The 140620-nt window shown below is 39.0% G+C and overlaps 9 protein-coding genes and 1 pseudogene across 19 annotated transcripts; 3 read left to right on the top strand and 7 right to left on the bottom strand.

Annotated features, from left to right (window-relative positions):
• The first annotated feature begins 4198 nt into the window (after positions 1 to 4198).
• Positions 4199 to 16998, top strand: LOC103709058 (uncharacterized). Of its 2 annotated transcripts, none has more exons than XR_015968269.1 (7): positions 4199 to 4420; positions 4516 to 4573; positions 5687 to 6169; positions 9015 to 11064; positions 11642 to 11848; positions 12928 to 13288; positions 16652 to 16998. XR_015968269.1 is itself a non-coding variant. In XM_008794235.4 (7 exons), exons 3-6 carry the CDS (start codon positions 5799 to 5801, stop codon positions 13259 to 13261), a joined length of 2946 nt encoding a protein of 981 aa, XP_008792457.3. In that variant the 5' UTR covers positions 4199 to 4420; positions 4516 to 4573; positions 5687 to 5798; the 3' UTR covers positions 13262 to 13288; positions 16652 to 16998. The 2 variants fall into 2 exon arrangements, 1 of the variants encoding a protein (XP_008792457.3); XM_008794235.4 differs by having other exon boundaries at positions 12944 to 13288.
• Positions 16999 to 21104: 4106 nt separating this feature from the next.
• On the bottom strand, positions 21105 to 62857 carry LOC103709057 (uncharacterized). Of its 2 annotated transcripts, XM_088703277.1 has the most exons (9): positions 62531 to 62837; positions 62207 to 62402; positions 52426 to 52544; positions 50413 to 50660; positions 49055 to 49207; positions 48774 to 48930; positions 45701 to 45840; positions 45576 to 45611; positions 21105 to 22312 (listed from the first exon to the last, which is right to left on the bottom strand). In XM_088703277.1, the coding sequence occupies exons 3-9, from the start codon at positions 52499 to 52501 to the stop codon at positions 21398 to 21400; spliced, it is 1725 nt and encodes a 574-aa protein (XP_088559403.1). In that variant the 5' UTR covers positions 52502 to 52544; positions 62207 to 62402; positions 62531 to 62837; the 3' UTR covers positions 21105 to 21397. The 2 variants fall into 2 exon arrangements, with proteins under 2 accessions (XP_088559403.1, XP_088559402.1); XM_088703276.1 differs by lacking the exon at positions 62207 to 62402 and having other exon boundaries at positions 62531 to 62857.
• A 3896-nt stretch (positions 62858 to 66753) lies between these two features.
• On the bottom strand, positions 66754 to 74405 carry LOC103709056 (histone H3-like centromeric protein CENH3). 3 transcript variants are annotated; one of them, XM_088703274.1, is made up of 7 exons: positions 73901 to 74383; positions 73783 to 73823; positions 73644 to 73689; positions 73404 to 73546; positions 72977 to 73051; positions 72705 to 72780; positions 66754 to 67103 (listed from the first exon to the last, which is right to left on the bottom strand). In XM_088703274.1, exons 1-7 carry the CDS (start codon positions 73986 to 73988, stop codon positions 67051 to 67053), a joined length of 522 nt encoding a protein of 173 aa, XP_088559400.1. In that variant the 5' UTR covers positions 73989 to 74383; the 3' UTR covers positions 66754 to 67050. The 3 variants fall into 3 exon arrangements, with proteins under 3 accessions (XP_088559400.1, XP_038980740.2, XP_088559401.1); XM_039124812.3 differs by having other exon boundaries at positions 73404 to 73537; positions 73901 to 74350; XM_088703275.1 differs by lacking the exon at positions 72705 to 72780 and having other exon boundaries at positions 73901 to 74405.
• Positions 74406 to 78057: 3652 nt separating this feature from the next.
• LOC103709055 (calcium and calcium/calmodulin-dependent serine/threonine-protein kinase-like) lies at positions 78058 to 86362 on the bottom strand. 2 transcript variants are annotated; one of them, XM_008794231.5, is made up of 8 exons: positions 85981 to 86362; positions 84785 to 85759; positions 84603 to 84657; positions 81014 to 81124; positions 80659 to 80891; positions 79397 to 79604; positions 78581 to 78640; positions 78058 to 78491 (listed from the first exon to the last, which is right to left on the bottom strand). In XM_008794231.5, the coding sequence occupies exons 2-8, from the start codon at positions 85501 to 85503 to the stop codon at positions 78315 to 78317; spliced, it is 1563 nt and encodes a 520-aa protein (XP_008792453.1). In that variant the 5' UTR covers positions 85504 to 85759; positions 85981 to 86362; the 3' UTR covers positions 78058 to 78314. The 2 variants fall into 2 exon arrangements, with proteins under 2 accessions (XP_008792453.1, XP_038980739.1); XM_039124811.2 differs by having other exon boundaries at positions 85987 to 86362.
• A 2547-nt stretch (positions 86363 to 88909) lies between these two features.
• LOC103709054 (large ribosomal subunit protein eL30-like) lies at positions 88910 to 92771 on the bottom strand. Of its 2 annotated transcripts, none has more exons than XM_039124810.3 (5): positions 92629 to 92771; positions 92394 to 92499; positions 90928 to 91029; positions 89571 to 89611; positions 88910 to 89445 (listed from the first exon to the last, which is right to left on the bottom strand). In XM_039124810.3, exons 1-5 carry the CDS (start codon positions 92647 to 92649, stop codon positions 89011 to 89013), a joined length of 705 nt encoding a protein of 234 aa, XP_038980738.2. In that variant the 5' UTR covers positions 92650 to 92771; the 3' UTR covers positions 88910 to 89010. The 2 variants fall into 2 exon arrangements, with proteins under 2 accessions (XP_038980738.2, XP_008792450.1); XM_008794228.5 differs by having other exon boundaries at positions 89197 to 89445; positions 89543 to 89611; positions 92629 to 92770.
• A 3202-nt stretch (positions 92772 to 95973) lies between these two features.
• LOC103709053 (Fe(3+) dicitrate transport system permease) lies at positions 95974 to 102883 on the bottom strand. 2 transcript variants are annotated; one of them, XM_008794227.6, is made up of 4 exons: positions 102765 to 102883; positions 102489 to 102693; positions 97782 to 98109; positions 95974 to 96566 (listed from the first exon to the last, which is right to left on the bottom strand). In XM_008794227.6, the coding sequence occupies exons 2-4, from the start codon at positions 102634 to 102636 to the stop codon at positions 96365 to 96367; spliced, it is 678 nt and encodes a 225-aa protein (XP_008792449.3). In that variant the 5' UTR covers positions 102637 to 102693; positions 102765 to 102883; the 3' UTR covers positions 95974 to 96364. The 2 variants fall into 2 exon arrangements, with proteins under 2 accessions (XP_008792449.3, XP_089781155.1); XM_089925029.1 differs by having other exon boundaries at positions 102489 to 102775.
• Positions 102884 to 103908: 1025 nt separating this feature from the next.
• On the bottom strand, positions 103909 to 107732 carry LOC103709117 (DUF309 domain protein). Its single transcript, XM_008794320.6, has 3 exons — positions 107328 to 107732; positions 107095 to 107242; positions 103909 to 104315 (listed from the first exon to the last, which is right to left on the bottom strand). Exons 1-3 carry the CDS (start codon positions 107724 to 107726, stop codon positions 104086 to 104088), a joined length of 777 nt encoding a protein of 258 aa, XP_008792542.4. The 5' UTR covers positions 107727 to 107732; the 3' UTR covers positions 103909 to 104085.
• A 182-nt stretch (positions 107733 to 107914) lies between these two features.
• On the top strand, positions 107915 to 113509 carry EMB1379 (embryo defective 1379). Of its 2 annotated transcripts, XM_008794226.6 has the most exons (6): positions 107915 to 108245; positions 108594 to 108790; positions 111514 to 111594; positions 112373 to 112600; positions 112885 to 112962; positions 113069 to 113509. In XM_008794226.6, the coding sequence occupies exons 1-6, from the start codon at positions 108128 to 108130 to the stop codon at positions 113351 to 113353; spliced, it is 987 nt and encodes a 328-aa protein (XP_008792448.1). In that variant the 5' UTR covers positions 107915 to 108127; the 3' UTR covers positions 113354 to 113509. The 2 variants fall into 2 exon arrangements, with proteins under 2 accessions (XP_008792448.1, XP_026661182.1); XM_026805381.4 differs by lacking the exon at positions 111514 to 111594.
• Positions 113510 to 128072: 14563 nt separating this feature from the next.
• On the top strand, positions 128073 to 139837 carry LOC103709116 (uncharacterized). Of its 2 annotated transcripts, XR_015968267.2 has the most exons (3): positions 128160 to 130137; positions 132772 to 132859; positions 137856 to 139837. XR_015968267.2 is itself a non-coding variant. In XM_008794319.6 (2 exons), exon 1 carries the CDS (start codon positions 128270 to 128272, stop codon positions 130100 to 130102), a length of 1833 nt encoding a protein of 610 aa, XP_008792541.3. In that variant the 5' UTR covers positions 128073 to 128269; the 3' UTR covers positions 130103 to 130137; positions 132772 to 133169. The 2 variants fall into 2 exon arrangements, 1 of the variants encoding a protein (XP_008792541.3); XM_008794319.6 differs by lacking the exon at positions 137856 to 139837 and having other exon boundaries at positions 128073 to 130137; positions 132772 to 133169.
• On the bottom strand, positions 138023 to 139261 carry LOC103709050 (F-box protein At4g18380 pseudogene; annotated as a pseudogene). The gene has a single exon (XR_015968268.2). The product of XR_015968268.2 is annotated as an F-box protein At4g18380 pseudogene (transcript).
• Positions 139838 to 140620: the final 783 nt, after the last annotated feature.

Genomic DNA, 140620 nt, shown 5'->3' with positions numbered 1-140620 from the left:
ACAAGCACAGGCTTAACTTTAGATAGTGGTGAGTTAGTAGCAGTAAGAGCTTTAGTTTTTTTTGGTCCATCACATTTATGTATTTACGATTCATATAACTGTATTGATGATATTGAAGAGTGTTCTAATTAATTATTGAAGCATAAAGGCATGTTTGCATAAGGGGAAAGTTTGTTAACAAAGGCATATGATTTCTTTGAAAAGGAGCATAAATTTCACTGACATCTTTCTTTGCGTAGTAGAAGCTTAGGACAACCAACAAGTTACCATTACCAAATGATACTATATTGATACTATTTTTTCAGAACAATTACCAAACACCAATTGCTTTGAGAATGTTTGTTCCAGAGTCTTTTTCATGAATCCCTGGCCCCTCGCGTACGGTTGATGAAGCGGTTCACCAAATCCCGCGGGTCCCAGCACATCAATACTAATGATGGAGACACTGACATCAAAAGAGAGAACCATATCTGGAATTTCTTGGGTTAAACAAACTTCTTAAGGTTTGTCACTGAAAAAACAAATCTATTACGATTTGCAATGCATTTTTGACACTAGATGATCTGCAACTTTATATCTGGCATGAATCAATGAAAAAAAATAAAATAAATGATAATACATTAGTAATATACAGTGCTTATTGTACAGAAGGAAATTGGAATGATTGGTAGGAATTTGTTCAATATTTAGAAAAGATCGATAATTGAGTTGCCAAGCTAACATTATTTGCGTAATTTTGTTTATATAATTTTGCCAAGAACAGGTGAAAATGCTTTGAAAAATATAATTTATGTAATTGATTTTTTTTTTTGGAGAAAACTATACTTATTTGGCTTTTTCAGATTTTCTATCTAAAAGAAGAGGGATATCATGCATCATAGACATAGTAAGAGAATAAGCTACCCCACTAGCCAAAAAGGTCAATAGAGGATTATCTCCTCATTTATTCTCTACCCAAGCATTGCCTCATAAAATAATCAGACACATTAGGAGTAGTTCGGATTATATCTTTCATATGAAAGAATGATTAATTTTCCTTCTTTTCCGATGTCATCCTTTAAATTGTATTCCACTTAAAACATTCTAAACTTTCTCATTCATTAATTTGCACATCTCTCGAAGCAATGTTTGCTTGAACCATCGGTGGATTTATATAAATAAAAAAACATAATTTTTTTTTTTGCACGGAAGATACAACTCCCACTCCATTAGGAGTGGATTTGGTGGACACAAGATTCATTTTTTATTGAAACTTTTTCACATTAATTATATAAGAAAACATTTATATCACATACTAAAAGATTTAAGTGTATAAATAATGCAACATAAATGGAGGCTCTAGAAACTGTATACAGGAAACGGCGAACGGAATCAGAGAGCTCCGAGTGGCCTCTTTTTATAATGGACAAATTGGTGACACCCGCCCCTCTCGTCTTAAAAAAATTGTCCTCTTCCAACGGATGGATATCGACACAACTACTACCCGGCCAGCGACGGAATGGATCGTCAATGTACATAACTGCCCTTGCGTGTAGTTTTATGGGCTCCTGCTTTGGTATCTCGGAGGCTTGGTAGTAAAAAATAAGGAAGATTCTATCATCCTAGGTTCATAAAATTCTCATAGCAAAACTATTTTTTACACTTTGAGTAATACATGGAATACTCTTTCGGTAGGGGCGAGGGGATTATTTGGTGCATTCCGAAATCTATTATTTGTCGACTTTTGAACTGTATCCGTACCCATAATATATGATACATCCATTTTAGTTTTAAAAAAAAGTAATATACATGAAATGAGAGTCACCTATACTTGCGAATGTAAATAGGGTAGGTCCACTTATCTTTCAAGGGTTTTGTGTATAATCCTGTGTGACACATCGGTATTATAGTGGAACTCTACTTTATGATAACCTAATTAAGTGGATTATATAATTGGGCAATATTTTTTTTAATTTATAAATCCCATTTTGAGCACTTCTAAAAATAGATTGTTTGACGACTTAAAAAGAAAAATACCTTTTATAACCTAATTTGCATTATGTTTGGATAAATTGAGTCTTTTTTTTTAGGAGAGGGGGGGGGGGATTCATGTAAATCTTCTGAATAAAACAAACCACAAGAAGCGAGGCAAGTGTGTAATTTGTAAAATAGCGATGAATAAAGAAAAGTATGACATTAGTTATAGAAAAACAAATAATTGTCATCATATTATTTATGTAATCTCATTAGTAGTGTTAAATGATAATTTTGGATAATTAATTATGAATAAACTTAAGATTTTCATTTATTCTTGGGACGATCCCAAATTAACTTGACTAGTAGCCATCACCAATTGTTGGCTTGCACCAACTTTTAGCGGACCATACAATTTCTATAACATAGAGTTGATGTAGGAAAACTCTTTTAAGCCATCAAAATTTTGATAGGATTGATTGATAGATAGCACATGTAATAAGTAAACAAACTCACCTCTTTCTTATGTACCTAATTAATGGACTAACATCAATAATTAAACATTAGTATAGCCAAAAATGAATGAATTTGAAGATCCAAAGTTAGCATCCAAATACTTTTTCTTATAGGAGGGTTCTTACCAAGGTAAATGCCTAAGTAAATGTTAACCCTAATCTTGTAGATACTATTTTGCCCATAATTGATAATCAATAATATCATAAACATCTCAAACAAAGAAATATATTATTTAATTGATACAACAAGTGCATGTCATGTGGGCCAAAACTCATGAACCTTTTTCAACGGTGACACTTGATTGCATGTATAAATATATTTAAGGATGCAACGATTGATTAAAATTTTTATCCTATACAGATATTAATAAGATCCAAGCATTGCATGAATCACTAAACAGGTCATGAGCCCAGCAAGAAAAGGGCTCCAAAATTCCAAATTAGCTTACAAAAGAATCGTGCACAAATAAATCACATCCAAATCTTATTTAAATTATTCAAATCCAACTGCAGAATAGCTATTAAAATTTTAGTAAAATTTAAATTGATTATACGATAGAGTTTATATAGAAAAGATAGATTATACTATGGGGGCATGATAGTAAATATGTGCAACAGAAATGGCAAACACCAGCTCCCACGCGCCCCATGCCATCTTCCTTAGGGTGGTTCTATATACACCCCCCCTATTGCTAAGGACACCCCCCAAAAACCAAAAAAAAAATACCCAAACTAACCTTTAGTGTAATTACCATATTGCCCTTGAAATTTTCTCAGTACACCCCCCCTTCCTCCTCACTGCCGCCTCCTCCCCTCCCCCTCCTCCTCACTGCCGCCTCCTCCTCCTCCTCCTCCGCCTCCCCCATCACCCCTCCTCCTCCTCTTCCTCCCCCCTCCCCCCTGCGCCCGCTTCCTCCTCCTCCCCATCCCCCACCTCCCCGTCCTCCTCCTCCGCCTCCCCCCTCCTACCCCTCCTGATTCCCCGCCTCCCCCATCACCCCTCCCCCTCCTCCTCCTCCTCCCCATCCCCCACCTCTCCGTCCTCCTCCTCCGCCTCCTCCTCCTCCCCCTCCGCCTCCCCCATCACCCCTCCGCCTCGTCTTCCTCCCCCCCTCCCCTCCTCCTTCCTCCTCCTCCCCATCCCCCACCTCCCCGTCCTCCTTCCTCCTCCTCCCCATCCCCCACCTCCCCCCCCTCCTCCCCTCCACCTCCCCGTCCTCCCCCTCCACCTCCCCCTCCACCTCCCCTCCACCTCCCCGTCCTCCTCCTCCGCCTCCCCCCTCCTCCTCCGCCACCTCCTCTCACTCCTCTTCCCCCACCTCCCCGTCCTCCTTCCTCCTCCTCCCCATCCCCCACCTCCCCCTCCGCCTCCCCCCGCCTCCCCGTCCTCCTCCTCCGCCTCCCCCCTCCTCCTCCGCCGGCGAGGTGCTCGTTGCTCGGGAGATGGCCGGGGAGGTGCTTGAGGCGAGGTTTTTTGGGCGGAAGGGAGAAGCCGGCGGGTGTTTCGGAGGGGAAGAGCGGGGTGGGGGGGGGGGGTTGGGGGGTGTAGAGAGCAATTTAGGTGAGGGGGTGGGAAGGGTGGGGGGTAATTTAGGAATTTTTAATTTTTTAGGGGTGTCCTTAGCAAATGGGGGGGTGTAGAGAGTATTTAATTTTTTTTTAATTTTTGGGGGGTGTCCTGAGCAATAGGGGGGGTGTATATAGAACCACCCTCTTCCTTAAAATCCTCCAACGCCGCCGTTTCTCTCCGCACTCTCTCTCTTCGGAGAAATTTCAAAAAATAAAAATAAAAAGGCGAAGAAAAATTCGTTCGATCGATTCCAGCAAATCGGCACGCTTTCGCGACCATCAGAAAGCAATATTTTTCTTTAATTTCTTGGAATTTTTGAATTCTTTGGAGCTCGAAGTTCAAAAAAAAGCGAGGGATTCGGACTTCGGAGGACAATCTAACGGTAACTTTCTTGTTCCTAGTAATTAATGAGAGAATAAACGTATTCCGTTTCGTTCCATTGATGCCCTAAAAAGTCCTTTGTTTGATTTGTTTTAGTTTTCGGGGGCTTTGGTCTGAGTCCGTGAGTAGCAAGCAGAAGAGAGCAAGCTTCGAGGTACTTTTCTTTTCTTGATTTCTGAATTTTTCTGGATTTCATCGAAATCTCTTTCTTTTTTAACTTGAATTTTATTGCGGGTTCTTTTTCTTCTTTTTTCTTCACTTGTTTTTGTTTTTTTTTTGAATTTTGGATTAAGGAGTTCGATAATTTCATTTGAAGATGTTATCGGATGATTTCGATTGGAATATCGTACTGTAGCTCGTTTTTATTTTTTCGTAATTCTGAATTTTGTTTTTAGGGTTTAAGGGAGTATAGTTAAAGGAAGTTATTTTCCGTAATTCGAAATCAAGAGTCAAGATTTGATATTTCTGTAATCTGATTATATATTTATATGAAGACATGCTAGTGGAATAACTGAAGTTTTTTCTTAAAAAAAATATTTTAAAACTCTATTTTCTTCTTACTTCTGTTCGTAGTATTTCTACTCTGCCCTCGAAGAAATAGTGATGGTTGTTGAATTCCATAAGGTACACTAGTTTATCTTTTTCTTAATTTTTCGCTCACTTTTTGATAATATTATTCCCTTGCATGTTCAAAAGGATGGGAAGGTTCTTGTTTGTCTCATCTGGGTTTGTCTTATTTCTATCATTGTTGCATCTAATAATTTCTTATTAAGTTTCTGCTTAAGATTCTTCTTTAGTTTTATACATGTATTTAATTTCTACTTCAAATTTTTAACATATTTGACATCATAATCTATCCTTTTATAGATTTTATTGACTGTGGTTTCTTTGCATCCTTAGATGGGATTCTTTCACTTCTGGATTGATTCTTTGATCTTTCTAATCTTTCTCCTTATTCCTTGACAAAGGACTTATGTTTGACCATTTTGTGTTTGTCTTTTAGGATTTTAAGTTATTGATATCAATTTTGACATCTGATAATTTTGGCAGTCTTCTATGTGCTTATATCTCATTAGGATAAGTGATTCTTAGAGGGGCTGCATCTTTTTACTTGAGATTGTGGTGGGGTTTTAAGAAGTTTCTTCACCTCCTGTCAGACCTATGTTTCATTATTTTTTAAGGGTTCTTAGCTTATATGCTTCTTTTTCATTTTTTTTTGGGTTTCGTATGTTTTTTATACTCTTATTTTGTGATGTTTCTTGATCAGGGGTTCTGCTACCCTGCTGATTGAAGCTTTTGAGGAAAGAAAAGTGTTAAACTTGCCTTTTGGAAGATACCTTCTGTGACCCACATGAGCATAAATCTACAAGTTTTCAGAAATGAGGAAGTTCTTTTCTTTTAGAGCTTCAGCATCCAGCAGTGCAAACAGCAACCCAACACCTACGGTTCCTCCATCTTCCAGCAAGGAGAACATCTATTGGGAGACACCACGGCAGAATGATGGAAAAATTCCAGTGGGTGAAAAGATTCGGGATGGCTCTCAAATGCTCAAGGATTCAGCTTTTAAACCAGTGAATCGATACCCAGAATGTGAGGTTATGCCTTGTTCGCATCATAGAAGAGACCCTTCATTTTGCTCTGCAATTCATAGTAGTACAGGAGAAGGAAATATGTATTGCTTAAGCAATTTAAGCAGATCGCCATCTGCTTATGGCAGTTCACCCTGTCATGTCACTGAATGCCATGCCCAGTAAGTGTTTATATACATGAATTACTGAAATTTATGTTTGTGGTTCCTAGGGGTTTCTCTTGCTTCCGTTTCTTCGATTTTCTTGTGTTGAACTGTGATTGTAGCCGATTCTCGATAACTAGACTTGGGTGTTTTTGCTTGTTTCAGTTGAAGTCAACTTTTAGAATTCTATTTGTATTTATGAGTGAAACATCACTTGCATCTTGTAGGCACTCTTAGATTTCTAGTTTTAATTAATTAAATAGGTAATCGGGTTATTTCTTTTTTGGATAAGAATTCCTATATATAGATCAATTCGCATATGACACACTTTTATGTGTTTATGTTTATATTGCATCATTTGTTGAATTGGATATGTCCTGCATAATTACATTATGGAGCTTTACATGCTCTCTCTCTCTCTCTCTCTCTCTCTCTCTCTCTCTCTCTCTCAAGAATTGACAAGGGACCACTTATACATTTAAATCACTATGATGATGGTTTTATGATAGAAGTGCTTTTAAGGCATTTCCATCCATTTACTCCACCTACATTTGTTTGGAGAGAAATGGACTGATTCATAATTTCTGATTGTCAAGTAGCTTGATAGCATGATCTATAATTTTATTGGGCCAACTCACCAAGCATGCAGTATGGTGATGCCAATGCATCTGCACTTGTGGGCATGCTTGGAGTGGCATAACCTCACATTAATCTTAATTTACATTGGTTTGCTGCTTAATTGTTGCATGGTACTCCAGTTGTTTTGATAATCAAAGATAGTAAATAACAAATAACTTGTTTTAATTGATATATACATATAGTCATATATGCTACATGGTTGCTCAAGTTGTAGTTATTTTTGTTTGCTACTCCTTTCTAATTTCTTCTGCAGTCCTCTTCTGCGATAATAAAGAACAATTCCTTTCATTGTTGCTCTAAGTTTTTAGATGCATGTGCCTCCACAAAACTTCATAGCATGTTGGAATTGAAAAGAATTGACTTTCACTGCAGTTGCATGCTGTCACATCCTACTCAGAAATTTTCTTCCTTAATTTTTGCCTAAAATGTGGGGAAACAGTTTTCTTTCATATTTGACTTATTTTCACCTCCCACGTCATACTTCATTGGCTGGTTAAAAGTTAAGTATTATTTGAAATATGACGATTTATCCTATTGCTGAAAATGGCATTTGTATCACTTTTAGTTTTTTGATCGCCTTCATACTTTCTCTTAAGCAAGAATCAGATAAAATCGAAATGCATAAAATTCAATTGGCAATATATATTGCATGATAATGATGACCCAACAATATGGGGCAGCGTGGTTGCATTTTGGATTTCTGAAAAGAAATGATGATAACTTATTTTGTGTGTTTAATGTAAAATAGAAGATGTGTGGAGCAGGAGTTCTGATTTTTGCAGAAGTCATTTTCCATATTTATTAACTTTATTATGCTTTTTATATAAAACAGGTTTTATGAAAAGTGATAGAGCAATTTCTAAAATCAACTTCTCTAATGTGTGGCAGAAGTGGGTGGAGAGGCATTAGTTTGTTTTTATAAGACTTGGGAAGCAAACAGCTTAGAAATTTAAGATTATGTTCCTTGGTTAAAAAGATTTATGATATTTCAGATTTGTTGTCTGGACCGACATCATTCTTATAAAAATATTATGATGGGGAAACTCAAATAAGCTTTACTCTAAAATTGCTTAAAATATGTGAGATAAGTCATTGATAATGTCATGTTTCTGACCCTGTTTGCAGTTTCTTGGATATGGGTTTCTCAGAATTGATAACAAAATTTCTGAAAAAAGTGCGTGAATGACGTAATCACTTTTTTCCATCTTTATTGATTCATACAACGTCTCAGAAAAGAATAGCATAAAGTGGTGGCAGTGTCCAGGATTTTTTTCTTGTAACGACGCACCTAAATGCCATTCCTTACCCTATGTTTCTAGCGAAATTTATTATTACACTCCCCTTTCTGTGATAGCATAATTTCCCCATTCTATATAAGAGTTAGAATTATATGTTAGCCACAGCATCTCGCATATGCAATATATTTGGTGATGCTAGACCTGGGAATGAGTAGCATGTTGAAGTTTAAGCTGTTTGTTATGCATGCCTTGATAGGTGATAAGCTTATAGCTTCCAGCAATTTCAAATTACAGAAATTCTCACTGCAAAAAATCCGAGATAGAGAAAGATTACAGTTAAGCATTCATTAGCAGTTCCCTTTTGTGTCTGTATATGTTCATTTGCATTTTTCACTAGCGATGTTTCCTGTTGGTGCTCACAGCGGCCCTAATTGATCATATGTCAGTGATATTTTTCGGTTAAATAGATCAGGCTTTTGACTGATAGAAGATTTTTGCTATGTATATTAAGATATTGCTTCTTTCTTGACAGCATTACCATTCTTGGTATCACTGCTTTCTCTTTCCCCCCTCCCTCCTGTTTTCCTTCCCCCATCTGACTCTGTTTGGTGGTAACCATTCAGTCATACATACATACATACAATTAGTCCATCCATCCATCCATCTATTTGCATGTATATATGTATAAACTGTATTTACGTACATATGTACATACATATGAATGTATAAATTGTCTCCCTTTTGGACACGCACATATGGTTGTGCACTCAGACACGGAAATGTGCATGTGTCTTTAGACATGGTGCACACTTGCTTGTGATGGATTCAAAGATGGATTCAAACTTTGCCCTCCCAAATTGGAGAGGTTTCTTAGTTCTAGAACCAACCATCTGGATGTGCTCCTTATTTGGTGTCTTTTTGGATAAATTTCTGATCTTGTTTTGAACTGTTTGTCTGACTGTATGATATTTTTCCTTTTACTTCAGCTTGGATCCCCAGACTCCGGAAGGGTGTACACAACCTAAAGGTGGTGGTCGGTCTGCGGTTCATCATTTGCATGGTGTTGAAAAATTAGATTCTCCTTGTTCATCCAGACATTGGCAATGTTCATCAGGAAATTCACCTTTCAACTCTCCAATTCCACTGAGATGCAGGACTGCTCGCCTAACTCAGGTTTTAGATAGAAACGGAATTCTAGACCGCTACGTTGATGGGGAGATTCAGGATATCAAATCCCAGAAAGATTCTCAGAAATATGTTCTCGATACTGAAAATGATTGTAGTATGTCAGAGAATAGAGTATTTCCCAGCTCAGGAAGGCCACCACAGGTTCAGTCTACAGCACCATCTTCACCATCATATTGCAAAGATCACCTTAGAACCCACTTATTTCGGGAGGTAAAAGATGTCCATCGACACCTTTCTGCACGAGATTGGACAAGAGATGATCTCAGGCCAGCATCCCCAAAGAGGCACATGAAAAAGACTCAAGAGAATTCATTGCTTGCATTGCATGAGAAATCTATGATGAAGTCTCAAGATTATGACTCTGAAACTATTACAACAATTGAAGATATTTATGAGGATTCATCAGAACCACTGCCCTCTTTGACTTTAAATGACATTGGCCAACATTGTTCTACTGATTGCACTCCACCTTTTGAGAATTTTAACAACTGTTGTAGTAAGGAGTGGTTGGGTTTTCAAAGTCAAAATTCTTTTCCCAAAAATGGTTCAATGGACACTAAAAATGATAAAGGCACAAGTTCTGTGCTATTGGAATGGGATATAGATGAAGAGTTACTTAAAAAGGTGAAGGAGGTAGAACAAATGATCATGCTTCTATCAGAGGAAGACTTTGAGCTGGAAGAACTTCAGAACCGCAGTTTGAATGTGCCATCATTGCTTCAGACTATTAGGAATATTACTGAAGAGAGGAAAAACTTGGCAGTTGAGCTCTTATCACAAATAAAGTTCCGGCTTGTAGAGAGATCATCTACAAAAGAGGGATTGAAACATGCTAAGTTAGAACTAGACATTCGAACTAGGAGGTTGGAAAAGGAGAAGAATGAACTGCAATCAAGTTTAGAGAAAGAATTGGACCGAAGGTCCAGCGACTGGTCCACGAAGCTTGAAAAGTTTCAATCTGAAGAACAGAGGCTTCGGGAACGGGTAAGGGAACTGGCAGAGCAAAATGTGTCTCTTCAGAGGGAAATATCTTCACTTAAAGGTTCTGAAGTGGATACTAGAAATAGGATTATGAATTCTGAAATGCAAGTAAATGATCTGACAGCTAGTTTGGAGCAAGTGAAGACAGAGAATCACAAGCTCCATCAAGGCTCATCAAAATTGCAGGAACAATTAAATGGCGCAGAAGAGGATCGAGAGTTTATCAGAAGAAGCTACAAGGAGAAAGAGAGGGAGAACAAGGAACTGCAGAAAGTGGTTGTACGGTTGCAAAGGGTCTGCAATGAACAAGATAAGACAATTAATGGTTTGAGACAGAGCTATAATGATGAGACTGGAAAGCAATCTGTAGAGAGAGATGATCGTGTAAGTAGGTTGCAGATGGAGCAATTACGTCTGACAGGTGTCGAACAGAACCTGAGGAAGGAGGTAGAGTCTCTCAGGCATGAGCTGGAATCCCTTAGGCATGAAAACATGGGCCTCTTGAGTCGCCTGCAAGCTACTGGAAATGGCTATGGGTTCTCAGCAATTAAGCTTGACCAGGAGCTTTGTGCCCAGGTAGATTTCTTGCAGAATAAGGGCTTTTCCTTGCTCCATGATTTTGATCACTTTAGTGGTGAGCTATTGGGCTTTATAAATCGTAAGAAGTATGAACATGGCCAAGAAGCTAATGATGATCAATATTCATTTGCTGACTGCACTGTGAAATATCAGAGTTTAAGGAGGGGGCATGAAAACTTTAGAAGAAGTTTGCAAACAATAGCAGCAATATTAGTCGAGAAGTCCAGTTCACAAGCATTGGATTGTCAGCCAGAGACTACAGAAGGTGACGGGTCAAAACATTCAAAGGTATAATCTACTTTTAACTTTCTTTGATTTTTATAGACAAAATTAGAATTTTAATATTTTAAATCCAACCCCACTTCTAACATCATCTCAAGAACTCTATAAGTGGATATATCTGTAATCTGGATAGTTGATATTTGAAATGCCTGAGTCAGGTGCAATCTTGCATATTAGCCTAGGGGAGAATCTCTGATTACTGCATTGAGTACTAGACAGTTTATTCCATTTACATGTGGCGGCAAATGTGTGGACATGCAATCCATTGTCTTCTTTCTTCATGCCATCACTGCCAACCTCTCATTCATGAGCAGGGAGCAGCGGTTATGACATGAGAAAGTAGACAGATGGATGGCACATGCCCACTTATGCCTCCAGGAAAAAAAATGAAATTTTTGGTGCTGGAGATGGAATATGATATCTACAGTAATAGTAACAAAAGTCCTACAAATTATGGACTACATAATACTGTTCAGCTTCATGATAATAAGTCTTTGGAAAGATCCTTCTCCCCTGATGGTATCTATAGGTTTTTTTCTCTTGAAATTCCTTTTTGCCTGATGTTTTCCTTCTACTGATCTAGGATGAATTAGAACTTGAATTGAAGGCAGAGACTATGGTAACGAGAGTACTGCGAGAGAAACTATGCTATAAAGAACTGGAACTTGATCAACTACAGGCAGAGATGGCTTCTTCAATAAGGGTTCATGATGTCTTGCAAACTGAGATTCAGAGGCTGCAGGATGAACTATCCTGTCTCACCCACAAGATGAAGGATATGGAGCTTCAGGTGTGGCATTGTCTGCTAAATATATCTTCCATTAGTATTATCTTGTTAACAAAATGGATATGTTCCATACATGTGCAATATAATGACCATCTGGCGCTGACAATTTCCTATACATATTAAGAATTAAATGTACAAGTAAGGGATGTCTCTACATATTAATGGCATCGCACAATGCTATACAGCTTGAAGTGTTTCTAAATTGATATTTCTATTCTTCTGTGTTTGTGATATCTTTGATGAATATCTGCCTTCATATTTTATGCAAATGTCCATGTTTAGATATGTATATAGGTGTCTAATTCTGCTGCTTGCGATCTAGGTCAAGCATGCAGCCTGGAAGATAAAAGAGAAAACATTAGATAAAGATTATTAGATCATTTTCTACATTTTTACTTTTGGCCAGAGGGTTGGGGGGGGGGGGATGGGATGCAGCATCCTGATTTACAAGTTGAATACTTAATCTATAGCTGGCATAATGATAAAGCCTATGGATGTATGTTTATGTTTTGTACGGAACTATACATAAATGGATGCATATTTTTTCTTTTTGATTTCTTTTTTGAACCTTTTTTTCTTTTTGTAAATATACGTCTTTTGCTTTCTTAAGGCTTCTTTTTTACAGACCAAGAAAAAGTTTTCTCATCTTGTCTTTTTTAGTGTCTTGATGTAAAAAGTTACATGGTACAGTTGTTCCAGCAAAGCATTATGGATTGTATTAATAGACACTAGCCACCATGACATACATCCAGATCCCTCCCAGTTGGCTTCTGAACTTCTAATTCAGATTCACTATGTCATTCCCCTGTTGCAGATGCTTCCTACTTGCTTTACAGACCAATAGATAGAGTGTCAATTTATTGGTCTTAATGACAAAAATCTACATGGTTCACTGCTAGCAGTAAAATTTATTTAAATATATAGGACACCAGTTACCATGATCTGCACATGGTTTTTATTCTTTCCATTTATTTAATACAGAATTGAGAAAGGCTACAGTGGTATGTGTTAGCCACTAACTACCCATTTAAATTATGGTCTTTTCCTACTGTTATCTGTTCTATATCCAATAATGGTGACAGTGATAATAATAAACAGATGCTGAAGAAAAATGAAAGCATCAACCAGCTCCAGCATGACCTTCAAGAGTGCACGAAGGAACTGACTGCAACACGCAATATACTTATGAAAATTTCTGAGGAGAGGGACCATATGTGGGAGGAAGTGAAGCGTTCAAGAGAGGAAGTTATGCTTCTGAATCACGAGGTTCTTTTTCTTAAAAAGAAAATTGAAGAACTTGACGAAGAGGTTCTCACCAAAGAGGGGCAGATTGCTATCCTGAAAGACAGCCTTGGCGACAAGCCATTTGACATCCTCAGTAGTCCTAGATCAGTGAAAGAATTTTCACTGGAATGAGTAAAAATGAGATGAAGACTGATGAATGTAAGTCTGTTAACCGTTCCATGCTAGTTTTCTTTGACTTTTCTTTTAACATGTTTTTCTTGTTTCTTTATTGGGTAATGTGAGAGGGCCAATTTCTGCTAAAGTTTTTTTAAATATAAACTACATGTCTTTTTCAGTATTTTTTGGAAGTGTTCTTGCTTATATTTAAAAGAATTAACTGTTTGAGGAGAGTTTTTTTACTCTGCTCTCAATTCAAAATATTTTTTAACCTTGCTATGAACCATATATCTCCTTGGAGTATATGTTCTATTTTATTTGAACAAGGCAGTTATATAAACAAAACTCTTGGAAATGTAGAGGACGTTTAGATGCATGTAACAGGCTAGGCCAATTATATAAGCATTCTAAGAAGTAAGAAGTTGATCATGAGCCTCAAATGGTTGTTAGTAGTTATGTTTTTTAGTAATGGTGTTTGTTATTGCTTAGAAACTTTTGAAATGGTTCCAAGGATTTGTTGATTACTTGAAAGTTTGAATTCACTCCAATGCAAAAGGAATGCTTATCCCCTGAAATTGTGGACCTATATTCTAAAAGACTAATTAAACAAAAAAAAATTATTTGGAGCTAATAATTAAACAAAAAAATGAGAAAATGTATTGTGCATAGATGTTCTGTCTATTATTTTTGCCCCTGTTCCTTGGAGACTAGTGACAATTTTATAAATTAACAATAAGCCCCTCAAGTTGCGTGAGTCAGACTGTCAAACAATAAAAATTTTCTAAGAAAAGAAGATGAATGTGATGGGAATAAGAATATTGAGATGAATATGTGGTAAAACTATCGAGGATAGAGTTAGGTCACATTAAAATAAGATGATGAAAGCATGTTCTTCGAAAATCAGAGGAGGTCCTAATAAGTAGAGGCACTTGAATATGTGGAAAAGGACCTAGGGAGTAGCCAGAAGGGCTAGAGCAGTTGTGAGAAAGGGTATGGAAAAGCTTGTAGTGATACTGAAGATAAACATTAAGACATGTTACTAGAAGAAAAGCTAACCTCAAAATTATGGTTTTGTTTATAGATTTAAACACACCGACTTTGTTGTTATGAGTGTCTGGATGGAATGCTCGATAGAAAATTGTAGATTTGTACCTACTTATATCCTTTGCCTAACAGTGGCTTTGTGTGTTGATGAACAGTGCATTTTACTCCCAATATATGCTTCTCAAGCTGACCATTGACGTCTATAAAACTTGTGTGACTGACCCTAGCATAGATACCAAAAATTGGTAGAGGTACATTTGAGACCCATTTTCCAACTAAAAAAGGAAAAGGTCTTAGCAGATCTATCATACAAGGGTTGAAAACGGGACGGACATAATCCAACCACATCCATTTCCATATCCGGTTCGATTTGAATTCGGATAGGAGTTCCAGCATCGAATGGATCCGGATCCGAATTCGAATATCTACTTATAAATCTTGTCTGATGCGGATTCGAAATCTTAGTCTAAAATCTGTAGCATATCCATTGAAAAGAATTCTTCAAACTCATATGGCAAGTGCTTAACCGCCAAGCTACAACATCCTTTTTACTTCTATATTAATAGTTTATTTTTCTTATCATATGAATTCAGGTAATTAAATAACAATTTGAAGTATATTTTCATATTTTATATTTGATCATTATTTTTATAAAATCATATTCTTTATCTTTGATAAAAAAACTGAAAATCGAATATACTTTGTTTTATTTTCTAGAATATAACCTATTCATGAGAAAAATCCAAAAGATTTGGATTTCTCTTTCAATAACCATCATCATAAGAGCTGCACATATGAATTCAAATTGATCAACAAATTGGTTAATATTTCAATATTAATTCAAATTATTTATTCAGTATGAAATAATTTGAAGTATTTATTCAATATAAACATATTTATTATTTAGTTAAATCAATTCAATTATAAACATATATTTATAGCCCTACCTTGCCATCCCTTATTGGTTAGACAATCATCCAGACGGTCTCACTTGAACAAGTGAAGGCATTATCTCCATACAAAAAGACGCCCTAGATCTTGGGATTCTTCTTCTCTAGCAAATTATTTACCTTTTCTTCCAGAAACAATAGAAACAAGGGTTGTGGTACCAATAGAAGTTTTGCTTGGAAGAGGCACAAGAGGAAGTCTTCTTTCTATAATAATAATAATAAAATTATAAATAGAATAAAAATTATGATAAAAATATTAAAAATTATATTAGTTATTATATAATATACTGTACATAATATTATAATTATAATAAAGTATAATAATAGCATATTAAATTAATTCTGAAAATTAGATTAGAATAAAAATTTATTATATATAAAATATCAAATTATTCAACACTTCATTGTTAAAAAAATTAAAATTAATAATTTCTATGTGTTTCTACATTTATATGATTTTCTTAAAAGATATATAAAAAGTAGATAATTCATGTTTATTTTATTGATGATATAATTAAAGAATAATGATGGAATTTGATGTAAAAAATTATTAATATTTTTATATAATTTTTTATTTGCAATATTCTAATACAAACTCGATCGAACTAGTGACCTGAACGATCGGTATCGGCACAGGTTTAATAACTATATCTTAGATCTTTAGTTACTTATATGTTGCTTGCGATCTGCATGGTAAATTCTATTTCCATCCTAATGGTTATATAACTAATATTAATTTTCATCACTAAATGCCACTAAAATTTGGTTTATATCTGAATAATAGCCGACTTATATTAATATTTTGATAAAAATGGATATAACTAATATTTGGCTTGTATCCATATCCGTTCAGAAAAAATATGGATATGCTTAATATTCGATTCGTATCCATATCCGTTGAGAGCAAATATGGATGCTAATTTTGGTATTCGTTTAATATCCATATTTGTATTTCTTATGGATATAAATATGGTTAGACCAGTAGCCGATTTATATCCAATCCATATTCAGCCTACATATGCTGGTACATGACTCAATTTACACTGCATTTGCTCCAATATATGCTTCTTAAGATGACCACACACATCTACGGAACTTATGTGACCAACCAGCATGAATACCAAAAAATTGGTAGTGATACTTAAGACCCAGTTACCAACCAGAAGAGGTTTTAGCAGTTACCAGCACTGTGCAGATCTGTCATACACTGATACCTCTGTCATATACTGATACATCACTCTTGACTTCTGCGGTAATCACTATGTGACAAATACCAGATTGGCTCATTTACCTGAAATTGCAAATCTTGCATTTAATCATCCTGTTAGCAATTTAGCACATCAGAACAACATGGATGTTTGAAATCAACTGATTCTAATGTGAGCATAACTCAAGCTTTATTTTTTTACAGGTTCCATTTGCTGGGATTGTTGTTCTAGGCTTCTTGCTGCTTAAATCAAATATCAGAAGAAATCTCTCAGAGTTTGACTGTCATGCTGGATGAACAAACATTGTTGCTAGAAAACAAATAGTACTTTTTTTGTATATATATATTTTTTAGGTATGCTTTTCCATTTTTTTCATTGATTGAACTCATATAGAGTAAGTTTATTGGTGAACAGATTTTTTTTTTTCCCTCTAGTTTCTTTTATAGGTATCCAAAGGTTTAAGGGGGGCCATTATTGATACAGGAAAGCGGGTGTTATTTGATATTTTCTGTACATATATGAGGTTGCAATCAAACTTTATGCGATAAAACTTGTCTCACTGAATTAGCTGGTAAGTGCAATGTAGATGAAATATTTAAATGTGAATTATCATGCGTGCGCTGAGAAAAATTACCGGTGTTCTAACTTGAAATTTTTCGACTATATAGAACTACTAAAACAAGTTCAATGAGTTTATCCATTGCCTGCAAGGATGCAAATGGTTCGACAATTTTAACAATTTTTATATTATTTTTTCTAATTGATAAACCTCTTTCTTATGTTGTTTCCTTGCAATTGAATTCATTCAACAATTTTAACAGTGAGATTAACCCGCCAGGGCCCCCCCACCCACTCTCCTCTTTTTTGTATACCAGATCACTTATACTGCAAATTTTGAAGCCAAGTTCTGGGGGCATTGGTTAAATGGAATGCCACAGAAAGTTTTGTTGCGAATTAGAAGAACCTATTATGGCAGATACGTTACTCTTTTTTTGTTCATGTCACAGTTGGTATGTAGTTAACCATCATATGTTATGTACTTCAAAGCAATTATGGATTATACTTTTGACAATTGCCAATAAAATGTGATGTGACCAATGCGAACAAGAATATAGATGTCTGTTGAAAATGCTCGGTTCATAAAACAGTCCTGATTTCCACACCTAACCTCTGCTTATAATTATTTTCTTGTATGAGTATAGAACTAGAAGATTAAATTGAAGGAACCCTGGATTGCATGGTTTTGGATTTGGTTGCTTTCATAAACTTATTAGACAAAAATCCATTTGTTTTTCGGGTATCTCCCCTAGACTCGAGAAATACAGAGATCTTCATGTGGCGGTACTCCTTTTAATTCCCCTTCTGTCATGTATTCTGAAAGCAGATAAAGAAAAAAAAACAAACAAAAGCACCCTCGTAATAATAAAAATAAGCAGAGATAACCTCACTACTGAAGCAATGATAGAAAGGAACATACTAGTTCGCTCAAAAAAAGAAATGGAGATACGTAGTAGAAGGAAAGCTACCATCTTGAGGAAGCATCGTAATTGTCCCTTGAGATGGATGCTGGTGTTAGGCATCTGAGCAATATTAAGAAGCCTACAAATTGCTGAAATCCATGATTTATATGCTAGAAATTTGACGCAGAGGCAAATGACCTAATTGCTGAAATCCATTTTGCATGTGGAAGTCTATTGACTGGTTTCTTTCCACCAAACTCATGGCATTTTCGTTACAAATCTATGGGCCAAAGGAATCCAGAACACGGAACTTCTATGTCTTACCTGATTTGTTTCTGATATGTACCCTGGAAAGCTTGCTCACCCAGCTAACCTAAGCTAAGTCAACCCATCTAAATCTTGACCTGCTTGCAAGTAAAATATCAGATGCTATTGTTTGATTACTAGTACCTCTTGACATCACTGGCATGGTCACATAGACTCGTACAAACTATGGTGAAAGTCTGATAACACCAAACCGGTGCCATGTTACCATCCCAACCCAGGCGTTTAAATGGATGGATCCAAGAGTATATAAGCACCATAAGAATTCTTAACTTATCCGATCTGGAACTATTATTCGTCAACAGTTATTAACACTATCCATAGGTAGGAGATTACATTGAATTCCAAAAAGATAAGATGAGGTTTGTTTGTTGTGGGAGTTAGTGGTCCTTTCAAGAGTGATATGTCCGTACAAAGTTGTGACTTGTAAGGTATAATACATACCAAAAGGTGCATCATGCTTTTCTACCAGGTGATGGGGTATGGACTGAAATCGCATGCTTCATGAGGAATTCTTTTTTCGAAACAGGAAATTTCTCTGCCTTCAATGCTGATACATCTGGTGCTGAACTTGCACATGACACAAAGCAGGCCATGATCTAAATCAAAATAAGCAGCTCAAAATCGAAGGATAAAAATGATTTTATTAACCAGTTGGTTTGTGTAATCCTCTTGTAACATGGTATCTCCTGCCTCCATAATACTTTTTGTTTCTTTATTTTATTTTACTTTATTTTTGGTAGAATACTTCTTGTTTCTTTATTCAGTCAGCTGAAGTGTCATTTTTTTTCCTTTATCTATTGCCTTTACTGCAAATTTGTCTTCTTAAGGTGTAATAATGGGGTCAGAGATCATATATAAATGGACATCGCTTAACCATCCCAAGTCCCAACCAACCATGAAAGCCATCTTCAGAGCTCTTTCTTTCCTCTCTGTTTTGATTCTACTGCATTTTTATGCAAGCTTTCCATCACCCCCCTCCTTGGAGAGAGAATCTCTAGAAGAGAAGGTCCAAATAAGAAGGCTGTTGGTTGAGGCTTCCGTGCAGCAGCAGACAAGCAAACTGAGACAGAGGTCGGCGCAAGCTTGAGGAGGCTGCCACCAACTAGCAAGTCAAATCCAACACAGAATTAAGTGAAGAGATCTTAACAGGAAAGAGAAAACATTCTCTGCCAATATTTTGGTAGATAGCTTTAATCTTTCTTTGCATTTTCTGACTGTGTAGGAGAGTTCGCTCCTTCATCTTCTGTTATAGCTCTGATAACTTAATGAGTTTCTTTGTAGCCCATGGTATGTAGATGACAAGGAAGGTAAGTTTGTAATCTCCATACAAGAAATCAAAGTTAATATTTCTCCTATCAGATAGCAAAATCATCAGCACTCTACTATAAAGTTACTAAGAAGATTAATGGAAACTTAGCCTTCTGATTCAGAGAATGCATTCACTACCTGCTAATTATTCTTGAGACAAAAATTATCCAATTTCCTTTTGATCACCAGTTTATTGGAAACCTTGGTTAATAAAAATTAAAGCCAGATTTTTTTTGTTGTTCTTTCACCTATTCTTTTTCTATGTTTCTCGAGAATGTATTAGTAGATAGATTAGCTAATGACTTGCAAGGAGAGTGGGAGGTGATTAGTTTCATGCATATCCCCACCAAGAAGCTCTGAGACAGTGGTCGAAAGGCAGGTGGATATACAGGGAAGAAGTACAAGGAAACGATAAATCCAGCCTTTAAAGGTTAAAAGGCATATCTTCCAACATGTAAGGTCGTGGCAACATGTCCAACCTCCTTTTTCCTTCCGTACAAGTAATGCACATGAGATTTGTCCTTCTTCCTGGAAAATTTAAGGTGGTTCACACCCTGTGCCCATGAGCTTCCCAATCAGTAGCCATTCCATGGTGCGAGGAGAGACTGAAATATTCCAATTTATCAGCCAATAGGCTATCAAAATATCTACCAATTTTTTCTAATCAGTTTTTACTATATAAAATAAATATTTAAATCAGTTTCTTAATATATTATTTAATTTCTAACTCATTTTATTTATCAAAATTTTGATATTGAAATTCTCCAAACATCGGCCAAGGATATTTTGAGATCACATGGTTTCTAAACATTGTTGAAACGCGCTTCCCAGCTAATGCGCAGATGGTGCAACCTCATTTACTGAAGTTTTGTTTTTCACCATGATCATCATCAAAAAAAAAAAGTTACTAAAGTTTTTCTCACTCATCTTTTAAAATTTTTTGCCATCTATTTTATCCAAATTTAACACCAAAATTGCATTGAACCACGGAATCAAAATCTAAGCGCACAACACGGGTCCTACGCAATTAAACTAGGGGAAATTTTAATTTATCTATGTAAACCAAACCAAACAAACTCCATCACCGTCTTATCCTCCTATTTTGTGGATATATGAATCAGCAACAACACTGCACTTTAATCCTTTTCGTTCCAGCATTTGATGCTCTGATCCATTTCTTTAATTTTTTGGTGGTAGATCTTTTACTGATCGATTAATTGCCTTAACATCAGGCCTCTGAGCGAGGCAAAGCATGGTGTCCAAGCAATGGCAAATTAACCATAAGATATGACATTTAGGCCTAAGCATCCTTCTCACAAAAGCAACCATGCAACGGGACTGTCCGAGAACCTTTCAAAGCCACAATTATGTTAAGGGTTCACAAACCTTTGAGCAGATTTTCTTTGCACCTATATGATTGCCCATATCTATAAGATTCACCATCAAGGCTCGGTTTGCACTAATCCAAAAACAACATCATAAGTGAGAAGTGAAAAGGCGAGGGTTGTTAAAGTTTACCTTTGCTCTCAGTGCCATCAACAGTTATTGGGTCATCCTCCGGTGAGAACAAAAACCATCTACGTTGGATATGTTGAGCTTACAGAGGATGAAGGCATGCATGCCCCCACAGATATTCTCAGGAGATCTCATATTTTATCTATGACCAACAGTTACAGATAAGAAATTCATGCTTCCGTCAACAGACATTTCCATTTCAGTGCTGATCCCTGCTTTGCCTTGACCATATCTACCTATTTCATGAAAATATGATATATTCCCAGAAAAAGGGGCTATTAATATACATATCAAGACAGAATGGGTCGTGCAAACGACCCATAGCAATTGTGGATACTTTCATTGTCGTTGGACTGGCGAAGTTGTCTGCACTTGCCCATAGAAACCAACTCCTGGGGACTGATAAAACCCTGTTGTACCTGATTGCAGCTGCTGTGGTTGCTGCTGCTGCAGCAGCGGTGGCAGCGGCGGTGGTGGCGGAGGTGGTGGAGCACCAGGTCTTGTCAAGCCCATGGATACGTGGGTCGGCAGAGGAGGCGGCGGGGGGAGAGAATTACCCACATACCCAAAAGGCACCACCCCGACCATCATTCCACTAGTCTGTACATACTGCTGCTGTACTGGTGGTGGTGGAAGTGGTGGCAGAGGTGGGGGAGGTGGTGGAAAGGGTTGAGCTGCCTGGTTAGCCTGGGATAATTGTTGCATAGTTGTGGCTGAGCCTTGGGGCAGTGAAAGAGGAACAGATGCCATTTGCTGCTGCAACTGCTGCTGGGCCTGTCCAAAATAAGAGGTACTACTCATATCAGAGACACTCATGGGTTTCTCGAGTCTAGGCCTTTTATCCACTGGGAAAATGGGTGCGCTGCTGGAGAAGGCACCAGTACTCAGACCGCTATTCTTGGAAGCGGCTTCTTCGGCAGCCAAAGATGACAGAATAGAGGTCAGCACTTGTGCTGAGGAAGATGAAGCGGTGAGCTTCGCTGCAACAGCAGCTGCGGCTTTCTTGTGTTCCTCTTCTGCACTGCTTAAGGTATTTGCAAAAGTTGTCACAGGTTGGGGTGGTTGAACTTGTGGGGCGATGGGTTTTGTGGGGGATGGACTGGGTTCTATTACAGGGGTTGTTTCTGGTGGAAGAGTCATGATAGGCTGGGTCATGTTGCGAGGGGTGGGGCTAGGGCTCAGACCGGTGCTGCTGGGGGCTGAACCAAGTCTCTGCCCCATGTTGCTGGCATGTTCAATCTCAGATTGTGCAACCTGTAAATGACACACATTCAGACCTGTGTGAATACAAGCAACAGTGGTTTCATAAAAACTAGCTCCAAGTATCAGCATGCAGAATGTGGACGATACTTAAAATTTAGTTCACTCCCCTTTGCTAGAGAAAGATGTGGAGCAAAAGCCATGACTAATCATAATATGGGATGAAAAAGGTCCTGCTACTTTAAAAAACTCATGGAGGCAGATCAACTCACCCATTCTAATGGTGTGAGAAAACACGGTCATACAAATCATCATGGTTTATTTGCTAAGATATAAAAATATATGTAGTTCAAAACTTTGACTTGAGAGGTGTGGTAGAACAAAAACGCTGCCAATATTAAAGCAGCCAGTATGACAGCATTCTAAGAACTGGCACAATGGTTGCCATCTCACAAAATGAAACATTTATATGACCCTTCGAAATCCCTATATATGATTGATTGAAGCTGCTCGTCAAGACTAACCCCAACAAAAGGCCTTCACCAAGATGCTCCTCTTGGTTTCCTGCGCATTCCTTTTTATGATGGTCAAAGCCTCTGCAGTACTAGAATAGTTCATCCTTTCCCCTTCCTGGACCATTCCATCATCAAGATCTCCGAAAACCGTTGGTCCCCACCAAAGAGAAGCACATACCATCCATGGGGCATGAGTGCAACTCTCAGTGAAAGCTAGTTTCAAGTCCCTCTTGTCCTTGGAACCATCTTCATCTCCTTCCCGTAGCAAGAGGTTAGCTTTTAGTGCTTTCAAAAAACCCAGCCTGCTAGTGACCCTCTGACATTCCATTACCATGCCTTATAACCCTTCCCGTGGTCAAAAGTTGGCACAGAAAGCTAGTACTCTAAAACTTGTGCCCCTTAACATGGCTGAACAAGGCCGCACATCAAGCAATTCTTCTTGTACCACATATATAAGAAGAATGCCTTTGCTTGAGGTAATTTGCACGTACACCAACCTTTGATTTTCTGATCCTTTGGAAGAAAGATCTAGTGAATTAATTATTTTTGTACATACAATTTACAATTTGAAGATGACTATCATTAACGACAACCATAGGGTGAATGCCAAGCAAAATACTTTCCTAGACCGGTTCACCTCATTGAAAGACTGTTCCCAGAGCTACGGCACCTTTGGCAAGAGACAAGTCCACTTAGCCAAAATGAATTTTGATGATTGATGATGATTCCACAGGGATTGTCCACATGTCTCCTAGATTGATCATTGTATGAAAGAATTATTTCAAGTGATGTCATGTCCAATGAGAGATCAGTTCGCATAGCCTACATGAATTTTTAAGAGCCAAGCTTACAAGGGAAGCAAGATAAACTGGCTCACTAAGGACCCTTGTTTAGTTCATTTGCGCAAGATGAAATAGCTCCTCAAGAAGAAATCACTACTTCCAAGGAGATTCTTGTTCCTAGGCAAGCAGTATTTTTATTGGCTACCAAAAGCCTCTTGCCAACACCGTATCTCAGAGCTATTTGGTGAATCATCAGGGAACTAAACTATTTCTACTGCTCTGACATTTGCAGAGGAGGAAATAATGATCGACTTTGAAAATTGAACCAACTTTAAAAAATAAACTTGCAAAAGGGAAAGGATTTCACAAAATCCTTCACCAGTTATATTTGCGGAGTCCAAGACCTTCTGCACTTACTGCCTATATGAAAGTTCTTTTGTAGGTTAAAATGAATTTTGTTAACCCCCTAATGGATTTTGATGAATACAAAACACTAGAGTAAAATTCCATTATATCTTAACAATTCAATTGAGAAATTCATGTGTTTTATTTAGAATATTGTTAAGAAATGTCTAGGCAAGTTCCCATAATTTTTATGAATTTATTGAAGAATATTTTGAGCTAAAGAAAAAGTTCAGGGACAGCCGAGACGTCTCCTGATAGTTTCAGAGACGTCTCTGGCACAAGCAGGAAGAACTGGCACACTTGGAGACGTCCCCGGCTCCTGTCAAGTCGTCCCCGCGTTAGCGGAGTCGACTCTCTCAGTAGCGGAGTCGACTCTCTCAGTGGCGGCAGAAAGACGCTTTTCAAGGGATATGCGCGAGACGTCCCCGCTGTACGCAGAGTCGTCCCCGCAAGCAAGAAGGAGACTTCCCGAGTCGTCCCTAAGATGGCGGAGACGGCTCTCTCAGGGTTTTCCAGAAAATGGTTTTTTCGGTGATAAGGAAGCGGAGTCGACCCTGAGAAAGCGAAGTCGTCCCCACGCATAAAGTGCAGACAAGCGGAGACGTCCCCTGAAAGAGCGGAGTCGACTCTCTCAGGGAATTCCAGAGGACATGATTTTCGGAGATAAAGAAGCGGAGTCGTCCCCAAAGCAGCGGAGTCGTCCCCACTCAAAAAGCGCTAACACGCCGAGACGTCCCCGTAAAGTGCCGAGTCGACCCCAGATAAAGTAAAAAGTAAAATTCTATAGGCGAGACGTCTCTCGTTGTAGCGGAGACGTCCCCGGAGCGCCTGGGACGCGACTGACAGCTTTTCAGGTTTGATTTGAATTTCAAATCTTCTCTACTTTATCTCTAACGGCTATATTTGCTTTTTGGGCTATAAAAGGAAGCTCTTAAGTGCTTCTCAATAACTCTTAACCAACCAAAAGCAAAATCATTCAAGAGAGAAGTTAGAAAGAAAAGCTCAAGGGAGTGAGTGCATTCAAGAAAGGAAATCAAGTGCTTACAAGTCTCCCAAGCGATTTCAAGCTCAACCACTCTCGTGTGCTCGGGATTCAAAGCTCACACCCAACCCTACGCGTCCCACATCGGAAGAATCAACATCTCCCACGCCTCCAACGGCAAAAAGATTCTTCCGGGTTTCATTGTTCATAAGTGCTATATTTGCTTTCTAGAGCTTTTATATCCTTTTGTACACTCTTTTATTGTGGTGCTTGTTCCAGTCAAGGGACTTGGAACAAGGGAAAGGGCGTCCCAAGCCTAAGAGAAATTGGGGGTTTTGGGTTTGTTGTGAGCCCGGTATAAAACAACGAGTTGGGTAGTGAACTCGCAAAACTACCGTACTGTAATCTTGGATTATAGTGGAAATTCCCAAGGCGCTTTGGAGAGTGGATGTAGGAGCGGTGAAGGCTCCGAACCACTATAAAACCGTGTGTTTGTGGTTGTCTCTTCTTATCGCTTTATCTTTGCTTTAGTTCATATATTTGTGTGTTTTATTTTTAAATTAGCCAAAAAGTTTTAAAACACCCAATTCACCCCCCTCTTGGGTGACCATCTCTGGGCAACAAGTGGTATCAGAGCCGGTGCTCTTATATTCCTTGAAAGACCTAACCGTCTTAGCCAAAGATCTAGATGGCAACACCCTTTAACAATGTTCCAGCCGAGGGGCAAGCAACCAATAGACCTCCACTCTTCAATGGGACAAATTATACCTATTGGAAGACTAGAATGAGAATCTTCATTCAAGCACAAGACTATGCCTTGTGGAGGGTTATAGTCAAGGGACCACAAGAACCATCACATGTGGTCAATGGCATTCGAGTTCCCAAACCTGAGGAGGATTGGGATGAGAATGATGATAGGATGGCTCAACTCAATTCTAGAGCCATGAACTCATTATTTTGTTCCTTAGATGTAAATGAGTTTAATAGAGTCTCCACATGTACTTCCGCTAAGGAAATATGGGATAGGCTTGAAGTTACCCACGAGGGTACAAATCAAGTCAAAGAGTCCAAAGTGAACATTCTAGTTCACAAGTATGAATTGTTTAAGATGGAACCTAGTGAAACCATCACATGCATGTTTACACGTTTTACCGAAATTATTAATGGCCTAAAAAGCTTGGGCAAATCTTACACTAACCCCGAACTTGTGAGTAAAATTCTCAGGTCACTGCCAAAAGCATGGGAAGCAAAGGTCACGGCGATTGTAGAAGCCAAAGACCTCAACACCTTGGGGCTAGAACAACTCTTGGGCTCATTGATGACGCATGAGCTCACGATGAAGCAGCATGAAGAAGAGCTGCCAAAGAAAAGGACAATCGCACTCAAGGCCACCTCAAATGTATGTGAAGAAGAGAGCAGTGAGAGTGAAGAAGAAAGTCAAGATGAGGACTTGGGTTTGATAGTAAGGAAATTTAAAAAATTCATGAGAAGAAAGAAACCATTCCCAAGAAAGAAATTTGGAAGGAGAAATGATTGGGAGAAAGAAAAGGAAAAAGAAAGAGACCCAATCGTATGCTATGACTGCAAGAGACCGGGACATATTCGTTCCGAATGCCCTCAACAAAAGAAGCACTTTGGAAAGAAGAAGAAGAAGGCATTGAAGGCAACATGGGATGATAGTGACACATCATCCTCCGAAGAAGAGAAGGAAGAGACCGCCAATCTATGCTTCATGGCGTTCGAAGATGACGAGGTATGTCAAAACCCAACTATAAATTTTACTTTAGAAGAATTATATGATGCTTTTCAAGAACTTATGGGTGATTGTAGTATGTTGGGAGCAAAGAATAAAGAATTAAAAGCCTCCAATCAAAAACTAAAGGAAAACATTGAAAACCTATTAATTGAGAAGGAGAGCGTCAAAAATATGAACACTACTAACCTAGAAATCGAAAATGTAAAGGCAAAAACACTAATCAAGGAATTAAATCTAAAAGTAAATTCCCTACTCAAGAATAATACCTCACTTGCGCAAACTGTTGAATCTCTTAAAAAGGATATGGAAGAACTAGTTAAAGAAAATGTGAATCTTAAGAATGAGATACATAAGTACAAGCCAATTGTTGAAAAATTCACACAAAGCTCTGAAAAATTAAATCTTATTCTTTCAAATCAAAGAGCTGTTTTCAATAAAGCCGGATTAGGATATAAAACTAATAAGCAACAAAAGTATCTAAAGAATTTCTTTGTAAAAGCAAAAGATGTAAAAACTGAAAAACCAACATGCTTTCTTTGTGGAAAGATTGGACATAAAGCCTACTCTTGTATTCAAAGAAAAATCCAAACTAACAAGAGTACATTTGTAAAAGCTAAAAACATAACTAAAATATGGGTGCCTAAAGGAACCAACTACACTAACCACGAAGGACCCAAGAAAACTTGGGTACCTAAGAGCTTCACATGATCATTTTGCAGGTATGCCTTGCAGCCGGAAATAAAAGGAGAATGTGGTATCTTGATAGTGGCTGCTCAAGGCATATGACCGGTGACAAGAGTCTCTTCGTCACCTTGGAATCGAAAGAAGGAGGGTTAGTCACATTTGGAGACAATGCTAAAGGCCGAATTATTGGTGTTGGTAAAATCTCCATATCACCCTCCTCATTTATTGATAATGTATTGTTGGTTAATGGACTAAAACATAATTTGTTAAGTATAAGTCAATTTTGTGACAAGGAATTTAAAGTATCATTTGAATCATCACTATGCATAATTAGTAGTCCATTTGACAATGAGGTCATACTCACAGGACATAGGCATGGAAATGTTTACATGGTAGATCTTGATGATCTCACCATGAAGGATGGCCAATGTCTTGTAGCTATGAATCCCAAAGTCAATGAGACTAGTTGGTTATGGCATCGTAGGTTAGGGCATGCTAGCATGGATTTAATTTCTAAATTGATTACAAAGGATCTAGTCAAAGGACTACCGAAAATAGACTTTGAAAAGAATAAAATTTGTGCGGCATGTCAATTAGGGAAACAAACAAGAAGTTCTTTCAAGTCTAATAACATAGTCTCAACATCAAAACCCTTAGAACTAATTCACATGGATTTGTTTGGACCCACTAGAACTGCTAGTCTAGGGGGTAAGAAATTTGGTCTTGTCATTGTTGATGATTTTTCACGTTTTACATGGATTTTATTTCTTGCACACAAAGATGAGTCCTTTCCCGCTTTTATCAAGTTTCATAATAAGGTTTCAAATGAACTTAATCTTAAACTAAAAGCAATTAGGAGTGATCATCGTACCGAGTTTGAAAATCAACACTTTGAAAAGTTTTGTGACGAAAATGGTATCAATCACAACTTCTCGGCACCTAGGACACCCCAACAAAATGGGATGGTAGAAAGGAAGAATCGCACACTAGCAGATATGGCTCGTACCATGTTGTGCGAATCGGATCTACCAAAGTATTTTTGGGCTGAAGCAATAAATACCTCATGTTATATTTTAAATCGTGCTTTAGTTAGATCCATCTTAAAGAAAACACCGTATGAATTGATGAAAGGTAAGAAACCAAATATAAGTTATTTTCATGTTTTCGGTTGTCGATGCTTTATTTTGAACAATGGAAAGGACAATCTCAGTAAATTTAGTGCTAAATCAGATGAGGGGATCTTCTTAGGTTATTCCTCATCTAGTAGAGCATACAGGATCTTCAACAAGAGAACTCTCGTTGTTGAAGAATCCATTCATGTTGTGTTTGATGAAACTAATGGAGATTCTTCTAGAAAAGAAGAAGATGGTGATGCAGGTATACTTGAAGACGGGATCAAGGAATTCTCCATACAAGACAAACAACATGAGGATGAGATCAAAGAGGATACAAATCAGCAAGATGAAGAAGATCAACCTCCATCAAGAAATCAAGATCTTCCTAAAGAATGGAGGTATGCACATGGTCATCCAAAGGATCTAATCCTTGGTGATCCTTCACAAGGTATAAGAACTAGATCCTCTTTAAGAAACACTAGTAATTATCTTGCTTTCGTTTCACAAATAGAACCTAAATCATTAGAAGAAGCTGAAAAAGATGATAATTGGATGAATGCTATGCAAGAGGAATTAAACCAATTCGAAAGAAATGAAGTTTGGACTCTAATGAAAAGACCCCCTAATGTTTCAATTATAGGCACCAAATGGGTATATAGAAATAAACTAGATGAAGATGGGATAGTAATAAGAAACAAAGCTAGGCTAGTGGCCAAAGGATATAATCAGGAGGAAGGAATAGATTTTGATGAAACTTTTGCTCCTGTTGCTAGGTTAGAGGCTATTAGACTGCTTTTAGCATATGCATGCTTCATGGATTTTAAACTCTATCAAATGGATGTAAAAAGCGCATTCTTAAATTGCTATATAATGGAGGAAGTTTATGTAGGACAACTTCCAGGTTTTGAAAATCACTTACATCCAGATTATGTGTATAAATTGCATAAAGCATTGTATGGACTTAAGCAAGCTCCTAGGGCATGGTATGAAAGATTAAGCAATTTCCTAATTGAGAACAAATTTAAGAGAGGAAATGTAGACAAAACCCCCTTTATTAAAAGAAAAGGAAATGACTTATTGCTTGTACAAATCTATGTGGATGATATAATTTTTGGTGCTACTAATGATAGTCTTTGTCAAGAGTTTGCCAAGCTTATGCAGGGAGAATTTGAAATGAGCATGATGGGTGAGCTCAACTTCTTCCTTAGGCTACAAATAAAACAATCAGAGGAAGGCATCTTCATCAGTCAGTCCAAATACATCAAGGAAATGCTGGAAAAATTCAAGATGAAGGATGCAAAGGAAATCAGCACACCCATGAGCTCAAGTTGCAAGCTTGACAAAGATGAAAAAGGTAAAAGTATAGACTGCAAATTGTACAGAGGTATGATAGGCTCTCTACTTTACCTTACTGCTAGTAGACCAGATATATTATTCAGTGTTTGTATGTGTGCTAGATACCAAGCATGTCCTAAGGAATCACACTTGCAAGCTGTTAAAAGAATATTTAGATATCTAGTAGGGACATCTAATGTAGGTTTATGGTATTCTAAACAATCTGACATAAACTTAATTGCTTATTCCGATGCTGATTTTGCCGGGTGCAAACTCGACAGAAAAAGCACAAGTGGCACATGTCAACTCTTGGGTGCCAATTTGGTTTCTTGGTTTAGCAAGAAACAAAATTCAGTTGCCTTGTCCACAGCTGAGGCTGAGTACATTGCAGCTGGAAGCTGTTGTGCCCAAGTTCTTTGGATTAAGCAACAACTTGAAGACTTCGGTATCAAAATGGATAATATACCAATTAAATGTGATAATACAAGTGCAATTAATTTAACAAAAAATCCTGTCCAACACTCTAAGTCAAAGCATATAGAGATTAGGCATCACTTTATTAGGGATCATGTGCTGAAAAATGATGTGATGATTGAATATGTATGTACTGAAAATCAATTGGCTGATATCTTTACAAAGCCCCTTTGTAAAGAAAGATTCAACTTCTTAAGGAATGCTTTGAGCTTGTATGATCCTAGCAAATGAATTGAACTTGTATTGCATTGTTTTGCTGCGCAAACTAGTAATCAACCTCAAGGTAAACATAAGTGAAAACATGAATTCATGTAAGCTAAATGACGAACTGTTTGACTTTCTGGAGGATGGTTACCCTCCCTTGGACTCTTCATGGAGATATTTTCAGAGCCTATTTCATAGGTATTCGAAATTTGGTCAAACATTCCTCATTTCAATATTAATAATTCAAAAATTATTATCAAATTATTATAGGATGTATCATTAAGGGGGAGGATCACAAACAAATTCACTCTAAGTTTATCAAAAGAGATCATGTTGATTAGGGTGATTAAACAAAAATTGGGAGAAGAAAGAATTTAGTCTGAAATTTTTTAGTGCCGGAGACGTCTCTGGCAAATCGCAGAGACGTCCCCCCCAGGGGAGACGTCTCGCCTTAGTCGTGGAGACGTCTCGGGGACCGAATGAGGCCTTTTTAAATAGGTCGAAATCGCTCGAGCCGACTCGAGCTCTCTCCCTCATTCCCGACCAAAACGGAAAGCCCTAGCCTCCATTTGCTCTCCACCTCAAATCCTAGCCTCCATTTGCCCTAAATCACAAACCCTAGCATCCATGGCACCAAAGAAAGCTAGGACGACCCGTGGGAAGCGACCTAGAGTAGCGGGCGACGGTGAGGAACGGCGGGAAGAACCCTCCGCACCTTCTCCTCCGGTTGCTCCGCCAACCACAACGATTTCCTGTGCAAATCGCACAGTCACAACCGGTAGGTACATAGATTTTGCATTTTTAGATCATGAGGGGTTCTCTATTGGAGAGAGACTCCGAGCCCAAGGGTGGGAGCATCTTTGCACCCTCAATACCTCGACCTACCCCGGCCTTGTTAGAGAAATGTTTAGTGATATGGCTTTAGGGGACTTAGGGTTCACCGCACATGTCCGAGGGACATTAGTAGAAATTAATGAGGACATCTTATCCACTGTTTTGCAAATCCCTAGGGACGGCGAGGCTCCAACCTCACATCCCCAAAGGGAAGTAGCTCTAAACTTAATTTTAGGAAGAGAGGACTGCGGCCCTCTTGATGTTGTCAACTCCCAGGACCTAAATGCACAGATGAGACTCCTTTTAAGCATTGTCAACCGGGTCCTATTTCCTAAAACCGGTCGCTTCGATTTTGTTTCGGAGCGAGACTTAGTTATAATGCATCACATCCTACTAGGGATCCCTCTAAACCTTCCTAGACTCATGCTAAATTACATTGCCCTATGTCATAGGTATTCTAGATTTAGTATACCCTATGGCATGATCTTTACCTTAATCTTCAAACACTTCAAGGTTTCCATTCCATCAAATGAACCTGCAAAGCCCTTAAGAAACACCGACTATTACAATGAGGGCTCAATGAGAAGAATGGAATTTCACAAGATAGATGGGTCTTGGGTCAAGGTTCCAAAAAGAAAAGCACAAACCATAGAGGCTGAGATCCCACATCATGAGTCTGACCATCACTCTCCTCCACCTAGCAACATGGACATCCCTGATATTCCCTCCAGCTCAGCTGGACCTTCCACATCCATGCCACCACCTCCTCCAGTCAGTGGGCCCTCCTTCCTATCAGAGGAGCAGATGCACACCTTAGCATCTGTTATTTGTCAGCAGATGAGGGAGGAGATGAGATCCATGATGTCTGCAGAGCTGGCCCCCATCAGACAAGAGCTGCAGGAAATTAAGGCTCAAATTGAAGCCCAAGAGCAACAAATAGTTGGGGTGGGTGCCACCCAAACCTGCAGATCATTAGAGCTCAAGGACAGCTTGAAGGCCATTTCCAAGAGCCTCAAAGAGTTGACAAAGCCAGATGGCAATGTGGGCACCTTAGTTGCCCAACTTAGAGGCAGAATTGAGATGGCAACCTTAGAGTTTGAAGCACTTGTGGCAGGTTTCCACAAGTCACAGGGAGATCACTTTAAGACCCTCATGGATTCTATCAATGGTTTCATAGATGCAGCCTGTAAGGCTTATGCACAAAGTACAATTGGTAGGCCCCATGAGCAACGACGCCGATGATGGATATCCTGTAGGATCTTCTTTTTGTAAATCCTAGGCCATTTTGAAACACTTTTGTATTAGAAATCAATACTTGTAATGATTTCTTCTTTTGACTATGTACTGACTTCAAAGATCTACAATGACATATGAATGAATACAATTTCTTTTGAAAACCTTGTGTACATTGCCAATTCTGTGTATGTGTTTCTGTGATTGTGTATGTGATTGTGTGATATGCCATAAAAATCCTACCACATACCTTGAGTATTCAAATTTGATACAAAGAAACAATGTACATAAAACAGGGGGAGCACACCTTGAATATGCTGAATTTTACTAAAAAGGATAATTTGTCCCCTTCATGTTGATGACAAAAAGGGGGAGTAGATATTTGTATATTGAAAGGGGGAGTAGAAATTAGATATTGTATATTGAAAGGGGGAGTAGACATGGATATTGAATATGGAATGCAAATTTTTTAATCATACTCCAAAGTTGATTTAGAAAAGATAAAATTGAAGAATATTGATTTTAAGATAATTGCCCTTCTGGAAAAGAAAGGGGGAGTCAAAAAGAATCTAGCTTTCAATTATCTTCAGCATCAATATTTCATTCTAACTTGATTCAAATTCAGTTCATATGATAAAATCATTTAAGAACTATAAAGATCAATCTTATGCACAAGGAAAGAACTGAAAATTGAATATTTTGAGTGATGCACATTGTATCTAGTTCAAATCAAAACATTATACTTGTATATCTGATCAATACTGTGTATATGTTTAAATTTCAAATTTTGCATATACTCAGTGTTTTGTCATCATCAAAAAGGGGGAGATTGTTAACCCCCTAATGGATTTTGATGAATACAAAACACTAGAGTAAAATTCCATTATATCTTAACAATTCAATTGAGAAATTCATGTGTTTTATTTAGAATATTGTTAAGAAATGTCTAGGCAAGTTCCCATAATTTTTATGAATTTATTGAAGAATATTTTGAGCTAAAGAAAAAGTTCAGGGACAGCCGAGATGTCTCCTGATAGTTTCAGAGACGTCTCTGGCACAAGCAGGAAGAACTGGCACACTTGGAGACGTCCCCGGCTCCTGTCGAGTCGTCCCCGCGTTAGCGGAGTCGACTCTCTCAGTAGCGGAGTCGACTCTCTCAGTGGCGGCAGAAAGACGCTTTTCAAGGGATATGCGCGAGACGTCCCCGCTGTACGCAGAGTCGTCCCCGCAAGCAAGAAGGAGACTTTCCGAGTCGTCCCTAAGATGGCGGAGACGGCTCTCTCAGGGTTTTCCAGAGAATGGTTTTTTCGGTGATAAGGAAGCGGAGTCGACCCTGAGAAAGCGGAGTCGTCCCCACGCATAAAGTGCAGACAAGCGGAGACGTCCCCTGAAAGAGCGGAGTCGACTCTCTCAGGGAATTCCAGAGGACATGATTTTCGGAGATAAAGAAGCGGAGTCGTCCCCAAAGCAGCGGAGTCGTCCCCACTCAAAAAGCGCTAACACGCCGAGACGTCCCCGTAAAGTGCCGAGTCGACCCCAGATAAAGTAAAAAGTAAAATTCTATAGGCGAGACGTCTCTCGTTGTAGCGGAGACGTCCCCGGAGCGCCTGGGACGCGACTGACAGCTTTTCAGGTTTGATTTAAATTTCAAATCTTCTCTACTTTATCTCTAACGGCTATATTTGCTTTTTGGGCTATAAAAGGGAGCTCTTAAGTGCTTCTCAATAACTCTTAACCAACCAAAAGCAAAATCATTCAAGAGAGAAGTTAGAAAGAAAAGCTCAAGGGAGTGAGTGCATTCAAGAAAGGAAATCAAGTGCTTACAAGTCTCCCAAGCGATTTCAAGCTCAACCACTCTCGTGTGCTCGGGATTCAAAGCTCACACCCAACCCTACGCGTCCCACATCGGAAGAATCAACATCTCCCACGCCTCCAACGGCAAAAAGATTCTTCCGGGTTTCATTGTTCATAAGTGCTATATTTGCTTTCTAGAGCTTTTATATCCTTTTGTACACTCTTTTATTGTGGTGCTTGTTCCAGTCAAGGGACTTGGAACAAGGGAAAGGGCGTCCCAAGCCTAAGAGAAATTGGGGGTTTTGGGTTTGTTGTGAGCCCGGTGTAAAACAACGAGTTGGGTAGTGAACTCGCAAAACTACCGTACTGTAATCTTGGATTATAGTGGAAATTCCCAAGGCGCTTTGGGGAGTGGATGTAGGAGCGGTGAAGGCTCCGAACCACTATAAAACCGTGTGTTTGTGGTTGTCTCTTCTTATCGCTTTATCTTTGCTTTAGTTCATATATTTGTGTGTTTTATTTTTAAATTAGCCAAAAAGTTTTAAAACACCCAATTCACCCCCCTCTTGGGTGACCATCTCTGGGCAACAAATTTTGCATCTGACAGGGTGATCAACATGTTCATATTGTCTGTTGAGACACCCCCACACACATACACCACAGAACTGGAGAATGCAATGATCATCCTTGTCAATAATTATGTCAAGTTTTCTTTGTGTTTTAAAAGCTTTGGAGACTCTATAGCATGATGCAATACATATGTAGGTCATGCGCTATCATCTTGACTTTTAATCTGCAACTAAGAGATGCAATATGGTGAGATGTGTACACCTTTGCCTGTGTGGAGAAGTTGTACTAGTGTGCAAGCCAATGGAGCACAAATAAAAAAGAATAGAAAAAGAAAATTTCAATGGGGTGAAAAGAGTTAGATAGACAAAATTGAGTAAGAACAACAGCTTGAGCCTCAAAATGACCTATGGGAAGATACAATAGAAGATGAACAATAAGAAAGCAATTGCATAGAAACAGAGAGCAAGAAACCCAAGTGAGCTTATTGAAGAGAACGGAGCGCCATTAATATCAGATATCATGCAATTATGCCTGATGAAGGATAAGGGACATCTCTCACTTTCATCCATCTTATGATGTGACTTCCAACTAGGTCAATATGTATGACGGGATTCCTTAAAAACCAATATGAGCATGAATGGATCAGGAATATCAAACTACTATCGTATAGACTGAAGTAAAGATGAGGGCCATAAAATGAACGCCATGTTAAGATCGAAGGTACCATCTTGTCAAGCTGGTAAAATATTTGGCAGTTGTATCAAATACCTGGGATCAAATCCCACCTTCACCAGATTTGGGGGGTAGGGATATTTGGGGGAGGGCTACCCCCCGTTAAGATGGCTAAAGAACTAAAGAATTTGCAAAAAAAGAGACAAATGGCTTTTAAGGATAGAATGTTAAACGAGGGAATATACGATTTAAATAAAAAATCAGTACCCTATAGGACAAGATGGCTAACAGTATTAAGAAAAGTTTAACAAAGGAATTAGGAGAATCAAAGAGAAAAGAGTCATCTTAAAAGGAAACTTGGTAATGGAATGAGAAAGTTTAGTTGACAGATAAGGTTAAAAGAGAGTATTACAGAAGACATCTAAATATAAGAATAAAGAAGCTTATGAACACTATAAGATGGCTAGAAAGAAAGTATTGAAGGTAGTAGGAGAGGCTAGATTCAAAGCATATGAACTATAAAGAGTTATATCACAAGTTAGAAACTAAGGATAGAAAGAATCTATGGATTGCAAGATTAAGAGAAAAGGAGACTGCAAACTTGGCTCAGGTTAAAATGGTTAAGGAAGACAAGTTCAAAGAAAGATGGAGACGTTATTTTAATAAGCTATTCAATGAAAGTCACGTGACTAATTTTGGATTCCTTGCTAGTTCCATGGAAGATAGAAATATTAAGTATAACATAAAATTAGAGTACCTAAAGTAAAGGAGGGTATGAAAAATGAAACTACGAAAAGTGGTAGGAAATTCCTATTGAGGTTTAAAGTGTTTAGGTGACGTAGGAGAAACTTAGTTGACTAATTTGTTCAATAAGATTTTAAAGACCAAAGAAACCTGATGAATGAAGGAAGAGCAGCATAGTACCGCTTTACAAGAATAACAGTGATATTCAAAATTATTGTAACTATCGTGGTTTAAACTTTTGAACCATACTATCAAACTTTTGGAGAGGGTGATATGAGCACATATTGAGGTATGGCACAAAAATATCAGAAAAACGATTTGGTTTTACGGCAATTATTATGGCAGTTATTTTTCTTGTTCAGACTTTAATGGAAGAATACAGACAAAAGAGACGAGATCTTCATATAGTTTTTATTAATTTAGAAAAAGCATATGATTGAGTCCATAGAGAAGTCTCATGGAGGGCATTAGATAAGAAAGGAGTCTCCGTTAGTTATATTAATGTAATTAAGGACATCTATAATGAAGCAGCGACCAGCAAGAACTATTAGTACTGCTGGTAAGTTTCCAATTACAATAAGTTTACACCAAGGATCTGCTCTAAGTCCTTACCTTTTTGCACTAGTTATAGAGGAGCTTACTAAGCATGTTCAGGATGATATTCCTTAGTGCATACTACTCATTAACGATACAGTAGTGGATGAAACTAAGATTGGAGCTAATCATAAGTTGGAATGATGGAGGAGTGCATTAGAATCTAAAGATTCAAGTAGGACCAAAACAGAATGCATGAAATGTACTTTCAGTAAAATTAGAAATGGACATGAAAATGGAGTGAAAATTGAGGATTATAGAGTTCCTAAAATTTCATTTTAGTATTTAGGATCGATTATTCATAAAAGAAAGAAAGATTGAGGAGGATATTATTCATAGGATTAAACTAAAATGGTTAAAATGGAGAAATGCAACTGGGATATTATGCGATCACAAAATACCTACAAAATTAAAGAGAATTTTACAGGATAGCCATACAACTAGCTATGCTTTATGGTACAAAATGTTAGACAAAAAAAACATGTGCATAAGATGAGTATAGCTGAAATAAGAAAGTTGAGATAGATGTGTGGTAATTTAAGAAAAGATAGATAAGAAATGTCATTCGTAGAAGTTCAAGATAGAAGTAATTAAGAACAAACCGATAGAAGGACGACTAAGGCCATGTTTGGCAAAGCTTTTGGTGGGCTACAAAGAACTTTCTAGCCCTCCAAAAGCACTTTTGGATGATAGAGTAGTGTTTGGTAAAAAATCGAAAAGTTGTTTTGGCTTTGCTAGAAAGTTGAAAACATCTATTTGGAAAAAACTCTATTTTGGAGCTTCTCTCCAAAAGTGCTTTTTGGCCAATGTCAGAAAGTTGTTTTGGTTTTAATAAAATTTTTCTAATAACCAAAATACCCACCAACAAATCTCATGATTACATCTTATATTATATCATATCATAATATACTATTATATTATAAATATAATACAATATAATAATCAATTAATAAAATATTGTATTATATTATATTTTATATTACATTATAATAGTATAATATATTATATTATTGTAGTAATACATTGTTATAATATAATATATTCTTATATTATATTATAAGCATAATATAACATATCATTGCAATCATAATATATATTATAATAATAATAGTTAATTTTTGATAATATAATATATTATTATTATAATATTATAGTATACTATTAATAATATAACAAGATAGTATATTATATTATATTACAATAATACAATGCAATATAATAATATTTAATAATAATATAGTATTATTATACTACAATATATTATATTATATTATAATCTATTATTAGATTAGATTCTAATCCATTATATTGTTATATTATATTACAGTATTATTATATAATATTATACTATATATTATGTCATAATTATAATAATATTATATTACATTATAGTAATATTGTACTATTAATAATACATTATTATATCATATTATACCATATCATATTATGTTTTATTAGTATTCAATATTATATTATACTATATTATAATAATATTATACATAACAATAATATTTTAACATATAATAAAATATTATATTATATTATACTCTACTATGCAATATGCAATATCCTTTATTGTCATTTTATCATATAAAAAGCACTTTCTTATTTTGGTTATCAAATATATATTAAAGTTTCACAACACTTTGAAAATATAGTTACCAAAAAACTCTAAAAAACTCTACTGCCAACAGCAATCCGAAACAGGGCATAAGATGGTTTGGACATGTAATGTAGACCGAGGGATGCATCAGTATAAAAGAGTGATTTTACATGTAGAAAAAACGAGGGGTAAAGGCAGACCGAAAAACAAATGGAATGAAGTAATAAGCAAAAACTTAATATTGCTACATCTTTCTGAAAATGTGACCCTAAACAAAATGGAATGGAGGAAAAGGATGCATCAAGCCGACTCTAACTAGTTTGGGATTAAGGCTTAGTTGAGTTGTTTGTAGAATTCAACTTTTGAAAGATATAAGTATTATCATACCTAAAAATCCATGAGAATTTGCACGTAAGTTCTTTTGTAATTTTGTATTATTTTCTGTCTGCATTTAAGATTCTACTCAACTTCATAATTTTGTGGGTTTTCATAATTTTGCTTTAATTTCTATCTGCATTTAAGATTCTCTTAACAGAGGGGTTCAATCAAGGTTTGCCACACCATACCGAACCGGATGATATGGGACGTACTGTATTGTACCGATTCGGTACTAGTACATAGTAGGAGGGCGTATCGACACTTGGTATGCCGAACTGACCCCGTATCATATCGTACTGACATAGTGATAATCTAGCACCGGTACTGAGATGGTGTACCTTGGATTAAATAACCTTTTAAATCAGAGCATAAGCCTTCAATAATCTCTATAGGGAAGGGGTAATTTTCTAATTATATTCTATATTTCTTGAACTACAATGACCCAAGATAACCTATATAAAAGCTACCATCCCTACTCGGGAAAAAATTAACTTCATTTAGTTCAATAAATAAATGATTCCTCTTCCTTCATAATGTGACTTAATGACTTGAAGGCATGACCCCTTTTGACTCTAGCTGCAAAATCTAGCTTTTAGAAGTGTGACTCCATTTATCCATTCTATCTTCTCTTTTTAGTTATTACATTTCTACAGAAATCACTGAAAAATAAAGTAATCCATCCCCTTGCCCTCTTCTTCATTTCTAAGGATACTACAACTTAAACAGGCCACTAAACTTGGTTCTAGCAAAACTTGAAAATGTTTAAAAGTCTATGATAGAACCTCTCGTATCCCTAAATTGCCTCCAAATTATTTTCCTTAAATCAAACTCTCCATTAGATTGATTTCTCCTAAAGGTTTGGACCTTCATAGATAAAATTAAGCAATCTCATTCATCTAAGACAAACCTTCAAACTTCAGTTTTAGTTTTGAATTTTTTTATTCATCTTTTATTGGCAAAACTCTTGAATTACACTAACAAGCTCATTTCTAATTTATTGCTCCTTGTTGTGTACCATACATCCACCACAACATTCTTATAAGTGCACATTCTTTCACCCCATAAACTGCATCCTTGATCTATATGGTAAGGTTTGACTCATAACTTTCAATGATTTAATGGTACTTAATGATTCAAACTCTCTTGAATGTAAATCAGTACATATCTACTTAGTCCACCCTATTTTGATTTTCATTTTTCTAAGACATCATATTCTATCTAGCCATCCTATCATATAAAATAACCAAGTTAGCAATAATGATGCATCTAAAGAACCATTCTTAGCTAGTAATTCTACTAGTGCTTCTCTAATTTCTTGCTTGCAATCCACTCACTTGGTCCAGCTAGTTTTTGACCTTTAATGTATTCTCAAAATTCGTGAATTACTTTAACTTTATCACTCTACCATCATAGAATCAACCCAGAAGTAATTTACCCAGGGCACTTCTACATATCAGCAACAATTGATACTTTTATTACAATGTGAAAAGATAAAAAGCTAACACTTGGTGAAGCTAGTTGCCACCAAGTACTCCTTTGTCTCTTCAAAACTCTTAATCATATAGTTGTCCCTTCATACATGTCTTAAAACTAACTATAGTGCAAGCAATATGATGCCTTATGCTTTTTCAAATTCTTTATCTGATTCAATCATTCAATTGTCCTAAGGACACAGTCATGAAAATTGGCCTTCCTCACATGGAGCATAATTGGAGGTTGATCGAACAACCTCCAATGTCCTATGTGGTGACCCCTTAGAGGCCTAGCTAGGAAGGAGCCTAAAGGTCAAACCACCTAATTTTTTTTTATGAATATAAACATTAAGAATATAACTCTGCATATATATTCCATAGTTTCCCGACAAAAAAAAAAAGACACAAAACTTCGACAATTAAAATCTATGGGGTGAAAAAAAGCATCCATAATACCTAAAAAGAAAAAGGATTAACTCATGACAAGGTGTCCATAACATTCAAATAATCCATCAAACATTTTAACAAGGAAATGGCTATCTAAGGAATTGTAAATAGATTTAATTGATTCAAGGAGGAAGGAGAATGTTACGAATGGTTATTATTATCATAAACCGGTTGACTACTTAGATGGATTCACAGTCTTCATTTATCTATCTGAATTATTACTTCGAGCATATTATAAGAGTGTATTTACTAAAGAAGAGATTATGTTTACATAAGTTAATTGATAAATATTTTCCCCAGTTCTATTTTTAACTCTTATGTTTACTAGGTAACCAACCAACAAGCAGGCGAGGAACTTTGCCCACTAGACAATCAACCTACTTGGAGATATTGTACTTTTGTTGGGAAAGGAGAGATGGATGAGTAAGCACTAGTCATGTTTTGTCTATTGTACAGTGACCAGCATCACATGTGACTAATAATTGTGCACTTTAATGACTTCATTTTCTGAACTTTGGGAGGTTTTGCTATTGCACTACATTTTTATGATAATTACTGTGCATCTTATGTATTACAGCCAAAGGTGCTTTGTCGCAAGAGCTTTTGCTATAAAGATCCAATTCAAGCAACACTTATATTTATGCTTTGGCTCGAGAGGAAAGGTGTCAAAACAATTATAATGTCATAACAGTCCACACATGGCTTATTATATGCACTTTTTTTTGCAATTTATCAATGGTGTGAGCATAATCATCCTTAACCAATTCTGACAAAAATAGGTGAAAAAGGAATCATATAGCGATGCAATATGGCCAAAGGAAAAATCAACTTGGGGTTTAGAATGAAATAACAAGGTGAGGAATTATTTAATGGTTCACTAGTTTTTCTTTATTAGGGAAAAAAAGAGTGACCTGACACTACCATGAAACTAGGTCTCGCACTTAGGGCTGTAGATCTCATGTTTGTTTTAAGACATCAGAAATTGGGGAAAAAAGACAGTTATCAGAACCAGAATGGACATCGACTAAGTTATAGGACTCAACCTATAATGAGATACTTATAAAACAAAATTATGTAAGGAAAAAAGTAAAACTTATTCGCAACTTTATTAATTTTAAATACTAAAAGCCTGAAATGTATCCCTCATTAAAATACCAGAAAATAGGGCAGATTAATGATTGATTTTGGTTAGTAAGACTTTACAAAATCAACTAAAAGACCTAACGGTTGCATAAATGTCACAAATTAATTGGATAATCAGCAAAATAAATGAACTGACCTAAGCCTTTGCTAAGTAATTTTTTTTCCGAAAACAGATAAAAAAAGAACGCACTAAATGATCATACAGAACCATCATTGTCATATTTCCTTTTGCCAAGAGGACCATTGAGGCTTGAGAACATGGAGAAAAATAGGTAACCTCAAGCTAGGGACCAGGGACGGGATGGTCGATGGCACCAGAGAGTGGATAGGAGTGTTATCAAGCTGGGTCCTGGCACCAGTCAACCTAGGCCTATTGGGACGTTTTGTTCTAAATTCTGACCCAAACTGGGTCCATCAATCAGGTCAGGTTCAGTTTGACATAAAATTGTAAGACTGATCGGGTTTATAGGTCAAGTATGCATAGAATATGGATTGAATCCAGGTCCATGTACTGAACAGGTCCACTTGCTTCAAAAGGCAAGAGGGAATCAAGGGAAAAAAATCAGAGATGACAACAGAGAATGATAGCCGAAGGTGGGATGGAGCTAGTGACGGACCCTTCTGGTGGGAGGTGACATGGGGACCAATCAGTCATGGTAAGAAAAAACTTTAAATTTGTTAATATATTTATAAAAATTAAAGTATAAAAGAAATTATACATTATGTAATATATATATATAAGGTAAATCAACAAATATTTTCACCAGACCCAAATGTGAACATGAAATTCTTTATGGGCCTATCTTTGGAACCATGCCTTGTCCAAATGTCTGAGTCCAAATTGGATTTCAAATAGTTCCTGGTTTACATATCAAAGTAATAACCCTAAAGCAAAAACGACCACAGGGGGGAGTCCAGTGTCGGTAGGCATTAGAGAATGGATCGATAGATCATTGGCCAAGCAAAGAGAAAATACATGCCTCAGGCCCTTACATGCAGTCTTCTCTTTCACTTTTGAAGATGGAATAATGGGAAAAATCAAGAACTCTTTTTTTTCCGATAATTGAGGCAGGAACTCTATTGATTGAAGCAGAGATTGCTTTCACAACACCAAACGCTATATGATATAAATGTACAAAAACATCGATAGATTTATGACTAATGGGATATTAAATTGAGGAAAACTAAACGTTTTTTGCTGACTAAAAAACCTGCCAATTATTTAGATCACCTTGTTTGCAGTTTCAAAGAAGATAAAATGATTTTCCTACATTTCGTATATTCCTAATCCTTTTGCAGGAACTAGATTGGCCAGGAAGCTGGATCACCGATATTCTTATCTGAAAGACCAGGCCTTAAAGCTTTGATAACAACAAGAAAAAAACAATAATTTCATTAAGTTTCTGCACGAAATCCAATTACATAAAGAACTGGCCCTCTTTCTGCATTGACTTCTATTCAAACTCCCAGCTCAAGTTAGGAACTTCAAACTTCTTAGCAAAGACCTTCTTATAACCCCCAAAAAAATCATGAAATTCAGATTCCCATGAACTCCATATTGAAAGGTTGAAACAAAAAGCCTAGTATCAATGATTTGAAGCATTCTCTAACCAACCAATAGCTAAAATAGATGCAGTTAAAGAGTTACCTAAAATATAGGACTAAAAAGCTAACAAGTATAGCTTAAAAAATCAACCCAAAAATTGCAATATAATTGAAACAAAAACCGCTTAACCATTCTTGACTCTCTTCTACTAAATCTTAGCAATGCTTCCGCACCGTTTGCTTTTGCTAAGCAGGGTTTGCAGTATTCCTATTATCATAAGTCATCACATGAGGAATGTGTTCAGATAATATGGCATAAAACTAGATAAGAGTAATAACCAACTAGCAATAAATAATGCAAATTTCTGCTCATTGAGATGAATAATGATTTATATCAGTTTCAGCAAATAGAAATATAAAAAAAAAATGTCTAGCACAATCAAAGAGTGAAGAAAAGTGCTGGCACTTTAGACCAATGGCAGCAGCGTAAAACAAGAATTAATGGAAGAATAAAAAGAGGGAGAGAGAACTTAACAAAGAAAGACATATCTACTAATATATACTAGGAAAGGCTTTTTCCTATAGAAAAGAAACCAAATGCTACTGCAACGAGATTACCAAGGTAATAATATAACAGTCGTTAAAACAGTTTCCAAGGCCTCTTATTATATTATTTAGCAATAACAAGCTTTAAGATAATGACTACCATTCAGCTACTATTTTGTTATAAGAGATGTTACATAATGGGGTTCATGGACTTAATTTGATATTTGCATTATTCATAGTTTTTTATATTCAAATCTTCATGCTAGCTAGAAAAAATAATTTCTATTTAATGATTTGTAACATCAAATAACACCAATATTTTGCTGCTGTTACATGTCATTTTCCATTATAAAGCATTGTGATGGCCATGATAATGGCAATTATTCTATTGTCAAATAAACTTGATCCAAACCTGATTTGAATAAATACAAGTCAATATTTCAATTGCAACAATGGCTTTAGCAACGACCACCTAACCATCCCAAACCAGGCGATTCATGGTGCACCAGCGGACAAATGGGTTACCTAGACAGTTCGGACGGTCAATCCAGTTCAACCAAAACCTTTTTGTACAAATCTCCGTCAAACTTCTCCCTCTCGATTGTTCCCTCTCTCCCCTTCTCTCCAAATCTCTCTCTCTCTCTTGATTCTCCTCCCAATCTTCCTCTTCCCTCTCCCCTCTCTCTCAATGCTCTGTGATGACAACGAAGAGGCAATGACATCGGCTCCACGACAATGATGCAGGTTAGGGTTCCACAACAACGATGGTGATGCAACAATGTGATTATGACGGCTCTGCAACAACAATGCCGGCTAGGATTAGGGTTAAGTGACAATGACAACCAGTTCGCCTTCTTCCCCTCCCCCTCCCTCTCTCCCTCCCTCCTTTTCCTTTTTCTTTTCAAAATTTCTTCGGTTTAAAATTCTATAATTTATTTGACGCATCTCTTGTGTCTCATACACATATTAATTCTATGCCCAATCTGTATCCGGTCTGATATCTGATTCATATTCATACCCGTTTATAGATATAGAACTAATATCCAACTTGTATTGGTATATATTTTCAACAAAAATGGAACTAATAATATCTAATTCATATCAGAATCTATTTATAAAAATTATAGATACAAACTTCAAAATTGTGTTTGTATACGTATCCATTGAATACAAACAGGTATGGATGTGGAATGCTGATACCAATCCACATCTCATCAGTTTTCAGCCCTATTTAGTATGTTAAGACCTCCGAACCTAACATATATTAGATCATCAGCAGTCCAACAACATTAAAAAATACAATGTCACACTACAACAAAATGAAAAAATGACACAAAAAGATATGCTTCTAGCATGATATCATTAAAAAAAAACATAAGAGCGAAGTGATTTTAACCGGTAGTATGATTTAGATATCACCCACTGGAGTGGGATTTCATAAAAACAGTACAACCTCAAAATAGTTCTAGTGGGAGATGACAAATTCTTACTCGTATTTGAGTGTGGATAAGCTCCAGCTTAGATTCCTGAAATATTGGAGTCCAATAAGAACATATAGAAATCATGAAACCTCAAGATTAAGTATGGATACTGCTCCATTTAACACAACCAATACCTGTTCTTTAAGTGCTTCCTTTAGCTGAGCAACCAAGGATGATCTAGCCAATTCGACACTTTCAAGTTGCTCAATGCATTGCTTTAGAATAGTTTCCTGCTCCTGAAGGTCATTTAACAATGGTAATCCTTGCTGATTACCTAAACAAGCAAAAAAATTTAATCAGGAAAAACCAGGATCAAGAGGATGAAATGGAAATGATTCCATGTGATGTTAAAAGAGGAAGCATAAAAGGAGAACTAGTAAAATTATCAGATGTAGTCAAAATGTAAGTATATCTTCAACCATGGGTTTGTATCTCATAGTCTTGACAATGTTTATAGGAACACATACTCAGGACTAAGGTTTAGTCTGACAGGATGGAGGTAGGGAAAATTAGAAATTGAAACTTGAAAATTGAAAGATATCACAAACATCTTAATGAGGTGGAATTCAGCAAACCATCAAGAACTTTTTAAAAAAAATTCAAATTAATTCTTTGACAATAATATAAATCTAGTCATAAGACTGAAATAAACAATTATTTAATTGACAGGATAAAATGGGAGAAAACACTTTCACAATAAGCTCAGAATAAATGAAGTATTCTTTAATAATTTAAAGATCTTTGCAACTAGGCTTGGATGAGTATTCAGCAAAATCCAACAAAGATAATTAATGCACATTCCAGTAGAATTCAACACACAATATTCCACATCCAAAAAAGTTTTTCTATAGAGGACACCATTTTGTGACAAAGGTATATGTTTCAGTCAACAATATTGGCTTTAAAAGAAAAAAGATTTTTAAACTCATCAAGGATCAAGCGCGCACACGCAGTTGCTCCCCGTCCCCGCCCTGTGCAGGCCCACAGCCCCCAGCTTGCACGCAAGCATACATGTATATGTGTGCATATAAGTAATGCATATAAATGTATATATGTAGATACATATACATATATACATATGTGCGTGTGTGTGTGTACGGGCATACTGTTGAGAACCCCCGCAAGCCGCACCGCAAGCCAAGCAACGATCATGCACCAACCGAGGGCCAAAGCGGCCAACTGATGTGTCTTGTGGCCGGCCGACCCTTGGCCGACCACGAGGTTCATCCACGATATCGGCACCGCGTAGGATCAGCCCGCGCGCCAGACCTCGCCCCGTCAACCCAACGGACGTTTGGCAGAGAGGAGCAGGCCACACGGATGGCCGTGCGCATAGGACAGCGCACACAGCACGACCATGCCGAGTGCAGCCCTAGCGTGCCCACGCCCGCGCGCACAACTAGCCTTGGCCACTCGCGCGCATGGCCGCCCGCTCGCGGACTGGGACCCGCTCAACTGGGATGCGTTCCGTGCATCCAGGATGCGCGTCCCAGCAAGCCATGCATCCCAGCCGTCCATCAGCTGCATCCAACGGAGGAAGACCAAGTCAAACATCCAGGACGCGTGAGCTGTGCATCCTGGACGTGGGATCCATGCAAATCCGGGAGATAGAGATTTGAGGCCTTATAGGACCCCTCCAAGCCATTGATCACATGCCAATCAACGGTGGAGAAGCCTTGGATCCGTGGGAAGACGATTTTCCATGTTTATCTTAGGGAGAGTTACTTAAATTTGTCTAGGGTCTTAGGTTTATAAAAGTTGTAAGGGGCCCCATTGTGAGGCATCCCATAGTTGAGTTTAGTCTTATTCTTTTGTGAGAGAGTCGGCCGAAACGCTTGGGCGGCGTTGTGCCGATCTTAGTCCTTAGATCTTGTATTCTAGGACTTGGGCTAGTGGTTGATACATCAATCTCCACTAGATTGGGCTAGAAAGGGATTCCTTCAATCCTTGCTAGATTTCTTTTGCTTTCATTGTTCTTGTTATTTTGTTCTTCAATTTGAGTGCAATAAAATTCAGTTTAGCCATATTGTTGATCTTGTATTGATTTATTCCACCGAGGTTACCTACAATCGGTCCATCGTTAGCAATTTTCAAAGGCGCACGCAAGGAGCGCAGGGCAAGGGGCTTGGTGAGGGGCTTTGGACCGTGAGCCCCCATCACATACATACGTACATACGTACGTATGTACGTGCATACGTAATGTATGTATGTATGTATCTGCATATGTGAGTCACATACCGTGGATATCCTGCCAAGCTGGTCCATGTCATCATATGTAGCGTGCCACCCATAAATGGCACAATGCAAAGGATACATACCTGTGTATCCTGCATGTTGGCCTGTGCTGGTCCACATTGGAAAGGTTCATGCGTGGGGGAGCTGGAAGTAGATCCCAATTAGCTTGAAGAGGGAGCAGGTTCAAGTATGGGAGAGAAATGATGGGTTTCAGAAACTTGACATTGAAAATGATGTCTTGCACCACAAAGGTTCATAGTAAATTGAAGTATCAGATTTTCTAGCATAAGCACTAAAAGAAAGACAAGTTTCTTGTGCACGACTCAAGATAAATCAGAAAAGCATCATACTTTATTATGTTGTTCTCTTTTAATACACATATTGGGTCATATAATTCAAAAGAAAAGAGTGGTTCTAATCTGTCTGTAAAAGACAAATGGAAGCGGTACAAAATTTTCTCGACCAGATTAGTATCATTACTAGCAGCCGAGGTTATTCTGACTGATTCTAGCCTTCCAGGAAAAGGCAAAATAACTGATGAATAATGCATTAAACCTTAGCATATAGGTGCTTACATGTGTACATGAATATGCATATAATATATCTTGCCAAAAAAAGTATAGGTTTCTTTAGGAAGTGGTGGCAGTAAATGAGATAGATGATCAAGCATATGATAATGAAAATTAGTTGACTGCACGACCCCGTCAAAACATTGAACTAGAACAAATCGAAAAGAAAGATTTGAAACCAAGTGGATTTATTTTTTGTCCCATATTTTTCTATTATGTTCTCTTTCCATTCATATTTTTAATATGAATCTAAATCTGGCTTTCCACCTCCCGCGGTCAATTATCAAATTTTTTGAAGCGAATCTTTCTATTTCCTCATAGATGGTGCACAGTAACATCTATTTTCACTAGATTCACAAACATTCATAAGATACTGAAAATGGTCCTAAAGAACTGTTCATACCTTGAGTGCAGGCATCATCAACATCCTTCTCCATCTTCTCAACAAGTCGAGCAGCAGACTTACATTTATTTAAGGCAGTGTCTTCATTGAAATGTTCATCGAGTACAGCTTGATATGCAGTTACTATTTTCTCAGGCATTCCTCCAACAGCCAGTTTCTAAATATGGAACAAACATCATGAATTCATGATACAAATATGAATTTATGATTTTATCTGAATGGAAATCAATGAAAAGGAACAGAGAAAGGACCCATGTAGAAGGAAAATTTTAGTAACTCACAAATCTTACTGCACTCGCATCTTTCTTTACTACTTTTATGGGGTTTGAACTCTTTCCATTGTTATCCAACAAAGGAGGAGTGTTACCAAGAAGATCATCTCTAAGGCTTCGTCCACGAGAACCAAAGACTTTCCTTTCATCCCATATTTCTACCTGAACATTAAGGAAAGAGAAGATGACGATCAAAATTTCAAAATATAATTAAGTTAATTGTTAGCAGATAGATCAAGCTGCCTAGCAGGAACAATGGTCGTTTCCTCATTCTTCTAGAAACAGTCAGTATATCATTGTCTATTGAAATCCTTGGAAACCAAAGAAATAAAATCACCATTACATCACATGTATTAAATGATGAGGTAGCAGTGAATATACTACAGGAAACCCTCAATTAGTTGAAAATGGCTTTCAGCTGCAACAAAGGATTATATTTGAGAAATTCAGATAGGAAACTTGCATAAAGATCAATTAAACTAAAATTGTAATTATTTGGAATTTCAAGAACCAAAAAAATAATAATTCCAGAGCACTGCTTTCTTTTGTCACAATTAATCCAGTGTTCCTGCATAAAATCGTCAGTCCATCCTTTCCCTAAAAAGGCTTTGTCTATCAAGATCTTGGAGTAAATTGTGCATAGAAACAACAAAATCATATATATTATAATTGAGATGAAAGAGTATATTGTGCATGGGCCTACAGCAGCGAGGAAATTAAACCTAACCAAATAGGTGGCTATTTTATTCATACCCTACATCCAGATGCTACGAGATAGCTACTTCATTTTACATACATTTTGAATAAATATGAAACCATGCCAAGTCTGATAAACCTAAAATACAGAAGTTTGCAGATCACTCTCTAAAGATGTATGTCCAGCCTAAGGGCAGAAGCTATTATATAATACCTAAATCAACATCTAAATCTTCAGAAAAAAAATATGAATTGGGTTGCAAGAACAACTGAGCACTTTCAATCCAAAATTTCTAAATTTTATTATATGTCGGCTATTTTTACACCATATTGCCAACATTATCTAGGAAACAATTTGTTTGTTATAGTCCAATCTTTATCAAAAGGACACCTACAATCAAGGGAAGTGACCTTGACTGGCAAGAACAGTAAAGATGTCAGACATTTAGAACTCAACCAAAAAATAATTGTTAAGCATCATACGAGAAAGGACAATGACATAAAATAAAACATAATATAACTGTAAAAAAGTAGATTTGAATAGAAAGGATGCAAGCAAAATGACCTAATTAATAAATCAATAGCCTAAGCATACAAGCTACAGATATAAGCATAATCAATAGAGAAAAAGTGCCAAGGTCTTAAACGAAATAAAGAAGTAGAGAATATACCAATCTCATGACCACTTTCTTTCCATTTTCTTCCCCATTCTCATATGCATTTTTCAAACATCCAGGAAGGACCTTCCAAAACTCATTTACGAACTCACTCCCCTTGCGCCTGCTGTTCTGTAGAATATCATTTGCAAGATATAGAAAAGAGACTTTTTGTTCTTTTGGGGAGCTATTAAACAGCTTCTCCCATGTCTCAACAACCTGTTTGGCCTTCTTCCGGTGAAAAATGCACCAATGCGACAACGCTGATCCAGAGTTAAGAAACGCAAACAAAAACAAGCAGAACTAAGCAAAACAATGTTGCTGCATTGATTAAAGAAAAATGGCTAAAAGGTATGAGAAAACTATAAGTCCAGCCAGAGAAAGGATTATAGTTGTTATTACATGACAAGTGAATTGAAACTCAAATCCTGAAGTATATGTTCATGTTACAGAAAAGGGGGCATAATCACAAGCTATTAATATTTGTATAAATAAACAAAAAAATGCTGGAACTCCGGGCACTCTGAGCCACTTCTAAAATATGGCATGCACCAACTCATAAATGTTATCTAAATGTAGCTTTATAAGAGAGATACAAACTAATAAAAAAATTAAAACGGCTAATAATACAATAAACACATACTAGCATGATAAACTTTGCAACTTTACACACCATATAACACCATATACTAACATTCATCAAAACACTAACATTCTTGATATGACATATACAATTTTGTGGGATCTAAACATCACAAATCCAAGTTATCTCAAATGCATATGCTGAGTTGCACAAGCAATATCCACCACAAATGGCATTTTCCTAATTTTAATATTGTCACAAAAACAAGTATCTTGTTAGCTTCATATAACACTGTAACACAGTAAGACAGTTGAAACAAGCACGGCATTATTTTAAAAATTAACAAGGATAAGTACAAAGGTGACTTAGGTGAAATATGTGCAGACATAGAAGAACATGGAAGACAAAAATATCAACAAACATAAGCAACCATTTTAAATCTAATTGTGCAGGATTATCAATACAAATGTATGTAAGTATTCTCCTCATCTTTCAGAAGGACGGCTATCACTGTATTTACTCAACATATAACATAGCTACCTAAACTAAAATATAGTCATATACATGTACCCTTATATCAGTTAGACAAGAACCATCAAGCCCAAAGAAGATCAAAGACCAGAAGGTCGCCCAGGAGAAAGTGAAATTACTATTATGTGAGACTACGTGTATGTCTTGTTTGACTCCAAGAGGACAAGGTTAATGCAAAACAAAACAATTTTTAAACTTAGCTTCAATTAGATGCTAAGCTGCAGGACACATAATGGAAGGCTGTTATCTTCAACGGCTGTCATGTTTTCTTGGAGACTTGCAACTAGAGGAAGCTGATTCCACTTTTCAGAATTTGGATTAGGCATGTAAAAAGGACATGTCTTAGAGTTTCAGGTATCTACCCTGTTTGTGTGAATTTCTCTATTAATTGCTGGCGACTTCATTAGTTTAGCCAGTATTCTTCTTCTCCTTCCTTTGATTGTCATAGAACATGAACGAAACACATTTTCATCAAGGAATTCATTTTTGCAGTCTTGTTTCCCTAAGCCCTAGTTTCTGTCTTCATTTATGCTCATCCACATTGCATGGTACTTCACAACAAGAGTCCAATCCCATATTTGGGTTTTCTATTCATTTTCAAATTTTATGGCCATCCATTGTCATGGTACACCACAAGTACCTTGATCTCAAGTTGACCAATATAGGCATGACATCCAGTCTGCGTAGTATGAAAAGTAATATGAAATTCTTTTGGCAATATCTGTTAATAAGGCAAATGTAAGCCAAATAAATCATTTTACCAATTTCTTTTTGCAATATTTCAGTTAAGTGCAGCAACCTCTACATTGTGAATAGAGCTGATTCAATAGATTGCTCAAAAGCCTACCAATTTCAATATCTAATTGAAGAGATCTACTAATAGTAATACATAAAATAATTCAAGCAAAGGATACTTTCAATGCTTTGTTGTGAATTGTTGAGCTTAGAGAGCTTTTCAGCTAAAACTTGGTTGTTGAAAGTGTTGTTCATTCCGCCCTTCTTACCAGCAAGTCCTCATATATATTCCAGATTCCTGTCCCAAGAGTCACAAACTAAGATACGATGTAGTAAAGTGAAAATCAGGATCAGTAAAGACAGAGTAGAAGTGCTATCAACTTGCTAAATAAAAGCCTTTTATAACAAAGAAATCTGAAAGCAACCAAACATACAGAATATAGTCATTCATCTTGTAGCATGGGGTTGAAGGATGGGGGTGGGGGTGGGGGGCTGCAGATATGAACTGCAGTACCAGACTCTCTTCGAGATGTGCCTTTTACAATTGTGAAGATCTTGAGAACTGAATCATAATGACAACTACTCATCTAATACAAGAAGATCATGCTGAAAGAGGGGGGGGAGGGGCATGGTTGGTGTTCTTCAGCATTGAGAAGAATAAGACAACTAATAAAATGGAAAAACAGGCTACAAAAGAGTGATATACTTAAAAAATTACATCAAAAAAGAAGATATAGAGTTGATTTTAACATTATATAAAGTATTAGAGTTAATCAATTTCCTCCAAAGCCCTTTAAAACGTTTTCAGCATCTTATTGAAATATGCTATGATATTTCATGGTTCACACCACCACTAAAGTAGTGGCATACATTGACTTTGGAGTCCATAGGTGCTCTTTTTCCCCTCAAGTATCCAAGCATTTGGGTGTGCATTTAGAAAAGAGGAATTGAGTACCGCTGAACACATCATATCTGTTCAAAGCTATAGGTGAGGCTAGGTATCACATCATACAGTTGCCATGTATATCATTGGAATAGGAATGATTTTGCATCAAACGAACAAGTTGAATAGTTGCGCTACTGGTGGTTGTGTTTGACATCGAACACGTTAACATTGTCAACCTATTTCATGAAACCACTCTCGAAGATTGTGATATAAATTCCAAATGCAGAATTTGTGAGTGGTCCCCAAATTTAAAGGCATGACCAACTACAGGTTTTTTTTTTTTACTGTGAGCAATTCTGAAAAGATAATAAAAGAGAAGGGTAGTGATCCATTAGAGGTGGATCTTCCTCCATTTTCCTCTACTCAAGACAGGAGTTTTGGTGGCTTAGATCTGATTGATCAATGTCTATTTAGCATGCCAGGAAATACATTCGTATGGTGTTAACCAAATAACACGCTCCCGTTCTACTACTTACATTTGGATGACCACTCAACCACAAGTCCATCATTTTCCTACTAGAACTCAAACTAAGTTTGAGTCTTTCAACCACTACTCACGAACTTAAATAAGACCTACAACACGATAACAGTAATACTCATAGAACATAATACTAATATTCATAATGTGTTACATGACACATACCATCCATAATAACCCTCCTTAGCTTCATGTTATCCTGAAGGTGAAGAAGCCTAATAATGTTTGGGATCTCCCTATTCTATCAGCTCATCACCATCGCTGTTAAAAAAACATAGCAAGAAGAAGAAGAAGAAGAAGACTGGTATTTTAACAGTGGTGACCTGGCTGAAATTTTCATCGCAATAATAAAGCCCATTTCATGACATTGTCGAGCTTCCTCAATGATATATGCTTAGCCAATGGTGGGGCCAAAGGTGGTGGTGAAGTAGTCGGTAGAGGCCTCCATTGTGCCATCCACATGTTCTTGAAGATGATCAGTAAGATAGGCCAAACACTCAAACTCGCATCAATAATCTTAGCTAAGGCACCAATATGATCCTCATACTCAGCCCAAAATATGAGTTCAGAGCATTGATAAATATAGGCCATGTCAAAGTGTTGATTTTATGTCAAAAGGCCTCCCCTACATATGAAACCAAGCAATATTAGAGCATTGGTTCAAGGGAGTTTAGTAGTAGGAGAAGAGGTACTCTGCTTGATAGACCCGTCCTCTCTAGTTCCACCATGGTACCTACATCCTCTCTAGTTCCACCATGGTACCATTTGTTGGGATCTAGTTCCACCATTCCAACTGACTACTAGTATGGATTCCTTTGTTCAACAAGGAATCCAAGGTACATAGCCCTTCAAGGATAGAATGGCCAAGCCCATGATTCTAGCTAGGCATGGATCGTATTATCAAGTTAGTGTTGCTTTTGATAACGGTAATATTTATTGAATACCTAATTTATCAAACTTTTCACATGAAATAATTTTAGGTATTGATAGGGTCTAGTCTAATATTGGGGCTTAATAGCCACAAATGAAATGGTTACAAGCAAGGTCTTAAGTATCACAGTAGGGGGCATACTGGTTTTCCATGGAACAGGACACCCCACATACCGTACTATCCTAACACATGACACGCCCAAGACACTCAAGACTAGCACGCATCGAATGTCAGATCTCAAGGGTAAAATGGGCATTAAAGCCTGGAATAGCCTTTAAAGCCTTGAATTTGCTGGTCCAAGACATTCAGTCCTCCCCTTTGTTACACAGACGAGGGGAAGGAACCCCAGCTCCCCCTCCCCTTAGAACACTCAGATTGCCATCATCCCTTTCTCCCGGGTCCACCTCTACCTCTCTTGTGGTAGCTGCCTTCCCCTACTTGGCCCAAAGGTGCTAGGCAATGGCAGAGTGACTGTGAAGGGTAAACCATTGTGAACCGCCATAAATGGAGACTATTGCCCTTCTCTGTCTCTACGTCCTCCACCGACACCCCGCCGCCGCCTTCTTCTTCTCCAACACCACCCTATCATGTTCCACCATGTTTCCATGTCTCAAACCCCATCTCGTTCCCATTTTTCCCACTAGAACAATATCACATCATCATGTGTGTCCTGTTTCAGCAATACTTGAAACCAGCGTATGTCGAACCGGCCCGTACCGGCCGGTACAGGCCGGTACAAACCGGTCCGGCCAGCTACCGGTACGGCGGAGCCGTGGAAACCGGTACAGGCCGGTTTCTTGCCGGAGACGAAGAAGACGAGGAGAAAAAGAGGGAGCGCGGGGACTTCACTTAAAATTCCCAAATTAAAAAACGCGGCCGCGTCCCCTGTTTCTTTCGAAACAGTGACGCGGCCGCGGCCGCGGCCTCCGCAGCGCCCCCGCGGGCTCCCCCGCCCCCCGCCGGCCTCCGCCGCCCCCCACCGGCCTCCGACACCCCTCCGCGGCTCTCCGATGGCGGCCGAAGGTGGGCTCGCTCCCTCTCTTCCCCGCGCTCCCTCTGGTTCTCTTCTTCTTCCCCGGTTCCGGCGGGGAAGAGCTTCCCGGTTCGTACCGCCCGGAGCACGGCACGAACCGGCCCATACCGGTCCGGTAGGCAACCGGTACGCCTACCGGACCCGGTACGGTGGACCTTGCTTGAAACCATGTTTACAAATATGAAAATGATAAAGTAAGATGGAGACAATGGATCGCAACAAATAACTGTGCAAGGGAGGATCATCTAGTTGCAACTTGTCTATTCAAGGTCTAAATATAAAACCACATTAAAATGTAATCTGATGTTGGTCATGATAGATAAGATGTAACTATAGTTGGCCTATATAGGGACAAGTTTCGATAAGCAAAAACAGAGGAAACTTGGTCTAAGGCCCCGTTTGGGGAGCTTTTGGAGGGCCAAAAAGCAATTTCTGGCCCTCCAAAAGCACTTTTGGATGAAAAGAGTGTTTGGTAAAAATTTCGAAAAGTTGTTTTAGCTTTCTCAGAAAGCTAAAAACAGTTTTTTAGGAAAAGCTCCATTTTGAGACTTTCCGAAAAAGCTATTTTGAGCTTTATCGAAAAGCTATTTTTTTGACCAAAATACCCATAATAAAATATAATAATTACATACTTTTTCCTTTTATAAACCTAAAAATCTGTTGGAGCCCTAACAAAGAACTCTAGCCGTGGATCATACTTCCTTCCATGCAAGAAACGGTATTCTTGTTTCTTATTATTGTATTATACTATAAATATAATATTATATTACATTATATCATAATACATTAATATGTTATATTAAATAATTTAATATTATGTTATATTATAGAAAATTAATGTACGCTAATAATTATAATATTTTATACCTTTATTATTGTATTATACTATAAATATAATATTATATTACATTATATCATAATATATTGACATGTTATGTTAAATAATTTAATATTATATTAAATTATTATGCTATAGTATGCAATATTATATTGCTATATTATAATAATATTATATTATATTACAGTAATATTATATTATATCGTATATTTATGTATTAATATATGTTATATTTTATTATGCTTTGTTGTATAATACCATGCAATGTCCTTTATGACAATTTTATCATACAAAAGTACTTTCTCAGTTTGTTTACCAAACACATGTTAAAATACCACAGCACTTTAGAAATGTAATTACCAAACAGCAAATGACTTTTTATAAAAGCTCTACTTCTAATAGCTCTACTTCCAAAAGCTTTACTGGCAGCAGCTCCCCCAAACAGGGCTCAAGTCATATTTTTCCTTTTCTTCCATTCTCACCTAAGTTTGAGCTAGCCTCAAACTCCTCTTGCTTACCTCCTTCAAGGGGTGCCACATTTCTAAATCCTTGCAAAGGCCAGTTCCACATGGTATATCTCTAGTATGTATTTAAGGAGAGTGGCTTTTGGAGCCGAAATCCCTTCTTTCTAGTTAGACCTTCCATGCTTTGGTGGATCTCCTTCTTACTCAAGCCACCTATTTAATGCTATCTAGAATAAATCATATGCATTGTAGGTGCATGAGTCTAGTGTTTATGTGTGCATGTGTATTATAGAATATCTAATGCCCCTAGCGAGAAGGCACCAATGAAGTGAGAGGGAAGAAAATAGAAGGGTATTACAATGAATACTGGCTCTGACCAAGGACTTTTGGATGAATATGGCAATTTCTTATGCTATGTAGGTCATTTCAACCAATGATTTCGGTACCGACCATATCGTACCAACTCAAGAGGGTACTAGTACAATTAAGGCTGCAAATGGGTCGGGTCGACCGGGACCCGACCCGCGTAGACCCGACCCAACCCAAATTTTAAGACCCATGGGTCCGGATTGGGTCCTAAAATTGGACCCGAATCATTTTCTAGGTCGGGTTTGGGTTTACCGAACGGATCCGACCCGACCCGAATGGACCCGAAGAGAGAGAGAGAGGGGGGGGGAAGCAAAGAGAGTCTTTTCTTTTTTTGTCTGTGGGTCATGGTACTATTGGTCGTTTTTAAGAGAATTTATGGCAGGTTTTCAAGGCAAACAGGAAGGAGATATGGGTTTCTTAGGAGCTTGTTAGCTTGCTCCCCAAGGGATGGGAAATGCCAGCCAACGAGGAGGGAAAGCTTTGTACCCAAAAAAAAGGAGGAAAATCCCTAAGGGGAGTAGGGTTCAAGCGTGGAAGGATAGCAACAAGCGTAGGTTCACAGAATCCAAAGGAACCTCGGCCCGTCAGGATTCTCTCTCGATCTATTACACTGTTGATACCTCTAGTGTCTCGATAGCTAGCCCTTTTTTTCCTTTTGTTTTTGAGTTTTTGTTTCTTTTAACTTTTGAAGGGAGAAAGTGAGGGAACACTGAACTGAATATGGGTCATGTGCCAGTTTTCTGCAATGGAATTGGATTTTGGAAGAAGGTCTGGGATTTTTTTTGCCCTCGTGAGAGGGGAGCTGGGAGACACCAAGTTCCGTCCAATCATTCATATAGATAAAAAATAGTGTGATATGAAATTTGGCTTGTAGACCGACTTAGTTAGAAAGTCATGGGTCATCTGTTCTGACTGGAGGTCATTTGCAAGTCTTTCAAGTAATGGGTCACCCAACACCTCATAATTATGATATGACCAAATTAGATTTGCCCAAATTCTTTCCCAAAAGCACAAAGAAAGTGGACCCGATTCGGACCCGAACCCGGACCCGACCCAGACCCGACTCGAACCCGACCCAACCCGATCTTCAACCGGGTTGGGTCTGGGTCCAAAATTAGGACCCGAACAAAAAACCAAATCGAGTTGGGGTTCCTCAAGACCCGACCCGACTCATTTGCACCCCTAAGTACGATAGGAGGGCTTCATAAAGTGCATAGCCATTGTCCCGTCTCCAACAATGTACCATGACTAGGTATAGTGACATAACTTACCAATCTGATCCGTACCACTAAGCTAATGGTACAGGATTCCGTACCAAGATTGAAAACCTTCATTTCAACTAACTTCTATCATAAATTTAAAATGCAAGCATATGATTCTTGTTCCTCTTATACTATTCTCTTGGTTGTGTTCTTTCACTGATTACTAAGAAGGAAAAGTGTCCTTCTCATTGTGCTTGCCCCAGACCCTCGCTTGATCTATAAAATATTGTGTTCTTCAAACTGTTCATTACAAGACAATTACCTCCCACATTATTATACATACCGTCCCAAGGAACTGGCTAGACTAGCAAACCACTACCTCTAAAAACTTCGAGACATGAAGCACCCACATGAGATACTAGTTGAAATCAATATAACCTTAGAAGATCCAAGGCTCATAGAAAGTACGAGCCTTGTTTGATAATTCCAGTGCTCTACATAATGGTAATTTTTGTATGCATACCTTGAGGCCCTTTAAATATGTTTCTCAAAATTGCAAATTAAATGTATCAATATTAATTTTTCTCTTCATAGAGGCAAAGAGATATAAGACAACCCCTTCATCACTCGACAAATTCTAATGTAGGTTCTCAAATGCAACTTGAACTTCATTTGCAATCCCTTTTTGTTTTTCATTTCTTTTTCAATCAATCCATTGGCTTTCCTCTTCTCATTACTATCATTCAAATCTTAAGATCTCAACCCCTAGGTGTCTGAATAAATGACCTAAAAGCCTCATATATCTTGAGATCAATAAATAACTCTTCCTAATCCATCATGACATGTGCATCAAGTAAATTCTAGAAGTCTAACAGAAAGCTTAATAGCATCAAGCTTTTAAATCATATCTCTACAAAAAAAAAGGTCAGTTCAAGCTTGGAGAACAAAGCCTCCTAAGGCTGTCATTTTCAATATGTAAACAAAGCTTCAACTACAGCCTATGTTGGTGAAAACATCGAACAAACAAATTGAGATATTGGCTCTCTAAAATGAGAATAGGTGTCCAAGTTTTTGCAAAATATGATACATTAAATGGTTAGAGCTTGACTAGCAAGCAAGTATTCCCAATTCATGAGTTATAAGTTAATTTACTCCTATTTATGAAAGAACCATTTTTCATGGGCATTAAATCAACCTAGTTCATTTCTTCTAGATGTTCCTCTTTGATTAGGATTGCTAATTCCTCTAAATTAATTGCTCTCGTCCTATTCTGAAAGGGCAAATAAACACTTTATCAATTGAAACTGATAGAAAGGATATAATTGGCTATGATGTTAGAACCAACTCAAGACACTAAAGAAACCTATAGACTACTATGAGTACCACCACGAAAGACCTTAAAAACAGAATCATCGAAGGTGATAGGGTCCTTAGAATTGACCATCGAAGATCGCCAAGACATCTAAAATCTCAAAAGCATTTGTTAAACCAAATCTAGCTATTCAATTTTGCTCTCACTAACCCATCGATTAATTTGGACCATAGGAGTTATGAAGGAATTTTTTGCCATTTTCCTTCTCTTTAATCTTTTTGCACTGCATTCTCACCTAAACTTCATTTTCAATTAAAAGAATTATTGGTACCTCATCTAAATGACACCTAGGTGAGATGTCTCAGTAAACCAAGACAAATGCAATACTCCCTGACCCAATTTCAAGCAAATGTACTTGACCAACTACTACTTATTTACAGGATTGTCCTAAACTAAGCTTTAGATGCAAATGTTGAAACACAATAAGGATAACCCAAGTACCTAGTAGCTAGTTGAAACACCTACAATGAAGTCTAAGCCACCACCAAGATCAATTGCTTCCTAGCATGCATGTTCGACAAAATCAGCTGATATAATAAAACTCTACCATTAGTAGCAAGAAGCTTGTGCCTATGGTAATACACCCATTTTAGAATCTCCATAGAAACCTACACCTACTTCCAAAGCACTTCCTTATTCTAATCTGGTCCAACAAAACCATCAAAGCTAAAATATAGCTAGTAAAACTACTAGATGAATTGAAAGCCATCCCCCTTATAATTTCCTTCTTCAAGAGGAGAAAACACTTGGCAAATCAACTCCCATCCATCTCTTCTAAACATTTTATTCACATAAAAGAGTTGCATTTTCAATTTATGGCTAAGATTCTCAACTTTTAACAAATTTTTTTGCTTAGAATCTCCGAAAAATATCAATATTTGCACTTGCCCCTATGTGGCTAAATACCATAAAGCTCTTGATGCTTCAAAAAATAGAAGTATATAGTGGGACCTCCGATCTGAACTTTTTTCTGAGGGTAGCTATGAAGATAATATTTTATGATCATGAATATAATAAAACCCATTAAGGTTGACCTAATGCGAAGGAGTAATTAAAGGAAAGATGGCTCCAAAATATAAAAAGCAACAAAAGAAAAGAAAGAAAACAATCCAATTCAAGCTCAAAGTTGCAGCAAGGAAAGATGAAAATGGAGCCATCAATCAGCACCCCACATGGCCACCAAATAACTCTATCCACAAGCTAACTCTTAACTTTTTAAAACCATTGTTCCCCGATAAAACATCCCATCAAATGGAAAAGTAGACAAGATCCCACCTTCCCCCCTCTTTGTCAACAGACCACAATCTAACTCTTAACTTTTTAAAACCATTGTTCCCCAATAAAGCATCCCAAGAAATGGAAAAGTAGACAAGATCCCACTTCCCTTTCTTTGTCAGCAGTAATTATGTTAATCGACATAGTGCACTTACAGATGTTGGAATAGGCCATTATTTCTAACTTAAGTCACCAAAAATCTTCCTATTAGTATGGAAAACTAGAATGAGATATCATAATCGTCCTCATATAGCAATACACATGTAGTTCAAGTTTGACCTACTTCAACAATCATCATATGCAATGATCCCCTAAATATCACAATCAAGCAAGAAATGTCTCGGCTACTCAAAGAACCAGAAGTTTCCAAATCAAACTCTAAAATTAAGAAGTCAATAATTATTTTTCTCCTTCTTTGTCCCTCGATTTTTTTTCCCTTTTGCCAATCAAAGAGGGGACAAAAAAGGAAAAAAAGAAAAAAAGAAAGGGAAGACATCATCACCCATTTATCCATTAATAAAATCACATTGAAAGGCCCCATCTTCACCACTAGAAAAGAAGGGGGAAGGGTTCTCACACCAACCCCACCTCTCTATCAGCTGCTGGTGACTGGAAGACAATATCTAGACCCATATCGCTGCCTTCCTATGACTTTTATGCTTAACATAAGTTGTCAAATCGAAGTTGGTTGCAAACCACATCACATGTGGAAATTCCCTTGTCTTCAGACATCTAGTGAAGGCACTGGAAGTTGACGATCACTAAATTTACTCTTGGCGCATAAAAAATTTGCTCTCAGAGGCTTCTGTATCATAAAAATCATGCAGCAACAGCAAAAAAATACATAATCAGTAATTGGGGGGGGGAAGCAGCCAATGTGGACTGCAATCGTGGGTCCCTATAAACCAGATCCACCCAGAAACAGACAGACGGTAAGACCAAAAACAGATTCAGCAAAAGGAGATGCCTTTCTACTCAGAGCCCATTAGCCAGAGAGAGGTTACACCAATACCCTCCAATGTTCATCACAAAACACAGCGAGAAACCTATACCCATGATTTATTTTCTCAGTCGAGGCATCAAGATTTCTCACAAACCAAACTAAATACTTCCATAGCGCGCCAAGAATGCCACATAACGCTACGAACTATTCCCCTGCTCTTCTTGAAACGGTTGATCACAGGAAAAAATGGCGCCCTTTCACTTCCTTCTTCTCCCACGCAAAACAACCGGTAAAATTCCTTGCTTCTAAAGAAAAAACAATAGAGTCCAAGAATTCAAGATAAATAACGGGCCCTGATCTGAAACAAGAAACAGCTAAAAAACCCTACCCATAGCGTCAGGAGACCAAGAAAAAGGGAAGGAAGAATTTATACCGATCCTCTTGCAGGAATTTATTTAGGGCAGAACGAGAAGAAGAACAGACGTAGTCGAAAGATTCAGCCGTTCCAAAGCTCCCCTCTAAAGCCTTCTGCGATCCGATCTACGAACCAGCGTATCCAAGAATCTCTTCGGTGGCGAGAGAAGAGGGAATATGGTTCCCTCCTCCCCTGTATCGCTCGCTCGCTGTCTCTACAGGAGAAAAGGAGAAGAAGGGATGGGTTTTTAGGACGCCATCCAAGAACCTCTTTTGGCCGAACTCCGCCGGGGCCTGGGGTTGATGCCGAACGTCTTGTAAAATCCGCGTTGTATTGGATAGATCCGGTTCAAGACGACCGGTTCACCCAAAGTCTTAAACCAAACAAAACCCTCCGCTCTAACAACCACAAAAAAAAAAAAAAAAAAAAAGAAAATTACATGAATACCCTCTTAAATATCAAATTTTATATAAATATCCTTTCAAAATTGATATTTACATGTATGTCATCTTAAAATACTTGTTTTACTATTTTACCCCTTTTTTTATCCTTATTTTTATATATACACCCACGCCATCTAACGCTATTAAAAAATTAACGGTTTCAAATTAAAATGACTAAAATATCTTTAATGGATAGATGTGCAAAAGAAAATATTTATAGCAGAATCGTAATGAAGGACAAACAAATAATTTCAAAATTTTATTTTATTTTTAATTAAAATAAATATAATTTTTTATTAACAGTATTAGAAGAACCGTTATATTAGGAGCATTTGTGCAAAAACAGTGTTTTATGAGAATACAGAAATAAATATAAATTTGAAAAAAATATTCACACAAATTTAAATTTTTAGAAAAAAATTATAAAAATTGTAATTAAAAAAAAAAACCAAGGCAGTGACTTCCGGCCTTTACCATGACTGCCCTTTCTGCCAATAGATAGCATTGGCTATTACTTTGTTGCCTAGGGGTTGTGTGGGGACCATGTGCCACTGCAAGTAGTTGTGTCTCATTGGCATGTATATAGTTTTTGGTCAGATTGGATTTGTGCCAATAGAAAAATCATCATGTAGGGGCAATAAGTAAGCTATGCAGGTGTAGTAGTTATATGCAAGTATTTACTATAGATGTTAATGCAATGTGCAATGTCCAGGAACACATGAACCTCTGCATGACCACAAAATTATGTACTAATTGTTTGAGTATGCTAGTTGCTTTTCGAGCATAACTAATTTATCTCCATCATTACATATGCACTTCGTCTAATGTATAAACATTTAATGTGTATGATTTGTTGGGTTCTCTATATAAATGTTTTCCTTATGCTTCTCTCAATAATGAAACATTTTAGACAGTTCTTACATAATTATTGTCGGTTATATATGGATTGTTGTTTAATAAATGTTGATTGTTTTGGGCAAATTATGCTGCTAGTTTGTTTCTTCGTAAACTTAATTTGACACGGGATAGATAGCGTGCTTTGTTTTAACTAAAGCTTCTTTCATCATCGGCTCCACATAAACCTTTTTTCATAATGATGATGAGTTAATCATCTTGGAACTTTGTTTTTCTCGCTTTCTCTTCCATTTTTTTTTATAACCCACATGCTAGTCTCATTCGTAATATGTTTCTTGATTTTATGTCTAAACAGCAAAGCCTAATGGATGGTTTATTTCTCGCCCAAAAAGAAGGTCAATAGAATTATTTTCCATATAAAGATATGTAAAAATGTTTGTATATAAACTTGGATGCATTACATCATGATATATGAAGTAGGTGAGAAGTGATTTGGCAGAAGACTTTACCCATAATAAATTATTGACAATGATTTATTAGCTAGTCCCTAGATATATTATGCATGCATATACTACAATTGATTTAGGAAAAGTAAGGGTTAGAGAAAAGGGATCATTTATCAATATAAACAAGAAAAGATTAGTATACATATAAACATGTATTATATGCATGCATGCATGTATTTGTGAAAAGATTAATTTTTATGTTTTATTTATGAAAATATTAGTTATTATGTTTAAACCAAAAAAAAATAAGTGATATATCTTTTTATTCACATTCCATTATAAAATTTATTGATTGCACTAAGGTCTCGTAGCTTAATGAATTAAGTTAAGCTTGTATTAAGAAAGAAGAATAAGTTTAATTGTTGGGAAACATAGGCATGCACAAAAAAATGAATTTGGGGCTCCCACTTTTTTCTTCGATAAATTTTTTTTGCATCAATCTAAAACATTGTTTAAAGGAGAAGAAGAAGAAGAAGAAGAAGAAAAAGAACTAATTATAATAACTTAATTAAATAAGATAAAATTTCTTATGATGCAACTTTTGTAATTTATCATAAAACTGAGCTATTGCTTATTTAATTTAGCGGTGGTCTAACTTGATCAGATTGCCACGAAGGATTTATGAAATAAAGTTTTAAATAGATAAAGCTAAAGATCAATTAAACACGATGAAAATAGAATCTATATGACTAATAATAACAAGGAGGATAATATAAATAACTGCAACTTTCCCTAAAATTGTATATTGAGTTGGGCAGGCTACATGTATCAAGAATCATACTAGCTATATGATTTAAACTTCAAACAAACCAATAGTTAGTATTATATATTATGTGGGGTGATCAACCCATTGGTGTATTGATTATTTGCAAAATCATCATAGTAAGCATGGAGCTTGAAACACATCTCCCCATCCCAAGATTTATAAAGTAGTGAATATGTAATAAATTCCTAAGCTTGTTATGGATGCATTTTTTCTCTTTGGATGGCCTTTTGTGACTGGATTATTTTGTTTTTGTTAAGAGCCCTGACTTTACTATTGAAAGAGAATAAAATTGAGGGGGGAGAGGGGCAAAAAGAGGGATGTTTGAGAGTTCAACATGTAAGAGTTCGACACGTGTTTAAACATGGATCCAACAATGCATGCATTTGCATCAAAAGAAAAAACCTCTATTGGTTGATGGCATCATAATCATCCATTAACTGCCTTTTGAGCATACCTTGTATAACCCATATGCAGAACTAGTACTGTAAGAACCCATGCGAGAGTGTGTTAATCCCACATCAGTTATTTGTGACTAAGGAACCCAAAAAATACCTTCCACCTAGTCTTTTTGAGTAAAGTCCTGGATTGTTATAAATAGTATCAAAACAAACCCAACTTGTAGTTTATGTAAACTAGAAGACATTACAATATGGATTCATTGAGAAGGACCACGTAACTTAGTTTAACAAAGACATCAAAACTTAAACGAGAAAAGTATATGAGAACCCATGCAAGTGTGTATTTAATCCCACATTGGTTATTCGCCAAAAAGATTTTGGATACTCATACAAAACTAAATTCTCTGTGATCTGAATAGGTCAAATATTCAGTAAAAATTCTACATTAAGTTTTCTCAAGTCTCAAGCCGAACTCTATCTGATGCAGAAACCAAACTGATTGATTAATCATATGAGAAAAAAAATTAAGATCCATGGCATGAACCCTTTAACAGCATTTGCATACAGCATTTGCATATCCAATGTTACAAAATTCCTTATAAATTTGCATTGCTTGAGAATGCATGCAACACTGACATTCAGTGAGACTCATATAACTTTATTGAGGATTCAAAAATCTTTGATTATCGTGCATTAAATGCAATCAGAAATAGTTCTTACCCTTATCATGGTCAACACATAAATGAGGCAATAGAGTCAGTAGCCAATTTGAGCCCTGTAACATGCATCACTAACTTCTGGTACAGTAGATGATTGACAAAACTGAGGGACCATATTATCGTATTTGGTAAGAACTTCCATTGCGCCGCAAACATGAAATAGAAGGGCTAGAATTCCTTCACAATCCACAGTTTGAAGAGTCCTCGAGAGATGCTAGATCATTCTCAGCATAGATCAGCAAGCCTACTCAAAGTCCCCAGGCAATGAAAGCTACTAAGAATGCATCATGCAAAAAAACATCCAGCTAATGCTAACCATTAGAGCAAATCCACATGGATGGGAAACTAGTTGTGCAATCTTGAAACACAATTATTTGCATTACAAGGCCAGCAAGATAAAAAGACCCACAAGAAGTGCCTAATTTTAATAAATCTGCAGCCAATATGATGAGGGAACTTAGCATATCGTAAAGCATACCATATGCCACAAACTGATACCAATAAAGATTTAATTTCACAAAACTTATAGAAATATCATATTTCTGAAATGCCGGTGTATGAAAAATGCTCTAGCTTCAACAAATATCTGACAGTCGCAATTCATTAATAATGGTTAGCAAACCTATAAGCTCTCAATCACATCACAGAAAGCCCAAGGTTGCCAGGCAAGTAAAATACTGCTTCCTACATTGTAAATTTACAGACATGTCAAGTTGTTCGCAGATTGGCTTGGAACTCCAAATTTGCAAAGGTAGGGAGAATGATACTCAAAAAGTTAGATATCAGAAGAAGACATGCTAATGGTACAAACAATCACCAATCCTGTGTAGAGTGCTTTAATTTGTCTCATCTCACCAGTGCCTTTTCCCAGCAATTCGCCTTGCCAGCTGTATATCCTTTTGCACTGCATCAAAAAGCATCATATTTTAAACAAAAGGGTATGTCAAGCGAGTAGAGAAAATTGACTGTTAATTTCACAGCATATGCTATCTGATAGTGATGCTTTATAGAACTCGAATTGATCATATGCAGACGAATTCATAGTTGTGCTATGCACAGTTATAATCTCTTAGAATTCTCTCTATTAAACTTAAAATCGAGCTGATAACTGGAAATAATTATGGACTTGAATTTAATTTAATCACTTGACAGTTACTCATATTGGCATCCAAAGCTAGGCTTAAAACTTTAACTTGTACTGGTTTTAAAAAAAGCAATAACTTCAACGACAGTGCAGCATGCACAGTAAACATCCCCTGGCCAAGTTGATATTTTAAAGCTCCCAATCACATTTTTATCATTGGGCTCTATGTCTCATCACTTTTTTTATGGTGATGGAGAGAATTGTGATGAAGAATATGAAAAAGCTTGCAATGATAACAAAATTTGGTGATGTTTGACCATTATGTAGCCAAATATGGAGGCAATACAGTGACATGAGGAGATGTTAAAAGTCAATGCATTGTAGAGAGGGAATCATATGGGGACCATAAAAGCAGGATGTCCCAAAGCACCTCAACTATTATATATAGACAACATAGATGGCATAAGATGAGAAAGAACTGAATTTATCATAATTGCCAGATTCGGCTCAAGAAGAGGATGGTAAAGTGCAATCTGCAGGCAGAAAACAATAGAAGATGTAACAGAGAGATATAAATATCTTCCCATGAATAATTTTAGTTTTGACTAAATCATCAAGCCCTAAATGCAAATTGGAGCTTCTTAAAGTACTGCACAAAGGAAAACCTTGAGGCAACTCTGAACACGACTAGCCTGACAAAAGCCTTCTCAAGCAAACACAGTAATATTTGGGCTGCAAGAAAATAGTTATCATTCTCAAAATAGACTTGTGAAAGTTAGTTAAAATCTGGTCTCTTAATAAAAAAAGCCTCCAACTTACAGCATATCATACCTTGATCACTAAAGCCAAACCCATGCAGGTGGGACAAGACTTGTTGGTTAAGTTGCTAGGACACATGCATCTATTTAGAGACGCAACATCATGTTTGGCTTACATGAGGGTTATCATGATGATGTCAAGGCCATTTTAGCCTTCTTCCAATTGATCTACATCCAGTCCTATGAGCTTCAGTCTTCCTTTGCAGTCCTCGATGTAATACCGTTTGCCAAAATTGTAGTAATTGTCTTCCCCTTTTTCAGTAATGATCTGTCTGCTTCTCTGAAAGAGCTTGCCTATTCTTTAAAAAGTTGAAGGCATCCTTTTCTTTTGAACAATATGTTCATTGCCAAGATTTATTCAACCACAGAATCACCCTTAAAATGGGTTCCTACATCAACCCTCTTGTATCAGTTCAACTAATTTGGAGACAACCAACTTACCCTAGAATGCATCTTCATTACAAAAACCAGTCCATCAACATGGATGTATTTCTTAACAAAGAAAGTCAAAACTAGAAATTTCGATGGGGGCATATATTCACCTAGAAGCTTGACTATTAGATAGTAGGGCTGTCAACGGGCCGAGCTGCTCGGGCTCGGCTCGGGCCCGGCTCGGTAAAAGCCCGGCTCGGGCTCGGCTCGTTAGTCAAACGAGCCCGAGCCCAAGCCCAAAATGAGGCCCGTTTAAATCCGAGCCTGAGCCCGAGCTCGAGCCCGAGCAGCTCACGAGCCCAAACGAGCCCAACCAATAACCCATTCCCTCTCTCCACCGACCACCTCCTCTCTCTTTTTATTTTTTTTTCTTCTCCTTCCTTCTGGGTTTTTCCAGAATCTTCCCGGCTCCCACCCGCACCCGGTGTCAATGTGGCGGTGTCCCTCCCGAGTCCCCTCTCGCCTTCCTCCTCCGCCGAACGCCGCCGATGCCTCGCTGCCTCCTTCCGCCGCCTGGGAAAGAAGCACGCGAGGCCCCTCCCCCTCTTTCTTCTCCGTTTCTCCCCCTCCCTTTTCCTCTCTTTGCCGACTCCTCTACCGGCGAGACTGCGATAGAGGAGGGGATGAGAAGCCCTCCTCCACCGGCGAATCAGGGAAGGAGCCGAGGAGTCCCTCGCACGGGAGGGTCGGGCCACGGCCGGCGGCGCCCGCGGCCGAGCCCGCGGCTTCCTCGGCCGTGCCTGCGGCCGACGCCCGTGCCGGCGGTGCAGGTGCTCGCGACCGAAGCCGGCGGCCGCCGCACGCGATGAGGTGAGTCTATTCTTCCCTCTTTTTTTTTTCTTTTTTTCTTTCTTTCCTTCTTTCTTCTCTTCTTCTTCTTTTCTCTCTCCTTCGTTCTTCTCTCCGACGACGAACCGTCGGAACTCGGAACCGAGCTCGGCTGCTCGTTGTTCTCTCCGACGGGCGACGGAGATGGGGCAGGGATGGGGATGGGGATGGCCGGCTTCTGGGTTCTTCTCTCCGACGGGCGACGGAGATGGGGGCCGGATGGGGATGCGGCGGGCTCGGGCTCGCCGCTCGGGCTCTGGCTCGGGCTCGGGCTCGGGCAAACGAGCTTTACGAGCCCGAGCCCGAGTCGGGCTGTGCCACCCGAGCCCGAGCCCGAGCCCAATACAAGGCTCGGTACCGAGCCCGAGCCCGAGCCCGAGCCCGAGCCAGGAAATTTGTGAAACGAGCCGAGCCGAGCCTGCGGAGGCTCGGGCTCGGCTCGGCTCGTTAACAGCCCTATTAGATAGCCCTTCACTTGCAGAGACACAACCTTATCATGTTCAGCTATCCACTCGCTTCAGTTAATATTTATGACCATTAAATTTGCCATGGTCCTCGAGAGCACCCCTTGCATCTTTTAACGAAAGGTTACTCTTATTCACAAGCACTCCAAATTAATCCTTTTCCAAGAGATGGTCATTGGAACTGTCACTTGCAAGGACGTCAAAGGATACTTTCAGCCTACCGAATCTAAGGATACTTTCAGCCAACCGAATCTAGAGGAGAGGAGGGGACAAGGGAGAGACCCTAAAAGTTTCCAGATGAGAAGCCCTCAACTTGGTGGTGACAGACTTTGACCAATGCATAGGGGGCAAAGTCAAAGTCGGTGAGGTACGTGATGCAGTTGGAGAGGGGAGAAGAATGCGGGATTGGTGATGAAGAGGATGAGGCAGGATTTGGCAGAGTGGACAATGGCAGCCTAGTGGGCGGGAGACATTGTAGTGGATGATGGCGGCACTGGCAAAGGTGGCCATCTCGATGGCCATGGCAAACTAAGAGTTGGTGTCCATGGGGAAGGCGACGCAAGGGATGGAGAAGGAGATGCAGCTTGAGAGGCGGATGGAGAGGTCCTGTGAGAACCCAAGAGTTCAAAAGAAAATCATGGGCGAACCAAAGCAGATCAGCCAATCTAACCGGTTTATCCGATTCTCACGAATTTGACCGAGTTTTGACTATTTTCAAAACATCCTTTGAGTCGAATCAGACAAGCGACCAATTCCTGATTCAATTAGTCGAATCAGCCGATGCGGTCTAGCTTTCAAAATATTGCTAATTGATGGCACTCATATTGCCACTACCTAGTAAATGAATAGAGTGGCAACACTACCTACTACTCTTGGTAATAGTGGCCCATATGGCATGCAATGGAAAAAATAAGTGTCAAGGTAGTTAATGAGGATCACTTATAAATATCATATTATAATGCTAAAAAAAAGAACCCTTCAACACATTTATCAATCTAATTTATCTTTAATATCTTTGTATTATTTTTATTTTATCTTGCTCTTAGATTACCAATACGACTCTACCTTAGGGGTAGTAGTTTTCTTCAACTATAACCCCAACTACACCCTGTCCAACCCTGTCGACCTTCAAACAAGCAATTTGATGGTAGCGAAAATCCTTGAAGGTCAAGATAACTGGATCCATGTTATTCAAATCATTTTTATTCAATTATCCTCTTTTTTGCTAATTCAATACCGATAGCATGTCCACGCATCTACCTAGTCTAGCCACGGGACTTGTCACCACTCTTCGCTCGCCAACAAATTCCTTTTGGCACACCCCTTTGCCTCCAGATTGTTGAAGAAGAGAGAAAGGGGAAATGGAAGTATTTTGAATGAATTTGGTCAAATGCATTAAGATTGGTTTTGAAATTGTTTAATTCTCAAAATTGCTACAAAAAGTTTGAAAATAAAATCCTAAACATGGTAAATACCATTTATGAATTGGACAACAATAAATAGTTTTCTATATGAAAAATATGTTAGTTTACTTGAGCCATAGCACTTTGATTTGATTAGCATAGCCAAGCATGGACTCTTCATATGCATGTAAATTTTATTAGGGGTGTGCAGAATTGGGTGGTTTAAGGCCATTTTTGAAACCGAACCAACTTGAATTGATTTTTTAAGATCAAAACCAAAACCAAACTAACCATATGTGAAAATCAATTCAAACCGACCCACAAAATTTAATTCGGTTCAATTCATCGAGTTGCTAGGCTAAATAGGCTCCTGTGAAATGGGCTAGGCTAAATGGGCTTCACGAGCTTCTATCAAATTAGTAAGAAAAAGAACAAAATCTAGCGATGAAAGGAAAAAAATAATGAGAGCAAGAAGAGCAACTTCAAGGCCATTACCCACCAAGAAGAAGAAGACCACCAGCCAAACATGAGAAAGAAAGCCAATCAAAGACCTACGGTTCATAGGCTCAGAAGGGATTCTTGATCAGATGACCTTGTAGACCTTATCGTAGGCTCTCCATCAATTCTTGCAAACCTTGTCATAACCTCTGTATCATTTCATAATATTGAAGAGCCAGCAAAGATCCAATACATCACCCTCAAGCATAACAATCCACTTCTGCTTCTTGCCAAGGTGGTCCTCCAAGAACTAGCGATACTAGAGATCGAAGGTCTCAAGATCACAGGAGGGCAGGCAAGCCTGAAGTTGATAGATGGCTTGAGACTTAGTGGGGAAGGAGAAGGTGTCATGACCAAGGGAAGGGAGGGGGGGGAGGAGGTTCTAGGACTTGAAGGGCACGATGTGGCAGATGCCAAAGGGCTCGGCTTGGGGCTGGATCTTGTAGATGAACTCCAAGGGATCCTTGAACGCCACCTCATTGGGGTAGAAGACGGGGGTCTAAGGACGATGGCGAAGGATGGGGAGGAGGAGTCTATAGCTATGCCCTTGAGCGCCCTACTCAACGGCACGTGGTCATCCCTTCCCGATGGAGGGAGGGAGGGCATGGGGGAGAGGGACTACAGTGTGGTTCTTGATCTAAAGCTCGACATGGATTTTGAGGGAAAAACTTATAAGGGGTTAGCACGGTTTGGTTTGCATTAGTTTTTTTTTAAAAAAAAAACTCAAATCGAAACTAAACCAAATTTTTTGGTTCAAATCTTTCTCAAACTAACACCAAACCAGATTTTAGAAGAACCGATTTAAACTGAACCAAAAAGACAAACTTAGGTTAGGTTCATGGTTCAACTAGTTTTTTGCACACCCCTAAATTTATATAACTGGACTGCCACCTAAGCATCCGTAGGAGTTGAAAATATTAAATGATATTCTGCAAAAAAGGAAGAAAAGAAGAACCATGTGTTGGTTTTTCAACTTACTGAGAGTCACACGTTTTGCATGAATTGCACATAGATTTGCATCTTCAAATAATCCTAGTATATAACACTCTGCTGCCTGCGAGAATTTGACACATGAATGATATAATGCATCAAAGACTTTGAAGGTGGATCGTATTTGATGCTATTCAGACACCTAACATACTTTTGGTCTTAAAAAATAGAAATAGGAGTACATTTGTATCACAAAAATTGTTGCATTACTAAAATCACACAAAAAAGAGGAAATAAGAGAGAGCAAAAGTAGTGGTCACCTCTTGAATTGCAACCAGAGCTTCAGGTGTCCAACGAGACACATCTCTCGAATAGAAGTTAGTAATCTCCCTCACCTAGAAATATTAACAAACACAATTAGAACCAAAGCAGACAATCATTCCATTTCTCCATAAACCCCAACTTATCATCTGAAAAGAAAGTAAACGGGCAGGATAACATACAGAACTACCCAAATCTTCAAAATCACACTATCAGCTAATCAATTGCAGAATCCATATCAACACATAACAGTACATATACTTGAACTCACATACCACTCCAGAGTACAAGTTCCACCATCCCTGCCCTAACTATCGATCCAGAAGCTAGAATTACGGTTACCACCACTAGCATTTCGCAGATTTAACCAAATACCTAATAATTCCAGGGGGAGGGGGGAGAAGTGATTTAGTGGCAAGTACTAACAAGTCTGACGAAGGGTGCAGCTGGGATCAGCAGCGTCCAAGTCTTCTGCAGCTTCCGGATCTCACGCAGGGCCACGGTCCCCGGCCGGAACCTCCGGCGCTTGCGGGCCTGGGTTGCAGGAGTTCCTCCCTCTCCTAAAGAACCTTTTTTTTAATCAAAAAAAAGAAAGCCAATCCCCAAGAAAACTCGGAGAAACCAAAGAAGCAAAAATCAAAAACTAATATCCAACCAGAATCAAACCTGGAGTCGCCTCTGCTTCGCTGCTTCTCGCATTCGACTCCCCTCGCTGCCATTTTCACGCACAACACCAAATACTTATCAACAAAATTAGTAAAAAAGGAGTAAATATGAGACAAAATGAGGGATATTGGAGGCTCACAGGCGTAGAGCGAGACGGCGTCCCCGAGGTACTCGCTTCGCCTGGACGTAAGATTAGGGATTAGGGTTTCATAGATTTAGAATCAGAGAGAGAGAGAGAGAGAGAAGAGTAACCGAACCAGCTTGCTGCTGCGAAGGCTGGTTCCATTGAAGCCTTTTTCTCGAGCGCGAGCGGGGCTTGTTAGAGAAGTGCTTCGTCCTCGCCATGGGAGGACGCGGAGAGAACGAGCCAAGCCCAGAGAGGGAGGCGGGTGCGGTGGGTTTGTTTTTTTTTAATTTGGAGGGCCTTTTTTTTGTCTTCGGCGGGGCTTAATCTTTTCGAAATGGATTGTGATCCGTTCGTAAACGCGTACAGAAATTTATATGCAGGAGTCTTACCTACCGTCCGATCGGCTCGCCTGAAGCCATCTCGTCCGCTCGTTTCGGAGTCTCAGCGTGGGAGGGAGCTATAGAGCCTGTGTGCTCATAGAAATATCCGTGCGCGCGTCTGGAAGATACCGTTTATACCCACGTCTGGATCGAACAGTTGAGAGTCGCCCCGGTCCTGCTTCAGCTCTTCTGGGAAAGTTCCCGCCAAATTTTTAAGCTGGCTCGCTCGTTTGAACTTATGTACGGTTGAGCTACAACATTATAATGTGGACGTAGTTAGAATGAATTAACACCCCTTTTTTTTTTTTCTCTATTTGTTTCGTTTTCTCTTTCTCATATTTGTTTAATTATTCATTCTGCTGGAGGTTGTGTTGGGTCATAAGTAGATTTTATTTTTATTTATTTATTTAATATTTGCCTAATACATTTTTTATGTTTCCTATTCAATACTATTTATTAGTTAATATTTTATTTTTATTTTACATGCCCGCATTTGCTGTTATATGGTGTATATTGCATATTTAAGTAATAATTGATATAATATTACAGTTCATACTCTCTGACATTGTTACTATTCTATAATAAATAATATTTTTTATAATTTTAAAGTTTTTTTATTTTATCTTAGTTACTGATAGTTAATTTTATATCAAATAAAATTTATTTATTATTATTTTATGCTGCAGATAATAACAATTAGAATGTTATTGAAAATATCATTCTTTTCTTTTCATTGCCGGAATCTTTCCTTTCTTGTACAAGTGAAATTGCCCTTCATTCAAATGATTATTTTGGTTCCAAAGAAAATGTTGTTACATCCATTGTTGTCATAACAAATATTAAATGGGACAAAAGTTGAAAATCCTATTCCGATGCCCGTTCCATTGAACTAGATATAATGCAATACCCTTGTTTATAATTGAGGTTGCAAAGAAGTTAGGCCGAACCAAGGTATGCTTGTATTCAACCATTTTCATATTCAAGCCATGTTTCTGGATCCGAATCCAATGCATTAGCTAATCAAGTTGGGCTAGGTTGGGTCCATGAAAATGGACTTTAGACCTGATTGGGTTCACTTGAGGTCAAGTATAATCTAGGCCCAACCTAAAATATTTAGATTAACCAAGTTTGCCATTCGAGTCGAGCATTTATAATTAAAATATCATAATTGATAATTAAGAATGGAATATAAAATTTAAAAATAAAATAAAAACATTTAAATCAAATTTTCATTCAAAAACTTCTAATATTATCCAAGTTATTGATGCATTATAAATAAAAATCCAACAAAACAAACATTCAAATACGAGTGTTTTTAAATAAAAGTTTTTAAATATAGTTAAGTGAAAATAGGCAAAAAAAGATATAATTTTTGAAACATAAAAAAGATGACTTAGTTTAAATAAAAGTTCATTCAATAAATTAAGAAAAGTATTTACAGTGAAAAAAAGGCTTATAAAATTTAAGTTTTTGGGTCAGAGACCGGGTACAGATCAAGTCAGGTATAAGATTTTTTTAAAAAAAAACCTCAAATGATACGAGGTTGGGTCGGGCCGGGTCGGGTCGGATCCAGTTGAAAATATTATGTTCCGAGCCGGCCTAGGACTTAGATTGAATCTAATATCTGAACCCATCCCACCCTTCAAATACGGATCAAGTTTGAGTCAAATCAGGTCGGATCACATATGGATGTGACCTAAGTCCTGCTATCAACGTTCACTCGAACACCATTATCTCGGCCCCATCAAATCCCATCATGTCCCAACTACCAACATCCAATGGTCCTCCACCACCCACGCCTTCTCCATCAGCCATCTCTCAAGACCCTCACCAAGGATCACCTATTGAATGGCTTTGATGGCATAAAGATTCCAGTATCCTCTTTTTTTCCCCTCTATGACCGGTCTAACACCGACACCATAACTGCACCATCCTGCAATCACCAACGCTATCCTAGCAACTTCAATCTCGACTTTGAGACCCACCAGATCCTATGCATCTTAGATTTTCTCATAGATATTTCATCGAGAAAGAAAAGTGAACTGGCTGGCTAAAATACTAAAGATCTATATCAGTCTGTGGTCAATCTTAATGAATTTGTACTGCAGTATCCTCTAATCCATATAAATCGTGGGTAGAATTCATTCTGATACCACTTTATTACAACCTATGAGCTCGCCCAAACAAGCTATTCGAAAAGTATTATTTGGATAGCACAGTTATTTCCATTCCGGTATCTCCATAGTTTGCCTTTTTCTACTTACAACGGTTGATATTTAATATTTAAAAATAATTACAATAAAAGCAAAACTCTACGTGGTCACATGTTCAGCAGCGAAGGAAAAATAAGTTGTGTACAAATAAGCGGGACAGGTAATACCTGTGAACATGAAATACGATGCAGTGATGAACATGATGGCTGCTAAAATTCCTTGTTTTACTGGGTGAAGCCTTTCTCAGAGTCAGAGGTATGCTGGTTGCATAGAAAAACACTCCCAAGACGTGTCAGGTGGGGAGATGAAGTGATTGTTTTGGTTGCTGAATGCTTTTTTCATCTTAACTGGTGTCCCAAAGATCACCTATGTTGCATTGGCTATCCAAAATTGATGGTCATTGATCGATATAATGATGCTTTAGTGCCATTAAGCCATGCACTTGCGAGAGATATCCTTTATTTTGTTTTCTTAGAAGCAAGATCAAGATAATTTTTCTGCGTGCCCCAAAGCTTGCACACCAGAATTTTAGCTCTCTAAACGCATGCCAAGTTCATAAACTTTACACGGGCAATTCAGTTAGGATGCTAATAGAAAGTTACATCAGCGCCTTAATATGTTTCCATGAAAACCTTCTTTCAAATGACAAAAAACCACAAATGTTTACATGGAAAAAGCTGAGCTCTTAAAATGGATATCCAGTTGATCTAATCTGAAAGGAGACAACTTTTGCAAATTGAAGAGTGAAAAATTACCTCATGTTGTCTTTTCATGGCTTTTTCAACAACAGTTTACTGTTTTTTTATCACTGCCTTCAAAGAATAAATCCCTGAGAACAGATTAATTGAACTTTGTCTGAGTTTGACATACATAACACTGCTTAGACAATAATGTTTACACAATCAACTCTGTCTATTTCGAGTCAACAAATTTTCCATCGATCCCTTACCTTGTCGTCCAAAATAATCATCAGCATTATACATTTATACCAATACATCTGTCAGATATTTCCAAGCACCTCATCGGCACCATACTTCCAAAGATTGATATATTGGTCCCAAAACTTTTCCATGACCATGACTGTCCTCATAATTATTTTAGGATAACCTCAGTTCTGACCTAGAGGGGGAGGCAAAAGGCAACAAACCTAACTGACCAAACAACAGCTCAATTGGAACAACCAACAGTTCAAACTAACCTTTACCTTCAGAAAATCCAAATGTAACTTATGAAACAGGTTAGAGAAGACTGACAAATTCCAAACATAAACCAAGCATCGAAATTCTAGTCATTCTCAATTTTCTTTTTAAGAGAAAATCTTTACAGAAGAAAAAGTCTGGTAGCAAACCAAGGCATGACACTTAATGTGCAAAGCATACATGCTAGACTAACCGTGATTTCCAACAGAAGTTCCTCTTAGGCTACATACTTATTCTTGGCTTTGCTCCATTCCCCAGAAGGGAAAAAAATCTTAATTCACCCTGACAACAAATAGATGACCCCCTTTTACTTATTTGAGATGAACTATTAGCACTTTTTGATCCCTTAGTAAATTCAGGAATTTTCTGTATGCATTGTAAGGACATGATCTGGGATTGATCCCATGCTTCAGTATTCTCTAATCTAAATGATGCGGCATTTCACAAAATGCCATCTGACCATCTGTCATTCCCTATGACTAAACAAGCAGCAAATACAGAAGCAACATGATCATTGAAATAGAAATCCAAGGCAATGACAATGAAATACCCGTCCGACAGCAAGGTCAACCATCCTGTTCTCCGATGCTTTTAGAGTACAGGATGATCCTAGTAGAAAGGCTAATTATTAGAGCTTCCCTATGTTCGTCCATTCCTCTCAATTAAAATGGATACAAGATGACCCCTGAAGGAAAGGTTAATTGCTGCTTTCTTGATTCTATAGCAAGGGACAAGGCCTTAAAAGAAGAGAGCTAGAGTGGTCGCAATGAAGATAAGACTACATCTTGCAAAGAGCTATCTCTCTGCATAGCAGCCTTAAATTCATCAAATGTGACCTTCCCATCATTGTTGACATCCATCTGATCAAAGATCTCATCCAGCTTACCAGGTTCCGCTATATCAGCTGGAAGGCAATCCTCAGGCAAGGCCTGCATATAAGATGATGCATATTACTGTTGTTGGATTAACAAAAGAACTGGTAATGGCTTGGAAGAAGAAGAGTGATGAGCAAGATTACTCGAAGCATAGATGCTAACTCTTCCTTACTGATGCATCCGGATCTGTCGGCGTCATACATCTGATGGTATCACATAACAAGTAAACCACAGGTATATTAAGAACAGATTGGACATAAGAATGTCAGAAGCATATGTTCTAAATCATTTTCTCTCAAAAAAATAGACAACCTAAAACACCATTTCCATGTATAAATTCAACCAAATATATCTCATGGATATGTTCCATAAAAAGCATGCATCTTAATATAAATATGATTGTCGTCAACCATTAGAAAAAGGTCCGGAGGTTATTACACTTGAAATGACCAGGTGATTTAGCTTCAGTCTAAGTCACAGGAGCATCAGACTTCTATGGTTCCATAGAATATAATGCATGAACCTACCAGAGTGACCATCTCTAAAAATCAAGTAGGGAATTCATGCAAACAAATGAGTGTGTTAGAACTAGCAATGGCTCTAAATGACATCTTCATAAGTGGACATATTTCAGTTTTCATTCCAAACTCCTTGATCCAAGGAATATACTGTGGAAGAAAGAAATTAGAATCAGCAACTAGTGAGCTTATTTAATCCTATGAACCAAGTTGTGGTGACAGTTTATAAGATGATCCAGTTGTTTATTGTTCTTTCATTACAAGTTTCTTAAGGCATTTATTATTAGTATTTTGATGAATGACTACTGATGTGGGATGATAAATGAGCATAACAGGATAAAAGAAAAGACCTCAGGGTTAGAAATCCCTTTTCCCACCTCTTTAGTCAAAACATGAGATAATGAAGAGAGAGAGAGAAGAAAAAATGAGAATCAACGTCACCTGAAAACAGAGTTGAAGAGCATCATCTCCTTGTGAATTCTTGAGACTAGATAGCCCACATAGGAGCTCTCTCATGTCCACAGTTCCATCACGATTGTTGTCAAATAAATCAAATACACGTGGAGCTAAAGGGATCAGTGAATGCATTTTCATTGCTTTCAGCACTTCCTCAAACTCAGCTAAGGTGGCATTCTCTCCATTTGCACATCTGCATCGAGGAGAATTTGCTTAAGAAATGGAAGACTGATGGAACAAATGTGTAGTGGCAAATGCAGGACTCACTTGATATGAAAGAAAGCTTGTTTCCCTGTTTCCGACATAATTCAAGAAACAATATATAGTTGTGGATGTTCTGGTACAAAAGGAATGACCGGTTCTAAGCACATGCTTTTGAAGGTTCTTGTTATTTTTGAACAACAGATAGGCCATTAACTTGTGCTCCTGTGAACTAGATTAAATGAACCTTACTGGATATAAGCATCTTTAAACATTTGATGTGAGTAACTCCATTATCAAGTTGCCCTCAAACATCTATAGAAAGAGTTACACTGACAAGAAAATTGAAATGCCACTGCAGCCGCAAGAGCATCTTCTAGTTCCCCATATGTGTAAGACTGTTAATAACATAAGCATAATAATAACTCAATACTGCAAAAACTTAACCTACATTAATGAAGAGAGCCCTAAAAAGTACCTAGCAAACAAATCACAGATATTATGTGAGAAAAGGTAAAGAAACAGTAATTACACATGATAATTTATTTAGTTGTTCGATTATTTTCCATATAAATTCAGGGGCAAAACAGTGCATATATTTTGCATTATGCAAGTCTAGTAACTAGAGTAATATGGTATCATAATCTATTCAAATTTGAAACCTTTAGTCATTAGAAGGTTACCAATATTATAGAGATCTCTATTTAAACATCTCCCTGACAACAAAAACATAGAAGATTCCAGTCTGAGCATGTAATATTCAGTGCTTCCTTTAATCCCTAAAATAAACTAAGCTCCTGAGACATACACTGTTTTCATTTCTAAATATCATAAATTCTCTCCATTGCAATTACATAGCTGGTAAATATCTTTGAAACCTAAATGACTTACACTGAACACTACTTACACGAAATGGAAGTCTGAGTTTGTGCAATTTAGACTTCAGGCATGGGTGATAAGCTTTTGAAATCATGGGTTCTTAAAGGAAAAAAAAAGGACTGTCAGCCATATCATTAATGTAATATGCAAGGTACTAAAAGACTTACATCCTTCTGAAGTGTGCACGTAAATTTTCAAGTTCCTCTGGGGTGAGATCATGGGATCCTAGTAGACTTTTCAGTTTCTTTGTTCTCAACATAACCTTGCTACTCAATACACTGGCTATGGCGGCTGCACGTAATTTACGCCGGGCATTGAAACTTTGCAGCTTAGAAACAACCTCTGCATCCATGAGGTCTTGTTTGGCAGAGTCCCCTATCACCCAAGGATGCTTCAAAAGCTGTTTACATACAAGATTGCTAAGGAAGAGGAAAAGAAATGATATTTGTAAGGGAGTTATATGCAATTATCAAAGATATCAGACGATAACCATCTTAAAATACAGACAAAGTACTGTCATACTTCATCAGCAGTTGGTCTTTTATATGGTTCAACAGCAAGAAGACGGGAAATCAAATCCTTTGCTGATGAAGATATGGTCTTCCATGTCTGATCCTCAAAATTGAAGTCACCCTGGATGAATAGCAAAAATCTTGATAACTAGAAACATAAAAGGAAAAAAGGGTCTTGCACGAGATATAAGTATCACAGAATGTAAAGCAAAGCCATGATTGATGAGAGAAAAAAATATAATTTAATATAGCATATAAAATGTCCAAAACTGCAACTTTGAGAAAGAATACAGATTAGTTGTATATTAAAAGGGCCCTTATTGTTAAATTTAATATTTTCGATGTATGAGTTAGTTTTTATTTTTTCTGCCACATATTCCCGTCATTTTTTTCTCATCATGGATAAAAGGCCAAGCCATTACTATGACTTGTAGACCTTTATGTAAATTATATAAGTTTGGTTGTCTTAAAATAATTGTAGTTGATGAAGCTGATTGAACAATATAAAAACTCTCATACTTTAACAATCAAGAAACATATCCCGAATATTCATTTCCATTAAGGATTACATTCTCTATCAATACAAATTCCTTTTATCCCCTCTACCAATTTTTGTCCAACTTTTCTTCAATTATCCCCTTCATTATCCCAAATCTACCAACATATATCTATGCTTTCGCATTATTACGGCTCATCAGGACTTGCCCGTGCCATCTAAATTGGCATTCCTAGTTTCTGTTGTGAATGGTTGAAGCTATAACACTTGCTATTAATTTATTCATGTTGCATTACATCATTCCTACGTCTAACAAGCATCCTTATCAACATCCTTGTCTGTTCCATATCCTGGTTTTTACAAGTAGGAATTTTGCATGTATACCTCAAAATTCCTCATTTGGGTACTTGTCCTTCAAAAAGTAGAAAGTGCATATATGCCCCTCAAGGAGTCTGGGGTTTGCAAATATATCCTTCTTGTCACGTTGTGCTCACTTCTGTTACTTTAACCTGAGAACAGTTAGGACTTAGGTCAAAAGTTAACTCAAATTGCCCGTTGTTATTTTACTCTTAATTAAACACAAATTTCAAAAGTATTGTGAGGCGCATTTGAAACTATTTTGTGTCAATGATTCTGTACTTTTCACTTTTGAATGGGTAAACAATTAAGCATTTCATAGAAAGTATATTTGCAAAAATCCTTTAAGGGATGAAACAATGTGGTTACATTATTTTTCATTTGGAGGATGTTATTTAATTGCAAGGCATATATACAACTTCAGGTTTTCGGAGGGGCATATATGCAAATTTTAGATTTTAAAAGAGAGATCTGTGCAACTTTTAGACTTTTGAGGTGTATATATGCATTTTTGCTTTTTGAAGGTCAATAAGCAACAAAGCACCTTTGAAGGGTAGAATTCAAAATTTATATTCTCAATTAGCTATGTTTTTTTCTGGAAAAAAAATACAAGCAAAGACAAGCAGTGCTCACATAATACCTTAAAACACCTCTCTATTTCAAACCTTCTATGCTTGTTCTGCAACATGTTTTCCTCACATCCGACTTCTTTTTTCTTTTGCATAATAAACCCAAAACAGCAAATTGGTCACGGTGAGGTACTTTTCCCATCCATTTCAAAAGAGGGCTCACTTTCATTTCTTTCCCCACAAAACTGTATCTCGTACACTGTTTACTTCTAACCCTGAGCACTTCCTCCAAAGAATAATTTTCTAAAATTTCACTCAATATATTTAAACTATTTTAGTCTAAGTAATTAACAGGTCGTGTCTTCATGTATACCACCACCCAAATTTACATATGACAGTTTTAAAGAGGTAAAGCTATAGGTCAAACCAAGGTAGGCCGAACTGGTACCGGTAGGCGTACCAGTCAGCCACTGGACCAGTTCGGACTGGTTTGGACCGGTACCAAACAGGTCGTGTTAACATAGCACTCGTGGTGCGCTATAGTTGACGCAATGCCCGCGCGGCGCACTGTGGCACTGGAATTGGTGCAAACCGGTTTGGTTCGCACCAGTTTCTAGCCATACCAGAACCGGCCCGGTTCCGTCCGGTATGCATCTGGTACCGGCCGGTTCTGGCCCGGTACTGCTTGGTTTCGGCCCCATAGAGGCCGGAACTATTTTTTAAGGCCGAACTGGACCGGTTTAGTACGGGCGGAACCGGCCAGTACCGGCGGTTCAGCATACCTTGGGTCAAACTCTTTTGTCAGGTTTATTACAAGTAGACTCTTTCTTGTCTTCTCATATCTACTTTTGACATGTCTCACTAGTCTTTCATATTTTAAACTTTTGGTGAGAAAGCCAAGAATTCATCTACTATTTGTTCTATTTATTTATCCATGGGCTCCCATATGATGGGGTGGATTGTATAGAACTTTTGTTGATCAATTGAACACAAAATGGCTGGTATAAATAAAGTTAGTGTTAAAATGGATCAGAAGGCAGTAAATTTTGGATCCATACCGTTGACTATGATATCTATATCTTTAACCATTGATGGACTACAAAATAAACTTTAACAGGTATAGGTGCTTATAAATTACTTTGTCTCACACCATTCAAACTTCTACTTTTGGACCCTTCGATGCATAGGTAAAAAGCCTCCTAAATACAAGGTTTACAGTTATCAGGAATAGCCAGTGTGAACCTTAAATTTATGTTGCCCACTATTGACTTTGCATCAATAACATTGAAGTATCAATCCTACAGGGAGGAGAGTAGCATATCAATCTCCATAACATAGTTATGTGTTCCATATATCCCACCATCTCCATATCCAACTTTCAGAATTTGTAATATCAGCATATCCCTATCTTGCACTGGCAATTCATAAATGTGTCATGCTTCTTGCCTTCGATAGCTTTAATCTTTCAATACTTCTGTGTAATTAAATATCCCATTGAATTCCTAAATTATTCATCTTCTGTAGTTAATATCCAATTCTCTCTAATTCTATTTATGATAGCTACGGCCTTCCCCCCTTTCCAACATCAGGTCATACTCTCTATCGAGCTTCGCAATTTGCATAACAGATATCATGAACAAAACTCTCTCACAGACTCATGGTCATTCCCAAGTTTATGGTAAGTAAAAAGTTCAAAGTTCAAAACTACTTTTTAAGGATCTACCAAAAGTGGGGAAGGCATTAATTTACCAATTGGGGCACATCGTCTTGACCTTTTTGGATCTCTCTGTTCAAAACCCTTTTTGCTCTTACTTCCTTTTAGGTGTAAACGATTTACTTCCTATAAAAAAAAAATTATATGGGAAAATCTCTCCTGTCTGCAACTTGAACTGCTCAAAGTAAATGTTTGTGTGATATAGAACTTGAATATTGGTAAGGAAAAAAGAAGAAGAAGACTATCACTTTACACAGAATTAAAGGAGTCATTCTTGAAAAATAAATCTCCTTAAAAACATGCATCTGTTATAGAGACAAAACAAATTTATAAGGCAGCGGTATTAAATTTTGTAGCAAGAAGCAAGCATACATTATATATTAAACCAAGTAGCGAAGACATGATACAAAGAAAAAAAGACAATGAAAAATTTTCTCAGGTTTTGCACTCTTGATAGACTTACAGCCAGTATACGCTGTTGCTTTTCTCGATTTGTCGGTGCATGGAATGGTGGGCACCTGAAGCATTCAAAATTAAATAAATAAATAAAAAAAGTGGCAAACATAATCACCCGTAATGAAAGATCTAGAAATAGGGATCTCACTGTATTTATGATAAATTTCAATAATAAGATCAGCAGCATACCCGGAAAGAAGGATATACAGAATCACCCCAACAGACCACATATCACTTGCTGCAGTAACTTGCTGCCGAGACAGAGCTTCAGGAGATACGTAATCTATCGACCCAAACAATGCAACAATCGGATCGGTAAAATCCTCTACAGAACTCAAGCCAAAGTCCATTATTTTTAGACCAGAATTTGGACTGCTGTCTAAGAAAAGGCAATTCTCTGGCTTTAAGTCACGGTGAACAATGTTAGCTTTGTGAAGTGCAGTTAACCCTTCAGCTATCTGCCGAACAACCACGGCTGCTTCGAATTCTGAATAACGATCATGAGAAACAATCCTGTCAAAAAGTTCCCCACCAGAACAAAGCTCCAAAACAAGGTGAACTCCGTTCGCATCTTCATAGACATCGTAAAGGTTTATCACATTGGGGTGAGGAGAAACTTTCTCCACTATCCTCTTCATGACCAGAATTTCATTTGTAAGTAATGCATCCGATATCGATACCTTCTTCCAGGCAGGCAACCCCAAAGAGGCCAGACCCTTCTGTTCGGCTTGGTTCCGCGGCATCCCTGGGGGCATGAATCCTAATCTTCTGAGTGTCTTGATAGCAACAACATTCTTTTCGCCACTGGACTTCCTGACTCCCCTTCTCACAATGGAGAAGCCACCTCTACCGAGGACATCAGCAACTTCGTAATCATCAGACAGCTTTCTGCTTTCGTACCTCGACATTTAGCCCAGGTTTTGGATAAAAGCAACGCTAGCTTTAACAGTTAGGTTCTAATTAGAGCAAAGTCAAACTCCCTACGCTAGTGTTCAGGTTTTCTATGAACAAATGAGCTAGCAAATGCAAAGAAAGCTATGCAATTCCTTTGGAATTTCCAATTACAATATCTTTCAAAATCAAAAGCTCAAACCAATTCAAGAAGCTGCCATGCTCTTATTATTAGAACTAATCCACTTAAGTTTGCCATGCAGCATCAAAATCCTAAAATAGAAATCAGAAAAATCCAAACTCAGAGACCTGCTTGAAATCTCAAAAACAAAACCGAACCAAATAAAATCAAGAAACAACAGAACCTAAAAAAGATAGCATCAAGACAGATTTAAACCAACAACAAAGCAGAGGAACTGAAGATGGATATTCAGAAAATAAAGAAGAACTCAATAATAAAAATACTCAAAAAAGAAGAAAAAGAAGAAGAAAACCCGGACAGCCGTTTGCCGATCAAAGATCCAGGGAGAGCCAAGCTGTCGTTTGAACCTGAAGAGCCAACTAGCGAAGTATGAGGCACGATAGGATTTTGTGGAATACTGGGGTAAAGAGAAGGGCTGGTGTGGAACCAACAAAGCTCAATGGAGAGTTTGGTGGGAGGAGAAAGGGACTGAGGGAGAAGAATAAACCCATGAACAGTGTTTGCTACTAAAAAAAAAAGGTTTACACTGTAGAGAAATGAAGGGAGAGGGATTATAGGATTATAAAAATGGAGGAGAAGGAATAATTCCAGGAGAACGGGTGATTGGGAAAAAGAGACGAGGACGAAAGGAGGACAAGGAGAAGGTGAGGTCAACTAGAAACCAGAGCAAGACCAAGACCACCATGGTTAGTTAGTTAATGGGATCTTTCCCTTCGCGGGGTGGTTTACCTCTTTCTTTTTTTTCCTTTTTTTTCTTTTTGCTTAAAAAAAAAAAAAAAAAAAAAAAAAGAGGAGGATAGGAAGGAAGGAAGGGACAAGCCCACCCCCGCCCATCCTTTGATGCGGGCAAAAATGGCCGTTTGTTGGGCACCCCAATCGATTTTACTCATGCCTTTTCCACCTATGGGTCCGGCTCAGCTACCCCTCTGGGCTCTGACTCGAGTCCCAAGTATGAGTACGTCATATCTGGCACCATCCCAGCTACTAGCGGTCCAAAAATGATCATATACCTCATATTCAAGCAATGGCCGAAGCTATATTTTAATTGTGACCGCAGCGACTCGAACTTGGGATCATGATATTAGAATTTCCGTCCAACACCACTAGGCTACCACATCGGTGACAGGGGTAATTTACTTCGGCAGCGAAATCTGGAGGCAGCTTGGCGTGGCGGCGGATCACCAGAGGCGCTAATTGACCAGGTTTGGGCCGTGTCACGTCTTGGACCGTAATAGCATAACCCTGGAACTTAAGCTTGGCTCGGGTACAAATAATTTATGAGACCGAATACTTGTACTAAACGATAACACTAGGGCGAGGTCCATATCCCTTACCAGCTACGCACTCCCATTATTTCTTGTGTCTTTTCCTAACATTTTTTTAGATAGATAGATAGAGGGTGTATGATGTCACATAAGATTTATAGTATCCAATAAGTTAAGGTCGGAAATTTTGGTTCGCCAAAAAGCATTTTAGACCCTCAAATTTTTTTATATGAAGTAAAGATGTTTGATAAAAATTTTGAAAAGTTGTTTTAGCTTTCCCATAAAGCTACGAGCAGTTTTTTGGAAGAAGCTCCATTTTGGAGCTTTTCGAAAAAACACTTTTAGGCCCGGTGGGAAAGCAATTTTTTTACCCAAATACCCGTGATAAAATATAACAATTACACAAAATGTCCTTTTAATAATTTTTTAACTAATTTTATCACATAGCTAGAAAATTTGTTATACTATAAAAAATTAATTTATACTAATAATTATAATATTTTATATCTTTATTATTGTATTATACTATAAATATAATATTATATTACATTATATCATAATATATTGATATATTATGTTAAATAATTTAATATTATATTAAATTATTATGTTATAGTATATAATATAATATTACTATATTATAATAATATTATACTATATTATATATTTATGTATCAATACATATTATATCTATTATGCTCTATTGTATAATACTATGCAATATTATTTATGGTCATTTCATCGTACCAACAGTATTTTGATAGTTTGTTTACCAAATACTTGTTAAAGTGGCACAACACTTTAAAAATATAGTTACCAAATAGTTTTTTATAAAAACTCTCCTTTAGAAAATTCTACTTCCAAAAATTCCACTTTTAAAACTCTAAATGCCAACAGCTTCCCTAAACAGAGCCTTATTCATGAAGATTGAAGGACTTGAATTGAGAGATCTCGAACCATGCAACGGTAAAGGTTGACCTATGCAAGAGTGAAGATTTCAAATCTAAGAAGATCAGTGTTAATGGGAGGCAACAGAGGAGAAAGGACGAAAATATTGCTTGTGAGGAAGGTGTCAAGTTAGAGAGAACAAGGAATTTTTTTTATTAATCTATATTAAGAGGTCAGTCCTAACAGGATATACCAAAAAATTTTCATTGTGCCTGATGATATGTGTAAGAAAGCGCTATAAAGAAACGATGGGAGAGGGGATGTATTAACCTGCGACAAGTTTACACTCATTTGATTTTGGGTGGTTGGGACCATGGTGTTCGGAAAAATAATGCTCCGGAATTTAAAAAAAAATATAAATAAAACACTCATCAAAGAGTTTGAATAATAAAAAAAGGAAAAAATAAAGTTAAAAATAAACGTTTAAATGTTTATAAATTTATTTACTTAAAAATAAGTGCAAGAGAGATGAACATAACAAATAATAGCAGAAAAATATTATTAGCAGCAATATATAATATACAGTTCCTAATAAAACAGGCCTCCGTGCAACAACGAGAGGCTTCTTTTTTTTGTCATGAACATTTTCTAAATAAATCATAAAAGTTACATATAATTCAAAAATAATTGGATAGCTGCGGATTAACTCGTTTTTCTCAGTCATGAATAACTCACAAAATTCATATATAATTCAAGAATAATTGAATCGCTTTGGATTAATTCATTTTTCAAAAATAATTCTAAAAACTCATAAGAAAAATTCATGAATAATACAAAAGAACATTCAATAAATTGATGAAAACTGTAGCTGTGATCGAGCCTTCCAATTCCGAGTTCCAACCAAGTCAGCACATTAAATCTCAATCAAATTGGAAATTAACCATAATACCATGAAATCAGATTACGACTCATAAACAAACTAGTTAACTTTGAAGAACGTAAAATCCCATGCATCATCGAAATCCTAAACCATGTCAGGCCCAGACCCTACATATACACTCCTCGACAGTATCTCAACACATACACTCGGATATTCTCCAATATACCATCGCCATAAAATTGTGTAGACAAATTATATTTATCAATTTCCTGGCTTCTGATATTCCATTTTATGTCATCCCACTCCTAAATATATTTATTATTTCCCAGATACATACTGGACAACCCACTCCAAGATCCACCACAGAACATAGAATGGGAGCTCCACATTGGCAGATCGTAGAAAAATACACTAGATAAAAAATGTAATTAGAATTTGGCTTCACAAACCATAAAAAATTTAAAAACATTTCACCTGGGGCAAAAGAATCAAGTCTCCCTTGGCAATAAAAGGTGTTAAAATGACAAAACAACAACAAAATGATAAATGCAGCACAGTTATCTTGCAACAATTTAAAGTCAAAATCTATAGTAGGGAACAACCCTAGACCAAGCAAGGACTTCACTGATCGACAACATTTGATCCCTAAATCACAAGTACAACCTAGATTTCTCTCCCTTCTCTCACTGGTCACCTGGGATGCTCTTGATGATGTCGGAGTCACCTGAAACGCAAACAAATACAAAAATAAATGATCGAAATCTAGCGAGAAAAAAAAGAGAGAGGCCAAGGTACAATGACTGCATGTCCATTGAACACACCAGGATCAATAATGCTAAGGCAGCTTACACGGAAATATTTGCCGCAGGCTGTTCCAAGGTCCACATTATCTGCGAATATGACAAACACTCAGAAAATGAAGAGGCAGCAAACAACATCATACAAGTCTAAATGTATAACCTCCATAGCATAAACAAACATCTCATAGAGCATGGATTTACAGGATTTTACCAAAAAATAAAGCTGTGCTTTCAAGGGAGGAGAAAAAACTATCCATGACCAATTGCTTACTAAGCCCAAGCAGTTCCATGCTAGTTAAATTATGAAACATAAATGGGTGATTTATGATGCCCTACAAGCCGCAGGTACACCAATACGTACGAGTGTCACCCAGCTGCATAATAATTATATAATATAACACATTTCTCGTTCCATTCCCCTGTCCTGACTTCTGCCTGGTTTGGTAGAGGAAGATAGGCAACAGAAATAGAAGGTCCTTCTCTGCTTGCACAAAAAATGCCTCTAAAAAATAAACCAAGATGCTGGAAGACAATTTTAGATTGATATAAAAAAGAAAACGAAGAAAAAGAACCAACTGGACAGTGAACTTGCAGGGGCGTCCAAGGGGCAATAACAGTGAAAGATTTAGCCCTTAAACTACGCATTTGTAAACTATAAAAATGTAGGGTCAGTCCAAAAACAGTCTTGGATCCAAGCTGGACCAATTAGGATTGGCCTGGTAGGTTTCGCCAGCACACCCACAAGCTGATAAAATGAATTGAACGTTTGAAAAATACTTGAGCAGGATGCTCAAATTTTTGGGTACTCGGACACAGTTACAGGTAGGTCTCTTAGGACTGGCACCAAAGAATGGGACACAAACATTGAATACCGGAAGTGAAAACAAAAAATAGCATTGGAAATAATTTGATGAGATTTAAGGACCAAAGGTAAAGATATAAATGAGTCAACTGCTCCAAAGCCTTTTTAATTGCTTCCCAATAACATCCTACATTTCTCAAGATGATTTTAGGAAGCTACCACCCCTAATTGAATCAATCTCTTCCATTTTGGCTTCTCTTTAAAAAGAATGCTTACAAACAGGAAACGGTCTTCCTGATAATAAAACTTAAAACAAATTTGAAAAAACAGTATTATTTTTGCATTTGCATGTGAGAAGATCATCAGACAATCCGTACACATATGCCTGTATTAGTTTGTTCTGATATCTTAGGTTTACAGACTTAATAGTCAAATGGCTCGCAGAATGGCTATCACACTCTAGTTAATAAAATAATTTGATCGACAACAAATCTCACCTTTCTAATTTACAAGTATAAAAAAGTAAAAAAAACTTAGCATAATAATTATACCACAAACAATAGGTTGCGGAAACTCCATTTATAGCAGACAGAATAATACTTACTCCCGTTGAAATGATGTACGCCAACCTTAGCCAACATTGCATAATACTCAATTTCAGACTTGCGGAGAGGAGCGCAATTGTTTGCAATAATTATCAACTTCCCTGGAGAAAATCAATTGGTGAGTGAGAAAACCAATCAATTGTTTGCAATGATTACCAGCATAAATAACAGGTTTTTTGGTGGCAATGGCAGAAGAGGTCTGATACCCGACGCGACTAATTTTGCAATAAGTATCGGTAAAGTGACCATGTCATATTTAGCCCTGATGGTAGCACGCAAAGATGGTAGTGGCATAATGGTTTGCAACAAGTTACAATTGTACATTTGTGTGGTGATATTGTGTATAGCAGCTACAGCAATTTAAATTGTAAGGTTGCAGAGGCCAATGATCAAGAATATCAGTGAAACATGCTAGATTATTGTATAGAAACTGCTGTTTTCATTTGGTAATTCATCTACGCATCAAAAGGATAAGTTCCTTTATATAGTTTTGCAAAATCAGATATTCTTCTTCATCATGTTAACATCAATTTAACCCAAAAACTGGCATAACTTTTGAAGACTACCAATTACTATTTTTTTCATATGGATGCACAGAACTTATGACATCATTGGTGCTATGTTCCCGGAATAAACCTAGGTAGAGGCAAAATATGTGATACATACAAAAGTATGAAACGGACGACATATTCAGTATTTACAATCATAAACCACTCAAATCATGATTTACCACAGTGTATAACATGATGAGTTTATTAACTCACATTACTGTGGCTAAAAGTCCCAAAATTAACAATAATTCGATATGAAATTATTAAACCACATCATAATCAAGCCACACTGAAATAACAAAAACAATTGATTCTTTGTTCCTAGAAAGTCAATTTTCTAATGACTACCTGACGGATGAGCATTCAAATAATAAATTATCACACTATCTGAAAAAACAAAGAAAACAGTGGGGGATAAACTACCCTGCACAGAAAAAGCTCAGATAGCTGTAAAGATTGAAACACTTATAGCAAATGTGCACACCTACGAATGTGATATTTTACATTAAATAATAACTGATATTAAGATTCAATGTCTTAGCTAACATTTTTTTTCGTCAATAATATTATGTTTCGCCCTCCACACATTCCCCTAGATTTAGGCAAAGAATCTAGATGAATTCAAGCGGGGAATAAGGGCGAGATTAATATCGGGAACTGCATTCATCTCTTAGGCACGGTTCAACAGCCAAAGAGCCAAACTCCAGTCCCAGACCATGACCACCAACATTTAAAAGACGTTTCTAAGCATAAAACTAAACCAAATCATAACCCATCTCAATAAAAAACAGTAAATTTACTAGCCGGAACTATCTGTTGGTCATGGAGGTAAATCTCTAAGATAGCATTAGAGATCAAAAACCAGAAAAAAAATGGCGATAAAAGAGAGACTAGAAGAAGAAAGATGAAGAAACCTTTGGAATTCCGAAGGGATCTGAGAACCGTCTTGTACCCGAGGGTATACTTCCCGCTCTTCATAACGAGAGCGAGCCTGTTGTTTATGCTCTCAGTACTCTTCTTCTGCATAAAAAAGAAAGCAAAAAATCCCCCAAATCAACGAAGAATCCCAAGAAAATGGAAAGCAAATCTACGGCCAACAAAGGAAGAAGGGAAAAAAAGAAGAAGAAAAGAACATTTTGAGAACATTACCGCCTTCTTCTGGGGCGCCATTAGTGATGGATGAGAAGAGGGAGAGGCAAAACCCTAGATCTTCGTCGGTGCTGGCCGCCAAGAAAACCATTGGGTTTGCAAGGAGGGTATGTAGAAGACCAAGAAATCCTAAAATTACCAAACTACCCTTACCGGGTTATTGGGCTTGCAGTTGGGAGATCAGGACCGTCGGATTGGGAAGCCATTGGGCAAATTATCATGGGCTGTTGGTTTAGGAGATATACCGGGTCTAATATATGGCTTAAAAGACCCACAAAGAATAACAAACCAATGGAGGTTTGCCAATGTCAGCTTTAAAAGTTCTGTTCAGTCTAGGGCGGAAATTTTTTATAAGATCGATTTATCATGATGAGTGCTGCTAAATGGGGATAACGATTTGAGATGATATTTGTATTCTTTATTTAAATTAAAGTTTTGCTCTATAGGTGCTCCAATTTTGTTGGGAGGAAAGGACTTAAACAAATATTTCCCTTATAATTGAAATTTTACTACAACTCCCGTCGTATTACAACTTAAGTTGCAGCAACTTAACTTATTAAAAAGCTTCCTCTTGCATTTGGAAGAAAGTTTGGTTTAAAGAGGAGCTTTTGGCAGCCATGCCGTCGAATACCTTGCATGCGAATGCCAGGTTGAAGCGCTCGATGTACATGGAGATAAAGTATTATCGACGAAGATTATGGACGAAGTGCTGAGTGTCGAAGTTAGTGATGAGAGCTTGGATATAGATATGGGTGCCCATGTGAAAGAAAGTAGGCAGCATGAAGGCCTTGAGAAAGGTGGAGAAGGTGAAAGAGAGGGGTGGAGGAGGAGATAAAGTGAAGGAGATGGAAAGCAGAGGGAGATTTTTTTAAAAAAAAACTATAATACCTACTCAAAATATAAATAGTCCTGCAATTATTACCGCAAGATAGTCCTTAGTTGCAACCCAACCAAAAAAGGTCTCCATGGGGCTTAGAAAGAAGCCCAAGCCTTGGGGCCAGGGCTTCTTCTTGGAATGCTTATAATTTTTTAGAATTTTTATGGTGGTTCTCTTTTTTTTTTTGGAAAAGGTTTAAATCTTAAAGCCATCATATTTTTGAATATTTCTACATTGGATATTGTAGTATAAGCAGACTTGCATTCAATTGTAGACACCCTACTTTTGGTCCCCCACATACCCTAGTGGTATCAGCTAACAAGATGCTTCTAATATGGATTTACTACAACTCTAAAACCCAAACTATAATTCACAGTTTACACATTGCACACCATTTTCTATATTCCAACCTCATGTTTTGTGATGCCAAAACTTTAGTGTGAAAAAGGTTTTGAAACTAAAATTTTTGTGTCAGAAGGCTTCCAAATAAAAAAGAAAGTCCTTGGGTGTTTTGACATCAAAATATATTCTCCCCACCCAAATTCTCATGCAATCATTCTTGTGATGGGAGACTTTATGCTGGACAAAGTCCGTTGTACTTGAGGGATGATATCGTCCAATACATATACAAGGGCAAAAATCATTCTTGGTGCAGTCTCTACCCCCTCGATTCCAAGCACGCCTTTTCTAATTTCCATTCTTATTATATTACTTTTAGAAAAGTTATATATTTTAACTATTTCAAATTATTTACAAATATTATTTACTGATATTTACAAATATTAGCATCATATTTTAATTATAGAAATTATGATTAACTATGTGAATTTTTGATTTGGATATCCTACTATTGATTTTAGACTCGAGAGGATAGATATATTTTTAAAAGAAGATGATAGCAGTCTACTCTTGTATACATGAATATGAATATATATATATATATATAAAGTAGATTTGGCTATACTCAAATAGATCTTTACTTAATTTGATTAGGTCTAATCAAATGATGGAGATCCTATGTCAATGATCTAAGGCATTACATGCCATCTACTATCTCAATATTACTTTATATTAAAAATTATATAATTTAAAGACCTCTAATCCATGCATCAAATAGTCAAAAAAAATATACATTATTTTATATTATTTAAAATATCTATTTTTTTAACTATTTTATGCGTAGACCTCTATCCCTCCAGCTTCTATCTCTCCATGCATGCATATATTCTACTAAGTTTAATCATTTTGGTTGGATATCAAGTCAAAAATTTGAATAACCTTTAGCTCCAAGTCTGACGGCTCCTTCCAGGTAACTATAAATAATATGGACTAGGACAGCTCAGATAAGCTACAACGATTAAGGTCCCGTTTGGAGAAGCTTTTGGAGGGCCAAAAAGTACTTTCTGGCCCTCCAAAAGTACTTTTAGATAAAAAATGGTATTTGGTAAAATTTTTGGAAAGTTGTTTCAGCTTTTCTGGAAAGCTGAAAATAGCTTTTGGGGAGAAGCTCCAATTTAGAGCTTTCCGAAAACACTGTTTTCAGTTTTGTCGGGAAGCTATTTTTTGAACCAAAATACCTCCATTTAAATCATACTTTTTTTCCCCCAAAACCCTCATCCCGCCTCTTTCTCTCTCACCCATCCTCTCCCTCCCCCTCTCTATCTTCTTCTTCCTCTGAACGCCGCCGCTTCTGTTCCTTCTTCTTCTTCTTCTTTTTTCTGTTTTTTTTGTTTTGGGAGCTCGTGGCTGCCCACGGTGCAGCCACCATGCCGGCCACCACCCATGACCGGCGACCCCTCTATATTTCAATGAAATAAAATAATAAATAAATAAATAAATAAAAAAATATTAGTAATTAGTTAACCAATTTTATCACCTAGCTAGAAAATTTGTTAGAGAGATAAATAGTCATTAGAAGGATGAAAAATTAATTTACACTAATAATTATAATATTTTATATATTTATTATTGTATTATACTATAAATATAATATTATATTACATTATATCATAATACATTGATATGTTATGTTAAATAATTTAATATTATATTAAATTATTATTCTATAATACATAATGTTATAGTACTATATTATAATAATATTATATTACATTACATTAATATTATACTATATCATATATTTATGTATTAATACATATTATAATTTATTATGCTCTATTGTATAATGCTGGTAGTGTCCTTTATGGTCATTTTGTCATACAAAAGTACTTTCTCAGTTTGTTTATCAAACATGTTAAAGTGCCACAGCACTTTAGAAATATAGTTACCAAACAGCAAACCACCTTTTATAAACGCTCTGCTTCAGACGGCTCTACTTCCAAAAGCTCTACTACTAATAGCTTCCCCAAACAGGACCTAATTGTACTTGTATCTTGCTAAAGATGTAGGCTACTAAGTTGACCACACAAATAACAAAACAAGGAAAAACGAAGCAAATAAAAAATTACTTTTATGATGGAGCAATCCCAGAACTTTATATGAATATAGAAATTCCTGTTCCATTAAGTTGGGGAAGTTCAATTATGTACTCAGACGAATTCATGCTCGCTAGATATTGAGCATCAACTTGAGTTACACAGTGACTTGCTGCAATTTGTATTGCAGGCTCAAACTTTCATCACCATATGACATTGCCCTCTGGCTCCAAGGTAAACTTATACATCATGGAACAAGAGCAAGAAACATAAAGATTGAAGTAAAAGAACCTTGTGATTAGAGCTTGAAGGCACAATGCCCTTTTACTTAAACCACATTGTAATTACCTTTTCACCTCATCAATGAATCAAAAAGCACCACATGATGCAGAGTTTCTGATGAGTATTGTTTTCTCAAATATCATCAGACGATCAGCTTTCTTGGAAAATTCTCCCCAACTGAATGCTCCTCACCATCATGATCATGAAAAACAAATGTCAGTATTCCAACCAAACAAAGCACCGTGCCTACAATAAGATTGTCGTAGCGCTCCACCCAGTGAAATTTGAGTTGGCTGGCACCATAAAATGAGAGGGCTACTAGAGATGTCATTACAGTTACAGTACTGCAAAAAAGAAACGAAAGCCATAATTTGTTTATTCAACTTCCAAAAATGAAGAAATAACTGAAAACTATATGCGACTTTTATCAAGTGTTCACCTAATACTCACACACAAAAATAAAAAACATAAAATAAATAAAAAATGCTCTTGACCAGGGTCGAATGTTGGTTACATTCATAATACCTAAATCTAAGCCGGTCAGACCTTGTCAACAATATTTCCAATCAATATCAATTACATTTCTTACTATATCCCACATGGGTAGTTCTGATTTGATGAGGTTTTACTAAAATTCTGATGCTCCTAGCCAGAATTTCTCCAGACCTATACTTCCATTGCAAACAATCCTTCAATGTATAAATACTCCTTCACAAACCACACTGTAATTTTACATTCTTCCATCTTTAATCTGATAGCAATCAATTTATAACAATATAATGTCAATAATATGATACTAAGTTAACTTTTCAATAGCGACATATTTCAGCATATCAATTGCCAAAACAACACTTACAGAAGGATGTTTCCCCTAAGCATATCTGATTAGTGGAATTCTCTTGTAGCAGTAAGCACAATGCAGTTTTTCAAAGTGTTGAAAAAACTCTCTCTAGTTTTACATTCACCAAGATTGCTTTAAACAAAATTTATGATAGAAAAATTGATATTCGTGTTTTTGATAATCAAAGATGACTCATCGAGATCGGAGAATGGATTTGGATGAAGAAATGCATCAAAGTTTTATGCTGAGCGCTTCTAAAACTATATAATTCATCCAGATAAGAACTTTATATCAAACATGCAACCTAGGTCAATATTTTATTTCTGATCACTAGATGAAGCATCGGTCTAAATGTATCGAGAACATGGGAGGGCAAAAGTAAGATAAAACCGATAAAACCGAGAAGCCAATGAGCTACTACTGGCAAAATATATAAACTCAAATAAAAAAGCCTCTGCAAAGTATTGAACTGAATCAATATAACAGTGCTGTTGAACATTCACCCTGATATCCTGCTTAGCCCCCGCTAAAGCAGGCCAACCTGCTCGAATTTCCTAACTAATTATCCAATATATATTCCCTACACATAAGTCTAAAATTCTGAACAAAGTTTATAAAACATTCTGCAATGCCGCCAATCAGAATTCAAGCTACAATGCAACCAATTCATTTCATCATTTTTCTTTCAGAAGACCAAATTAGATGTATAGAGGCATACCTGAATAGCAGAACGATAATAGCTAGCACCATCATAGATGAGGAGTTGCCAACAGCAAGGAAAACTGGAAGTGTTGTTGCACAAGGAGATAATGCCGGTACAAGAATAAGTCCAGCCACAGCCATCTTCTCCATGGGATGGTTGTGGGAGTGACTATGGCCTCCCTTACCAAATATGAACAGCAGAACATAACTTCCTCCAAGAATTATGAGAAGCAAGGAAGCAAGTCTATGCACTGTTTCCTCACCAGCGATCGTGTTAGCCATGGTAATTGCAGTAATGCCAAGCAGTGAGGTCGAAATCACATGCAGGACAGCTCCAAATGCAGCTGTTAGTAAAATTAAAGAGAAACTCCGTAAGCATGCCTGCTTAGTCCCATCAATTGAACCACATACATCTTTGCAATCCAAGTAACAACAACAGTTTCTGTTTAATGTCCGAAGTAACCCTAAAAGCTAACAAGTAAGAATCCAATCAGACAATGATCTACTACCTAACAGAATAGTTATCACCTGTTCAAACACCAAAAACAAAAAATCTAAAAAATCAACTATTACAAGTGGATGTAGACTGATCATCATTATAACATGGCAAACTAGTGATATGGATGACACAGGAATTTTAGTGAGATGCAAAAATAAACATGGGAAGTTCACTGTCAAAGATCACTAAAATCCAGATAGAATGAAGAATGCATGCACATTGCACAACAAAAAATGTAGGGACAAATATAGATGCATATATATAAAGAGGACAGAGGCGCACTTGTTTATATATCTACCCATATTTCAATTGATCAGCAGGCAGAATTTAAAAATATACCAATTAAACAACTGGATACCATCAGTACTATTGCCATTAAGAATCACTGGCATTAGCAGAGATACGCCAACAAGATCAATTTTTGTTACTGGTACCTACAGTAACATAGCTTGAAAATTACATCCTCGAGATATGCTTAAGAACTCGGATACATAAAGCTGGGAAAAGCGTTTGGTTGGGAGGGGGGGGGGGGGGGGGGAGGGGGGGGAGAAGGGGTGGATACAGTGCATGAGCATCACATGGTCTTCAGTATGAATAAATATATTTAGAAACATAAGATAAACTAAAAAGCTGCCAGGTAAAAAGGCAGAAAACCATCATCTATGTAGCTCTAAAAGTATTTCAAGCTGAATTAATCATGGCACCAATGACAAACTGGGCAAAGGCTAGATAGTTATGGTTATTGTCAAAAGTCACGTCAAAAATTTTTTTTGTTCACATGGTTTCTCTCTGTTATTTTCCCAGGAAAACATAACTTAAGAAGAAAAAATTTATGAAGCCAAATGAAATAGAGAAAATCTGGCAAATCTGTGCATCGTCCAACCCTGCCTGTTTGAAGTGAGCAGGAGAATTAACATTTAAAATGGAACCAATATTGTCTCTATAAAATAAAATTGACAAGTTCATCATAAAAAAGCACATAAAATTTACAAAAACAGTATATGTTGAGAATTTTAAAAACTAGATGGTCATGGAATCAACTGCAATGAGCCGCTTTACATTGAAGATAAAAGCAGGTCTTCAGATTTCACTCACACAAAAAAAAAAGAGTGCAATAATGTGGATAGAGATTAAAATCCTTTTCAAGTAAATATACAGTTGACAGCAGTAAGATAAGGCATATGTATAAAAAAACAGACCAGGGAACCAAAAAACAGGATTATCATCATCATTGAGAAAAAAAATTTTACAATCCGCAACAGCCTAAAATATGCACAACATGAACATCAAAACATCGTCTTTACATACACCCACTCATTTTCTCCAAAGAAAGAGTTCTTTAATAACTTTCTATTAACCATCATACATTAAAACACCATTTAGTTTATCATAAGTGCCAGAAGAGCTTCGATGACGAGCAAGTGAATATGAACATGTAGGAGCATTTATAAGCATGAAAATTACTTAGATAAACCGTAGGGGCAACAAGGCTCAGCATTAAACCCTTCCCTGCAATTGTTTGAAACAAAATAACTGTTGAAAAGACAGAGGATGACCATTTGGGCTGATGAGACAAGTGAAAGAGTCAATCTTGAACAACAGATTCCTCCAACAATGTGCCCTCACTTATTGGATCAACTTAGAAAATGTTGAAGAATAGGATGTCTCCAGTGGGGAAAAAGAGAAGAAACACAAAGTAAGGTTCATACTTCATTGAGTCTTAAGGAAATATTTAGAGATGCTTGTAAGACTTTCTTTATTTATGGATCGGAATATTGGGAAATAAGAGGGACCAATGATCACTAAATAAGCTTAACTGAATTAGGATGCCTAGTGGAGAATATTAGACACATCGAAAGAAATAGACGCACTAAAAGATACAATATTCATGTAGGTAGTCTTTCTACCGACAGAGACCAGCTTGCTCTTCAATTCAGTCAATCTCTAACCAACCTTCTTCGCAACAAGACAACAATCCCTTGGCTTAGTTTTGCCTAAATACAAGAAAAGATCGCAAGAAACTCTAATTCAAATTCAATTGAAACTTGCTCTTTTTTTTTGAGGTAAAGGAGAAGGGACAATCTCCACTATTTGTTAAGAAGAAAAAGATACAACAGGATGGTTAGTCCCCAGCAAGGGACAAACGGAGAGAAGGTCAACCCTTACAAGTTAGCTACCTGACCCTTGACCCAATCAAAATTACAGATCTTTTTCAGCACAAAGACCACTCCATTCACAAAACAAATTCACTTTGAAAATCATCTGATTCCTTCCTTCCATAAGGCCCAACAAACTGCCATTGCTAGTTGGTACCAAAGAGACTTCAAATCTCTGCGGCAATCCCTTCTTCCTCCACAATGACCACAAAGAAGAGATTGAAGCAGGCCAACCTCGGATCCCTAAACAGGTTTAAAGGCCCTCCAAATACCTCAAGCAAAGGAACAATTCAGAAACAAATGATCCACCAACTCTTCTTTGGTCCGCCCAAACAGCAATAATTGCAGATTCCCTTTCCCTTCTTTGCCAAGGGATCCCCAGTATTAAGCTTGTGCATTAACAGCAGCTGCATGAAAACCTTCACCTTCTTGGGGACATTAGCTCTCCAGATAATTTCTGCAAATGGACACAACAAACTTCCTATGTCGTTGAACTGATAGAACAGGTTAACAGTGTAGTAGGCGGTGTCAAGGGTAAGTCACCAGTACCTATTCCAATCTAAGAACCTACTGATCAGGTCTAAATCTCAAACTACAGTTCCACTCACATCAAAAAAGGAAGTTGAACTTATGCAAATAATCTTGCGACATAGAAAGATACCATCTTTACATTGTTCGCGAGTGAATGGACATACTGGAATAACATCCCCCGATGCGACCTCCAACAAACAACAAACTACTAATACCAATAAAGTAAAGAAGGCAAGCCTTTAAAAGAAGATTTAAAGAATGGGCGTAAAGAACATAGTTAAAAGGTAAGTAATAACTCAATCAAGAACAATTATCATTTTTCCCCCTAATTGAAAAAAGATGTTGTAGTATGGCAGCTTACTATGAAATTTGACAATTAAAACAACTTATATTTTGCAGCTAGTCAAGTTTATCGATAATGAAGAAGAAAGAAGAATGATCTTAGAAATTATGATGACTTCATTAGGCAAATGATCGCTACTTGACTCAGCCCTTCAATATTTCAAAAACAAGACAGCAAATCATTCAGTAAGATTTTTCTTTTTTCTATAGTTATGGTGGCAATGCCACCATCTTCCTTCAAACCTGGAACCTATCCCGAGCAGAAGCACCAAGGAGAGGGTTGCCAACCAGTGGAACCAAATTCTTTTGGCAAGAAATTATTTTTTTCAGAATGTGGAAAACCAAAATTTTTCATGTTCTATATGAATGCTGTCCCTGTTTTATGGAACCTGCATAAAGTCAGCAAATGTATATCATGGATTTAATGTGGGAATATCCGCTTATTAAGTTAGGAAAGACGTTAACATCCTTCCATTCCCTAGCAAATAATTATTCTTAAATAAAAAAGGTCACCATATTAAGGCATACCTGAGGTTTATCACATTATTGTACTTTTGAAACAATTTCTTCTCTAATATTTAGGAGGTGAATACTAATTAGGACCAAACAAGCTCGTTTACGGCCCAATCTATGGCTTCTCCTCTGTTTATCGGTTCATTATTTTAGGATGGATCAGCGGCTAAAAAGAAGTGGATGACTAGGATTAGCATTATGGGTTAAAAAGGTTTCAGATATATTAAAAATAAATAGGCTATCTATTTGCTAGCATGACGACAACCAATTTCACCTCTCCCATATGTTCCACACTTTTCCATCAATGATTTTGTTTGAATTACTAAAACAAACATTAATTCATCGGTTCACCATCGAAGCCAAACCCCAAGAGTCTGAGATCTATCCCATCACAATATGCCAAAATACCAGTTAGTGGCCATTAAATACCTTAAATCCCATCCTTTCGCACAAAAATACCTAAAACTATCACTACATACTCCAAGATTCCATTGCTCTCCTTCCAAGACCGATAGTACCAAGTTAAAGCTCAGTTCAGCTAAATCTACGGATCCTACCTAACAACCACATTCTATACGATCATTCGAGATCTCTGACCGCATTTTATGACAGTATAAAAATCAAACCTAGAATTATTCTGAAAAAGATAAAAAGACCTAAAGAAAGAATCTGAAGAACTCACTGACGAGGAGAGTTCTGGAGAGGGTCCATTTCTGGGCGCGGCCGACAATGGAGAAAGGGAGCCAGTGGGTGGGGATGAAGGAATGGAGCAGCGAGACTGTCGCGATCCCTCCAATCGTGGAGAAATCCTTCGCGCTGAAAGCCTCCATTTCGAACCCCAGAGCTCTACAGATCGATGACACAAACCGCTTCCCTTGCCGAGAGATCTGCGCACAAACTACTCCAGATTACCATTCGTTGAATGCGAGTCCAGCAAAAAGAAGAATCGAACCCAGACCCCGAGAGAGGGAAAGAGAGTTGGGTGGGGGCTTTGGGAGAGACGGCCCGAAGCGCGAGGCCGGTGACACTGTTGTTTTAAGCTAAATAGCCGATCAGAAGTAGGGAAATGCACGAGCTCCGGTAACACCCACCTTCGCACCCACCCACGTTGTGCTTTAATAAGCGAGCCCCGCTCAAAAGTTAAAAACCGTTATGATAATTATAATGGCCAAAATTTATCTAAAAAAGTTTTTTTAAAAAAATTTAATATTAAAATAATTGCTGAAATGATGGCTGCCATGGCGATATTAAAACGAGAAATAGCGAACAATGACCCAAAAAAATATTTTTTTTTTCTTTTTTATGAAGCATAAATATAAGAAATTAGTTCTCCTTTTTATCATATGGTTAGGCAAAAATATGTATTTTTAATTATTACTACATATGGGCATCAAACAAATCTTATATAACCACATTTGACCTTATTTGACTTAAAAAATTCAATGAAATGCTAAAATTAATATTATACCCTAAACAATTTTAATTGAAATATTATTGGATTAAGTTTGGATTCAATTTTCTGACCTGAATCATGTATAAATTGAAATTGGACCGCGCCCATCCGTCATCCGAATAAGTGCTGCGAATAGTTCATGTTGTCGAATAATTGGTAAAATTGTCAATGGTTTAGGATCATTATGTAACTTGAAGAACAATATTGAACCTGAGACTTGTCACTTGGAAGGGCAAGACACCAACCACAGGAACTAACAGCTTTTGATAATTTGAAGAATATTGTTATCCTGATCCTGATTCATTGTGGATGAATGCTGACTACTTGGGATCAATTTACTGAATTGGACTCCCTTCAATCTTTCTGCTCAGAAAAAGAAAAAAAAAGGGATGGATATATCCTGTATAACCTAAACGAGTCACATTTCCCTGTCTTATTCTATAAACCAAGCCAAGAGCTTCCATTTCCTAAATTCTACCCACCTTTTGCACTGCCACATTATTCCATATCAGTCATGCTCTTGCCACTCTATGTCCATGCATGTATTCCTCACGATCATTTTATACATGGAACTAAGGATCTCTTTATCCATTGCAGGAGTCCTCGTAGAGAAATTTCTGCATCATTTCCATGAGACATCCATGCAAAATGTAGGAACTTAACATGGAAGTCTAATCTCAATTTTATAAGATTTTACACTCATTACACATCTCTGATTTATAAAGAAAACAAAGATAACATTTGACATAATTTACAGAAGATTTCAGATACAAAAACTCGTCGATGAAAAATGGAGGAAATTCTACAAGTGTATAGTGTGATTCTATCAGCATTTATACTCGCATGCCTTGAGATGTTCTTCTGCGGCATGGAGGGTGGGGACCTTAACCCTTAAAGATCTATCTGAGCCATGATTCTGGACCAGGGAGAAAGTTATATAGGCTATGCCATCCGGGTCAACATCCAAGCTGTATAAATGCTGCCCAGCAGCAAAGCTACCCAGTAGTTGGTATGATCTCTCGGAGCCGTCCATTGCTAAGCAGAGATCATCTGTACCTGAAACAAACCGACAAAGGCCTCGTCATTGCCTCCAGTGGTTCAACTCCAGTGTAATATTAATGACATGCAGAAATAACTGGATTTGTGGAGAAAAGAAAGAAATGATAAATGCTATTATGAATGGGGCAAGTTGCAATAACCTCATTTAAGGGGAAAAACCACTCATTTTCAGAAAACTGTGAATTATTAAACCGTAAATTTAGGAGAGAAGAAAAAAAGAGAGAAGCAAGAGGAATGTGGGAGCACCAGAAAGAAAAGCACTTGTTTTGGTCAGTTATCCCATGCCTTTCATTTATGTGTTTAGTAGACATAAATTTTTAAAAGGATGAGACTCATGTGAGTGCTAGAAAGATGTCTGCTTGTTTTGTTTAGTTGTCACATGCATTTCTTTTACGTTATGATGTTATAGAAATGCCGTGATGTCCTTCAAGAGCTTGTAGTTTAACCAACCTATGAATCTCAGAGACTTGGAAAAACTCAGAGCAAGCATGGGAATGATATTTGATGGGAAACAATAAATTTTTGCTACGAATCAACACAAGGAACATAAGCAGGCATGAGGTTCTAGATGATTTTGATATTGTTATACAATAACTGTTCACATATGTGCTCATATTTTTATAGTTTTTTTTAATATATACAACTTATACTTTTTACTAATGTTCTAAGGCTTACACAACAGAGTAAGCTCTGGAGGGCTCTAAGTCCAAAGAAAGATATTAACTGTACACACAGATTGTTGTTTGATGTATGCATACTTCTGCAGTTTACATATGCATGCTTTACATGTAGAAAAATAAAATTCTAACTTTAATATTGTTAAATACAGGAACAAACTTGAGGTAAAATCCGCTGACACTAAATTTGTCATGAGTCATCTTAGAAAAGGTTTATATTTTTTCTATGACTTCCTGTAAAGTGTCAACTCCAGAATAGCTCACAGAATAACACATGGTATCGTTATTGTGCTTCTACTGGCCTTGGCCAATATAGTACCTGTAATTGTAATATTTTCTATATATTTCTTTGTTAGTTTGCATTTCGGATATATCTTTACTACTCCATAAAAACATATATTTTTCTATTATACTAAATAGTCTTAACATGTATGACTCAGACGGCTTTTTTTGGGATCTCTATACATATTTTCTGTTTCATAAATCGTATGCATATATGATTGCTATGATTGCTTATATTTTTATTGTTGACTAAATCCATGTTTCTTGACTTTGAACATGTATGATTTTGGAATGTCTCACTTGGCCACTATGTTTACATGCAGTAATATAAGGGGAAAAAATCATATCTGCCTATCTGTGAGGCCCATAGCATCCCCGAGTGTCACTTCAGTTTCCTGTTAGATCTCTTGCCCGTTTCTTTAGTCTCCTATTAGATGGGAAAGCTTATCCAAGAGTCCCATGTATTCCATGAAATGAGAAGCATATTTGTAAAATCTACTGTAAACAATCTTCACTGATGGGATTATGATCACCATCAAAAAATGCTCCTTCCCAAATAAATTACATGCATAGCATCCGCAGAAGATCTAGTGCTATGAAAATAATATGTTACTCCTTTCTTTGAAGCCAATTAAACAAAATTAAAGTAAACAACTCATAATACATTATTTTCTACACCATGGAGATGGCCTCCACATATGTAGGCTAAGTTACATAAACCTGATGACATATCCATTGTTTTTGTGCCTTTTTCTTTTTCCCTTCCTTACAACCATGAGTTTTTCTTAACATGAATGCAATCTAAAACTTCCATATCATGGCCATTCGTAATTCCATACTCAAACCTTATACTTTCAACACCCACCGTGACTGATTTATGAAAATTTATGTTCCTTGAAACTGATTTGCAACAAGGTACAAATAAGAATATGTTGAGTTGTGACTTTAAAAAAGGAACGGTATCGAAATAATAGAAATATGCAAATAGCAGGTCAATGAGCACAATCCAAGTTGGAACTTCAAATGGCAACTGATTCAGCATCCCCTTTGCATATTTTATCCTGCATCACTCAGCCCACAAGGTTTTCTCACAGAAATATCATGACCCTCAAAGCCTGTCCCACTGTAATATGATACATTCGGGGCAAAACTTTCTTATATCAAGGCCCTTAGCACCTTTATGAACTATCATTCACTAGCTAAGTTTACCATATTCCACTCTATTTCAGACTTTCTTAAGTTACTTGATGTTTTCTGCAGGAAAATAATGAAAACCAGAACATATTATGGAAACCACTCTCCTAAGTGCAAGATAGCCAACCCATTTCATATTTAAAACATGAAGGCTTACTGAATTTACCGAAGTATTCCTTAAAAAATGATTAGTTTCCTGTGATAAAACACATACATTCTTGGTTTCATTTTTTTTCCATCTTAATCTTCAAATAATATGCCTTCCAAAAAAGTAGTTCTGGCATAAGACACAAAATTTATCTAGCAATCAATTCAACCTGGAGTGAACTATTAATAGAAATTTTGTATCTCTAAACTTAGTGGATCTCCAAACTTAGTGCCCGTGCATTTCCAAAATAATTAAACAAAGCTTCTACACCTTGCAGAAAGATCAATAGGAGAAATGCTAACTGAACCACAAACACGATCTATTCTGTAAGCTTAACTATTTCCAACTAAGAAATCAACCATTCCTTTTGAAGCTGAACCAAAGCACTGAATTTAGGCTATGAAACAGAAGAACAAGAGTTAGTAGCCAATGATATGGAAAGTTCCAATCCAGTAAAAAAAAGATCAAGACTTACACGCAGCAAGCTCCTTCTGTGTCTGGTATAGAAACTCCAACGCCGCCGAGACCTCCTGCTCGAACTCAAGAAAAGGCCCTCCATCAAAATCCATCTTCCGAAGCTTGCAGAGCCCCTCCCCCAACTCCATCATCGCCCCTCTATGGTTCTGAAAGCCCACCCAAAACCCTAAAGATCCCAACTTTAAAACCTACAAACCCTAATGCAATCAAATATAGATTTTTATAGCTCGCCTGGTTGAATAGGTGATGGAACCCCACGGCGCACTGGAGAATCCCATGGAGAAGCGTCCGGATCGGCTCCTCCGCCCCGTTCCACAGCTCCTCGAGGAAGTCGTGGCACTGGTGGTAGTCCCCGCCGTTGAACAGCTCCACCGCCCGGTCGAAGCTCGGGCCCTCTCCATCCGGCGGCCCCTCCGGCAAGCCCTCGCCGCCGGAGAGCCGGTGCCGTCCCCGGAGATCGGCGCTTCGGAGAGGCAATCGCGCCGAGGAATGCCCAGATCGAGGCGGAAAGAACAAGTAGGGTTTCGTGGGAGCAGGGGGAGAGAAGGATCGATGGAGGGTGATCGGCGTGGGCGCGAATCTCGAGGCGGAGGCCATGTGTTCCAATGACCTGGCTCCGGTTCCCGCCATTTGAAGCGGGGAGGCGATAAGGGAAAGGGGATAGAATTTGGTACGGAGGTGCTCATATTAATTCATTTGCGGATACCATATCCCCCGTCCGTTTGGTCCTGTATATGTATCCGGCCCTTTAATGCCATTAGTTCTCATAGGATCTATCTGCGGTTAAACCGCACCGTTCGTCGAATAAAATGCCCTTTACCATTTTCTGAAAGTCCAAAAGCCCTCCTTTCTCCCGCCAGAGGAGGGAGAAAATTATCTCCTTTCCTGTTTAGATTCTATCTGATCATTGGTTTCTCGGAGTGATTGGGGTTTCGATTTGGGGAAATTAGGGTTTTTTTTGGGAGCTTCTTTTGGCTTCACCGGGGCGGAAGATCTGTGGAGATTAGGGTTTTTTTGAGGAGAGAGAAGGAATGGCTCAGCAATTGGGATGGAAGCACCACTCTCTTATACAAGCTTTGATGTCCCGTGGCCCATTAGATGAGAAGGCGTTCCATGAGATTTTTATGGGCATCACGGGAAAAAATCCAGGTATCTGTTTCGATTCTAACGGTAAAATTCAGATTCTTCTCGAGTTGGATCAATTTCTCTTTTTCACCTCTCTGATTTTGCTTCATGGATGTGATTTTGCATTTCGGATATAAACATTTCTTTCCCTATTTTCTTATTTTTTACGAAAAGTGGCCAGGCCAAATTCAGATTTTTCATGCTATTTACATTAGCAATATATATAGAGCACCCCAATAAGGATCAAACTCATAGCTGAGGGGATCAGTTGGGTCCTGCACTGGGGTTTGTTTTAGGGTCCATTAAGCATCATTCTTTGTATAGTAGAGCTTTGGTTCCCTTACCACTAACAATCTGCATGATAATTTGCAGTTACACATCCGCAGACATTCAATGATTGCCTGCTCAAAATAAACAAGGAGCTAGCTTTTGTTCAGTTCGAGCTGCGGGCATGCAGAAACCAATACGACGGCAAGGTTTATTATGGCGTTATCAATAATGTAGCTGACGAGCAATCAAAACTTGGAACCAAGTATTCGGTTCCACAGATTGCATTCTACAAGGGAGTGGTATGTCTCTATTTGCTCTAATTTTTTTGGATTGATGCATTTATTTTGTTAATAATTGATTATGCATACGTGTGAATTCCTGCTTACTCTGCTGTAGGTTTTAATTGAATCCTGATAAGAAAGCTGACTATTTGAAAACAACTGAAAAAGTGTGCAGTTGTAATAGGTTTCTCAAAATTACCTCATAGATACTCATGCCCACGCCAATCAGGCCTTTTGTGACTCATGCTGCAAGCTTTGGCTGCAAATCAGTTTATATGAATACCATGCACAGGTCTTTCCTCTCCAATTCTAGGTTTTGGCCTACTGCTGTATACATAAAATGGACATCTTAAAAACTGACCAGACTGAGATCTACATTAATAGTCATAATGGAACTTTTATGTTAATACACCTGCAATTTTTTTTCTTTCTATACTAAATAAATAGAACCTTATTCTATAAAAACTCTGATGAGATAATAAATGAGGATTTGGATATTTGTAAAAATCTAATTTGCCTTTCAACCGGAACAGTAAAAGTTTTTTTTGTTATGAAAAAACAGTCTTTCTATTTTCACTTCTGACTTGTAATACTGTGGGTTGATTTCCACTGGGTTTTAACGTTTTGGCATTTCAATTTTCTACAAGATCTGAAAATTGTGATAATAGTGAAAAACTTGCATAAGCCTTCAATCTGATGTTTCTTTGCATGTAAAAATCTTCACAAATGGAGCAAAAAGTTGGATTAAATTCTGGTATAGTCATAGTTTAATTGCTAGTATTACATGCATGCAACATTGTTAAGATTGGGATTGAGTTGTAAATCATAGAGAGAGATAGATTAGATCAGATCATGAATCGGATTGTAGATCATAAGATTTTTTCTAATTTCTTCTAGAAACTCCTAAATATCTAAGAAATGTGAAAAATTGAAATATCAGTCAACAGTAAAGTGGAGAATGGAGAACAAAAACAGACATACGATAAGTCTAATTAAGATGTTTATTTACTATTCTATCAATTTTACTATCCTTTTATGTAGAATGCTTTAGAATAAACAGGGATAAGACTTTAACATATGGTTATAAAATTGCAAAAACTTGCATCTTATTTTTAACTCTATGAACTCCAATAATAGAATTGTTAATTTTTCAATTTAAGATTTATTAGTGTTATGTAATTTAAGAACTACATAGTCAAAGAAATTATAGAAAATGGATCTAGATATGATCTAATATGTAAATAACATAATCAAATTAGATATTGTGATTCAAAGGATGGGATTCGAATTGTTTAGGGCCATTTTGATCTAGATTGCAAGATCTGCATCACAAATTGTAAGATTTTAACAATCAATGCATGCATGTATGTGTTTATGGAGATGTACTTCCAAATTTTTCATCTTGTGGCACTAATGCGAACCATTGGAATTTGTAATGTTGACATCCATTTCCATGTTGTCGTTGGACAAGTCCTTCATTATATATACGTCTTGCCATATGACAGCTTGTAGATTTTGACTGTCTGATATATCTGGAACCTTCATCTTTTCGAGATTCTAACCATGATATACATTGATTTTGTACTACAATTTAGTGTTGCATGGACACAAACACGAGAATCGGATTCAGAAACATGTCCAAGACTGATTTGGCAAGAAGAAAAATGGAGATACATGGATACCCAGGATCTAATATACTTTAAATTAAATAATATATTTATACTTTTTAAATTAGAAGACACTGTCTCTAAGTTCTTTCATCTACATGTTCCTTATCCTACTCAATTCTAACGTCAAAAATGAGTTTCTAACTCATTGTTGGTAGAGTCCAGCTCTTTCCAAATCTCTAAAAGCCCCAAACAAAGAATTTCATAAGTATCCAAGTGCACGTGTCTCTTTCAGATACGTATCTGACATAGTTTTTTCGAGCTAGACATGAATGTCCAGGTAACACTGCTGCACTTTCTTATTTGTGTAGATTTTTGTTAATTTGGATGCTAATTATTCTTTTAATGTAAATGGAGGTTGTTTTGTCCTTTCTCTTTAATAGTAGATCCCAGATGAAGTTCTGACCATCTGTTAGAGAGGACAAAAGAATGAGCCGATCTTGTAGGATTCCCAAGAAATTGTTCGATTTCTTCCAGAAGTGGATGATTGTTCATTTGCCTCTCATGTTCCCTGTATATGTGGGACATCGTGGAAGATCCCAAAAGGTATTTCAAGAATAATCTAATTCTATCTCCATTCGTTCCATTTAAAGGAAGGATCAAAAAGAATCATTCTTATCCAAATGTATCATTCTTTCTTTTAGTTGTTGACTCATTGGTTGATCAATGTCTGATGTTCCAAATCCTAATTTCCAATGGAATCTAAATAATCTATGGTTTGATCAGAAGACCCATTCAATTGGCTAGAATCCCTTCTCTTGTATTTTCAGCTGTCAGCTCTCTGTGTTCAATGGCTTCTTTGTAAGCCTTATGTACAACCTTTTTAGTTTTGTCGACCTTTCTTTGATCCAAGTGTAACTTAAAGATGTAAAGCAAGATGATAATTGATGACGTCTTGGTAGTATCACATGCCATGAAAGGCCTTCAAGATGAAGATAATATACTTGCTTGCATGTTGCTTTGCTGGTTTTATTCTATGATGGCAGCATTCTTTGATATCTATCTTGTGTAATGAGGTTAGAGAACTAGGTTTACAATTTTAATAATTATCTTGCATGCTCTTATTTATTGCAGATAGATGCAATTGTTCAGGATATGTCAACTCAAGGCTGCATAACCAACATTGAAGCTCTTAATGTCCGTCTTGAAAATCAGGTTTTGAATGCATTCCCCACTTCTCCTCCTTGACCCACCCCCATCGCATCTACACACACATGCAAACTTTATCTCTAAGAATCCAGACAATGCATATGAGCCATTAGTGTCCCAATAAGTGAAGTTTTGGTAAAATATGCTGTTGATCTTGAATCTTTAGTGTCTGCAAATGGCTAGAATTAATTTTGCTTATTGTACATTGTAAGCAAATCCTTATCATCCTTGGCTGTAGAAGGGACTGACCTTAGAAACTGGAATACATCTTCTTCGAAAGAGCATGGATCATATTCAGCGAAGCCAGAGGTAAGGAGTGCCTCAAATCTAGGATGAAGAGTCAAATGAGAGCAGATAGGGGAGACACATGGAACTTAAAGACTCATTTCATGTTAAATTTGTTGATCCTTGTAGACGCACATACATCAAGATGTTTATTAATTCCTAAGCTTTATATGTGTATCTATGGTCAATATATCTTTGATGGTCATTATAGCTTATTTATGGACTTTGCTGTTGTCTACTTACTAAAATGGAGTGGATTTCCTTCTTGGAGTGGTAGACTTTTTCATATTTTATAGTTAATGGCATTATAAAGCTTTTTACCATATCATGGTATTATGGAATCTGTCTAGAATTCCTTTTAATATTTGTTCTTATTAAATTTATTAGCAAATCATGTATATGTGATCATAATGCTCATTATTGACCATTTAATTGTGCATAGTATCCCAAGCCCTTTGGGTTCATATCTTACACTCCTATAATTCTGGTTCTGGTTCAGACTGAGCAGGCTTCACAAGATACTCAATTGCATATCCCTGCTGCATTCAAGAGTTTCTCATTGTCTCAGAAGGAGAAGACTCTCAATGATCTCATCCAAGATCAATGGCTTTGCTATACTCCTGATGGTAAAATTGGATTTGGTATCCGATCTTTTTTTGATCTCCGAAGCTGGTTCCGTAATAATGATGTTCCTTCTTGTGATGTCTGCAATGAAGCTGGGGTGAAGGTTTGTTGTCTCTCCAATAAATTACTGACGATAAAAATCTTTTTGTTTCCTTAGAATTATGGTTGGTTTCTATTGAATTTGAGAGTTGAATTATATAGCTGGTTTTCTGTTGGTGGATGCATGTTGTCAACTCTTGTTGCAAGCTTGAAGATTATCTGAGGGTGCATGAATAGGACAAGTTGCTGTATTTTTATGACTCATATATATCCCTTTTCTCCTGATACATTTTCTGGTCATAATACTCTAATTCATCTAATCTCACTTTATTTTATTCAATTAAACAGGCTCTTACATGTCCAAATGAAGGTTGCCCTGTCCGACTTCATGATTATTGTTTGAAGAAGAAATTTTCTCAGCGGAAGGTAACAGACTCCCTCTCTCGCACTGCTTCTCCTTTAAGGATTTCTCTCCAAGCAATTGCCCCTTTTAATTTTACTACTTACAATTGGAGAATATACGGTTATGTAGGGTTCAAGAGCTTGTCCTGGTTGCGGTACTGAATGGCCCAGATCTCAGTGCCAGCAGGAAGAAGATACAAATGCACTGGGACAAAGTCAGGTGGCTTCGGCTGATCCCATCATAAGAGGAAAGCGTAGAAATGTCAAAGCTGAAGCAGTAGAAGCAACTCAGGCACCTCCTCGCCCTGAGAGAGCGAAGAGGCTGAGGAGCTGCAAAACTGAAGCAGTGGGAACTGCTGAAAATGAGGCCCCGCCTTCTAATTTGAGGAGAACTCGCAGATCTGGCCGCATATAGCTAGTACAGTTGTGGGCACTTTTGCTTATCTTGTAATTAGGGATGTGCATGGGTTGGCTTAGATCGGTTTGGAGCTAAATTCAAACTGGTTTTGTAAAATTGAAATCTAAACCGAACCGACTATCTATAAAAATCGTTTGAAAGTGTCTCGAAATATTTGGTTTGGTTTATTGGATTGATATTTTTATTTTATATATAAAATATATATATAAAAATATAAAAATTTATATATCGATCTATGGGTCGAGATGGGTTGGTTTGAATCGGTTTTCTGAAAACTCAAACCAAAACAAGACTGAAATTTTTCGGTTCAAGATTTTTCTAAATTGAAACCAAACTGAATTTAAAAAAAAAAATCGATACAAACCAAACCGAAAAGATCTGCTTGGATTGAGTTCGCGGTTCGGCAGGTTTTTTTTGCGTAACTCAACTTGTAACTAGTTTTAACGTTTTGTCTCTTCCTTTGACTTGTATTAGCAGACTGGAATCACTGTACTGTCTTCGCAGCTAAATCAGATGTATCCTCCGATTCTGGAGAAAGGTCTATCTTTCAATCTTAAAAAGGTTCTGGAGTTGTTTGGACTGGTACCGGCAAAATCAGAGCTCCATCTTGGAGTTAAACCCGTGGCAGCCTACCAGCTTCTTCCTGTCAGATTTCACCCAAATGAGTTCTGTTTGTATTCCACGTGATATTAAGTTTGGTTCAAAATCATGAATGCTCTACGTAGTTTAGTTTAGGCACCAGCAATGGCAATCTCATTTCCTGCATTCTGAAATTGTTTTGTGTTCAAATTCAGCGCCTATGGGCTCTCAAGTGTTGTAAGTAGGCTTGCCATCGACTTTTTTGGCCTTTTCTTTGCTATCAGATACTGGATGGAGACAAAGCTGATTGTGTTTTCCCTCTCAGTAGTTGATAATGTCTCTGAGGAGAATTTCGTGAGGCTTGCCACGAGCTCAAGCTGTAGGAAGGACTACATGGAGACGTTGTGAGGACTAGCAAATGGTATATGATGAATTGAGGGATGGATGGTGGCTATTCTCGCCGAGCACTCAAAATTTGGGGGTGGAACAGAGCACCCTTATTCAGTATTCACCTATTTATAGCTATTAATACAACCTTATTCACCTGTATGAAGGATAAACCGATAGATGATAGAGGAATCCGTATCTGATATCGATGGGTTATACTGGTTTAGGATAGGCTACCCAGCCCTGAATGCACCCCTTGTGCCTCTGATGCATAAAGCTTGCACTCCTTGGATTCCAATGAGGCAATATCTTTTTTGGTTGAAGGAGAGTCCCTTATCCAAAAGTTTTACATGGTCCTATTTTTGGATGTTCACCACTGAAAAATTGAAGCCATTATAACATTGTAGTGGCCATGATGATGGTTTGCAAGGAGACCTCTTACATCATGGATGCTAATAAGTAATAATGGATGTTTAAATAACAGTTGTTATTAGTAGTCTATTATTCATTATACTGGCTGCTATATAATGAGATGGGATAATGACTGTTATTTGACATTTCCATTGCTTCTCAGTCACAAAAAAAGTTTCACTTTGATCTGAAATATATATCCCATAGCCAACATGAGTTGTTGAGGCCTACATCACCCATTAAACAATCTATGTTAGTATGTTTTCAAGGTAATTTTAGGAAAAAAACTATGCTAATCAAATATCTTCCTTTTTTGCTTCCTCCTTTGTTGTTGATTTGCCATTGATTTTTCTTTTGCACTGCTAGTCTGCCTGTGAGATTCAAATTGAGATGACTGATGCAAAAAGTCATTTAAATAGCATATAACATAGTCTAATAAAGTGAAAAGGGCAGTCACATACCTGCATTATCTCTTGGGAGCTGTGGACTGGTGCACTGCCTCTTCTATTACTTGCACCTTACCTTTTCTTCTCTTGGTTAGTGGTAGGAGCTGCAGAGCTTTGCATGTTTTTTTGTTATGACCAACCATGCGACACTTGGAACAAGTCACTGCTTCTCCCTTCTTAGACAACCTATATGAATTCTTAGGCTCCTCTTGGTCTCTCCTCCTCTACTTTTTGGGTCCACCAATGGGTCTTCTAATCGGTGGTGGTTCTGATGGCTCACACCCAAACTTTGCCCACAGTCTTGGTCTATTGATTGGCTCTATTGCATAGTCATATATCTTCTTGTATGTTTCAGTTCTGAACCAATGTGCCACATAATCTTCCGCAACTCATCTATTGAACCATATCACTGCCACTGCATGGGGGGATCAGATTCCACTAAATTGCCACGCATTACAGTTGCAGGTTTCTTTTTCTGGATCTACAATCAAACTATCAACCCCATGCCTCACTTCATAACCACTCTTCTTGTTGTAGGTTAAGGTACAATATCTGCTTTTCACCGTGGTTTTCTCTACCTTTGTTTGAATGTTAGGAAATATGGGACCATTGTAATTCTTCAACTCTTTCCTTTTCTGTCTTAACTTGATCATCATAAGGATTCTGATCTCTTCCAGTATTGTGATAATGGGCCTATCTCTGCTCTTCAATATGTACGAGTTAAAACTTTCTGCCATGTTATTTTGTACATCACTACATGCTCTCTCTGTGAAGAAAGCCCTAGTCAATGTTTGAGGAGGAGTATCCTTGTTATTTGTCACATCCTTGTTAGCCTCTTCACTTAGACTCTTCAAGCATTCTAGTGCAGACTCTTCAAGCCTCTTCCATAGTGCATTTTTAAGAACCCTGCCTTTATGCTTCTTCTGAAAATTATTGTATGTGCCTCATACAAAACATATGCTCAACCCTTCCCAAAACCTGTTGAAAGTATGAAACCAGATCCTACATTGTAAGACAAAAAAAGTAGAACAAGTTAGTGTAATTATAATAAGAAAACCTCTAGAAAATAAGAGAATGAAAATATGAAATTAATTGCTCGACATTACCTTTAGTTAGTACTGTACTTAGGATGACTTTTTTGTACTCATCCATGAAGCAGATATTCTCCATGGAAAACCATCAGCACATACAACAACAATATAAGAGCTAACATTCTTTTTGAACCTAATATTATATCCATTCAATATCCCATATTGCCTTACAACATTTTTAAACTCCTTATGATTATCAAACTTCATCTCATTTGAGAATTTTGGATCCTTCAAATATGCCATAATATCAAACTCTTCAAAGTTTCCATCACTTCTCTTAACATCATCAGAATCAGAATAATCAGATTGAGGCATGTTTCCTTCTGCCATAACCTTTAAGAACTGATTAGAAGGATCTAAGTCTTTGTATATGTGTATCTCTGACTCAAATTCATTATCAGAGTCACTATTATCACCAACTCCCTTCACATTCACATCCACAAAATCATTATCACAGTTAGCATTTTCAGCATCAGTATTCATCATTATCAGAACTATTATCAGTATCATTATCAACACTAGTATGTGCATTGTTGCTGGAAATTGGACCCGGGGGCAATCTTCGGTCGAGGGAGAGGGAGCTGCGGGTCACCACGGCAGGGCGGCGACCAGTCGGCGGGCGGCATCCTTCGTCTGGGGTGGCCGGAGAGAGGGAGCTGGGGATCCTCACGGCGGGGCAGCGATCCATCAGCGGGCGGCGTCCTCCGTCTGGGTGCCTGCAGACAAACCGGTGGCCGGATTTTTCGGCGCCGGCCCTCCGACGCTCAAGTCAGGGAGGGGGCAGATAGTGTAAGGAGGAGATGAACAGTGCTTGTAAGGCGCGGAATTTCCCAACCCCCTCCTGAGAAGCTAAGGCTCCCTTTTATAGGTGGGGGTCGGTTTACCTGTGATGTAACAGGGCGAGGCCATAGTACGGCTCGGCATGTGGCTCAGGTCGGCGCACGGTCAGGCGAATCATTGTGCTGATGTCGGCGGTGAGGGCGTCGTACGACCCGAACCAGTACGCTACCAGGCGAATCATTGCATTGGTGTCGGAGGTATGGCCGAGATCAGAGACTTATCATGGTTGACCAGACTCTGCTGGGCTAACTTGCCGTGGAGAGCCGAGGATCCGTAGATGTCAGGAGCCATGCGCATTAATTGTGGAGTAAGCCGGAGATCCGCATTAATGGTGGAGTAAGCCGGAGATCCGCATTAATGGTGGAGTAAGCCGGAGATCCGCATTAATGGTGGAGTAAGCCGGAGATCCACATTAATTGTAGAGTGAACCGGAGGGTTACAGCGGCCATGCGCAATAAATGCTGAAGCAGTGGCAGGGCATGGTCCTCAGTTGGACCTCGGAGGAGTATGGCCGTAGTAGGTGGCTGACAAGGGTAGACCTTGAGCGTCAGGATTTTCCTAGGTCGGAGGTCTCGAGGTCGGATGTCTTGAGGTCGGGCGTTCCGAGGTCGGACGCCGACTTCAGCTGTTCAGGATCGGCGATTGTGCGGCTTCTTGGGGGCATTTGTGTCACTTGGGAAAAAAATCTTATTCCCCCAACACTACCCCCCGACTTCCGAGTTCGAGCAGCTTGCGGGCTCGGACGTGGGAAGTAAAGTCTATCGTTAAAGTTGGGGGGCGAATCTCGTCTGCGCCCTCGTGTTTCTCGGAGTGTTTATGGCGAGACCCGCGCCCTTGGGAGTCTAGTTGGGTTTCCGAACTTGACTTCCGGGTCCTTTGTAGGGAGCGCGGGCTAATAGTCGAATTATCGCCGAAGGTTTTCATAGTTATTGCTCTCGGACTCTGCCGGGATTTCAGTGAGTAAGGCTGGAATCTCTGAAGATTGCCTTAGTATCTGTGTTCGGCTGGTGCACTTGTGGCCGGGACCGCTTTCTCAGCTAGACATCGGAGTCTATGTATGGGGGCCGAGTTGGGCCCTAACTTACGGAGACTTTGTTCAAGTTGTGACTTGACGAGCGGAGACTTGTCGAACGGAGCATGCATAATGTAGTTAGGAGATCGGTCTTAAGCCGACCCATTGGAGTAGCCCGACTTTGGGGCGAGATAGGACTCCAACGTTAGATGATTAGCGGTATGTAGATAAAATTTGACAAGGAGGGCATCGAGTTGGATGTACCTCTTGCATTCTCGGAGTTGTGTTTCACATGGCGGGGTAGGTTGCTTCCCTTCCTCGTCGTCCTCCGGAGTCATCTTGACTTGTGAGGGGGCTCGGGCTTCTCACGGACCCGACGACACCCACCGAAGTTGAGAGGATCTGGGGAGGCTTTATCGATCTACAGTTTTTTTCGAGGCCGAGGGAGCTTGAGACCCTCTGGTCGGACCCCGGGGCGCCTCAACCTTAGTCGAGGAGTCTTGTGTCGGGTCGGCGGGCCTGTGGGCGCTCTACCGAAGTAGGGTGCGCGCTAGTTCAATGGCAGAGCTCTGCTTCAGAAAGTATTGTCCGCTTCGGGGATCGGGGATCGTCGACCGCTCCTGGGGGTCCACTTTGTGGCGCCCCGGGTGGAACCACCCTTTCCACCCCTCACGGCTTCTTCCCGAGGTCGAGGGAGTCTGGTTCTCTACGGTCGACCCTCGGGGCATCCCGACCTTAGTCGAGGGAAAGTATTGTCCGCTTCGGGGATCGGGGATCGTCGACCGCTCCCGGGGGTCCACTTTGTGGCGCCCCGGGTGGAACCACCCTTTCCACCCCTCACGGCTTCTTTCCGAGGTCGAGGGAGTCTGGTTCTCTACGGTCGACCCTCGGGGCATCCCGACCTTAGTCGAGGAAAAGTATTGTCCGCTTCGGGGATTGGGGATCGTCGACCACTCCCGGGGGTCCACTTTGTGGCGCCCCGGGTGGAACCACCCTTTCCACCCCTCACGGCTTCTTCCCGAGGTCGAGGGAGTCTGGTTCTCTACGGTCGACCCTCGGGGCATCCCGACCTTAGTCGAGGAAAAGTATTGTCCGCTTCGGGGATCGGGGATCGTCGACCGCTCCCGGGGGTCCACTTTGTGGCGCTCCAGGTGGAACCACCCTTTCCACCCCTCACGGCTTCTTCCCGAGGTCGAGGGAGTCTGGTTCTCTACGGTCGACCCTCGGGGCATCCCGACCTTAGTCGAGGAAAAGTATTGTCCGCTTCGGGGATCGGGGATCGTCGACCACTCCCGGGGGTCCACTTTGTGGCGCCCCGGGTGGAACCACCCTTTCCACCCCTCACGGCTTCTTTCCGAGGTCGAGGGAGTCTGGTTCTCTACGGTCGACCCTCGGGGCATCCCGACCTTAGTCGAGGGAAAGTATTGTCCGCTTCGGGGATCGGGGATCGTCGACCGCTCCCGGGGGTCCACTTTGTGGCGCCCCGGGTGGAACCACCCTTTCCACCCCTCACCGCTTCTTCCCGAGGTCGAGGGAGTCTGGTTCTCTACGGTCGACCCTCGGGGCATCCCGACCTTAGTCGAGGGAAAGTATTGTCCGCTTCGGAGATCGGGGATCGTCGACCGCTCCCGGGGGTCCACTTTGTGGCGCCCCGGGTGGAACCACCCTTTCCACCCCTCACGGCTTCTTCCCGAGGTCGAGGGAGTCTGGTTCTCTACGGTCGACCCTCGGGGCATCCCGACCTTAGTCGAGGGATCCTTGCGTCAAGCTGATGTTTCATCGTCCTGCGATACTTCTCGAGGTCGAGAGAGTTTGGAACTCAACGGTCGAGTCTCGAGGCATCCCGATTTTGGCCGGGGAATCTGGGGATCACAGACGGCCCAACATTAGAAGAGAATTACAGTCGTCAAGATAAGAGAATTATTTGCAGAAAAGGAACTGAGCCCATTGTCCTGATTGTCTTGAACCCCTAGGGGTTTTACTGGTAGTACATTCGTAGATTCTCGGAGTTCCAGCTTCGCGGGATCGGAGTCCCCTCCAGGGACTTCAATTTGTATGCCCCTGGTCGTTGTACCCGGGCGATTTGATACGGCCCTTCCCAATTCGGGGCGAGCTTTCCTTGCTCGGTCGGTTGAGAAGCCTCGGCTCTCCTGAGGACGAGGTCCCCTACTTTGAAGAGCTTGGGCTTGACTCTGGAGTTGTAGTATTGGGCCATTCGCTGTTGGTATCTTGCCATGCGGACCCAGGCGACCTCTCGTGTCTCTTCGACGAGGTCCAAGTTGCTCCTGAGCTGGGAGGAATTGGTGTCGGGGTCATAATGCTCCACCCTTGGAGAAGGCAGGCCGATCTCCAACGGGATGACGGCCTCAGTGCCATATGCTAGGTTGAAGGGGGTCTCTCCTGTGGGCAGTCGGAACGTGGTCCGGTACGCCCAAAGGACATTGTACAAGTCCTCGACCCACTGTCCTTTGGACCGATCAAGCCTAGCCTTGAGTCCCTGCAAAATAGTGCGATTAGTTACCTCAGTTTCCCCGTTTGTCTGGGGGTGAGCGACCGAGGTGAAACGGTGATCAATGCCGAGCTCAGAGCAAAATTCCCTGAAATGAACATTGTCAAATTGTCGACCATTGTCAGATATAAGGATACGGGGTAGTCCGAATCTGCAGATTATGGACTTCCACACGAAGTCCCGCATCTTTTGCTCGGTGATCCGGGCGACGGGTTTGGCCTCGACCCATTTGGTGAAGTAGTCGATGGAGACGACCAGGAACTTCCTTTGTTCGGAGGCTTGGGGAAAGGGCCCCAGGATGTCGATCCCCCATTGGGCAAATGGCCAGGGGGCGATGATAGAAGTCAGCAGGGCCGAAGGTCGGCGCTGGATATTGGCGTTTCGCTGGCACCGATCGCATTTCCGGACGAAATCCGTCGCATCCTTCTGGAGTGTGGGCCAGTAATATCCTTGCCGCAGGATCTTGTGGGCCAGTGCCCGACTCCCCATGTGATTTCCGCAGATCCCTTCATGGACCTCTCGGAGGGCATAGTCCGCCTCGGAGGGGCGGAGGCATCTGAGAAGGGGAGAAGTGAATGATCGACGATAAAGTCTATTCTCGTACAGGACATACCGGGGGGCTTGGCGCTTGATTCGGCGAGCCTCCGTCTCGTCATGAGGTAAGGTCCCGTCTTGGAGATAGCAGACGAGCCCATCGATCCAGCTTGGCTCGGAGTCGATGCACATGGTGGGCTCGGGTTCTTCCGTGCTGGGGATCTGAAGATACTCGAGCGTTGTTCCCTTGGGAAGCTCGCTCATGCAGGAGGTTGCCAATTTGGACAGCTGGTCTGCCCTGGAGTTTTCCGCCCTGGGAATGTACTGAATATTGAAAGAATTCAGGGCAGACGTAAGTTCCCGCACCTTTTGGAGATACTTTTGCATGGATGGCTCTTTAGCTTCAAAGTCTCGTTGAATCTGGTTCACTACCAGCTGGGAGTCGCTGAAGGCCGTCAGGTCTTCCACTTTCAGTTCTTTCGCCAGCTTGAGCCCGGCGATGAGGGCCTCATACTCGGCCTCGTTGTTCGAAGCCGGGAACTCGAGGCGCAAGGCTTGCTCGGCCACCACTCCATCTAGACTGGTGAGGATGAGTCCGGCTCCACTACCCCCCAAGGTTGAAGACCCGTTCGAGTGCAGGACCCATGGCTGCCTCGGGGCTTCCTCCGCGGATACGGGTGGCAACTCGGGGTCGTCCGGCAGGGTACACTCCACGATGAAGTCGGCGAGTATTTGGGCCTTGATAGCCGGCCTGGGCCGATACTCGAGGTCAAATTCCCCGAGCTCAACCGCCCATTTGGCGATCCTCTCCGCACGATCCGACCTTTGCAATATTTGCTTCATAGGCTGGTCGGTCAATATAGCTATCGTGTGGGCTTGGAAGTAAGGCCTGAGTTTCCGAGCCGAGATGATGAGAGCGAAGATGGTCTTCTCAAGTTTAGAATATCGGGTCTCAGCATCCCTGAGAACCCGGCTGGTGTAATAGACCGGCTTTTAGAGCTTGTCCTCTTCCCGGACGAGGACTGAGCTCACTGCGGCCGGGGAGACGGCCAGGTATAGATAAAGAACCTCGCCCTTCTGGGGCTTGGTGAGCAGCGGGGGAGAGGCCAGAAGGCTCCGGAGCTCTTCAAAGGCTCGCTGGCATTCTTCTGACCACCGGAAGTCTTTCGGCCGTTTGAGGCTTTTGAAGAAAGGGAGGTAGCGCTCGGCTGACCGAAAGACGAACCTTCCCAAGGCGGCAACTCGCCCTGCGAGCCGCTGCACCTCCTTAACTGTCTTCGGAGGCGACATCTCTTGCAGTGCCCGGATTTTCTCCGGGTTGGCTTCAATTCCGCGCTGGGTCACTATGAAACCCAGGAACTTGCCCGAGGTGACCCCGAACGCACATTTCGCCGGGTTGAGCTTTATTTTGTATCTTCTGAGCTTGGCGAATGTCTCGTCGAGATCGGCTATGTGGTGTTCTGCCGCTCGGCTTTTCACCAGCATGTCGTCCACGTAGACTTCCATATTTCGGCCAATCTGGTCTTTGAAAATTTGGCTGACCAGTCTCTGATAGGTGGCCCCAGCGTTTTTTAGGCCAAAGGGCATCACCTTGTAGCAGTAGGTGCCCTTGTCGGTGATGAAGGCCGTCTTCTCCTCGTCTTCTGGCGCCATTCGGATTTGATTGTACCCTGAAAAGGCGTCCATAAAAGTTAGCAGTTGGTGCCCTGAAGTAGAGTCGACGAGCTGGTCGATGCTTGGAAGGGGAAAGCTGTCTTTCGGACAGGCCTTGTTCAGGTCGGTGTAGTCCACGCACATACGCCATTTCCCGTTGGCCTTCTTTACGAGGACTACGTTGGCGAGCCAGTCCGGGTAGGAGACCTCCCGGATGAAGCCGGCTTCGAGGAGTTTGTCCACCTCCTCGGCCGCAGCACGTTGCCGTTCTGGGGCGGAGCCCCTTTTCTTCTGCTTTATAGGCCTGCTGGTTGGCCTCACCTGGAGTCGGTGAACCATGACCTCAGGGTCAATTCCCGGCACGTCCGCAGGCGACCAGGCGAAGACGTCAGCATTGTCCCGCAGGAAGCTGACGAGGCGATCCCTCTCGCGGGCGCCGAGGCCGGAGCCGACCTGCACGGTTAGCTCGGAAAAATTTTCTTTTAGTGGAACTTGAACAAGAAGCTCACCGGGCTCTACTTGCTTCTTCCAGAGGGTGTCTCTCGCATCGAGGATTTCTATGGGCAATGAAGGGCCCGTTGGCTGAATTGTCGCCTCGGTCGGTTGCTTTACTCCGTGGGCCGCCGTGTAGCATTGCTTGGCGACCAGCTGGTCTTCTCGGACCTCGCCTACTCCTTGGCCGGTAGGGAACCGCATGAGCAGATGGTGGGTTGAAACTACGGCTCGAAGGGCATTCAGCCCTGGCCGCCCAAGGATGGCGTTGTAGACCGAGGGCAGTCGGACCACCAGGAAGTCCGTCCTCACAGTGCTCTCCCGGGGGGCGAGGCCAACTGTGACAAGGAAGCTGGTCTCACCTTCGACCGGGACCGAATCTCCGGTGAGCCCGACCAGTGGGGCGTTGATCCTCCGGAGATGTCCTTCTGTCAACCCCATTTTTTGGTAGGCATGATAATACAAAATATTGGCTGAGCTTCCATTGTCAACTAGGACACGCTTTACATCGAACTTATTTACAATCATTGAGATGACCACAGCGTCATCGTGAGGGGTCTCGACCCCTTCTAAGTCCTCGTCCGAGAACGAGATGACTTCATCAGTGCGTGGGCATTTCGGGGGTGCTCCCGGGGCGGCTGCTCCTGCTGAGGCCCTTCCAATCATGTTGATGGTGCCGGCAATGGGCCTGTTGTCGTCCGGATTTTCGGTTGGTACGACATCCTCCGCCGGCCTCCTTTCCTCGCGCCGGTTTCTCACGAACCGGTTGAGTACTCCTCGACGGATGAGTGCTTCTATCTCGTCCCCGAGCTGGAAGCAGTCCTCCGTGTCGTGCCCACGGTCTCGGTGGAAGCGACAGTACTTCCTGAGATTACGGAAAAATCCCGTGTCTCGCATAGGCGGCGGGGGTCGGAAGAAGTCCCGACCCTCAATTTCCATCAGGATCTCGGCCCGGGGGGCGTTGACGGGTGTATAGTTCTCGTACTTTCCCGGGTACGTCCGAGGCCGTGGTGGGGACCTCGGTCGAGGAGGGGTCCTCTGCTGAGGTCGCCCCTGCTGACGGGGCGGGCTCCTCAGTCTGGGGAGATTCTTCTCATGGCGAGGGGATCGGCTCCTCTGTTGGCCGCGCTCCTCGCGGCGCTTCTTCTGCTTCTTAGAGGCGGGCTCGATTGCTCCCCGCCTAGAGGCAACTGCCTCCTCGGCTTTGGCATACTTCCGGGCCCGGGCCAACATTTCGGTGAAGTCGGCCGGGAAGCTCTTCTCGATGGAGAAGAGGAATCGGTAGGAGCGAACCCCAGTCTTCAGAGCCGACATGGCTATCGACTGGTCTAGCTCGCGGACCTCCCATGTGGCGGCGGTGAAGCGGTCCAGGTATTTCTTGAGGGACTCCCCCTCTTTCTGTTTGATGTCGAGGAGGGAGTCTGACGTCCGTTGCTGGCGCCGGCTGGCAGCAAAGTTGGTGGCGAACTGCCTGCCGAGTTGCTCAAAAGAGGACACCGTGTTCGGTTCAGTCCAGAAAACCAAAGCCGAGCGGTCCCTCGGAGGGTTGCTGGGAAGGCCTTGCAAAGTATGGCCTCCGAGGACCCTTGTAGGGCCATGAGGGCCCGATAGCTCTCCAAGTGGTCGAGAGGGTCGGTGATTCCACTGTAGGGCTCCACCTGAGGCATTTTGAACCTTGCGGGAACCGGCTCATCCTCGATCCGGCAGGAGAAGGGGGACTTGGTAGTGAACTCAAAGTCTCCCTCCTGCCTCGCCTTCTTACTGTGGAGCGCTGCAATTTGGCGCTCCAAGTGCTCAACCTTTCTGTCGAGCTCCCCCACCTGCGGGATTGTCGCCGCGGTTTGCGCCGGCTCACGGCGGTCCGGGGCTGACTCAGCCTCAGAAGGCTGGAGTCTTCTGTTGAGATCCTCCCCCGGTAGCTCTCTCTGGGGGGAAGTCCGTTCTTCGTTATTGGCTCTGGAGGAGCCATGTAGATTCTGGCCGGGGAGAACCGGGCCGTTGGGAAGAAATTCCGGCGGGACCTGGGCCCGCGGGGGAAGCGTTGGTAAAGCTTCCTCGCGTCGCAGGCCCTGAACGGCGGCGGCCAGGGCCTGGACTTGCTGTACTAAGGCGTTGAACTGTTCCGGCTGGACCTGAGGAACTGGGTCAGCCGGAGTTGGAGAATTCTGGACAGAGCGTCCAGGACTTTGCGGGGGACGCCGGGAGACGTTGGAGGCTTCCTTACTTCTCAACTTCATGACTGCTACTCGGGCCCTTCCTCTAGCGCCAACTGTTGCTGGAAATTAGACCCGAGGGCAATCTTCGGTCGAGGGAGAGGGAGCTGCGGGTCACCACGGCGGGGCGGCGACCAGTCGGCGGGCGGCGTCCTTCGTCTGGGGTGGCCGGAGAGAGGGAGTTGGGGATCCTCACGGCGGGGCAGCGATCCGTCAGCGGGCGGCGTCCTCCGTCTGGGTGCCTGCAGACAAACCGGTGGCCGGGTTTTCCGGCGCCGGCCCTCCGACGCTCAAGTCAGGGAGGGGGCAGATAGTGTAAGGAGGAGATGAACAGTGCTTGTAAGGCGCGGAATTTTCCAACCCCCTCCTGAGAAGCTAAGGCTCCCTTTTATAGGTGGGGGTCGGTTTACCTGTGATGTAACAGGGCGAGGCCATAGTACGGCTCGGCATGTGGCTCAGGTCGGCGCACGGTCAGGCGAATCATTGTGCTGATGTCGGCGGTGAGGGCGTCGTACGACCCGAACCAGTACGCTACCAGGCGAATCATTGCATTGGTGTCGGAGGTATGGCCGAGATCAGAGACTTATCATGGTTGACCAGACTCTGCTGGGCTAACTTGCCGTGGAGAGCCGAGGATCCGTAGATGTCAGAAGCCATGCGCATTAATTGTGGAGTAAGCCGGAGATCCGCATTAATGGTGGAGTAAGCCGGAGATCCGCATTAATGGTGGAGTAAGCCGGAGATCCGCATTAATGGTGGAGTAAGCCGGAGATCTACATTAATTGTAGAGTGAACCGGAGGGTTACAGCGGCCATGCGCAATAAATGCTGAAGCAGTGGCAGGGCATGGTCCTCAGTTGGACCTCGGAGGAGTACGGCCGTAATAGGTGGCTGACAAGGGTAGACCTTGAGCGTTAGGATTTTCCTAGGTCGGAGGTCTCGAGGTCGGATGTCTTGAGGTCGGGCGTTCCGAGGTCGGACGCCGACTTCAGCTGTTCAGGATCAACAATATCAGCATTATCACTAGCACCAACATTTCCATCCTTTCTGGATTGACTTGCAAATTGAGTCATGTCTATGACTTCAAGTATATCCATGTGACGTTCAACATAAAGATGCACTATATCCCAATGGTTGACTTGATAAATATCTCAAAAATCTGCTAATCATCATATAAAACTCTAATACTGTACGTGCTTGAAGTCCCTTCCTGGTACTCCATAATACACCTTTTCCATATTAGTGTAACCCAACTCATTTAACTTATCAATGATGCCAAGACATGATAATTTGTCTACATCAATATCTTCTACCTCTATCGCTGATCCACCAACATAGTCGAATGTAGGATGGTTGACAAATGAGCAACCATGATGAATAACAATTGTAACACAAAATCAATTTATATAAAGACACTGAAAAATCCCTAAACAAGACATAATGGGTCTATTAAACCATTAGATAATAACCTATTGAAAATCAATAACCTATATAGTGTATCAACATTCAATGTGAGACCCTAGAACAGACATAAGGGTCCACTGAAGCATTATATAATAAGTTTTTTAGCTTCCTAAACTGGATATAAGGGGTCCTACGGCAGACAGAAGTAACATTAGTGGTCCATTAAAGCATGACACAATAGGCTTTTTTAGCATCTCGGGATATAATGCCAAATATTTTTAGCATTTTAGCATCCAAAAGTAGAGATTAGGGGACCACTAAATATATAAAATGCCGTAACCCTAATGGAAAAATAACACAATTATGCTACAAACAAAATTCAGATCCTCACATGCAGAAATGCTAATATCCCTAATTATAATCCTATTTTTCTTAATGTTGTACATTTTCAAGTTGCTATCCTACCTTTGATTTGGAAAACCCTCAATAAGAAATATTGCGACAATTCCTTTCTTTACAATGATGGTGGCGTTCCAATAGGGGATGTGTAGATGGCGGATTTCATCGAGCAAGTCACAAGCTTGGCGGATCAAGGTGTAGTCAGCATTGAGAAGAAAACCTGGAACTATCGGGTTGGGAGGGATGGAGGACTAGGGCGAAGTTAGGTGAATCCCGTTTCATTTTAATTTTAACTAAAGAAGGGGATTTAACTAATTGACTTTTGCCCATGTTTAATTTGCCGTATCAGATTACTTACGGGCCACATACAGTCATGTGATAGCCACGAGCAGACAACATTAAGCTCTGCCCGATTTTCTGATTTTGCTTAATTTTTATTTTATTTTATTGATCAAATGGATACAATCAAACATTGGATGATTCGGTTGTGAGTACCCTGAGCTTCATTGTCAAAAAAAATGCATTCTTTTCTATTCTTCAAAGATGAAAGTATTTGTGCAAAAACGGGCTAAGCCTGCGTATTACCAGGCCCTGCATTACCCTGGGACCAATTCTTTTGTTTTATTGATCAAATTGATACAATCAAAAATTAAGCCAAATTTTATTATAAAAAAAAATGTATTCTTTTCTATTTTTTAAAGATGAAAGTATTTGAAGTATTATCCGTCTAATTTACACTCTGTGCGGAAACGGGCCAGGCCTCTAGAGGCATTACCCTGGGACCAGCCCAAGCCCGCTTCTCGGCCAACAAATGCCGTAAACCCTCCTCGTTCCCTACTGTTCTTCCGCACTCTAGGGTCTCGAATTCTCTTGATTTCGGTCGTGTTGTTAAAAGAAGCGCGGCCTCTAGGTTTCCGATTTCGGTCCAAATCTCCGACCCAGCGATGGGGATCGACCTCTTCGACGCCTGCGATCCGGGCGCTGACGACGTTGACCTCTCCAAGATCGAGGTCGACAAGCAGTACGCCCGGCGGCTGGAGCACAACAAGAAGCGGGAGGCCCTCCAGAGGTACGAGGAGCTCAAAAAGCGCGGCCTCGCCGGCGACTCCGACGAGTCTTCGTCCTCGTCGGACGACGATGACGATCCCGTTGACTCCGGTAAGAGGGACCTCATGTTCTTCGATGCTCTCGTTAGGGTTCGGAAGCATGACCCCCGTATCCTCCAAAAGGACGCAAAAATCTACTCCGATGAAGAAGAGGAGGAAGAGGAGGATAATAAGCCCAAAGCTGCGAAAAAGGAGAGACCTTTGTATCTAAAAGACGTCATAGCCCAGCATTTGATCGAAGAAGGGCCGGAGTTCGGCGAGAAGCCGCTGAGAAATAACCCCAAGGTCTATAATGAGGAGCAGGAGGAGGGTCTCAAGGCGTTCTTGGAGGAAGCAGAGAAGGAGGAAGCTGAAGCTGGGTCTGACGATGATGGCGATATCATTAAAGAGAAGGAGACGGCTGTGGAGGAGGTGGAGGAGGATGCCGATGAGCGCTGCAAGAAATTGGATGATTACTTTGGGAAAGATGATGGATCGAACGAGGATGATTTGTTCCTGAAAAACTATTTTCTCCAGAGGTCGTGGATCGAGAAGGATGAGAACAAAAAGCCATCTTTTGATGACATTGATGTTTCGGAGGACGAGGATGAGCTCCACAAGCAGGATAGGTACGAGGCCGAGTACAATTTCCGGCATGAGGAAAGGGAGGCGGACCGAGTTATGGGTCACTCGAGGTTTATTGAAGGGTCTGTGAGGAAGAAGACGAGCAGCAGGAAGCTGCAGAGGAAGAGCAAGGAGGAGAGGATGGCGCAGGCTGAGTTCGAGAGGAAGGAGGAGCTGAAGCACCTGAAAAATCTGAAGAAGAAGGAGATCCAGGAGAAGCTCGAGAAGATTCGGGCAATTGCAGGGATCGGAGTGGACGATGCTTGCAAGCTGGATGAGGATGATCTGGAGGAAGATTTTGATCCAGAGGACTATGATAAGAAGATGAAGGAAATGTTTGATGTGGATTATTACAATGCTGAGGATGCTGATTCGGAATTTGGAAGCAATGACGAGGCTGATTTGGAGAAGCCTGATTTTGATAAGGAAGATGAATTGCTTGGGCTTCCTAAAGGTTGGGATGTTAGTGGATCTAACGAAGGGTTTGAGGCAGCAAGGGAGAGGTTCTTGAAACAGAAGGAGGAAGAAGAGCCACGGCAAGGGGAGGGTAAGAGGAAGCGGAAGAGTAAAATCTCTCTTAAGGAGAAAGTGGAGCTTGATAAGGAGTTGGAGGAGTATTATAAATTGGATTATGAAGATACTATCGGGGACCTGAAGACTCGGTTCAAATACAAATCTGTTTCGGCTAACAGATACGGCTTGCGCCCTGAAGAGATTTTAATGGGTAACGACAAGGATTTGAACCAGTATGTTTCCTTGAAGAGATTAGCACCTTATAGAGAGAAGGAGTGGAAGGTGACATATCATCAGAAGTTGAAGAAGGATTTGATTCTTCATGGAAGAACAGATGCCCAGAAGACTGGTAAGAAGCAGAGGACAAAGGAAGGCACAAATTCTACAGAGCCTGAGAATGAAAAACAGGAAACAAAACCAGAGGAAGCAAAAGGTGAACCTAATCAACTGTCTAGGCGCAGCAGAAGAAGACACCGACAGGCTGAATTGAAACTGTCCCACTCGAGGCTCATGGCTTATGGAAAGATCCCCTCGAAACCTCAGATAAAGCATTAATTTTTTTGGAGAATATAGCATGGATAATTTGAAAGGTAGTTCATTTCTAGAATTTTGCCATATCTTTTGTTAGCAATATAGGGGTAGGCAAAGCCTATATTCTTTATGTCAGAAGATGGAGTCATTAAGCTTCTTTTCATTTCCTGGGTCGTTAATGTTGGAACTCCAAATGCACTTCATGGATGTTGTCTTTAAATTGCTGTTTGTGTGGCAATTTTGAGCATTTTGTAGTGGAAAAGTAATTTATAATCCAACTTCTGACAAGTTTGATGATATGCTTTTGTAGTTTTTGCTTTTCTCCAATGCTTTTTTACATGAAAACTGTGCGTTTAGATACATTTGTGGGTGAACCTAATTGGATATAAGACATGTGTTGAAGTTTAATAGTACTTTAGAAAGTAGTTACCAAACAACACATAGCTTTTAATAAAAACTCTTCCAAAAGCTCTACTTTTTGAAAACTCTACAAGCTCTATTGCCAATAGCAATCCCAAACAGGGCCTCACTGTTTAACATGATAGTGATTGCGAAACAGCCTTGCCTAATTGCCGCTTGAGCAATGAACAAATGAAGGTAATGGATTTCCATGTATTTGGGCACTAGGTTAATATATTGCTTTATGAGGATGGTTGGTAAGGACATACAAATATAGAGGAAGTGCTTATCTCATGATGGTGTAGGATGGATGAGACTGTTAGGTGTGGGCAAAGGGGGCAAGAATCTGCAATAACAAGCTTCTCAAATGAAGCATCTAATGCTTTGAAACTTAGCTTACTGATTTTTTAAAAATAATAAATATGTGTTCTAGAAACAAACTCTTACTAATGAAACATTTCATATATTTATAAATTGGCTGATTTGAAACAGCATGTAGAAATAGGATTTACTCCGATGCACCATTACAAGATTTTGCATCTAAAACGTGTTGAAACTAGAAATTAATCAAGATTTGTTCAAGAGTAATTTTCAAGATTTGTTCAAAAGTAGAATTTTAAAAGTATTGTTGAAGTGACTGAAATTGATTCTAAAGAATAGATCATCTGAAAGTGACTATAACTGACAACTTGACTAACAAATTCGTACTTGACCAATATTAGCTGTGATATTTAGCATCTTTGGTAGCTGAAACTTTAGCTATGATACTTATTAACAGCCAGTAAAGAGGTATAAAATGTCCTTAAAGAATAAAGGCAGAGTTTGAGAATATTGTAGTGTACTCTAAACTTCTTGTTGCTTCCTGGCTTCATAAGTATGTCACGGTTATTTGCCTGTTTGTATTTTTTGACTCTGGTTGGACTTGAACCTCTAAGCTATTCTCCTAGAATATGCAATGCTGGTTTAATATAAAGAGAGAATATTAGGGATATTGGATGTCATTGAGGATAGATTTTATGAATGTGATTGCAGCGACCTTAAGCTTGTTTTTATGGACCATAGTTTCACCATGGATGAATAATTAAATTTAATTTGTTTGAATGTGGTGGTGTATCAATGGTTTTATGCTGGTTAACTTTTATGTCATAAGCTTTACCTGTCGAAACCTTACAGTTTGAGTTCTGACCTGATACCTCTTTGATGGATGCTGAGATTTCTGTTTCTTTACCAACTAGTCCTTGCTTCCATGACTTATTAAAAATCACTTTACCTTAACCATCATGTGACCATCTTTCCTTTTTGTAGTGAATGAACCAAATTATAGTGAATGGACCAAAAGTTAGTAACTTGGAATATGATACCTAGAGTTGTATTTTACCCATATAATCTGTAAACGATCTTGAACCCTGTTTCGTTTCTCTAAAAAATGCTTGGAATTTGTGACAGATGAAGTGGTTCCTGCATTTATTCCTTTTTTTTTCCAACACCTATTTTTCTTTCTGTTAGCTATTCCATTGATCTGTCTTTCAGGGGGATGATTGTTGATGTTGGCAATTTTTGCCATGTTTTGCTGAGGCAATTTTGCCATGTTAACATGAAAAGAGGATCCTTCAGAAAAATATATATATGAGTGTGGATTATGAGGCTGTGGATCAGTTTTCTTGTGATATGGTTCTAAGAAGGCCTGGATTATTTTTAGGGTCCTGATATATGTATCTTTCTCCTGTGCATTCGTGCAGAAAAATAATTCCTTTGTGTTGCAGATGATCATCAATGAAGAAATAGGTCACTGCTTCATTGGTGACAAATTTATTGAAGTACTTGAATGCCACTTATGCTGCTCATGTCCTACTTTCTTTTGTGAAATTGTCCTTGAAAGAACTTCAAATATTAGCTTCAATATTTAGCTTGTCAGAGACCACCAATAAACTGTCCTTGAAAAAATTGGGGTTCAAGTGCAACTTAATCCACCTATCTTCTCTTTTATATATCATTCGTAAAAGAAATTAGAGTAATTAATTATAATTTAAACCTGTTAAGGTATCAAAGACCACCCAGTAACATTAAAAAAGAAAGTACGAGGCACCACCCAAAAAAATGAACAAACCATCATGCATCATGCTTTATTTTTTTTGAACTATTTGTAGTTGTAGTCGCTTACTCAGTTGTTTCAGAATTGCTTATGAGCTGATGGAATTTATATATGCTTACATGTGATTCTTTTCTCAGAAAAAAATGATGTATAATCTAAAAGTAAACTTTTACTGATTTTAGAACTTCTGGATGATATTTAGGTTTATGCCTTTGCAATTTCTGGAACTGTTGGTGCTTTTGCTTGTCATTGGCATGAAGCAATTAAGAAGATGGAGCTTGCAAGAGCAGGTTCTTTTTTCCTTTTCCCCTTGTTTTTCTTTTCTTTTTTTTTGTTTAATGGTACTCCATATTTTTGACCTTTTGGCCTGTTTAAGGTTGTTACCTAGCCTACAGTGTCATGCAGCTGCTTATGGGGATGCTGTGATTATGACAATTAAAATGAAGCAGTTACCAAAATTTACTTGTAACATGGAATGCCCATGTTTTTTTTTCCTCTTCTTATCAATCCATTCTATAGTATCGTGATAACTGTTTGTTTATTGAGGATGCTGTGATTATGACAATTAAAATGACAATTAAAATGAAGCAGTTACCAAAATTTACTTGTAACATGGAATGCCCATGTTTTTTTTTCCTCTTCTTATCAATCCATTCTATAGTATCGTGATAACTGTTTGTTTATTGAGAGATTGACTATAAAAAATTGTATACCATCTTAAATCTGGATGTATAGTTTTGTAAAATCTTAAAAGGTCTGTGTATTTTGTTTGTTTTTGCTCTTGATTGATCCTTATTATTAAAAGCGCACACAGCCATTTACTGAAACTAGGCTTTAAAGCTGCACTGATGCATTGCCGAGTTTCCCCTGGTCATTCAGAAAATGGAAACCTGATCTTGCTGGCAGCTAGAACTAGTTTAACATAAAGATAACTATGCATAAGATTTTGTGAAAGTAAGGAATGTTAGACAACATAAGGACTTTAGATATCTGCTCTTACAGGGTAACTTGCACGTAGATTAATTGCTGCTTTGACATGTTGCAAGGACTCCATGAAGTTCTTGGTTCGAATCTAGTTGATTTATTCGGCAGTTTTGATGTAGTTGTGATGAAAGGGGGTGTTATTTTTTTAATAGTAAAAAGGAATCGAGATGCATGGGTATAGCTGAAGGATGTACGAATCTCACTTGAGTGTGTTTCTGCATCTCCCCTTAGGCTTTTATGAATACTGATCATGTATCATTTACTTGTTCAACATTGTGGAAGGAAGGTTAATGTGCCTGCTGATGAGGCAGCGAAGGAGGCATTTCTGCGAGTCCACTGGGTTGGGAGACCTGAGCTGAATGCTCTTGTAACTATTGATTCCCTTTGATATGGGTGTTTTAGAATGTAATAGACGTCAGATGTAAGTAAAAGGGGGAGAGGAAAGGCAAGTGAAAAATGAGGAAAAATATGTACCATTGTGGTAAATGGGAATCATATCATGACAATAGGTGAGGAATATCATGCATTTCCTGAGGTGGCAATTAGTAAGTACCACTCAGAAATCAAGTGAGCTAATAGGTGAGAAAGCTTGTTCTGGTTTAAGTTTTATTCTGGATGTAACCTTTATGGAAGCTGGTAGAATTTTTTTATCCTGTGGAATTAAAACTTCAATTTTTATCACTGTATACAGCCTTAAAACTGAGTCGTGTGGATCTAGTTTAGGTTTAATCCTATGGAAGTTTCAATTCTATGATTGGACCTATGAAGTTAACTCGGGTAGGGACCTTTTAGTAGGTCTTCAAACGAGTAAAGCTGAACATTGGCTGTTTGGATTCCAGCTTAGCTGCATGATAGGGTTATTTGAGCACTGCTGGAGCTCCAGCCAAACTTAGTTATGAGTGTTCGAAGTTTGGAGCCCCCTCTCAAATATCAATCATGGCCGTCGTGCAATACAAAGGCTGCTGTGATTGGGACATCTCCAGATCAACACTGCAAGGATCTTAGCTCATGATAGAACTATTACAACTAAAAGAGTTTTAAGGATTTTGTGTGTCAGCCAAGATGGGTTCAGCTTTTGCATGTCAAGCTTATGGCTTTAACAATTCCTTGATCTAATTTTGTTTGGTCCGGATCATGTTGCATTTGACCAATGCAATTGCCGAAATTGATTTGTTTTTTTAAGGTTGCTACATGATTATTTGCTATTTCTTTGTTAGTTGATGATTTGCAACTGTAGTTCCATATCTTCTCTCTTCTTCGGGCAATAATAAACCCAATTCTTGGTTACTCTAGTTTATGAAGAGAAGTGAGCCAAAAGTAGTTTGTGGTCTCCACTGGTCCATGCTCTCATTCATGTCGTCTACTTAATTTGGTCCCTGAAATGCAGATTGGCCCTCGCCAACTTTCGTTTGGAGAGGCCCTGGTTTCAGATCATCACTTGCAGTCCTCCAAAATCTCAGGAAAAATGGTTGTCAGCCGCTACTCATATACTGCTGCTGGCATCGCATATAATAATTTGATCACCTCCTCATGGGTCACACCAGTCTTTATGAGAATCGCACCAGAAATATGAGCGAGGCATCAATCCATTAATAATATTTTAGATTGTGAGCGTGGGGACTTAATTGCACTAGAATTAGATAGAGTGGAGATCAGAACTTATTGCATGAACTACCCCTGTCATCCAAGGAACTGCACCAATCCCCTCTTGCCACGCCCGCACGAGGAATTGCATGGGAATGTGAGTGGGGCATGATGGCTTTTTGCGTTTTTATGCAGAGGATGGAAGGCCGGAACTTGGCTAGATTACCAACATAACTTGAACCAAGCCACCAAGAGCTTGGTGGTAAAACACCTGGTGAAGAAGAAAGTTCTTCTTTAAATGAAACGATGCATTGGTGTAACACAGTCCTTTTTTTTTTTTTGGTACGATGGTGGCTCACACTCGTTGGGTGTGAATGGAGCCTATAAAATTAGAAAACAAAAGACTACATAGGGGCTCCGACGCAGACACATGGTCCATTCAGATAAATCTTCTAGAGTAATGAGCAGCAAAACAGGCAAATCAGTCAGCGACACAGTTTGCCTTCCTATAAACACGCGTGGTCTGGTAGGAGTCACATTCCTTTAGTAGTCTGCGGATGTCGTGGAGCAGCGGCCTCTCCTCAATAGCGCACCCCTGCCTCTGGACCCACTGGAACTTTTTTTTTTTTAGTTAGCATGGATTTTCAAAAGAAATCCTACATGATACTTGAATTTAATTCTTTAGATCTTTTGCATATTAAGTAGCAACAGCTCACTAAACTGGTAGGATTATATTTAGGCACACGAGTAGTTAGGAATGTGCCTACATCTCTCAACCTAATGCCGAGAACTACCTAGGGTTGCCAATAATAGTTATCAATCTCTTATGTGCATGTATCTGCAAGAAACTCTTCATTCTCTTGCGTTAACGTGCAAGAAAATATTTTACGTACGTAGAACTTTCTATGTCCCACTAGAATTCTCACCGCAACCAACAGAACTTCTTCTTTGGAGCTTTTTCAAAATGCTTCACCAGACCCCCTAATTGTTTTAGCTTTTCCAGGGTCTTGGATTACTCCATATAAGGAGTGTGGGTCATTAACATTCTTATTTCTTTGGGGATCAAGATTCTTGGACAGCTTAATAATGGAGTAGATCACACATGCGCCATATTTCTTTTAGGATATAGATTCCTGGAAGTTTGGCAGTCCGTCAACACTATGAAACTCTATTTTACTAGGTCCTGGCTCACCATGCAAGGCTTCTAGTTCTTTGCAAGTCCTTAAGACTGAAGAACAAAAAGGATCAACGAAATCATGGGAATTCAGACTACTTTTAGCCCCACTATTCTCGAAATCTAGATGCCATTTTTCATACGTAAGTGACTGTCTCTCTAATTCGCAGTAGGTGTGTATGCTTCCCTGAGGCGAGAGCATTTGCTTCTTCGGATGTGGGTGCTTATGGGACTTCTGCTTCGCCAACTGTAGGATTGAGACCTTTTTCTGTGTCTGTTGATATCTCTTTGGAATGGAAAATTTTTTTTTCAAATAGGGCCGGCAAATTAGTTAACGGTCGTTGTTAAAGTTTACAAGATCACACTCAGACGAAAATCATCTCCACCAAATTGAAATCAGACATTGCAACTCCTGCACCATCCAGAATGAGTACATGAGTACATTCATGAAGAGGAGCTCGAGCTTGATAGTCCTGGATATCATAGCTTTCCAAACGCATGATGCGAACATTGTTTGCATAACCATTGATCAAATCCTGTGTGTTTCAAATTGTCCAACTCTCTTCAGGCAACATGCAACACATTTTAGGAACCAAGTTGCATTTCTCATGCTTCAGGTATCTCCAACATCTCAGCAGTACAAAAACCCCTCTTCCCATGGTTCTAGGATGAAAAAGGTTCAGTATTGCCATGACTGCCATAAATTCTCCTAAGTCATTGGATCTCGACCTCTACTATTAGATCTCATTCTAGTTGACAAGCGTCAGGTTAGCTCTTCCTTCAGTCAGTTGTCTCTGACATGGCAAATTCCAGTAGGCTGAATTGAGGTTAACATAGAAGCACCCTTGAGTTAATGGTCCTTGTATTGCACGATGCACAAGCTCAGCACTTGGTGCCTCAATCTCCATAACTTGTTGGTTTTCTTCTTTCTTCACCAGCTTGCCATTCCACCATTGTCCGAGACCACACTCAGATGTCCCAAAACAAAACAATGCCACAATCCTCTGAGCTCTAAGCTGGCCCTAGTATTTATCTACGTGGCATGACAGCCACCAAATATTCCGTTAGTCAAAGTTGAACTGATATATCACCTGTCACAAATCCGGCATCGTCTAAAAGCTTAAAACCATTCACATAGTTTACCCTATCTACAAGTCAAACCCAAATACCCAATGCTTGTGCTCCGAAAACTATTGCAGACTCCATGCTCAGGCAAAACTTCAAAACAAAACTTCAAACTTTGATGCATTTGGACTCCTACCCAAATTAAGATACCATTGCAGCAAGTGACATAGAGGGTATGATACTTTGTTTCACGAGTTGGGCATCTAAGTCGGCCAGTTAAATCTTTCCTGGAAGATTGAAATGGAGTCTATAAATCTGCAGCCCTAGTTTGTTGCATTCCCAATGGGACATGAATTTGTGGACTATGCATATCTGTGAACTACTAGCTTATTAGGCGTAACCAAGAATTTACATCTAAATAAATCTGCTGTGGCTGGTTCACTACTATCTAGCTACCCCATCATGAGGTGTTCTTTCAGGTATTTCTACTCCCACAAGGGAAAGCAGAAGGAAACAGAAGTTAATCCATCATTTTCAGAATGAAGGAACTGGTGAACAAACTGTGAGATGACAAAATCAGACCCAACAAATACAGAAGTTTGGAGAGTGAAGCCAGCAACATCGCATATCCAAAAGCAACAGGAAATTACAGAGATAAAACTCCATTCATATATCCTGACATAAATCTAACCATCCGTTATTACTGTACAGATGCAAGAAGAATGAACACAAACGACAGATAGCTACCACACACCTCAACCAAGCAGAGAAAGGTCCTCTTGGTTCCAGAATAGGGACAAAAAGAAAGCAAAACACTCATCTAGAAACCATTCATTTCCAAAAGGTAAGTCCGCCGCTTCATCAATGCCTTTGCTGCAGCCTTATGTGGGCCATCAAATGCTCCACAAACAAAGGCATCAGCCTCCTTCCTACTGCTTTTGCTACCACTACTTCCCACAGGAGAGGGCTTGATTGCCACCAATGTGGCTCCTTGCAATCCCATCCCACCAGGGAGCTCCAAGTAGGGAGCATATCTCAACTTCATATTGGATGCAGGAACCTGTGTCCTATTTGAAGATGCTGAGGCTGCCAATGGCTTCTCCCTGAACTCCTTCAGCTGCTCTAGCCCCATACTCAATGTCCCCTGCCCATCAGCATCGGTCAAGACCAAGCTCTTCAGTGTTGGGTGGTCCTTGATGATTGGCCTCAGAAGATAATGTCTTGTGGAAGCAGCAATCAGGGAACTGATTGTCCAGACCACCCGAAGTTTCAGCCCTCCATTTATGTAGAAAGATTCTGGTATGCTCCCGTTGTCTTCTAATCCTGTTTGCTGTTCAGTAGATGCTGGTTTTCGGTCTACCCGTGTACCTCCCAAGATCACACAATTCTGAAGGGTACTCCCAAACTCTGCCCTCCACTTCAAAAGCACTCCTCCTTCTGTTCCAACATCTCCAGCAGGGAGTTCGATTCTGAGATTTTGGATGTGGGTGAAGTTTTTCAGGACTTGTGCAGGCGAGTAGTGGGAGAGCTGTGGGAAGAGGGGTTTGAGCCCACCATTGGTGTTGCGAAGATGGTGGAAGGGTTTACTAAGGGTGAAGATCATAAGCTTTAGAAAGTGGGAGAAAAGATTTCGAGGCTTCGGGGAGGACAGGTTGAAGGCATCATCATATTCACCATCAACAGTGACAACACGGTCGATCTTAACATAGACATCATGGACTAGAGGAACCAGGGAATTGAATCGCTTGGACACTGCAGAGCAGCGGCCAAGGGACCGGACATCAGCAATCTTGTTGAGTATGAGGAGGACCAGAGAGTCTGGTATACGGTCAAACTGATCTTGGTCGAGGGATGGGTGGGCATGGATTCTTGTTTTGTTTTGCATTTTATCTAAGAAGGTTTCCCTGCTCTAATTAGCCGTAAAGAAGTAAAACTGATGTCCTCCTTTTCTTCTAGTTATGAAAGTTTGGAACTTGAAAAAAGACAGGTTTTCTTCTAGTTATGAAAGTTTTGAACTTGAAAAAAGACAGGTTTTGACGCTTGGATTTCCTTAATCATAAGCATAGGAAAAAAAGACACTAGCTTTGGGCCTAAGATATGAAATGCTAGCTCTAGTTAGCTTTTGGGGAAGAAAATGAGAAGCTGAAACCCAAATGAATCATCTAAAGAACCAAAAGACAACAAAAAAAGTGATAATTAGAACAAATCTTACATATATCAAACTTTAAAAACACTTTATTTGTGACTCTAACTATTCCAAGCTTGAAGCAACCCCAAAAAAGGTCTTTCGCTGGAATAAGCAGAGAACAAAATGAGCAAAGATCTGGGGTTCGGATTTATACACAAGCAATTCTAATTAAACTAAAGAACAGAACCCAGAAAGGCATAAGAAGTCCGTCAAAATGCCGCATCTCAAAATATATACTAGCATAAAGAACCAAAATTTCTCCAAAAAATTATCTCAAAGAATCAATCTCTTTTCACCCATAATTCCTAACAAGATGAAAGCCGCCAAAGATAACAGAAGAATACCTACTCCAAGACTCCAGGCTCATCGGAAAGCATAGTTCCCGGTTAGAATCCGACCAACCGCTCTAAAATCCAAACTTTCTCCGGCGACCCACCCGATCGGAGGACCTTGAGCTCCAATTCAAAAGGAAAACCCAATAATTAGGGATTCTGGAGGTAGAAAGACGGGACTTTTCCACCTGAATCCCCCCCTGCCCAAGGCCAGCAATAGATCCCAGCCTACGAGGGCAAACTCCTAGAAGAGAAAGAGCGGATCTATAGGAAGACTTCCAGATTTTAAGAAGAAATTGTGTAGAAAACTAGGGTTTTGAAGAGGGTTCGAGCTCCCACCCCGGTTCTGGACAAACTGTGACGTTCTCTCCCTGGCATGCTCCTATCTAATATGGAATAGAAGGCGGAGATAGCGGCGCCGTTAACTTGTGGGCGGAAAAGATGAACGGTTGATAACGGCGTCAGTTAGTACAAGGTCCTAATTTGATATTTTTCTTGGAGATCGTTGTAATGGTCCGTTACGATGGCTTGTGAAGATAATTAATACCGCTTGGTCTTTTGAATCTGCTAAGGGGAGATGGGTCGAGTACGAGATAATGTTTTTAAAACCGATGAATAGATAAGTTTGTCAGGTTCCCGGTCGACCGTTAACATCAGCAAGCCATCATTATATCATCATCATCATAATTATTTTTTATTTTTTATATTTTTTAAAAAATACTAA

The sequence above is a fragment of the Phoenix dactylifera genome, chromosome 8 (genome assembly GCF_051530095.1).
Source record: "Phoenix dactylifera cultivar Ajwa chromosome 8, Ajwa_hap1_PhDact_Kaust_v1.1, whole genome shotgun sequence".
NCBI classification, from domain to species: domain Eukaryota; kingdom Viridiplantae; phylum Streptophyta; class Magnoliopsida; order Arecales; family Arecaceae; genus Phoenix; species Phoenix dactylifera.
Note: the sequence above shows the minus strand (reverse complement) of the source record. Positions and strands in the feature narration are given on the sequence as shown.

What these genes read in the sequence shown, in the direction of transcription:
- LOC103709058 (XM_008794235.4), top strand. Translation starts at nt 5,799, where the DNA reads ATGAGGAAGTTCTTTTCTTTTAGAGCTTCAGCATCCAGCAGTGCAAAC. An exon ending in GTCACTGAATGCCATGCCCA is followed by an intron (nt 6,170 to 9,014) that starts GTAAGTGTTTAT and finishes CTTTTACTTCAG; the next exon opens with CTTGGATCCCCAGACTCCGG. An exon ending in ACGGGTCAAAACATTCAAAG is followed by an intron (nt 11,065 to 11,641) that starts GTATAATCTACT and finishes CTACTGATCTAG; the next exon opens with GATGAATTAGAACTTGAATT.
- LOC103709057 (XM_088703276.1), bottom strand. Translation starts at nt 52,501, where the DNA reads ATGAACAACACTTTCAACAACCAAGTTTTAGCTGAAAAGCTCTCTAAG. An exon ending in AGAAAGTGGTCATGAGATTG is followed by an intron (nt 49,208 to 50,412) that starts GTATATTCTCTA and finishes CTTAATGTTCAG; the next exon opens with GTAGAAATATGGGATGAAAG. An exon ending in TTATCCACACTCAAATACGA is followed by an intron (nt 22,313 to 45,575) that starts GTAAGAATTTGT and finishes TGTCATTTACAG; the next exon opens with GTTGCACAATCTGAGATTGA.
- LOC103709056 (XM_088703275.1), bottom strand. Translation starts at nt 73,988, where the DNA reads ATGGCGAGGACGAAGCACTTCTCTAACAAGCCCCGCTCGCGCTCGAGA. An exon ending in CGCCGTCTCGCTCTACGCCT is followed by an intron (nt 73,690 to 73,782) that starts GTGAGCCTCCAA and finishes TGAAAATGGCAG; the next exon opens with CGAGGGGAGTCGAATGCGAG. An exon ending in CTGCACCCTTCGTCAGACTT is followed by an intron (nt 73,052 to 73,403) that starts GTTAGTACTTGC and finishes TAATATTTCTAG; the next exon opens with GTGAGGGAGATTACTAACTT.
- LOC103709055 (XM_008794231.5), bottom strand. Translation starts at nt 85,503, where the DNA reads ATGTCGAGGTACGAAAGCAGAAAGCTGTCTGATGATTACGAAGTTGCT. An exon ending in AAAGACCAACTGCTGATGAA is followed by an intron (nt 80,892 to 81,013) that starts GTATGACAGTAC and finishes GTATGTAAACAG; the next exon opens with CTTTTGAAGCATCCTTGGGT. An exon ending in CTCTTCAACTCTGTTTTCAG is followed by an intron (nt 78,641 to 79,396) that starts GTGACGTTGATT and finishes TGATACCATCAG; the next exon opens with ATGTATGACGCCGACAGATC.
- LOC103709054 (XM_039124810.3), bottom strand. Translation starts at nt 92,649, where the DNA reads ATGGCGCCCCAGAAGAAGGCG. An exon ending in TGGCGCCCCAGAAGAAGGCG is followed by an intron (nt 92,500 to 92,628) that starts GTAATGTTCTCA and finishes TTTTTTATGCAG; the next exon opens with AAGAAGAGTACTGAGAGCAT. An exon ending in CCTGCGGCAAATATTTCCGT is followed by an intron (nt 89,446 to 89,570) that starts GTAAGCTGCCTT and finishes TTTGCGTTTCAG; the next exon opens with GTGACTCCGACATCATCAAG.
- LOC103709053 (XM_008794227.6), bottom strand. Translation starts at nt 102,636, where the DNA reads ATGGAGGCTTTCAGCGCGAAGGATTTCTCCACGATTGGAGGGATCGCG. An exon ending in CTCCAGAACTCTCCTCGTCA is followed by an intron (nt 98,110 to 102,488) that starts GTGAGTTCTTCA and finishes TTTTACTAACAG; the next exon opens with CTGCATTTGGAGCTGTCCTG. An exon ending in ATTATCGTTCTGCTATTCAG is followed by an intron (nt 96,567 to 97,781) that starts GTATGCCTCTAT and finishes TCTTTTTTGCAG; the next exon opens with TACTGTAACTGTAATGACAT.
- LOC103709117 (XM_008794320.6), bottom strand. Translation starts at nt 107,726, where the DNA reads ATGGCGGGAACCGGAGCCAGGTCATTGGAACACATGGCCTCCGCCTCG. An exon ending in TCCATCACCTATTCAACCAG is followed by an intron (nt 107,243 to 107,327) that starts GCGAGCTATAAA and finishes GTGGGCTTTCAG; the next exon opens with AACCATAGAGGGGCGATGAT. An exon ending in ACAGAAGGAGCTTGCTGCGT is followed by an intron (nt 104,316 to 107,094) that starts GTAAGTCTTGAT and finishes GGTTTGTTTCAG; the next exon opens with GTACAGATGATCTCTGCTTA.
- EMB1379 (XM_008794226.6), top strand. Translation starts at nt 108,128, where the DNA reads ATGGCTCAGCAATTGGGATGGAAGCACCACTCTCTTATACAAGCTTTG. An exon ending in CATCACGGGAAAAAATCCAG is followed by an intron (nt 108,246 to 108,593) that starts GTATCTGTTTCG and finishes GATAATTTGCAG; the next exon opens with TTACACATCCGCAGACATTC. An exon ending in TTGCATTCTACAAGGGAGTG is followed by an intron (nt 108,791 to 111,513) that starts GTATGTCTCTAT and finishes TATTTATTGCAG; the next exon opens with ATAGATGCAATTGTTCAGGA.
- LOC103709116 (XM_008794319.6), top strand. Translation starts at nt 128,270, where the DNA reads ATGGGGATCGACCTCTTCGACGCCTGCGATCCGGGCGCTGACGACGTT.